Source organism: Amaranthus tricolor, chromosome 3 (genome assembly GCF_026212465.1).
Source record: "Amaranthus tricolor cultivar Red isolate AtriRed21 chromosome 3, ASM2621246v1, whole genome shotgun sequence".
Lineage (NCBI taxonomy): Eukaryota > Viridiplantae > Streptophyta > Magnoliopsida > Caryophyllales > Amaranthaceae > Amaranthus > Amaranthus tricolor.
Window position 1 is genome coordinate 31181319 of NC_080049.1, and position 140657 is coordinate 31321975.

At 33.3% G+C, this 140657-nt stretch overlaps 16 protein-coding genes across 29 annotated transcripts in view; 9 read left to right on the top strand and 7 right to left on the bottom strand.

The window, feature by feature from the left end:
- The first annotated feature begins 3263 nt into the window (after window positions 1–3263).
- LOC130809197 (calcium-dependent mitochondrial ATP-magnesium/phosphate carrier protein 3-like) lies at window positions 3264–13617 on the top strand. Its single transcript, XM_057674861.1, has 4 exons — window positions 3264–4294; window positions 8663–9448; window positions 9561–9651; window positions 13137–13617. The coding sequence occupies exons 1-4, from the start codon at window positions 3874–3876 to the stop codon at window positions 13312–13314; spliced, it is 1476 nt and encodes a 491-aa protein (XP_057530844.1). The 5' UTR covers window positions 3264–3873; the 3' UTR covers window positions 13315–13617.
- A 1349-nt stretch (window positions 13618–14966) lies between these two features.
- LOC130809198 (40S ribosomal protein S27-2) lies at window positions 14967–17149 on the top strand. Its single transcript, XM_057674862.1, has 4 exons — window positions 14967–15122; window positions 15284–15385; window positions 15480–15508; window positions 16693–17149. Exons 1-4 carry the CDS (start codon window positions 15120–15122, stop codon window positions 16817–16819), a joined length of 261 nt encoding a protein of 86 aa, XP_057530845.1. The 5' UTR covers window positions 14967–15119; the 3' UTR covers window positions 16820–17149.
- A 5308-nt stretch (window positions 17150–22457) lies between these two features.
- LOC130809199 (histone-lysine N-methyltransferase, H3 lysine-9 specific SUVH4-like) lies at window positions 22458–36364 on the top strand. The gene is made up of 16 exons (XM_057674863.1): window positions 22458–22780; window positions 22880–23282; window positions 23374–23418; window positions 23543–23602; window positions 26836–26890; window positions 26988–27097; window positions 27705–27881; window positions 30182–30280; window positions 30508–30606; window positions 31722–31771; window positions 31863–31951; window positions 33301–33460; window positions 33549–33654; window positions 33772–33954; window positions 35284–35508; window positions 35975–36364. The coding sequence occupies exons 2-16, from the start codon at window positions 22890–22892 to the stop codon at window positions 36086–36088; spliced, it is 1965 nt and encodes a 654-aa protein (XP_057530846.1). The 5' UTR covers window positions 22458–22780; window positions 22880–22889; the 3' UTR covers window positions 36089–36364.
- Window positions 36365–37816: 1452 nt separating this feature from the next.
- Window positions 37817–41490, bottom strand: LOC130809200 (uncharacterized). Its single transcript, XM_057674864.1, has 2 exons — window positions 41029–41490; window positions 37817–39587 (listed from the first exon to the last, which is right to left on the bottom strand). The coding sequence occupies exons 1-2, from the start codon at window positions 41482–41484 to the stop codon at window positions 38679–38681; spliced, it is 1365 nt and encodes a 454-aa protein (XP_057530847.1). The 5' UTR covers window positions 41485–41490; the 3' UTR covers window positions 37817–38678.
- Window positions 41491–43318: 1828 nt separating this feature from the next.
- LOC130809201 (alpha-mannosidase At3g26720) lies at window positions 43319–58695 on the top strand. Of its 2 annotated transcripts, none has more exons than XM_057674866.1 (29): window positions 43319–44085; window positions 45186–45269; window positions 45386–45474; window positions 45646–45820; window positions 47651–47770; window positions 49244–49327; window positions 49473–49544; window positions 50727–50840; window positions 50990–51090; window positions 51178–51271; window positions 51371–51538; window positions 51628–51702; window positions 52019–52084; window positions 52169–52225; window positions 52423–52639; window positions 52743–52879; window positions 53061–53129; window positions 53278–53337; window positions 53415–53486; window positions 54818–54865; window positions 54940–55059; window positions 55921–55986; window positions 56169–56281; window positions 56429–56513; window positions 56638–56748; window positions 56831–56926; window positions 56998–57045; window positions 58132–58200; window positions 58303–58695. In XM_057674866.1, exons 1-29 carry the CDS (start codon window positions 43879–43881, stop codon window positions 58519–58521), a joined length of 3036 nt encoding a protein of 1011 aa, XP_057530849.1. In that variant the 5' UTR covers window positions 43319–43878; the 3' UTR covers window positions 58522–58695. The 2 variants fall into 2 exon arrangements, with proteins under 2 accessions (XP_057530849.1, XP_057530848.1); XM_057674865.1 differs by having other exon boundaries at window positions 43546–44085; window positions 52740–52879.
- A 169-nt stretch (window positions 58696–58864) lies between these two features.
- On the bottom strand, window positions 58865–60513 carry LOC130809204 (light-regulated protein 1, chloroplastic). Its single transcript, XM_057674868.1, is given in 4 exon segments — window positions 58865–59148; window positions 59304–59404; window positions 59407–59476; window positions 60194–60513. Coding segments are annotated over 4 exon segments (552 nt in total). The 5' UTR covers window positions 60499–60513; the 3' UTR covers window positions 58865–59072.
- A 459-nt stretch (window positions 60514–60972) lies between these two features.
- LOC130809203 (sialyltransferase-like protein 1) lies at window positions 60973–68601 on the bottom strand. Its single transcript, XM_057674867.1, has 11 exons — window positions 68180–68601; window positions 68018–68097; window positions 66410–66496; window positions 66247–66324; window positions 66081–66172; window positions 65755–65956; window positions 64146–64236; window positions 63523–63581; window positions 62827–62975; window positions 62297–62378; window positions 60973–62092 (listed from the first exon to the last, which is right to left on the bottom strand). Exons 1-11 carry the CDS (start codon window positions 68301–68303, stop codon window positions 61700–61702), a joined length of 1437 nt encoding a protein of 478 aa, XP_057530850.1. The 5' UTR covers window positions 68304–68601; the 3' UTR covers window positions 60973–61699.
- A 2905-nt stretch (window positions 68602–71506) lies between these two features.
- On the top strand, window positions 71507–77951 carry LOC130809205 (WRKY transcription factor 44-like). Of its 8 annotated transcripts, none has more exons than XM_057674869.1 (6): window positions 71507–71779; window positions 73860–74204; window positions 74295–74423; window positions 75687–76405; window positions 76510–76668; window positions 77481–77951. In XM_057674869.1, exons 2-6 carry the CDS (start codon window positions 74010–74012, stop codon window positions 77665–77667), a joined length of 1389 nt encoding a protein of 462 aa, XP_057530852.1. In that variant the 5' UTR covers window positions 71507–71779; window positions 73860–74009; the 3' UTR covers window positions 77668–77951. The 8 variants fall into 8 exon arrangements, with proteins under 8 accessions (XP_057530852.1, XP_057530855.1, XP_057530860.1 ...); XM_057674872.1 differs by having other exon boundaries at window positions 73874–74204; XM_057674877.1 differs by having other exon boundaries at window positions 73942–74204.
- A 1477-nt stretch (window positions 77952–79428) lies between these two features.
- LOC130809207 (uncharacterized) lies at window positions 79429–83652 on the top strand. Of its 3 annotated transcripts, none has more exons than XM_057674881.1 (3): window positions 79429–79575; window positions 81393–81529; window positions 81911–83652. In XM_057674881.1, exons 2-3 carry the CDS (start codon window positions 81412–81414, stop codon window positions 83506–83508), a joined length of 1716 nt encoding a protein of 571 aa, XP_057530864.1. In that variant the 5' UTR covers window positions 79429–79575; window positions 81393–81411; the 3' UTR covers window positions 83509–83652. The 3 variants fall into 3 exon arrangements, with proteins under 3 accessions (XP_057530864.1, XP_057530862.1, XP_057530863.1); XM_057674880.1 differs by adding an exon at window positions 79832–79974 and having other exon boundaries at window positions 79453–79575; window positions 81393–83652; XM_057674879.1 differs by having other exon boundaries at window positions 81393–83652.
- Window positions 83653–87619: 3967 nt separating this feature from the next.
- On the bottom strand, window positions 87620–98742 carry LOC130809206 (uncharacterized). The gene is made up of 9 exons (XM_057674878.1): window positions 98424–98742; window positions 98271–98317; window positions 95040–96248; window positions 94756–94844; window positions 93275–93377; window positions 93090–93194; window positions 89829–89946; window positions 88665–88841; window positions 87620–87994 (listed from the first exon to the last, which is right to left on the bottom strand). The coding sequence occupies exons 1-9, from the start codon at window positions 98599–98601 to the stop codon at window positions 87840–87842; spliced, it is 2181 nt and encodes a 726-aa protein (XP_057530861.1). The 5' UTR covers window positions 98602–98742; the 3' UTR covers window positions 87620–87839.
- A 1574-nt stretch (window positions 98743–100316) lies between these two features.
- On the top strand, window positions 100317–101830 carry LOC130808540 (uncharacterized). Its single transcript, XM_057674001.1, has 2 exons — window positions 100317–101421; window positions 101511–101830. The coding sequence occupies exons 1-2, from the start codon at window positions 100317–100319 to the stop codon at window positions 101828–101830; spliced, it is 1425 nt and encodes a 474-aa protein (XP_057529984.1).
- A 1692-nt stretch (window positions 101831–103522) lies between these two features.
- LOC130809208 (argininosuccinate synthase, chloroplastic) lies at window positions 103523–112207 on the top strand. Of its 2 annotated transcripts, none has more exons than XM_057674882.1 (11): window positions 103523–103816; window positions 104324–104467; window positions 105540–105592; window positions 105733–105814; window positions 107460–107589; window positions 108641–108689; window positions 109604–109786; window positions 109925–109999; window positions 110078–110263; window positions 111327–111415; window positions 111500–112207. In XM_057674882.1, the coding sequence occupies exons 2-11, from the start codon at window positions 104392–104394 to the stop codon at window positions 112050–112052; spliced, it is 1476 nt and encodes a 491-aa protein (XP_057530865.1). In that variant the 5' UTR covers window positions 103523–103816; window positions 104324–104391; the 3' UTR covers window positions 112053–112207. The 2 variants fall into 2 exon arrangements, with proteins under 2 accessions (XP_057530865.1, XP_057530866.1); XM_057674883.1 differs by having other exon boundaries at window positions 103580–103816; window positions 104329–104467.
- Window positions 112208–114394: 2187 nt separating this feature from the next.
- Window positions 114395–117309, top strand: LOC130809210 (cysteine-rich and transmembrane domain-containing protein WIH2-like). Of its 2 annotated transcripts, XM_057674885.1 has the most exons (3): window positions 114395–114543; window positions 114710–114977; window positions 116872–117309. In XM_057674885.1, exons 1-3 carry the CDS (start codon window positions 114501–114503, stop codon window positions 116918–116920), a joined length of 360 nt encoding a protein of 119 aa, XP_057530868.1. In that variant the 5' UTR covers window positions 114395–114500; the 3' UTR covers window positions 116921–117309. The 2 variants fall into 2 exon arrangements, with proteins under 2 accessions (XP_057530868.1, XP_057530869.1); XM_057674886.1 differs by lacking the exon at window positions 114395–114543 and having other exon boundaries at window positions 114676–114977.
- Window positions 117310–117618: 309 nt separating this feature from the next.
- On the bottom strand, window positions 117619–122036 carry LOC130809209 (protein AUXIN SIGNALING F-BOX 2). Its single transcript, XM_057674884.1, has 3 exons — window positions 121139–122036; window positions 119042–119537; window positions 117619–118630 (listed from the first exon to the last, which is right to left on the bottom strand). Exons 1-3 carry the CDS (start codon window positions 121588–121590, stop codon window positions 117857–117859), a joined length of 1722 nt encoding a protein of 573 aa, XP_057530867.1. The 5' UTR covers window positions 121591–122036; the 3' UTR covers window positions 117619–117856.
- Window positions 122037–132073: 10037 nt separating this feature from the next.
- LOC130809211 (uncharacterized) lies at window positions 132074–133256 on the bottom strand. 2 transcript variants are annotated; one of them, XM_057674888.1, is made up of 2 exons: window positions 132425–133256; window positions 132074–132337 (listed from the first exon to the last, which is right to left on the bottom strand). In XM_057674888.1, exons 1-2 carry the CDS (start codon window positions 132921–132923, stop codon window positions 132237–132239), a joined length of 600 nt encoding a protein of 199 aa, XP_057530871.1. In that variant the 5' UTR covers window positions 132924–133256; the 3' UTR covers window positions 132074–132236. The 2 variants fall into 2 exon arrangements, with proteins under 2 accessions (XP_057530871.1, XP_057530870.1); XM_057674887.1 differs by having other exon boundaries at window positions 132074–132340.
- A 3645-nt stretch (window positions 133257–136901) lies between these two features.
- LOC130809212 (mitochondrial phosphate carrier protein 3, mitochondrial) overlaps window positions 136902–140657 on the bottom strand; it is a 4689-nt gene continuing 933 nt past the window's right edge. The window contains exons 2-6 of the mRNA XM_057674889.1: window positions 139374–139735; window positions 139220–139263; window positions 137766–137980; window positions 137513–137637; window positions 136902–137315 (exon numbers count right to left, since the gene is read on the bottom strand). Of these exons, the coding sequence (XP_057530872.1) occupies window positions 137252–137315; window positions 137513–137637; window positions 137766–137980; window positions 139220–139263; window positions 139374–139735 (810 nt within the window). The 3' untranslated portion in view covers window positions 136902–137251. The remainder of the gene's footprint in view (window positions 137316–137512; window positions 137638–137765; window positions 137981–139219; window positions 139264–139373; window positions 139736–140657) is intronic.

Below are 140657 nucleotides of genomic sequence, written 5' to 3' on the forward strand. Positions count from 1 at the left end.
TCTTCATCAGTTTCATCCACAAATTCAAAGTTTACCCAAACACCAGATGTAAGTTTACGTTGTCGTTTAAAATTCTTGCCAGATATATGAATTGTTTTGTTACCTACGTTTTTAGGATCCTTCTTACTCATTGTGTCACTACTCTTAACCTCCACCAGATCTTCTTCTGAGTCAACATGAACACGTTCAGATTCAATGGTATTGGTATCCATTACCTAAGAAGAAATACACAAAATTAAGGAGGAAGACCAAAATCAAAATGAATGGTATTAAAAAACACAGAAATAATCAAATAATAACTAAAACTTATCAAACCCATTTTAATCGATTTAAACAGAAATAAACCCATTAATAATTCACAGATGTAAACAGTAAATAACTTAGCAATACTCAGAATACATTGAATATCAGTATACACAGAAATAACAGAACAAACACCAAACACAAAATGAATACACAGAACACCAAGAACAAACACAAAATTGATTGAATATCAGTATACTCAGAATACAAAGAACAAACACAAAAACTAAAACTCGAAATTCATTGAATATCAGTATACTTAGAATACAAAGAACAAACTCGAATATCAGTATCAAAAAAAATTCATTGAACAAACCAAAATGATGATTATCAAAACGAAAGTAAACACCAAAGAGGCGAAGATACTGTAAACCAAAATAACTGTAAAACGAAAATTATCAAAAAAAAAAAGTAAACACCAAAATGAATGAACTAACCCAGTTTACACCGAAAGAATGAAGAAGAAGATGATGATTGGAGAAATGGAGCTAAGATACTTCGGCAGTTCGGCAGAAGGAAGAAGAAGAAGAAAGAGGAAGAAGAAGAAAGAAGAAAGAGGAAGAAGGCGCAGCCGCAGTTTGAGGAAGACGAAGACCGAAGAGGCGAAGAACTGAAGAACAGGAATGACCGAAGAGGCGAAGAGTCAGGAAACCGAATTAGGTTTTAATTTTTTAGGGTTTTTTAGGCGCGGATTTCAGGATTTGGGCTTGGGAGTTGGGCCGCTTTAGTTTGGCAGTTGCCAGTTTCAAACTTTAAAAAAAAAATTTCAATGGGTTATTAAATGGGTTAATATGGGTCGACCTGACCTGATTGACCCATTTAATAAATGGGTTAAACAGGTTTTTTTCGGGTTTAAATATTCAACCTGAACCTAACCCATTTAATAAACAGATCAGGTCGGGTTGACCCATTTAATTAATTGGGTCAAAAATCGAAACCCAAACCCGCTAATTTCGGGTCGGTTTCAGATCAGGTTAGCAGGTCGGGTCAGCTTTTGCCAGCCCTAACTTGCTTAGTGTTCACTGTTCCATGTAATTTAAGTTGTGATCAATAATTTGCGACAGGGAGATGGTGTTTGTCCATATAAACAATGGGTCGATGTTTATTTTGGTAATCCCGCCATGGAAGTGGATACAGAGTTCTGATCAGTGAAGCCGAGATGCTTGGTGCCGTTGAGATGATGTTTTCGCCTGAATTCTCGCATAATGATCTCGTATAGGTGCAAGGCGAACATGCAGGCTGCATTTCAGGATGCTGAAGATACTTAGGGTTGATGTTTACAAATTAAGGTAGTAAGTGGTATTAGTATTACTTCTCAAGTTACAAGTCATGAGTCAATTTAGGGTATTTGTAGTTCTTTGTTGCAACTTCAAAGTTGATGTACTTATGTCACTATGTCAATGTATTTTGACAAATGATTGATGATATGTTTTGTTATGTTTATTTGATCAGCTGAAAGTGTTGGTTATTTGTTGAATTTTAAGTTAGCTGTATAAGTTGGTTGATTATGAAATAATTTGTACTAAATATTGGTTGTTAGTTGTTTATTTGAGAAAAAAGAAAGTTTACGAGTCAAAATTGGATGAAAAGGTTAATCAAACTAGTTTTTCATTTACCAAAATATTTCTTAGCTTTTTGAATAACGATGAGTCGAAAGTCAACAAAACTCATTTTTCTTATGGTGATTTTTGGTAAAAAAATAGATATTGATTGTTGCATATTTATTTGAGAAAAAAGGGAATGACAAGTTAAACGTCAATTGAAATAGCTATTCAAACTAGTTTTATAATTTAATTTAAAAATAAATTTTCAGTTGGCTGAAAAATCATTTATTAGAAACTGTTTTGACTTTTTAATCGATCAACAAGTCAAAAGTAAAAAAAAAAAAACTCATTTTGCTATGTTGTATAATATATATATATATATATATATATATATATATATATATATATATATATATATATATATATATATATATATATATATATATATATATGTATGTATGTAGCAAAGTTTAATAAAGACATTTTAAAACTAACTAATAAACACATTCCACATTTTTAAATGTTACCATCAATTATTTCTGTATTTTTTTTGTTTACTTTCAAATTAGTTAAACTTAATTCACTCTTAGTAAATTTTGTAGTGGGAATTTAATTTTATTTTAAGTGAAGCTTGTTTTCCTATGAACACATTATTTTCAGAGAAAAAGTTAAAAAATATTGTATTATTTATAATTAATCAATATAGTTGGTATAGTATCTCTGCACACATATAATTAATATATTTTTTCCGTTTTGAAATACTCACTCTTAATTGTGACATATTATTGTAAAATGCCATAATTAATGACAAGAATAATAAAATAAAAATATTAATTTTCCTCTATTATTGAGCAAAATAAGAAGACAAATGTAAATCACAAGTCACAGTTCACTTACACGCTATAGATCTCAAATGCTGATAGGGAAGCAGAATATGCCAACTAGGCAACCTCATAGAAGTATATTCCCTTCAACTTTTTTTTTGAAGTATACCCTTAAAATTATTTTTGTTTCATTTCCATTCTGCGAGGAAACGTAAAATTTTAGAAATTGAAATTAAATCCATTTTTTAAGGTAAAATATAAAATCCTTGTATTAAACTTTTTATTTATGTCTTTAATTCTTTAATTATCTTGTTGAAATTTTTTTATGAGCATAAAACTTTTAAGGTCGATACAAGATAAATTATTCCAATAAAGAGAAACTTTATTAAACATGTGTAGTCAACTTTTCTCAAAGTGAGCTTATACACATGAATTTACAATTGAGATATTCAAAATAAATCTGATAATTTAATATTTATCTGACCTTATAATTAAACTTAATTTGATATAACTTTAATATGAATGCAAAAATATTTAAAAACCATTATACAATTTTAATTTGGCCCAAAACACCGAACCTTAAATAAATCATTCATTTGCTTTCATAGTTTTTCCCACTCTTATGCGTCATACACCTTACACTGTCTCCGATCAATATCAACCATCACATCCTCATTTCCCGATCTCTCTTTCTCTCTCCTCACAATGTACCTTTCTATTTCTCTCTCCTCACCGCCGTTTCTTGTCTTCTTCTGCAACCTCCATTAACGATGACATTTAAGTCTCCATTGATTCCGTCGAGCTCTTGGAGATAATGCAGTATTCATTCCTCCACGACCTCTTTTTACCGTTATAAACTTCAATTTCAACTTAGATATGTTGAATTGGAGTATATTTTTACCCAATTTTTCCATTGACTTATTTTTAAATCATTTCACTGTTGAATCGAATTATTGCTGTGTAATTTGTCAAAATTTTGAAGACTTGGTGTTCGTTGTCTTGATTAATTATTATAATAAGTTAACTCCATTTGACCGTTCAAATTGAAAGAGTCAAATAGCCGGTGGAATCAGGTTGTAAATTCCGTATTCTTTGGGAATTGAACTATTTTTTGACGGATTAAAACAGAAGATATAGGTATAAATTGGGAAATTAGGTTATGTTTTTTTGCATAAGTTAATCGGGAAGTCAGAATAATAAATATGGAAGGGAAAATTAAGAATGATAAAGATTTTAAGCGATGTGAAGGTTGTAATTCTGTGAAGAAATCAGTGCCGATTACAATGGATCATGTTTTGTTGGCCCTTCAAGAAACTAAGGACGAGAGGGAGTTAAGGATTCGTAGTTTGTTTAATTTTTTTGATAAATCAAGTACAGGATTCTTGGATTATACTCAGATTGGAACGGGATTGACAGCGCTTCATATACCATCGGATTACAAGTATGCTAGGGATCTTTTGCTCGTTTGTGATGCTAATAAAGATGGGAGAGTGGATTATGAGGAGTTTCGGAGGTATATGGATGATAAGGAGCTTGAATTGTATCGCATTTTTCAAACTATTGATGTGGAGCATAATGGCTGCATATTGCCAGAAGAGCTATATGACGCACTCGTTAAAGCGGGTAAACACAATTGTCTTATATCATTTAATTTGTTTGCTTTTGGTGGTTATTATTGTTAATGATTGTTCATCTTCCTGTGCATTGTTTGTATATTTTGAAATAACAGTTGTGCTCCGACTATATACATTCTAAAAAGTGATTTTGAAACTCACTTGGGGTTTGTTTAGTTGGAAGGAAGCAATATATTTACCGGGGAAAACACTATTGTAAATTAGTTGGATAAAAGGAGAGATACAAAATGGGGATATGGACTATGGTGGAAAATGTAGCAACTATTACTTGCTAAAGGATAATGTTTTCTAGCCGTGAGAAAATTATTTTAAACCCTTATTAGCCATTCGTAGGAAAATTGGAAAATCAATTTCCAAGTCACACTTACTCAGTGACATCAATTATGGGGTTTTAGCAAAATAGTGGACAATTATAGTCTACGCAAGTACAAATAGATGGTTGGGCGGTTTTATCGTATAATGCTAGTATTTGGTAAATTAGTCGTTCGTTATGAATCAACTAATTTACTACAAGTTGATCTCACATGTGTGTCTAAAATTAGCCGGTCAAGTTGATAAAATCAGCTAGTCAAATCACTCACTCCAATGTACTATAGCTATCAGCTATCAAGCATTTGCCATATGTCCCCTATGTATAAAGTTGTTCAATTTGACATTTAACTTGGGAGACTAGATTGTTGTTCCAATTTTCCGGTCTAATTCACTCTAAGTATCAAGGCTTTAGGTCGCCTATGAAACTTTTTGGTTAGATGTTGTTAACACCTAAGGTTTCCTTAACGTTCTAGTGTCATTTTTTTTATAAAGAATTTATACTTCTTGTCATTTGCATAGATTGATAAGCACATTATTTACTCTCCTGATTCAAATATGAATTCTTTATGGATTTTGTTCTTTGTTTAGAATAACAATAATTATAAATCTAAGAATATTAAACTTCAAATCCATTTATTTATTAGTTGTAGATTAGTATTAGACACAAGAAATAATTTATAATATGTCGATTCCAAGTAGGACCAGTCATTGTCAGTCCCAAGTAGTAGTGAAGGAGGAGAATTATTGTTGCGTTTCATGTTATGAGCCAAATTGAAATTAATATGAGGGCATCCCTTACTAAGAAACACGACGTAGTTTTCAAACTAGGACCTATAGTGATAAGTATAAAAGGTTTTTAGGTTGTCACCACGAGCTCCTGAGTGGTGTGTCACATTGCGCCATTGTCTAAATATGGTCTTAAAAATGTGGATAGGCTTTCTATTTACGTTTTGGCGTCGTGTTAAGTATGCAAAGCCTGCCAGCTAGGTAGCCGTCGAGAAGCGACGCTCCACATCTTTTCAAGTTGTGTTGGATGAGGAAAGATTATTAGGTTTTGAAGACAATACCAAAAAAAGAAATCGTATCTAAGCTAAGATTGGCATCTTGTAATGCTAGAAATCTTTTATGAGAATTGATTGATGTTATGGAAAAACATAAGATTAATCATTATTTGCATGCAGAACACAAGGGAGAATTAAATGGTAGAACCTAAAAGAACAAAATTCAAGGATAAACATTATAGCACCTATCTACAAAAATAAAAGGATTCTGCTAGATTTTTTAAACTATAAGGACATTAAGCTTATCAGCCAATCATGAAGCGATGAGAGTGTTAAAACACCACTTGAGTAGGTGTTAGATATGAATTATAAAGTTGGTCTTTCAGAAGAGATCATTGTAGTAAGATGGAGGTAATTGTGATGCGTTTGTTAAAATGGATAAGTTAATTTATGGTAAAGAATAGAATTTGACATGAAGAATAAAAATGGTTTTGGAGTCACAAAATTGAAGACAATATGAGTTAAAGGTGTTAGATTGGGTTGTGCAAAGAGATTGTATGATGCACAAATTTTAAAAATTGAAATTTTGGAATTTTGAGGAGCTTTGAAGAGGAAGATATAGGTCAAAGATAATATGGATGTTACGAGTGAAAATTTATATATAGAAGTGGAATTTTATGGAGCATTAGCAATGACGTCCATTATTAATTTTCTTATTAATTTATCCAATCCCATAATTTTGGATTAAGTTTGTAGCATTATTGTGATTTGGTAGCGACAAGGATTTCGACTTTGATATTTGTTGTTGTTTAACTTGAAAACCTTAAGTGACATGAGTTCTTACTCAATTTTTTGCTGCGTTGGGTAGTCCCATGATGATGATTAGTCAAGCTTTCTTTGTATGCTCGTATAATTAATGTTTTACCTATGTGGTGGATGAATCGACAAATTGACATGTTGTAAAAATGATGAATGAACTCATGTACTACAGTAAAGAATGATGGCTAATGTACCCTCACTTTCCACTTGCTTTTGGATAGCAATTAGGGTTTTTATCTAGAGGGGATAGAGTTTGAAACTTTGGGCTGGATGTCAATATGAAATTTTAAGGGGCTGGGTAAATTCCATCTGAAACTCCAATGCAAATTAGCCTAATGAAGCACTGAATGAATGGTAATCGATTCTAATATATTCTAACAGGTCTAACTCTTAACTAACACTTCACTACAAGGACCTAGTAGTACATTGCGTGAATTGTGATTGAATTGAGAAAGCAATATTTCCATATCAAGGGGGTTGGGGTGGAGTGAAAATCCATTTGAGACTCCAATGCAAAGTCTAAGCATTGGATGGATCTAACATCCTAACTCGATTCCAATACAATCTAAAAGCTCTAAACAACTATTTATTGTAGGGATTGCTTGATTGAAAGGAGTAGGGAGGTTTTTTCTCTCCCCTGACGAGATAGGGATCGTATCGTACAATGTACATTTAGGAATCAGTTGAAAATTTGTAATACTGATAGAACAAAGTCTGCAACTTAAATAGGTGCACTGCCTTCAAATGTATTTCTTCTCAGTGGAGTACTGTTAAAGTATATGTGCCTTTCTGGAACTCATAGCCAGTGGCCTAATAGGTGTTAAGCACTAGCCAGTTGTCGTTTTAGATCTTAAATAAGGAGCTTTCAATGCTTGAGAATTGACATATGAGGATTTTTCTTTTTTTTTATAATGTGAGAAACTTTTTAATTGAGCATGGACCCTGTTCAAAATGAGAAAAGATTTCTTAGACTATGATAAACTTTACTGAGAATTTCTTTCACACTTTGGTGAAAGATATAAATAAAGGAGATGACTAGACGGGACTAGGAAGATGGATTTCACAAATTTTGTTTTTCGGCTTTTATCTTGATACATATTATTCATTTACAGTTGAGTCTTTCTTTTCTTCTTTCTGCCCTTCCCTGAAATCGTGGCTGTAACTAGAAGTGTGTTGCAAATGTTGAACTGTAGTCGTATCTGCACGTAGCAGGGAGTTGATCAATTTCACTAACTTTTTGGAATGTATAGTCCAACAAAACATGCTATGCTCTCCATGGAAATATAAGATTGGATAGCTGGGTAGCTGTTGTGGGTCATACTGTTAATATAAATTGGTTATTACTAATTGTTTCTTATTCTACCTATTTGATTCACAACGGCAAGAAGCGGAAGCTTATTTTAGGATGCTTCAAAATATAAAATAGGACATCTATCATGGGTTTGTAGCAAGCAGTATCAAAAGTTGACAAATATTCTCAAAGGGGTAAATATGCGACTAAGAATTAAATGCATAATTTTTTTTTCTATTAGTAGATATGAGTACTTGTAAAACTGATATCGGTTTTGATATATTATTATTTCCATTTAAAAATCTAATTCTCCAACCTTACATTTCAATAAACTGAATTCCAGCATTTGATATTTGATTATTAATGAGAAAACGTAGAATTTATGTTTAACAAAATAATATCACACTGTTTGGGCTTTCTAAAGAAAATTTAGGGGTCGTAGTAGCCATATTGCAAAATCTTGGATGTGGTTACGAATTACGATTGATTCATCGGTTGCAATACTACTTTTCCCAGTCAATGTGGATTTGCGGTTAATCGTGGCCTATGATGTGGTTGCATCAAAAACCTTTACGATGTGGTCACGATGAGGTGATGCAGCCAATATATTGCACTGTGGTACTAATGTAGCTACTAGTTCTTGTTGCTTTTAAGTATATAACTATTGCAAAAATTATTATAAGAGCCAAGTTCCTACGTTCCTTCGCCATGTTCCTGCCTCTGCTAGCAAGTAATTGTAGACATAAAACATCCTTCAAATCAGATGTTTATTTTTTAAGAATTTAGCATTGATGAGTGTATTAGTATTTGTATATATGGTGTACTTCAATGGTGTTTTGCAAGCATCATTGTTTGTTCATTTGATCACTTGTTTTCTGTTAAATGTGTTTTATCGCTGTTCATCCTATAAGCCACAGCAGTCTTTCTTATGTAGGAATTGAGATTGACGATGAAGAGCTAGCTCTTTTTGTTGAGCATGTGGATAAGGAAAATAATGGTGTCATCACCTTTGAAGAATGGAGAGACTTCCTTCTTCTATATCCTCATGAAGTAACTATTGCAAATATATATCATTACTGGGAGAGGGTCTGCCTTGTTGATATTGGCGAACAAACTGTTGTACCAGAAAGTGTAAGTAAGCATGTCAATGCTAGCAGATATCTTATTGCAGGAGGTATTGCTGGTGCCACATCTCGCACTGCTACTGCACCACTGGATCGTTTGAAAGTGGTTTTACAAATTCAGACGAAAGAAGCTCGCATTATGCCCGAAGTAAGGAAAATCTGGAAAGAAGGAAAAATGTTTGCATTTTTTCGTGGCAATGGATTAAATGTCGTGAAGGTTGCACCTGAAAGTGCTATTAGATTTTATACATATGAATTTCTTAAAGGAGTCATAATGGATGCTAGAGGAGGGGAGAAAGCTGATATTGGTGGGATGGGTCGCCTTGTTGCTGGTGGCGTAGCTGGTGCTGTTGCACAGACGGCAATTTATCCATTTGATCTAGTAAAGACACGGTTGCAGACATATGACTGCCTGTATGGAAAAGTTCCTAGAATAGGAGCTCTGACAAGGGATATTTGGGTCAAAGAAGGGACACGGGCTTTCTACAAGGGCTTTTTCCCATCTGTTGTTGGAATCATTCCTTATGCGGGCATAGATCTTGCTGCTTATGAAACACTAAAGGATTTGGCTAAAAAGTTTATACTCCAGGACAATGGTAAGACTTGTAACCTATTGCATCTATAAGTTTGTCTTTTCTTCCCTTTCATGGATGCGTAAACTTATTTGGGTAGCTTTTTTCAAAAGCTTTTTTTTTATTTCACTTGTAGAACCTGGACCCCTTGTGCAATTGGGTTGTGGAACCATATCTGGTGCTGTTGGTGCAACATGTGTTTACCCTTTACAGGTTGTGAGGACAAGGTAAGTCATCGATATTGGTTGCCAAACCTTGGTACTGCTCTATTTAATTGTGTTTTTGTTTGTTCGTGTACTCTTTTTGGGTACAGAGATGACAAGCTATTTGTGTGCACAATGCACTGGTTTTTTTATTGTATAGTGGATACATAGAAGAATATAATTTTTAAACAATCTATATGGAGCTATATTGCGACCTACTCTTTCTGTTGCTTTTATTGCACTGTGTGTCAGAACCTTTTGCTTGGAAACTTTTGCCCCCCTCATTTCCTGATAATCACAAAATTCATTTGTGTATAACTTCACCTTTTCATTCTTCATTGCTTGGTTCTAGACCTGGGAAAACGGTCGGTCGGTCGGTTTTTGGGTCGGATCAATTTCGGTCGGGTCATTTTCGGGTCGGGTCATTTTCGGATCAGGTCAGTTTCAGGTCGGATCACTCTGGGTTTCGGGTAGGTTCGGATTGACCCAACGGGTTACCATAAAACATTAGAATATCCAATCGACTAATTCAACATAAAAAAAAATCATTAAAATGTCTAAAAAAAATCATTAGAGAAATTACATGTACGATTTTCAAAAAATAGTTGGTATCTCAGGTTCATTTAAGTGCAAGAAAAATAGGGGAATTAATACTTATTTTGAAAGACTTGTAAGATTCGCGCTTTATAAAAGTTATTTTGTTTATTATAATTGTAACGTTAGATAAAAATGACGTTAAAATTATCTTCACAATTTTCATGTTGGAAAGATATACAACTAACTAAGTACTTATTTCGTCTTATAAGATACGCGTTTTATAATTTAGGGTAGCGACATTCGTTTTTTGAAAAGCTCATTCAAACGTGCGAAACGTTCGTATAAATTATATTGATTTGCTTACTGAAATGTAGAAAAATTAAAAACTCATTTGACTGATTTAACAAGATACATGTATTCAATTAAGATGATAGAAAAATAATTACGATGGCTAAAAAGACGTTAAATACGTGTTTTTTGAGATCTATTGATGAGTTTTAGGGTTCAAGTGATATACTCAATATGTTGAGATACTTTGAAAACTAAAATTTTATTTGAAATGAATTCTAACATTAAAATTACTCTAAAAATTGATATTAAATCGGTCAAAACAGGTCGGTTTCCGGTCGGGTCATTTTCGGTCGGGTAATTATCGGGTCGGTCATGTTTCGGATTAAGTCGCTTTCTGGTCGGTCGGGTTCGGGTTTGTCGGGTCGGGTCTCGGGTTTATTTTCGGGTCGGATCAAATTTCCCAGGCCTACTTGGTTCCCTCTCAAGGTCCACGTTTTTTCCTCACAATAAATTTGTAAGTCATTTGATAACTTGAGCTTAATTTACTGACAATATTTTAGTGTCTCCAGAACAAACATAGCTAATAACATGTCTGACAATTAAGCAGCAAAACATAAGCGACTTTTTTCTTCTCATTTTGACTTCTATTTCTAAAATTACTTTATGTTTTTATTTTGACTTTTATCGTCTAGAGTATGTTTATTCATCCACCTTAACATATGCATCTCAACTATCCATCTTAATATAATGATCTCTAATAATAGCGGAACATTATAATTCATATAGCACTGTTCGATATAATTTTTCCTTTAATCTTAGTGCTACACCTCAGTCGATCTTCATCAACATTTTTGTTCTTGTGAAAAACTAATCCAAGGTATTTGAAACATTCACTTGGGATCACCACCATGAACATTCACTTGAGAAATTAATCCAAGGTACTTGAAAAATTAATCCAAACCCAACATTAAGAGGAAGATAAGAGATACAATGCATGATGACATGTAATGGTGACATTCTCTCTAGCCTCTACATACTTTCTTCCCACAGAATACTATGAGGTATAGCAGGGAACATGGTCAGTCCCTGAAAAGAAAAAAAACACATGGAGCAACTGGGATCTAAATGGGATAGTGAGGAATATTGGAGAATGCACTGAGGAAAGCTGTTAATGTTGAGATGTGTGTCCCCCAACTTTTAAAACCCAGCATATGAACATCAAGTGAGAGTTTAGCATACATGGGATTGCTGGATTTACTATCTTTCGCCAACATAACCTGTAGTGGCTCATGCTTGTTTCTCTGTTTTGCGATCCTCCTCTCTGGCTGGCTCAGTGCATTAGTAACAACTTATATGAACTATAGAGAGAGGGGAGGGATGGAGACGGAATTAGAGGAAAGGGATTGAGAGAAATTCAGAAAAATGTAATGGAATGGGTTTGAGGCCATTACAAATTAATGGGACTTTGTCCCATATCGGTTGTATGGGCATTAATGTGGGGTTTATAGAGTAAATAGGGTCTCTCACCTACTAGGCTAGTCTTTCGGTAAATTCTCTCGTTTGTTTGATAATAATGGTATTAAAGCCAACCCGGAGTGGTGGCCTACAGAAAACAATCGTAACCAACATAGCCGTGACCAATGAGGATCCAACTCGGAGTGGTGGCCTGGGTTAAGCCAGTTGGACCAATGACAAACTTTGGAACTTATGTTGATTTGGATGTAATGGAATGGATTTGAGGTAATTACAAAGTTATGAGACTATGTCCCACATCAGTTGTATGGGCCACTAGTGTGGGGTTTAAAGAGTATTACTCTCTCACCTACTAGGCTAGTCTTTTGGATGAGTTATCTCGTTGTTCTATGACAAAAATTTAATGTTGTTTAAGAAGAATTTGGTGGGAAGCGAAGAGGAAAGAATTCATTATAAATTGTTTGGGCAAATATGTGTTGTGTTAAGTGAAGGAAAGGAAATTTTAAAGAGAATGTTTCTTTCTATTTTTAGGAAACATCTCTCTATACATGGGAAGATATAGAAGCAGAAACAATTAAAAATGTATCCCATGGTCAACAAGAGAATGAACATACGTCTCACCTGATAAATCCATGAAGGCTGGAGCTTTGTTTTCTTCTGCTATCATTTCTGTTGTAAAGTGAATTATCTGCATTCTGCAACAATCTATCTTGTGACAAAAGCTCATTCGATACAGCATCATTGGCTGATTGCTTTATAACTCTTAATAAATGCCTTTGATTTCACAAAGAAGACCAACAGCATAAAAGGCTGTAATAAGATTTAGGACAATCACTCTGGCACCATTCAAAACCAATTGATAGAGTAATAATCTAAGTATAATATACCAGAATGATCAAGTAGAAGTCGACTTTTCTTTGCTCTGATAAATATAGGAACTATCAATGTAAAAGCAGTGTTAGTTGTGGATATCTTACTTTCCCTCCCTTTTTTCGGTAACAAATCTGACTTTTCCCTTGCTAATTTTCTAATGTTGATAATCTGTTTATCAATTGTCATTTCGTTTTTATACTCATTTGTTCACATGTTTTACGTTGCTGTTTACCATCTCCATTTCTCCGTATGTGTCCGTTTTATACCTTATTCAGCATGTAACTTTTGATACACCTATAATTGATATTTTATACTTATTTGACGCTTGTTTGCAGAATGCAAGCTACCCAGTCAAAGGCAACGATGTCGGAAGTTTTCTGGGGGACTTTTCAGAATGAACAACTAAGGGGATTTTATAAAGGATTGTTTCCTAACCTTCTAAAAGTAATCCCATCAGCAAGTATTACTTATCTGGTCTACGAGGCTATGAAAAACCGTCTGGAACTGGAATAAGAACCAGCTTCGAAATTTTTGTCCCTTGACATGGCTAACTATTTGGTGCAGAATTGGTAGCTTTGGCGCATACAGAAGCCTACAATACTTGGATGGCCAAAAATAATGGCTTCTATTTAGTAAATATGTGATTGTTTCGAGCAAATATAATCCCAAAATCCCTACTATAATTATTGGTAGAGTTGTGTATAGGTGATTTAAATCTCTGTTGAATCAATGTGTGATCATGATTGTTGTATGATCTGCAGCATTATAAACAGCTGACTACCAAATTTTGTAGTGATTTGAGAATGTTTGCTTGTATTTACCCCTTTTGAAACTTCGGCGCTATACAGGCACCTCCATGTCCATGGCAGCACTTCCCATCGTGAAGGGGTGCTAAAAGGTTGAGTTAAATCGCTTTGCATAATTTGACTTGACTTGTTAACATCTCAAATCAAAGTCGATTGGAGTCGGTTTTGTTCAAGCATTGACCGATTTAACTAGCTTTAGTTGATTTGATCTCAAATCGTTTAAAATTGACTATATACAGAAGATTGGTTTTTGCCTCAAGTTTTGAGTAAGTAAATATGTCTCACAAATGAGAATTAGATTTTTATTAGTCGGATTTAATATTACTTTCTCAGGATAAAGTTTTGAGTTTGATTTTTATTTTACGAACTTCTCTCGACCTATCTTATAATATTTTGAGCTCACTCACATTGAGAATTGCCATATTCGATCTTGAACAGCTACCCCCTAATAGCTTACGAGTAGTAATCCAAAAAAGGCTCTTTGATCACAGAGTCAATCTATCGGTTTTGAATTAGTTTTTTATTTTTATGATGAAAAGCATGATTGACTATGTAATATTATTAATGTTATAGTTTGTTAGTTATTATGAAGTTTTTGAGATAACTACTACATAATGAAGGTTTTGTGAAATCACAATAAAATTACATAATCAATTTCTATTAAACTGCCTAAAAAGACTAATAATTGTGTTAATAGTTCCAAATGATGCAAGGTTATTTTGGGTAATTTTTTTATTTGCTCTAAAATATGTGTAATTTTCACTTAAATTAGTTTGCAATAGTTTCAAGTATTGAAAAGATAAATCTATGAGTCTACAATTTCTTGGAAATAGGGAGAAACGACATTAAGATGGTGATCAATTTATGTGTAAATGAAGAATGGAAAAGAAATATTACATGCTCGTCGTTGCGAATGTTAAATTTAAGTATCATATTATTCGAAACTTGTTTAATTTGATTTCTAACTTTATGATCCGACAGACGTGTGGCCCATTTGAACAAGATCCATAAGATTCAACACGATACAAATTTAATTTTTAAATTATTTTATAAAATTTTTTTGGGTTTAACTTCAATGTGTCAATTAGTTAACATAACTTTATTATCGGTTAATGTGTTTAGTAAATCATGAATGTGTTGACCGATAATTAATTATTTTTCAAAGAAAAAATAGGTAATTTCATTGTGAGACAAGCATTTAAGTATAAATTAAATGATCCAATTAATATTAAATTATGTAATACACGTTTTTCATTTTGAAGTTATCTGATCGAGAATTGTCCAAAGTGCACTAGAACTAAGATATAATTGGGCTAATGACCCGCAGAAGAAAGGGCCCAGATAAAACATTAAGATCTATCTTCTAAACCCTTATTCCACCATATATATATATATGAACATCTGGTTGCCTTTTCACTTCCTCTCCTTATTGCGGCGACTACCATTCGCAGGTCTCGAGCGCTTCGAACTATCTACTCCATTTCTCGAAATCAGCGCTTTCTTCCAGCGACAATGGTGAGTTCTGTGATATTACTTACATTTTTAGATGTTGTTCCTTGATGTTTTAATTTTTTGCTCTTCTATTTCATTTTTACGGTCTTTGCTTTTAGTTTGATAGATTTAGGCTTTTCTAGAATGGATGATTGATTTATCCGATAATTTTTGTGATTTGATAGGTTCTGCAAAATGATATTGACTTGTTGAACCCACCGGCGGAGCTTGAGAAGAGGAAGCACAAGCTTAAGCGTCTTGTACAATCTCCCAACTCTTTCTTTATGGTATAGATTCCCCTTTCTAAGATTGTTTCATTGTTTTTTAATTTAATTCTTGCTTATGTTTTATCTGATTCTTCTTTCCTTTGGATTTCTGTAGGATGTTAAATGCCAGGGATGCTTCAATATGTAAGTTCAATTGTTTTTTAAAATAAAATCTTTCGCTTTTTTTTTTAATTTTTAAAAAATTAAATTAATATTTTCTCTATTCATGTTGTTTCTGCACTAATATTATTTAAAGTTCCATCTTTTCATTCTTGTTTATTTATGATTGTATGGTTTTGCCTCGTCAAAATGTGAAAATGAATGTCGACTTTGAAATAAAAATTAATTATTCACTATCTGTTGCATAATTTTAATATATAACTGTTAGTGGTGATAGCTGAATGTAGCAGTATGGGATGAAGATGAGATAGATGGCAGTGATTCCGACTCCCATTAAATTTTGCATTCTTCGACCTTGCTCCATTAAAGGTTGCACTTTATTCAACTTCAATTCCTCTTTTACTCGGATGCATGTATTTCCACTTTGCTTTCCCACTCGGACGCGAAGACATCCGTCTCAGTCTTATTATGGCATCTATTTTTTAGAATCAAATTATTTCAACAATAAGCAACACGAAGAAGTAATGAACCTATTTAGGTTTTGATTTCAAAAATTCTTATGTAACACAACAAAATTGGTTGACCAATCCCAACTTAATAGCTTAAATAAGTTGCAATTTGTCCAAATTATACTTCATAATAATTCACAAATTCACACAATTTTATCTTTTGAATAGGCGAATGAAAGTTTCAACAATATTGGAGACTTGTTGAAAAACCTTCTATGATGCGGTGCAACGTGCAAATAAACCCACTACCAATTATAAATGCAGAAACAATGTTTGAAATACACATTATATGTTCTTATCAATCTTAAAAATACAAATTTGTCTAAAATAAGCTAGCAAACTAAATATTTGGGCAAGGAGTCTTACATTCTGTTGGTTGAATTTCGAATTTTTTTATGAGATTTGACTTCCATCTGCTGCTAATCTGCCATGAAAAGTGCTTGACAGAAACAAACTTGTTGAGATTTTTCTCTTTTTTTGAGTTGGTTTATTAGTTTCTTTTTTGTAGATATGTAAACTTTTATGTATAATTTTTAGTTATTCTTGATCTTGAGTTAGCGCATTTGCGTATGGATTATGTAAGTGTTGCTGCATCGATCAGAGTTGTGCTACAGCTAATGCTAACCATAGTTTTCGCTTCATTTGGGTTGTAGTTGAATATGTTAAGGTATATATCTGATGTTTATTTGACTCTTGCAGAACCACTGTCTTTAGCCACTCCCAGACTGTTGTTGTGTGTGGTAACTGCCAGACAGTTTTGTGCCAACCTACAGGAGGTCGTGCTAGACTCACTGAGGGCTGCTCTTTCAGGAGAAAGGGTGACTAGATAAAGTCCACAAGTAAGTTTATTGTCAGAAAGAGTTCATGATGTAGCAATGAGGGGAAAATGCAGCGTCCATTTGTCACGCAAATTTCAAGTACGCTATGTTTTAAATAGTGATTCAGAATATAATCGAGTTAGTTGCATTAGTTTCTGGTTTGAGTTGATTTAATTTTGACAAGATTGTGATGTTATTGTATTTTGAATGCCATTTGGTGTAGTAACCATAGAAATTTTGTTGACTTTCTTTCTCTCTTGTTTGCCTCTAATATGACTATATTAATGATGCTTTTTTGCCAACTCTTTCAAGGCAATCTGCATCCTGCATTACCCCAAGCTTACAGCCTTCTGTTCTAAGACATTGTTTATTCGTTCCATTTGATGTTGGATGAACTACTTCCACGTCTTTTGTTGTTTTTCTTCAAAGTATCACTCTTTGTTGCTTTTCTTCCAAGTCTCAATCTTTGTAGGCACACCATAATATTTTATAGTCTTGGACAAACTTGTTTGATTTCATTTCAAGTGTCTTTAAGGTTATTTCTATGGAAGAGAAAGAGCATGTTGTATAAGTTCATGTGTGTTAATGAAATACCAAAAGTTGTTTTGTTGCTTTTCATAAAAGTTCCAATCTTGGTAGGTTTGTTGTTATGTTTTGCAGTCCTAGATGACTACTTTCACATCCTTTGCAAATGAACTTGTTTGGTTTCTTTGGCAAGTGAAGTTGTTTAAGGTTCCTCTATGGTAGAAAAATAGGATGTTGTATAAGTTCTTGTGGGCTAATCAAATACCAAAAAGTTGTACTTTCTTCCAAATCCCAATATTTGTAAGCATAGCCTTTATGTTTTCTAGTTTTGGATGAATTACTTCCACATCCTCTGCAATTGATGTGGTATAAGGTTCCTCTATGAAAAAAAAGAGGATGTTGTATAAGTTCATGTGGGCTAATGAAATACAAAAAATTGATTTGTTGCTTTTCTTCCAAGTCTCGAGCTTTGTAGGTATTCCTTAATGATTTATAGTCTTGGATGAACTACTTTCAATCCTTTGGAAATGAACTTGTTTGGTATCCTTGGCAAATGAAGTGGGTTTGTGTGCCTTTATGGTTGAAAAAGAGGATGTTGTATAAGTTTATGTGGGCTAATGCCATAATTTGTTTTGTTGCTTTTCTTTTAAGTCCCAATCTTTGTACGCAACTACTACATCCTCTGCAATTGAACTTATTTGGTTTCCTTTGCAAGTTAAGTGGTTCAAGGTTCCTCTATGTTAGAAAAATAGGATGTTGTATAATTTTTAAATGGGACGAAATAGGTTGGGCTTTTTCTTTTGGTCGCATAGAAATGACATAAATTCTTGTAAGAACGGTCTTATCGTGAGACGTGCTTCATACTTGGGTTAAATAGCCTAATAATTGAAACTTTTAGCTTATGGACTTTTTGTTTTTAGATCATTTTACCGTGAGACGATTTCATACAAGACGGATGGTAGAAATGATGGTGTCACGGTAAATTTGCTGAATTTTTTATGGGTGTAGACCCTTGTAGTCTGGAAATTTTAGACCAAAACCCAGAAAAAGTCTGATCCAATGGATTTAGGATTTAATGTGTTAATTTAATTATTTATATATTTTATTTTTTACATTTAATGGTTTAATTAGTACTACAATGCATTTATAGGTTATGTGTGAACTTAAATCGAATTAAAATAAATAAATATAAAATATGTTTAGAACATGTATAGTTGTGGTGGCGGCAAGCACGATATTTCACATGCGAGGCCTAGATTTGATTCTCTGTGACCCTCTCCCCCATCCTAAAATATTACTTTTTAATTATTTATAATTAAAGATAGTAATGATATAATTAAGTTAATTGATTAAATTGTTTAAAACACTTGGGGTAGTTAAGTGCACGGTAGTTGTTGCCTATGCTAGTAATTGTAAGTTGTTTATGTAGTTGTCTAGTTATAATGGTTGGTTTTATATTAAGCTGTCTATTTGCTATGTAATTAAAAATGTTCGGTAAAAGTAGCGCTTATGGTAGCAGTTGAAGTATAGTAATTTATTTAAAAATTTGAAACTAAATATCAAAAATCCTACCTTTTTTTTTTAAACGTTACAAGTTGTAATATTTGAACGAACTATTTACATTATTAAATACTAAAAATTTTTATTTTATCAAATGCTAATACTACTTAGAGAACTTTATTATTTAATTAAATGATATTCAATGATCTAAAAAATTTAATTTTTTTTAAATTCATGTGAATATTTCTTATAAAAACATCAATAGACACAAAAAAGTAACTACCAGGTAAAAGACATATCCTTAGCTATTGTACCTAGTAAAAACGCCTATTTATATATTTAATATTTAGGCCACCTAAAAAGTAACTGCAAGTCTTGCCGACGATCGTCTCATATTGAAATTAATAGCTCGTAGTTTTTTCTAATACTAATTGATTTATTTAAAGTCATAATTCATATCTTTAAGGTTTAATTTGATTTCTTTTATAAGTTATAAAAGATCGTTTAATTGATCATTTTATATATATAATTGATCCCTTTAAGGTCTGAATTGATCATTTTAACGTCGAAATTTAAGACTTTAAAATAATTGATTGATACAAGTTATAAACTTGTAAGTATAAATTCAATAATTTCTAATTAATAATCGTGATTTATAAATCACCACAAAAAGACAAAAAAAATGATAATAAAATAAACAAAACAGAAAAAATTAAATTAAAATCACAAGACTTTCATCCAATCAAATTCTGCCACATAAGAGTGATTTGTTAGTTTTACAAATAATCATTATTTACTAAAACCTTCTTGGTATAAATTAATCATTTTAATATCAAATTTGATTACTTTTAGGCAAACTTTAAATTTTTTATTTTATTTGATCTATTTAAGATTTTCTTAAAATTGATCACATAAATGTCAAAATTAATATGTTTAAGATAAACATTAAAATTTTATTTTAAAAATTTTTAATTTTTTAATTTTAGGCTATTTTTCAATTATTAGCTTTTGAGTTTAATTTTCTTTTCCCATACTGCAGAGAAGATGGATTCTCAAAAAAAGTTGTGCAAAATTACACGTGGCTTGAAATCGCCAATTGTCCATCAAGGTAAAACCTTTGTAGAGAAGGTGATGAACAGTGGGACCCACCGTTTTGTTTTTTTTTTTTAATATACAGCTGGTCTCTTGAGAAACCTTTTCTTTAAGAGACGTCTTTCAGATCCAGATGTCCAGCCATTAAAACTTAATGTCCACTTATTATATCTTTAATGTCTACTTACACTATTCTTAGTGTTTAATTGCAATATTCTTAATGTTCATCGATTGGCTTAGACTACTAGCCTACTTACCATGTCCTTAATTTCTACTTACAATATCTTAATGCGTACTTTTAATATACTTAATGCCACCAAGTAAGTAATTAACTATTTACAATATTTTAAATGTCTACTTATAATATTCTTAATGTCTACCGAAAAACTTACTCTATATTTTCCTTTTTAGGCTAGCAACGTTATGTACATCCTCCGTTCCAATTTACTTGCAACGTTTGCTTTCACGCAGTCCAATGCACTAATTGAATCCTTAATATCTCTTATTACGTAGAATAAAAAAATTATAAAAATTTAATATTAATAATCTTTGCAATGAGACGAATTAAACAAGATCTCACTTTACTATGTTTTTTCTAATGTCAAATTAAGAGGGATGAATGAATAGTGTCATTTTTTCTAATATTGCGACTAATATAAAACGGACGAATTACAATATGATCAAGAGTAAAGACATTATTAATTACTTCATAACCCTCCCGTTTTCTCTCCTAAACATTTTACACTTCCTATATAATCCATTAATTCAACTAAAAAATAGCAATTAGTAAAAATAAGTTTTAATCAGTAAAAAAAAACCAATATCAAATTTAAATAGCACTACTTAATTATAGTGTAGTTTAAAATTAAAATTCAGTTTCAATCAGTAAAAATCAATTGAGTTATTTTTTTTTTTTACATGAACTTAATAATTCATTGATCAAAATGTATCAGACATTTACAAAAGAGTAACAATCGATCAAATACATAATAATTTTAATCTAAACAAATTTCTATATAAAAAAGGTCACAATCACTCTAAAAGGGCATTTAACATTGAAGTCTTCCCTCTATTATATCGTTGTTTGATACAGCCTCCTTCAAGTGGGTCTTTAGGTCTTGTGTGTCTTTAAAATAGTGATAAAATTGATACCATTGATTGTATTAATGGAAGTGACATATGTTATGACATCATGTAAATTTTTACCGAATTGATAACAAAACTTCAAACTGCCAATATGAGAGACATGAAAACCCTATATGTGGATAGATTGAGTTCAATAAAAAGATAAACTGAATATATTTATTTATAACAAAAAATGAAAGAAGCAATAATAAATAGATTGAAACTTACTATCAATCATAAGGTTGATAGTAGCTCCAAAATTTACAATGGAGGCTAAGGTCTTTTTAGATAAAAACGAAGGAGATAAAATAGCAACCAGGGTTTGTTCTTAATTAGTAAAGTAACATAAAAGTTTAATACAGTATTATTTTGATTAATTAATTTTTATTAAATTAAAACTGATTTTTACTTATTCTAAATGATTTATACTAAAATTATATTTTATGGTGAACAAAACAATATTAAAAACAATAAACAATTGAGTATTGCTTTGTTCACCGGAAAAAATAAATAATTACTCTATTAAATATGTACCATAAATCATTTATAATAAGTAAAAATCTATTATAATTAGTAAATATCAATTATGATTAGTAATAAGGTACAATCAGTTTTAGTTTTAAGCAGTAAAACTCAATATACTTTATAACTAATACTAAGTTACAAATAATAAAAATCAATTTTAATCAATAAATGATTAAATACAATCAGTAACAATCAATTTTAATTACCTAAAATCAGTTAACTCAATAAAAATCAAGTAAATAAAAAATAATATTATAATCAATAAAAATTTCAATAATATTTCGGTGAACTAATGAACCCGTTGCTTAAAATCATGAGTCAACCCTTCTTGTATAAAGCTATCTCACTACAATTAGCTTTGTTCTATCTCCTCTGCTATTCAATAGTTGCTATATTTCTTGCACGTAATTTAATGTATATTTTATATTAAATATCTTTATTTTCACTTAATATAAAATTATAAAAATCACATATAAAAAACTAGACTTTAAGACAAATAAACAAGATCTCATATAACTATATTATTTGTTATGTATGAGTCGTAATTATCAATACAAGATTGAAGATAAATAGTGTTGCTATTAATATGTGGCGAGCATTATGGAACGGAGTAATTATAATTGATCATTTTAGAATTGTAAGTGATCACCTTAATATATTATACTTTACTTCGTCCTATTGAATTCACATCATATCCCATTTTGATATATCTCATTCAATTTGCATCATTTATATTTTTAGATAATGGCCAACCATTTTATTTTAATTTCATGCATTTTAACATTATTTTTATTTCATCCTATCACTTTTTTAAAACGTATCCATATTCGTTTTAGTACAATTCAACGAGGACGAATAAGTATATTTTTAGTTTGGAGTATTTGTTAACAACATCAGCCAAACGCCAACATTATCGGCATTCCCCCCCCCCAAATCCTTCACGGGCAGATACCGGAGAGAGAGAGGATTAAAAAGGCGCATTTTTTTCAGAATTTACAGACAAATACAGGGAGGGAGTTTCGCCAAATTTTGGCCTTCTTTAAAATTCCGCGCCTTCTTATTTCTCTGCGTTTTCCCGTAAACTCTTACTAACCTCACTCTACTCAACCCTCTTTTTAGCCTCTTCCATTTTCTCTCTCCTCCATCTTTTCACTTTCTCGATCAAACCCTAGATTTTCGGAATTTGTAGTAAATTTTTTCATGTTAGTTTTTTTCGATCTTATCTTTTTCTTTTTAATCGCCGTTTATATTCTGTATTTTGTTTACATTTTGTTTGTATTTTTTGCTTTTGTGATGGTCAGTTTTACTACAATGGCGGAAATGGAGGTGCTTAAGGAGGAAACAGTGGTTGAAGAAAGGAGGACGAGTGAGAGAACGAGAGGAAAAAGGATTTCATACAATGAAAAGGAACTGGCTAAGTTAGATGACGTTAGCCCTAAAAAAAGAGTTAGATGTCAGCGTAAAAATGGTACTTGTAAGAATTCGAATGTCCGAGCAGTTGTGGACACTAAAAAGAGTAATGAAATGGAGGCTGTGATGAATTTGCTGGAGCGGTCTAACGATACAGACGGGTTAGCGGGTTTAGGTCTCAAATTGGAGAAAGTTCAAGAGGATGCTTATGTTGATGGTGTGGAGAAAAGTGATCATTTCAAAGTCAAAGAAACTCTTCGAATCTTTAACAATTATTACCTACATCTTATTCAGGTTTGTGTAATTTTTTTACATATGTAAATGTAAATGTATACTTTAATTGTTTGGGCTAAGTTGTGACTTGATTTACGATGATTTACTGCAGGAGGAAGAAAATAGATGCAAGAGAATTGAAGAAGAAAAGAAAAAGGTAATTGTTTCTTCATTTTCATACTGGAGTGCATTTTTCTCCTGACTAATTTCTTTAATTTTCAAACTGGAGTGTTTTTTTTTCTTCTGACCTGTAAATTTTGTTTATTTGATTTGATTTGCAGAACGGCATATTGGACACAAAATCTCCTCACAAGCGTCCTGATCTGAAGGCAGTTAGTAAGGTATAAGCGATTTAATCGGTACTGGTGCTATTGTTATTGCAATGTCACTTGATTCGATTATTTATACTTCCTCGATTTTTTCGGACCATTCATATTTTCACTTGAGAATCGAGTTTTGCCTAGTATTGACTATTGCTGGCAAGGTTTAGATCCATTCCCACTAGCCGTCTTCCCCTCAGGTTAACTTGTAATCCAAAACACTTTTTTTTTTATTTATTTCAAAAGTATAAATTATATAAAGTTTATATTATTTTACTACGTATCAAAACTTATTTTATAAAATCTCATTTGAATATATATTTTCTTATACACTAATATGGCTGTTTGCTGTCATATTCTGTTAATATTGCAAAAGCTAAACTGAAGCAACTAAATTAAAGGAGGTATTATTTTCAGGAAAAAAAAAACGGAGTAAATTATTTCAATGTTATGTAAATGTCTTTCTCTTTGAGAATCGAGCTGGAGTCTTTTATATGTATTTAGATAATTGTTTTTGTGTAATGATCAAGTAGAAGCAAAAATTACAAGAGTCCTCCTTACAATTCTTTTAATTATATGTTTCAATTGTTTCAAAAAAAAAAATTGAGATTCTTCCTTAATAATTTTTAAATAAAATTTAAATGATGATATATTTATTGCAAAATTTATTGTCAAATTTAATTTTATATTCCCTCTTATTCACTAATATTGTCTTATTTGATTTGTTTCCATGTCAGATCAATTTTTTTATAATTTTTAGTTAAACACAATTTAACATATTCAGAATTAAATATATGCATTGACAAAGTGCAAACACCAAATGGAAAAATAATACAGAATTAAATATATGCATTGACAAAGTGCAAAAACCAAATGGAAAAACAATAGTGAATAGGAAGAAGTATATGTCATAGGATAAGAATTTCCGATCTTTTTTTCTTTTTCAGATTCTGATTGATACTTATGAATCATATTAAATTCAATTATAACTAGCCACTAAAAATAATACTCCGTCCTATCACTACAATTTGTCTCATTTGTAATTTTACATTATTATCAATCACTCTTAGTTTATACGAGTTAAATTATAGTCAAGTGAGATATTATTGTATTCGTTTCAATGTAAGTTATATTAGTATAATATTTATAATTTTTGATTATGTACAATTAAAGATATAAAAGATTAAATTAGTGCATTGTCAAGTAAGCATACCAAATGGGACAAATAGTAGTGATAGGAGGGGGTATGTAAATAATAAAAAGATTTTTCAATAAACATACCTATTTTTTCAATTGTAGTATGCATACCTATTGGACCCAAATTCCACAATACAAATCCAACAGTATACTTGATTTTTCAATTGGGTTTTGATCTAGTTTTAGATTTTTGACATAAAAAAACAATAATAATAATAATTAGTAACTAGAATTGGAAAAAACGAAATATCGCATTAAATGAACTTGTGTATAGCTAAAAGTTTTAACATTTTGATTTCAAGTAGAAAGGCCAAAGAACACAATGTAAAGGAATATAAGAACTTTAAGAGGAGATATGCATTGTTGAAAAAAAGATTTGATTTATGTTCTGAATGTTAGGATTTGCGGTAGAAACAAGGAGAAAAGATTTGGAAGGAAAGAGCAATAAAAACTACGCTTTTGTTCCAAGGAACCAATTCAAAGCTTAAACTCATGGTTGTAGCTCTATGATATGCTATATACTCTCATTATGATATGAGATTAAGCAATAAATAGTTTTGAGTGTATTTTCACACTTTTTAAAAATGGTTTTTCATGGATTTCAAACCATAGGCCTTCACTTTACGTTACAAAATTGTTACCAAATTTATATCATAATTACATTATACTGCTATTATGCATAATTTGATATGGAGCCGACCTATTTTGACCGTGTATGGTCAAACTCCATAAGCATGCTCATAATCGTCTTTATGGTTCCATGATATTTTGAATGGTATTGTTGGTATTTGGGGTGCCTTGAGTCCACAAGGAACCTTGGATTAGCTTGGGATACCACTAGGAATGTACGGTAAAAATAGTGGATTAGTGGTACAATGAGTTTTTTTTGAAGAAATCATGAAAATGACTTGTGCAATTTTCCAAAGTTGGCTTTCTTGACCGGAAAAGACAACTCGACTTTACATACTGATGGCCAAAAATCAGTTTATTATTTTGGTTGCTTCTCCCTTGTTTTTGCTACGCTTTTTTTGTATGTAATTGGGTCTATTCTTTATAAATAAACCCAAATTATGTTAGTTTAGTAAGAGTCCTTAATTCCTAGAATATCTCTAGCAATAATCTTACCCGAATCTCTCTCCTTCCTAATGCTCAAGAAACACCATTGAAGCTTCTTGAAAGCTTGTGATTGATTAATATACATCTAGGCTAGATAGTAGATGTAGCCCACTTTGTATGAACCACACTAATTGCTTTGTGTTGTTAACTGATGTTAATTTTGCTCATTTTAGATTGAATCAATTAGGGTTTCAAATCAACTTTTTCTTAATTCATTTTCAAGGCTCTAATCATTGATCCTATCCAAGTTAGGGTTTAAACCCTTCAATTTTGCTCTCATTGATAAAGGGCTCTAGCTTTTTCGTAAAGATACCCTGATGATAGTAACTTTATATGTTATGTTTATTTGGATAGGAAAAGTTTGTCATCATGACTACAGAACTTTACTCTCTGTTAGTTATTTTACTTGTAACTCTTCTAATGAGTTTTTATATTGGTGTACATTTTTGTTTGAATCTCGAGGTTTTGCTCTAATTAAATTACCCTAGAGCAGCTAGCAAAAGAGAAGATAATGATACTGCTTTCTTTCTTCCTTGATTGACTAATGTCACTAAAATTTGTTGAAGGAGGTGAAGAATGTGTTATGCATCTGTGTGAATCTTGTTTTTCTTGTATATTATGGATTTGCTTAAAAATGCATCGTTGTAATTCATCCGGCTTGTTTGTACACTATTTACAATAATGGGTTTGCCTACATGGAGTTCAGCAATGACTTGTTATCGTTAATGTGCCAGCAAGTTCTGGTGTTGGCGTTTACAGGAATATGGCACTGATATATTTGTTTTAAGCTTTGTATATGCTAGTTGTTGTGGAGTTTATTTTCATGGTTTATCTGTATAATTAAGGTATGGTTTTTATTTTAGTGAAAAAATATCCTATTGCGATCTTTCATTTATTTGGAAGCTATGTCTGATGTGATCGATGCTAAAATAATGTGGCAGATGAAGGATAGTGGGAAAGTGCTATATCTCAGCAAGAGATTCGGGGCAATACCTGGTATATTTTAACTTATGATATAAAATTTTGTACAGAGCTTTTCTGCATTCTTAATCATGAAACCCATAATCATACCCTTACTATATGTATGATTTAGGTGTTGATGTTGGTCATCAATTCTTTTCACGGGCAGAAATGGTTGCTGTAGGTTTCCATAGCCATTGGCTGAATGGAATTGATTATATGGGGCAGGAATACTGCAAAGGGGTAATTCATTTTTCCATCTCAATAACTCAATTTTCTTTTACCAGATAATAGAGATAAGCTTCTATATGAAGAAAACATACTCTGAAGAATACAATAAGGATAGAGATATTAAAAGTACCTTACCTGCATGAATCATGGCGCTTAATGGTGATTCTTATTATGATTGATTATCCCTGATTAATATCCAAAACTTTGATGCTTTATTATTAGGATATCATTTCAGCTAACCTTTACGATGCATTTATATCTTGACAAATTCTTTATCTAAAATAAAATATGAACTAAAAGTTGCGCTTTGGGAGAATACTTTTCCATATATGGTTATATGGGTAGTATTCCTACATTTTATTATAAGTGCCTGAAAATACTGTTTAATAATTAATGAGTTGCACTTTTTTTGATGCTATGTAAAAATCAACATCACAACATATGTTAATTATTAAAGCATAATAGAATGTAAGAGTTTTAGTTGAAAGAAAAGGTACATCGTTGTATGCAGTTTGTGCATGTCAAAACCATTTCTATGTAACTTTTTCTAAGGTCAAAAGTTGCATTTGTCTATGCATTTGTTTTCAAATTCACTGTTTATTATATATTTTGTAAACAGGAATACAGCAAATATACCTTTCCTCTTGCGGTTGCAATTGTTCTTTCAGGCCAATATGAAGATGACTTGGATAACTCAGAGGATGTGATATACACCGGTCAAGGTGGAAATAATCTGTTAGGTGACAAGAAGCAAATAGGAGATCAAAAAATGTTACGTGGAAATTTAGCTCTTAAGGTTTGCTTTAAATGATGCTTTGTGTTGAATCTTTTTATGCATCATTTTGCTATTACCTTTTAGAAACACCGTTCATGGCCTCATATATGTTATGATGGGGGTTAGAGATGCAAACTTATATTTTAGTAATGAAACAATAACAATATTGCCAAAACTCGATCCCAATAATATGGGATCGGCTAACTAATACAAATTAATGTGAGATATTGTTGCTAACAAATATTATGTTTTATTTGACCATATCTTATACTAAGTTGCAACTAAGAAAATCAATTTCAATAAGCATTTACATATATTCTCATCCTCCATTTATTCTTTTTTAAAGTCATTTTATTAAATCATGTGCACTTATTCTTGTGAAGTTCCAGATGATGTTTTGCTGTTAATTATTGAGTTTTGATGGTCACTAAAAATGATAATGTTGTGTAAATCCGACCTCAAACCTCACCTAGATTGAAGCCACAAATTGACATTGTATTAATATGTATTTTCATATGCCTTTGCAAATTATTATTTATGTCATTCTTCATTTCGATTCATCATTGTCATCTTTGACCTACCTCATCATCTTCTAAACTGGTCAAAGTTCCAACCTTTGGATGTTATTTTTTTGGTATTCTTTGCACATGATTTAACATAAACGATTTTCTCCCATGTTATCTACAATGATTTATATCACCATTCTTATCTCTTTATTTTGAATTTTATTCTGTTGGATATACTGTTTATCCATCTTAACATTGTAATATTAGATACATCCATTTTCTTAAATTATCTCTCCTTAAGACTAATATAGTATTGTCAGACTAATAATAATGTAGAGTTTTCTGTTATTTACTCGTATAACTTACAATTGCACCTTTTTGTCTAGTTATATACTTAACATCTTGATCATTAACTTAGTTCTTGTGAAAAATGGAACCAGTGTACTTGAAATACTCTCATTGAAGGAGCTACTTCGTATCTAACTTCACAACACCTTTATTATGATTCCTTGTGCTAATACGACATTTTCCTCATGTATTTTTTTACTTGAACTTGTTTTAAACCCTTTTGATATTTACACTCGCCTTTTACATCTCTAGCTTAGGATTGACCTAAGCTCTAGTTTTTTCATCACTTAACAACATGCACAATAAAATTTTATCCTAGGTCTTAATATCTCATCCAGGATGGCTTTGAACAAGAAAGGATACAAAGAAGGACCTTGATGTAGACCAATTGCAATTGGAAATCTCTAGTCCTCCATTCTTATATTGGCATTGGTTGTACTTTCATATATATTATATTATAACTTGAACAACATTTATTTACTGATGTGCAAATTGTTCCTTTTTTTTTGAGATGTATATGCAAATTGTTCTTTGCTATAACCATAGTGTTTTTTTCTTGGTATTTTTCCATACTCCTTCACTGATCACTAAAATTCAAAAGCTTATTTGCAGCATATTTGCTTTTCATATTTCTTAATTTGACATAGCTTTATATGTTGCCGCATTAGCTTGTGTGTTGGGTCTTTTGACGTGAAATTAAATTAGTTTTGGAAATGTTTGTATTTTTTTCTTAGGTGTTGTATAATTACTCTCTTCAACAACTTAATGGTTAATTTCATTAGCTTAATTTCATTGTTAAATCGCTTTTCTCTTTTTTTTGATTGGTACTATTAGTCTGTTGACATCTTGTTTGTTCCCTATATGTTAAAGTGGTTAGTTTATTGATTTTATCGCACCCACTTTACGCATATCCAAGCCTCATTAGGAATACTATCAGACACATACCATCTAAATTTCTTTCTAAATGCTTCTCTTTTTGGTCATCCTATAAAGATGCTTTTTTTTCTTTCTCTTTAGTTCATCTTGTGTACTTTTAATTTTTTTTCATTTATCTTTTGTTTTGCTTTTGCATTGGCTTTTTTATTAACTTCCTCATACCAACACGTTGTGTCAGCTGATACCACCCTTTTTGATTCACAGGCCATAAAAAAGTCCAGCCACTCTTGTCCACATGATCTACCTTGCTTTTTGTCCTTGTTCTTTCTATTGTTGAATCATGCTGCGTTTCTGATACAAGTAAAATAATCAGTATAAACCTGAAACCTAAAGCATTATCTATTTTTTCGAATTGCTTACTTTAGATTCTCATTAGTTTTTTTTAGCTGTTCTACTTTCTGCATATCTTTTTTGGGTGCATAATGTTTACAAGGTGTTGTTTATAGTTCAAGTCTTCTATATCTTCTTTAAATCATTTCAAAGACTTTAGTTCTATGGCCTGATAATACCGTTAACTTATGCTTATTGCAGAATAGCATGGAGGAGGGTCTGCCAGTGCGTGTCATTCGTGGTCATCTATCTAAAAGTAGTTACGTTGGCAAAGTCTACACTTATGATGGTTTGTATAAGGTGATATTCTGTTTGGTTCTGTGTATCTTTGTGTTGATTTGTTTCAGTAATATCCTGTTTGGGTTGTTTTTATAAGTATGTGGGTGACATGTACATTGCCAGACAATGCTTTATTGTTCCTGTCTCAATTGTTACTTATTTTGATAGAAGATTCATGTGGTTTTCTCCACATTTGTTTTTGTGTGGGCTGCATTCAATTTGAAATATATGATTGGTATACTGTGCAGGTTGTGAATTACTGGGCAGAAAAAGGAGTCTCTGGTTTTACTGTTTATAAGTTTCGTATGAAGCGAATTGAGGGCCAGCCTGAGCTGACTACTAATCAGGTTTCTGTACTGTCTCAGATGTTCATATCTTGATTAAATTATTGATGTGCGGACGCATGATTTTCTACTCTTGGTTTCACAATTCCCCACCCTGCTCCACCTTTCCCTGATCTTTTCTATAGTTTTGCTACTTGATAGGCAGAGTCGTGAAACTCTTCCTTTATTTTTTTCTCTTATGTTCTTACTCTGGGTTAATTGTATTCTTTGGGCTTTTTTTTGGATTGAAGAAAATATTTTATCATATAAAGTACCTCAATACAAACCAAAATGGGAGAAAGATCTAGATGGATCCACTTCCAAGCCCAAATGGGAAAAGAAACAAAACTACAACACCATAAAGGGAGACAGATGAACCATCTAGGATGAACCTCCATCCAAAGTTTATGGGGATGAAAACAACGGCCATCAAAGATGGCATAAAACAACAAAACCAAAGGAAAAAGGGACACAATACCCTAAACCAAAGGACGAGAACAAGATTTTTAGAAATTAAAGCAAAAATCTACACTGAGAGATAAACCAAAAAAAAACAACTATCAAAACTTACTTAACCAAGCTTTATCAACAATACTAGACTTGTGAATAGTGAAATCCATTCTGGTCTTAATCGAATCTTTGATCTGGCACCATACCATGCGTTCTTTAACATTTTTTATTATGAGCCATTCAAATCCAATAGACCATGGTTCTACTTGTTGGTCATATTGCTGCAACTCGATTGTGCTCTCAGGTGTAATTGACATTGCCTTGACTCATCTATTCGCCGTAAATAGTGTTTTAAGTATGGTATGATTATACCAGCTAACCAGGGTCATATAACAGTAACTGCTTTACAAATCTGATTCCTTTCCACAGTATTTGTTTACTGATATACTGGTGAAAGTGTGAAACCAGGTTACCAGCATAGCCATTGCTTTCTTGAAAGATTTTTATCCTTTTCTTTATTGTGGTTATTTATTATTATGCTAAACTTGGCAACCGAGGCTTTGGCTAGTTCATTTTTCCTCTTCCTTGCATGCCATGTGTAAACTTTTGGATGTCTCTTGTTTATAACTTGAGTTAATTTTCGAAAATTGTTTTCCTGTTTCTTATTTCATCTTTAACTCATGTATCAGGTTCAATTTATTCGAGGACGTATTCCTGAGTCTGTTTCTGAAGTTCGAGGGTAACTGTTATTAGTTTAATGTTCCCTTTTTCTTTTACTATTTGGACATTCCATTTTTAAGATGTTTCTATGGCTGTATTTTTGGGTGAAGGTTGGTTTGTGAAGATATCTCTGAGGGCCAGGAGAATATTCCTATCTGTGCAACAAATTTGGTTGATGATCCACCTGTACCACCAACGGGTGAGTTTAATTGTTTGGTTATGTTCCTTTTCCGTAGTTTGGTTTCTTTGTCTTTGATTGGATGTATTTATTTATATTTAATGTATTTCCATGGATTAGTATTTTGGGTGATGTAACTATCATAGTGTAAAAATAAGGCCACATCGCATCGCGTCGGCTGCGTAGTAAAGGTTTTTAAAAACAATGAACCGAACTTTCCCGCGTTGTAAAGGTGTAAAAACCGCATTTTGGGCTGTATCAAGGGATATTTTTTGGTTTTGACCGATATTTAGGCGTTACGATAAACGCATGACTCCCTCTACCGCATCACCGTTTTGTTGCCGCAATCACGACCATTACCGCATTTTTACTCTATGGTGACTATTGTTTTAAACCTAGGTGGGAGTTTAGGTGAAAGATACCTGATGACATTGGTGTAATGATTTCATTATGGAAAATGTAAATCCAATGTTTGATTTTGTGGTACTTTAATTATGGGTTTGGCCTTTTGAAAATCTACCTGTTGAAAAATCTTGTTCTATTACTTTATGACTCGCCCGTTCTTATTTTGACCATGTTTCTATCATCCCTCTATGCCTTTTCCGTTTTCTCTCCATGTCCTCTGTCTATCTACATCCTGCTTGCTGAAAGTTTGTATGTTTGCTCGGCCGACAAAGAGTTTATAGATTTTAATTTTTCCTTGATAAGTGATTTTTATTAGCACTTGAATAGTTAATGGCAAGATTAGCATAATGCTGCAGAGCTGTAAATATTTGTTGTGTCACATGTGAGTTTTTATAATTTAAACCTCAAAGACTACTACTCCTTCCATCATACTCAATTTGCATCATTTTTAATTTTGGTTAGTCCCACTCATTTAACCTCTTTTAATTTTGGCCATTCCCACTCATTTAACCACTTTTAATTTTGGCCATTCCCACTCATTTAGCCCCTTTTCCTTATTTGGAAATGGACCTTGCATTCTTTTTAATTTTATCCACAGTTCAACACTCCTTTAATATCATTTACACATTTCAATCTTTCTTTTCATTTATTACCAAATGCTCACTATCCCTTAAAAATAAACTCATTTACAATTGAGACAAATTCAAGGTGACAAAGTTGTATTAGGTAGGTAGGTAATAGTGTTGCAAAATCATTTGCCTCTAAAAGTAAGTGAGCCCTTGGGAAAATTGTAGTACATCATTAGCCAGGTGGGCTTATGCTAAAACAAGTTTTGGCCTGATGTTTATAGTGTTATAGATTGATTTCGCTTTGTTAAGTATCTCTATGGTGTCAATCTGATCTTCCTCAAGTAGGCTAGGACATTGTAGGCTTTTGCTTTTTAATTGTACTGAAAACATTTTTAGGTTTCAAATATTTGAAATCCATCCAAGTTGCGGACAATGTGAAGATACCTGCTCCAGCTCGCGGATGTGATTGCAGCGGAAGTTGCACAAATCCCAATATATGTGCTTGTGCCAGGTTAAATGGCTCAGACTTTCCTTATGTTCAGAGGGACGGTGGCAGGTAGTTAGGAAATCCGTAAGCTTTTTGGTTGTCTTGATTAAGCATAAGATTAGTTATTTTAGGTGTTGCTGTTTTGTTTTTTTGGCAGGCTTATTGAAGCAAAGGCTGTGGTATTTGAATGTGGGCCGAATTGTGCTTGTGGAGGCATGTGCATCAACCGGACATCCCAAAAAGGCCTAAGATACCGTTTTGAGGTGCTGCTACTTGACAAAGAATAAATGTTACATACAACAATTCCAAAGCTTTGATCCCCAAAATACATTTGTGTTTTATTTTATTATTTTGTTAACATTGCTTTAAATCCTTAATAGGTTTTCAGAACACCAAAAAAAGGGTGGGGTGTCAGGTCATGGGATTACATACCAGCTGGTGCACCAATTTGCGAATACACTGGGGTACTCAAGCGATCGGATGAGGCTGATAGTGTATTGGAAAATAACTTTATTTTTGACATTGATTGCCTTCAAACAATGAAGGGACTTGATGGGAGACAGGTATTTTTTGAAACAGTTATCTACTGTGGATTTTTTGTTAGCTCTATTGTATACTTAATAACTTTGTAGTTTGAATGCCAAAGGATTTTTTCTAATAATTTCTTGTCTCTTTAATTCTTTCAATTAATGGCACTCATGCCCTGTTTGGTAACTAGTCATAATCTTATCCCTAATTCTCTCAATTCATTGCACTCATACCCTGTTTGGTAGCTAGTCGTATATTTTCATGAAAAGTAGCATGTCATTTTCATGGGAATGAAACTTCGTCTTTAAGCATTGGCATTTCTTCTCAAATTTTGATTACCACCTAATACCACTCCCTTACAATTTAATAATTGAGGATAAATTTTATGAAGAAAAGGAGACCTTTAGAGTTGGACTAGCATAAGCATAAATCTTCACATGCGATTTCCTAGCAAATTTACGTTGAAATTTCATTAACCACAAGATCTTCTCACCGAGTTCAAATACATTGTTTAATCTGAAGCATGAACATCGACAGATTGCACGTCTTCTCTGTGTACTGTGAGATCAGTTAGTCAAAAACTCTTTAAAACCGATGAAAAAAAATCCACATTTTGTGTGCAAGTTTTACCTTTTTTCATGTCATTGTAATCCCTAAGATCAACATATCCAACTTTCCTACTGATGGACATAGCATAGTCAATACTTTGATCTCTCAAACAAGTCATCTATCTGGCTCCCATGACTTTGTTACCTAAAGGGTATCTGTAATTGTTGACCAATTAGTCAAATCTCTTTCATGAATTGTAAGGATCAAGTTTGTGTCCTTTAAACTCCAATCTTTAATAAACATCTTAAGTTTATTACAGTAGTAATCTACTTATCTCAATCAATCTATGTACAACTTTAACACAAGGTGTATATGTAACAACTTTAACACAAGGTGTATATCTAACACCTTTAACACAAGGGGCTTGTATTGGTTTTATCATAATCTTTTGTTTAGAGCTTTAGTTAATCTAAAAGGGCAAAGTGGTGTATTATGACTTTAGCACTTAAAATTTTAGGTAAAACTCATTTTGTGTAGTTGTAAGTTCAGTTTAAATCTAAAGCTGATGTGTAGCTTTGCATTTGTCAAGATGTTTATCTAGAAGCATTAATGAAATGTAGCTTATGAATGGTTATGTAGATTCCATAAAATGCACAAGAGAGATCTTGTTTAGTTCTTGAAAAGGCGTGTTAATCTCCTCAAAATTTTTTTGGTATATGATTATGCTATTATCTGCTCGAATTGTTTGAAGAAATGTTCTACTTGTATTTTTTGGTGAAATGCCCTTTTCCAGTAGTTTGTCTATTTGTCGACAGATGAGGTTGCGAGATGTTTCTATTCTTACTGATGACAAACCTGAGAAGGTTGTGGATAGCATGGTGGAATTTTGCATTGATGCTGGTGTCACAGGAAACCTGGCAAGATTCATCAACCATAGCTGTGAACCTAATCTCTTTGTACAGTGTATTCTCAGTTCACACCATGATTTCAAGCTAGCCAGGGTGATGCTTTTTGCTGCCGACAATATACCTCCTTTACAGGTGACTTTCACTTTAGTTTTCTTGGGCATGCTATTTGTCTTTCAATTGAACTAATTAAAACATAAAACATTAAACGGGAGAATAAAAGTCAAACTAGGAAAAAGATAGAAAACTAATGGAATTTGATTTTTGGAGAGGTGGAATTATTGGTTGCAAAGTAATGAGAAAGAAATAGAATAACAATCAATTCCCTGATTTTGGAGTATAAATTTATTCTAGGGGAGGGTGTGGAAATACGTTTCCTCGGGAAATTATCCTTCTTTTTTATTCATCCTTTTTTGGGTTTACTCTCATTTTAGATCATTTATAATTATTTCAATTAGTTCATTTGCATCTCTTTTTACCTTTATTTTTTAAATATTTACCCTCAATCCAAGCATTCAAATTAGTCTTAGTGTGGCTATCTAGACCTTTTTTTACTTTGTTTGGTTTAAAACATTATGACAATAATTTTATTTCTTGGCAGGAACTTACCTATGATTATGGGTATGCACTTGATAGTGTCATTGGGCCTGATGGGAAGGTAAAGCAGATGCCATGTTATTGCGGTGCTGAAGGTTGTAGGAAGCGATTGTTTTAAGCTGTTTCTTGAGTCTGCCTCCTCTTTTTTGGTTAGTGCTTACAAGCTACAACTAAATAATGTATAGATGCTAACGTATAGATGCATCTCTTTTTGCGCTCATGGGAGAACTCATGAGCTTGGACATAGACCGAGTATAGAAACCGATTTTTTGTATGATGCTAGTATTACTAAGCAAATCTTTATATGAACGTATTTATGGCCATATGCTGGTCAGCGTGTTCTACTGTTGTAGTTAATTGTCTATCAATCAATTGTAATGAAAATTTTGTACAACCTATTCATCCAGCATTTTTGGAAATGTGTCGTTGCGTTAACTAAGTGTTTTACTATTGAATTCATCTGGTTCTGTGACGTGAATTTTCAGCTGCATGACCTTTGAAGCCTTGAAGGCTAGATTTTACTTTGCTAATTTTCATGTGCAGATGTGCTAAGCCCTACCATTTACTTGCTAAAATGTTTAGCTTTTTTATAGTTTATTGTTGTTTGGTCATTATATCGCTAAATCACCAAAAATTAAGCAAGAGTTTGCTTTTGACCACATTGGACATGCCTATAATAGAAATGTAATATTGGGGCATTTTGAAGACCAAATGTATTTCTCTTCCTCATTAAACTTGTAGGGTGTGGAACGTTTGGAAGTTTAAATGTTGAAGAAAGTTTGGAAGGTCAGCCTTGTTGTCATGAGGTTTCTTGGGGAGGCTAGAAGAAAATTTGAAACAATTAAGCAATTTTAACAAAAAGAAAATAAAAAAATGAGTTTCGGGTAAACTTAATTTTAAAAATAAGTGTTTTTATGGTCGAGTTTAAAGTTAGATTTGTTTGCTGTTAATAACTGCGAATAAAAAAAATTGATCAAAAAAAATCAAAATTGTTGTTTGCAGTTACTGAACATGACTTTTACTTTTTCCGTCCCTTCTAATGTTATGACATTGTCTTCTTTTTGTTTGCATTTACTAATTGCGAACAGACTTAATCTTAGGCTCAGACATAAAAACGCTTATTTTTAAATTAAATTTATCCGGAACTTTTTTTAAATTTTTTTTTGTTAAAATTGCTTAATTCTTTCAAATTTACAGGATAGAGCCCCTGGAAAGCTTTGGGTCTGTCTATAATGTTCTAGTGGGTATTAGGCCACTTTATAAGAAGCAATTGAGTTAGAATAATACTCCATTCTATTTTAATCAAATGTCACATTTGATATTTTGTATATTTGTAGATGTACAATTTTGAACCTATATTTGTACACGATTAAAAATTATAAAAAGTTAATATTAAATACTCATTCCGTCATATTGAATTTGCAGCATTATTATTATTCGTTTCGTTTAATTTGCATTATATTTAAATTTGATTAATGTCCTACCATTTTCATTTAATCTCATCCATACATTTTGACTTTCTTTTAATTACATAAACACAATTCATTTCTCTTTTCATTTATTAATATTATTTACCTTTTTCCTTAAAAAACTTCAATTTTCTCTTTAATGCAAACTAGATGGGACATAAGAAGTATAATTTACATTAAAATGAATTAAATAAAATTATATTTGACTATGTTTAACTTACATATTGAGAATAAAATACAAATTAAAAATAATATGTGACTAGTATAAAAAAACAAATGGAATATTATATTAGAATAGGAGGAAGTATATTGTAAGTACCTTATAAATAAAGGTTGTTAGTATATTTATTTATAATGACTTGCCATTTGAAAGCATTGGAGATCTTAATAGTTGGAAAGTTTTTAATCTTGGTTAAAACCGTTTTCGGGAATAGCCATTTTTCACCATTTCCCTTGGTTCATACATGTAGGTTTAGCTCTTTTGATGTGCCTTTCTTTCTACGGAAATAAATCAGGACATTAAAGCAAATGTTTGTCCTTTAAGAAAGCAATCTACTTTATTCGTTAAATTAACTTACATATCTTTACACCGGTGCATGTCGTTGTAGCTTTATATGTTTACTTATCTATATTTATGTCACGTACTTTATAAGATGTTTATTTCAGACCACCTTATCCCATATACCCCTGGCACCACTTATTAACATGATTTCATAAACCTCTTTAATGGAGCAAGTATTTTTTTTTCCTTGTTGAGATAGTCCATTTTCCATGTTACCATAAGCAAGCATTTGTATTGTACACCTAATAAACCTCTTTTCATACAATGTTCATGGACTCATTTAACCAATAACTCTTTTGAGGCTGTAAGCTGTGCATATACCCAGCAAGTTTTCCAAGGACGTCATGTTCCAATAAAGAGAGTTCCGAATAACAATAATGTTCTAAACTGTCAAGGATGGAGAGAGTATACGACTGAATCAACTTTAAAAGGCATGGCCACAAATCATGAGCATGTCCCTTATTGGAGAAGGGCATGGCATAACCAAAGGAAAGCACGACGAATGTTTAACATGCTGCAGTGATAAGTTACGTCGATCTTGTGAGTTCTATTATACTGCCAAATCAAGAAGTCCCCATAAACTCACCTAGTTAAATAACCCTTGCCCTTGTACAATAATATTTGCCATACAACAATGCCAAAGCCATGGCTATACATCAAATTTTTCTAGCCGGATATCAATTATCAGGCTCATTTATCTCCTCGGCGACTTTAGAGCGATATTTACGAGCTGTTCTTTTGCCATTCGCAATCTTCACGGCTGTAGTTTCTAGCTCATCTACTTCCATTTCGGAAACTTCATATTCTTCTGGATTCCCTGCAGCAATACTTAGGGGGATACTTTTCTTCTGTACAGGTTCCTCCATAGATTTTTCCTTGATATGACCAGTCTTGTCAGTGATACTATTGAAATCATCACCGGCTTTCTTCTTCCGATTGAATATCACAGGTTTTGTAAGGTCAGCAGGAACTTCATCAGCTTCTGACTTTGACTTCTTCACCATCTTAAGGAAGTCCGTGTACGCCTGATAATTAGATTCTTCATTCATATCACTTGATGAATCAAATGTGTAATGTGTATACCTTAAAGGATGGCGCACATAATCCGGCACTAATGAAGAATTGTGCTGCAGTGAAGAATATTCTTCCAGTGAACAGTTGTCTGCATGAGAAGCCTCTGACACAACAATTTTATCACCTTCAGATGCACTGTGATCATGGGTTTTACAGCTGGCATCAAACCGCACACGTTTTCCGGCCTTTGAATCCATCTGATCATCTTTTCGCTTCAATATTGGCTTGGGGAGGTCTTCATCTTCAGCAACATTATTTTGAACAGAAACACCATCCTCAGTTTGATCAGAAACATGCAAAGAGTTGAAGCTCCTTGCTGCTTCTGCATCTTCTTTAAGCCTGAGCTTTGCGGCCAAGTGATCAGCGCGTGGATCTCTGGAGACATCCCTTAATGTGTTGGGGAGCTCATTATAGTTAAGATGAGGTGTATAATCAGTCACATCAGACATGTGTAGGCGATCACCAGCTTTTTCTTTTCCAACAGCCATTTTATCATATCCATCCTCTTCTTCCTGAAAATAGTTGCAAGTAAGCTTTCAATTTCCAGACCACCATAAGTACTAAAACAAAGTTGGACACAAATGGTACATGCAGAAGAGAAGGGGAAATATGCCTATAGTAGAAACACATAAAGCAGACTACATAATACTATCATCTTAATCATATTGGTAAAATGTATAGTATGTTTTGTAGTTAGGTAATTATTTCATACGAAAATTTGACACTAAAAACACACTTTTCCCATCCTAATTGTTTTCCCAGAGCATCAGCTTGGAGCTATGATAAACGTTTCTTCAACCAAGGTTGAGGGAAGCAACTGAAACCGAACACTCTGGATCAGCTGCAACTTTAGGCCCCAGCTGCAGCTGCACTACCTCGGTACACATGTGGGTATGGTGCAAGTGACCGCCTCTCCATGCACATTGAGACCAAATAATAAAGTGACGTTGTGCAGCATCACGACAGCCTAGCCGGTCATTAAGTGGAAGGTTTGCGTCTCTTGCCACCACCTCTTAACTAAGGGTGTAATGAGTGGCACTCTGTGGAAGTGCCCTGTCGAGATTCGAAACCACAAGCAACGCACTTCCGCGCATCGCCATAGCCATACTCAGATTCAGTGCTGCTAATAGAATCCAGCATAGTAATTACTAATCAGCTCCAACATCAGACACGCCCCAGGGTCTAGTCACCCCTCACAATGAAACTATGAAAGTGGGGAAGCTAGGAATAAATATGAGGCACTTAACCGCCGCTTTATAATAGATATCGAATAGCAAAACTCCGTTATATAACCCGTGATTTAAAATCATGGAGTGGAGTAACTATTTTTATAAGTTGTTATCCTAATATGTTAGCCATTGATATTTTTTAAAAATGTTTTAGATTTTAAAAGTCTATTAAAAACTTTGACGTAAATATATTTTCTGAAAAAACTTGAATTACTAAAATAAATTGAATTTTCCTCAAGTTAATAATTCATATTAACTTATGACTTATCCACAAAACGAGTAGTAAACCGTGGAATGCCACGTTTGCCATATCAATAGTTACCGCAATAGCAATCATGATGATTTTTGCAATTTTTTCATGGTGGGAAGTTGGGGAATTATGAAGATTACTTTGGGCCAAAATTTGTATACTAGTATCTCTAGTATCTGTACCACTAATGAATAACGATTTAAGTTACCTCATGAAAAATTACGTCAAATACTGAGATACGAAAAAGAATTTATCACAAAAATATTCAGAGTCAACGTATTATATAAATCAACTCGAAGAGGGTATACAACAAATAAATCACACTACACAACGACAAGAGTTTAAAAAAAACGCAATCAACACCAAAAACATTCAGATTTTACTTCTATTACAAACTAATTCGAATAGTAAATATACGAAATCACAAATATATAACAGTAAACAAAAACATGAAATAGAGAAAGAAAACATTACCTCAAAGTCAAGAGTACAGTCCATGCCATTGATGCCAATAGAGTTCCTAACATCCAATTCATCTTCATCATCGCCTCCAATCTTCTGAATACGATTTAACGAGCTTTTCCCTTCACCTTCATCATCCTCGCACTCTTTAACATCATCTTCAAATTCCTTACTATCATTCGAACAACTAGGGTTAGGGTTAGAATTAGGATTCTTCTCCGACACCATCAATTTATTCTTTTCCGTAAAGAAAAAGTGATCAACATTAGAAGGTAAAAAACCATTGTTATCATCGTCGTCTTCCTCTTCGGTAGGGAAGGAAGCGTCGGATTCTCGAGTCCATTGACGCTTCTCGATTTCTTCGTCGGTGAGACACCAGAGAGAGGAAGAGGGTAGAGATTGTGAAGAGGAAGAAGAAGAGAGGGAACCGAATATTTTGTCTAAGCGAACTCTGAAACTATCTTCCATTGTAGGAGAGTTGAAGTATTTGAATTTCTGTTGGTGCACAATAAATCGGGGTGGGGCTGTTCATTATCGGACTCTCGGGGGTGTTCCAGCATAATTTATAGCTATGATAATTGTTTATTGGCGGTTGGTAATAGTTGTACTCTCAGCTCGTCTTGAGACTCTCTTAAACATATAATTAATATAAATAATTATTTAAAATTATAATTAATTATTTAAAAGTAGAAAAGTGATCAATTTAAAAATATAATCTGTAATTGATCATTTTAAAATTATAAGTGAGAATTCAAGACTGAAAGTTTATATTGAGTCAGCTCGATAAAGATAGTCTCTGAATTTGCGCATTTGTATCACTTTTTTTAAAAAAGTTTTATGTTTGATTTTTGTTGTTTACTCCAATAGTCCTCTCTATTTTTTGAACTATTCTGTATTATAAAAAAAATTATTGCTCTTATTCTCCAAAATTCCATGTATTATGTCATTTTAGACTTATTTTTTATTTATATATCATCACTTTTTTTATTGTGTTGTCATGTTATTTTTATGAACTTTTAATTTTATGCCTCCCTCTTCAAAAAATTCTCTAAACTGATCTATCTTTCTAAATCTCACAAATTTAACACTCGCTTGACGTAAAGTTGTATACACAATATAAGGAATTTCGTTTTAATTAAATTTGATTAATATAAGTGCAGCGAATATACAAATCTAAAATATCGATTGAATATTTCTTTTAAATTACTTAAATAAATAAATACTATCCACCTAGGATTGAACTCAAATTCTTTTTTATTTGCACTATTTAAATGTTTACCGCCATTGCTAAATACTCTCTTTATTTAGTATAACCGTTAAATTTAGTTTTTTGACACAAGTAATCGATCAATTTTAATTTATGTTTTAATTTTAGTTTATAAGTTGACATAGAGTAAAAAAGATTTTGTTTGTTCCATCTTACCGTAAATTTTTATTAATATTAATTTTTATAATTCCTTTTGGTTATAATTTTTATAATTTTTAGTTATATAATATTAGAGATATTTAGATTGAATATGACAGAAATTAAATGCCAATGGATTTTTTTTTGGATTTTGTCCTATATATTCCATACTTAAGAATTATTATTTCTTTAGGCATTTGTTGAGAAATAATTTCCATTTAGCATTATTTATGAAAAATATTACTATACATCATTTTAGGAGCATTGGTAACGATGTTCATAATTTGCCATTTAGCATTATTTACGAAAAATAATCGAGATTGAAAGACATTATTAAAATACATCCTATTAACAGCATTGTTAACGATGTCCAAAATATTAAAAATTATGGTTAGCCTATTTGTTGAGGATTTTTTATTTCACCAACAACGTCCATAGAATTTAATTTTTTACATAATTTTACTCCTAATAAGTTACTTATACTAGTTTAACAAACATTTTATGCTCTCTAACACGTGTTCTTCACTATGATTCTCTCTCTTATTTATTAACTAGATTTGTCATATATATTTTAGTTTTTTGTTGTCAAACAACTAAACTCATTGCCATTAACAATTATTTAACACAAAACAAGCGCAAAAAACACAAATGTCTATATATCTTCTCCAACCCATTAAATTTGCAACATTTAAGTTTCTATATCAATATTTTTTAAAATATTCATAACAACTTTAACATGAAAAAAAAAATAATTAATGCAATAGATAAACTATAAACCGCTAAATCTCACTATTTAATGATGTCCAATTATCCATTAGAAGAGTGGTTTTAGGTGGTGACTAGAGTCTAGGTGGAGTGGAGCCATATCCGACAAAAAAGTACGCAAAAAATCGTAATTGTTATAACTTGAAAAACAATTCATGAATGCATTGGGTTCTTCAACCCTATCCTCATGAATAGTGTTGTGTAATTTGCCTATAAAAGCATTGCTTCTGTATTGTAAATACAAGATAGATATTAATATACGAAGCAAGTATCAATCTCATATACTACATTTTCTCTTTATATTCTTCCTACCTTTTAACAGTAATTATTTTATTTTTAAACAAAAAGAATAGAACTCGAAATTCTGGAAAAATAAATGATGAAAGTAGACAAAAGTGTCACTCCGTTTTCCACTCACGATCCATTAACGTTTGAGTAATCAGAAAACGATACATAGCTTGCCGTTGAAGCGATCGGTAACCGTGGTCGAAGTAGGGGTTCAAATTTTCAAATTCATGTCAACCCACTAAAATTCCTCCTTTTAATTCTTACTCTTCCCTCTTAAATTCGTCCGAATTACTCCTATTTTTCAGTGTTCAGTATATTCAGTATTTACCACTTCTGGATTTCTCTTTCTTTGCTAACTCCGCCTAAAAATTTATGATTTTAGTTTGAATTTTGAGCATTACCCAATGGAAAATTCCATAAGTTTAATCAACATTTTAATGGGTTTTTTTCTGCTCTTAATTGGTGTGAAATCGGAATATATAGCTTATAATACATCGGCTAAAATAGTTTTTGGGAAAATTAATGTTCATTTGGTACCTCATACGCATGATGATGTTGGGTGGTTGAAGACCGTAGACCAATACTATGTTGGCGCCAATAATTCTATCCGGGTTCTTTTTCTATCTCTTCTAATTGAAGTATCTTACTGTTAATCTTCTGTTACAGAATGGCGTAGTGAATTGAAATCTTATTTGATCATGCGCTGTTATTATTCATACTTTTTGTATAGTGGGTGCTTGATCAAAAGTTTGTTTCTTCTTTATTGTCACTAAATTTCATTTTTAAACTACTGAATTGCATGTAAAGTTTTGGAATTTATTCCCAAAATAATGCCCCAATAAACCCAAATTATTGAAAGTTAAAATGCCGCCGGGAGTAATTGATTCTCACATTACCCGAATTAGGTTTTCATCTCGGTTTTTTATGAAAAAACAAAGTAAATAGAACTGGTAAGGTTTTAGCTATTTTTGTTTTATGGGAATGGTCGGCACTGCAGTTTAGCAGTTTAGTTTATGGCATCAGTTGATTAAGAATGAAGAATTTTTCCCAAAATAAGCCCCCAAGAATTTGGGCTTCAAGAGTAGAATATTATTGAAAGTTTATTATAGTTTTGCGTTTTTGGAGCCCGGATATTTGAAAACGCAACTAGAATAATAATTTCTAGGTATTGTTTAAAAAAATGACTTCCTGTGTCCCCGTGAATTTGCATCACAGACGCAAATATTAAGAAAGTAGAGACCGCATTGAATTCGCGTGGTTGATATCAAAAAGAGAGAAAATGTGCGTATGATTATTAAGTATAAGTGCAAGGATATTTCCATAAAAGAAAATGTGGCAGACGCAAATAGTGTAATGTTGCTAATTGATGGGAAGAGACTGTAGAATTGACCTTTTGGTTGGCTTTTAAGCTAGCCGGTTGTAAAGATATTTGTTGAAATTTAATTGTTGATTGTTAATTAGAGAAAGCGAGCCAAAAAAGCCAAAGCCAATGAAAAACGTACTCTACTTATTTCGATTTCGGCTTGAAAGCTAGCTTTTCGGTTGACATTCATTTTTTTTTTTGGTTTAACCAATGAAAACACCAAAAGACAAAAAACAATAAACAATCATCAAAATTCCATTTGCCAAACACACCCATACTAATTATGATCATTAATTTTGAATATGAAAATTTATTATAGAATGAAATAGTGGTCTGTTTGCATGATAGGGAGCCTGCGTGCAAAACGTGCTGGATTCAGTGATTTCAGCTTTGTCAGAAGATGAAAATCGCAAGTTTATTTATGTCGAAATTGTAAGTATCTGATTATGTTTCTTTGCCCTTGTTTGATCAAATACTAGTTTGTGGGGTCATTATTCACGGGTTTGATTTGGTTGTTGGTGGTGCTGTTGTTGGCGGGGGGTTCTCAGGCCTTTTTCCAGAGGTGGTGGAGACAGCAGAGTCCAAAGCTGAAGGCCAAGGTCAAGGAGCTGGTCAATTCGGGTCAATTAGAGTTTATGTACTACTATTCAACTTAATGCTGTCTTTATGATTGCTGTATGAATTTTTTATGCCAATTCGGAAATTTCAAACAATCTAAGTGTATAAATTTAACATGCCACTTTAGGTAATCTGCTAGATGACTCGTTTTGTTTTGAATTACTCTCTTACAGTTTCTTGGTTGATGTAGAAATGGAGGAATGTGCATGCATGATGAGGCAACAACACATTATATTGATCTCATTGATCAAACAACTTTGGGGCATCAGTTTATTAAGAATGAATTTGATCAGACGCCGCGAGTTGGCTGGCAGATTGATCCCTTTGGACATTCAGCTGTTCAGGCTTACTTGCTTGGTGCAGAGGTATGTGTAGATTTTGCCTTCTTTTTTTGTTTATGAGTTACTTTACCCTCCCTTTGCATGTCAAACCATTTTGCTTTATTCTTGGTTGTTTATATTTCTTATGGGATTATTATTTTTCAATACTAGAATCTTAGAACTTTCAGACCCATTTAATTTAACATGAACATCCCGCAAGACAACAAGACCAGCTTTATTTAAAGAAATATCCACTCAGGAAGTGTTTCTGTTTGTTGGATCTGGCGAGTGGCGTGTTTAAAATGTCAATGTTCTTGCTTATGACAAGCCAAAATTAATAGAGTGAATGCTTAGAAAAGACTATCTGAGTGAACACTTTTACAATGATGGGTTAGAAAAATAATTAATAAGTGAATATTGTAACTAATCAAGTAGTTAGAGACATAATGAGAATTAGAGAAAGTATTTAATATTAATGACTAGGAAAAACTTTTAAAAGGAATTTTTTCCGTCTAATTTTCACCTAAAGCTGGTGATGGAGGCCACCCAACGGCTTAAAAACCTAGAGGCTCAATGCTTAGGGTTTGGCTATGTCATCATGGAGCATCATTGTTTAATCACATGGCATGCTATGTCTTTGATGCAAACTGAATCTCATTTAGCCATATCTGACTATCACCTCCTAAATTGTTTTCAGCTCTGCCTCATTATTATCTTAAATGATCTTTTGTATCCTCCGAGGCCTCCTTATCTTACCTTAACATCTAATTGTTGCTTCTTGTTCTTAACTTTGTTAGGGGTTAGTTTACATATAACGCTTCTAACTTGATTTGAATTTCTTCTAGCGAAGCCTCCACTAGTAAAATCTTTGTTTATGGGGATTTGTTTTGGTTCATGTAGCCACTCCATATTGTTGGATTAGAGCTTTGGTGTTGTTGTAGCAAAGTCTCTTGTCAAGTGTGTCATTGACATCTCTTATCAACATAATGGTTTGTCACTCTGCCTTATTGTGAAGATTTAATTCCTTAACTACTTGATTATGCTTTCTCTTGAGTTTGAGTATCATCTTCTTGATACATGTAATTCTTCAAGTAGTGCTTCATTTCAGCCAAAATAGAAGTATTAGATTAAACAAAAGTTTCAAAGAACATTATTGGCTATTTGACATGTTTTAGCTTTCAGCTTAAGAATGATTTAATTATGTTGCAGTTGCCTTTTATTACGTCCATCCCTGATGGGGCTAGAGATTATATGGCGCATTAAATCATGTGCATTTTTATTTAAGTAAAATTATAGATGATAATTGCAATTAACGGTCAACAACAAATGACCTTTTTGTTAATCAAGGGTAAGGTTGCACACATTTGATCCACCCAAACCCCACCTACGCGAAAGTTAGTTAGTTGCCTTGGGAAATGCACTGTTTTTGTTGAAAATGGTCCTTTATGGAATTGTTGTCTTCCAGTGGGACATTTGTAGTTCAAATAGCTCTGACATTTTTGTATTTTTTTCTGAAAGCAGTGTTAATTTTGTTACAACTCCTGGATCCATTTAGTTCTAGTTCTAGAAGCCTATTTTTTTATAGTTGTAGATATGTATATCTAGTAAAATGCAGAAGAAATGACTGATACCATTTTTTGAAGTATCATCTTTTGCCTCTGTGTATCCCCAAATCAAAAATGTTGAAAATACGTATAGTTAGCACTTAATCTTGGTGAGACTGGGGGAAATTGTAAAAATGGAGGAGAGAGAAGTTTGAGTTAGTGCCTTAGTGGGCGCAAAGTGAACTGTAAAAAAGTATTATGGAATGGAGGGAGCGCTCATTGTCTTAGCTGTTCAAGAACTTATCTTTTCCTATGATCCCTTATTTTGCAGGTTGGATTTGATTCATTGTACTTTGCCCGTATTGATTATCAAGATAGAGAAAAAAGAAAAGACGAGAAAACTCTTGAGGTGATATGGCGTGGTTCGAGGTCACTTGGTTCTACTTCACAGGTAACTAATGAAACAGCTGAAGGCTTGTTATTCTTGTCAATTTTCATTATGAAGTTAAGCAGACTATGTTCAAGTTTCTGGAAATCAATTTTCAGTTTATCCTTTGGTTGTTTAGGGAGTGTAAAACCTTTTTTTCACATAAAAAGGTAAGAAAAGATAAATTCGGATGGGGGCTTACAAGTGCGGAGAAGTTCATATAAGGTTCAGCTGAGGGTTTCCTAGTTCATTTTAAGTGCAAAATAAATTTTGCTTGTTTAGAGTTCAGACAAATTATCATAAATTTAGACGATGAGTTTTCAGTCGAAAAAGAAAAAGGAAATAACCAAAACTTAATTGGTATACAACTATCTTAAAACAAATGCAGGAACTTCGACTCTTGAAAATTAAATCATGGGTACTCGAAACGATATAATATGAGCTCTTATCTTCATCTTTATAATCTGCAGTCGCCGAATTAACAATGAAAGACTTCTCTTTTTCTTCTCTTTCCGCCACTATCTCTCTGCCATTCTTTAGAAAGGGTTTTCCCCATCTTTCTGGAACAATGTGAACTAGGGTTGCACATGGTCCGGTCTGGTCTGGTTTGACAGAAAATTAGACCAGACCAGAAATTCCGGTCTGGAAATTTTTCAAACCAGACCAGACCAGACTAGTCAACACACCAGACCGGTCTGGTTTGGTCTACGGTTTTTTTCTTTTTGATACATTTTTTTTAATTTAGAAGATTCTACACTTGATTCCGTGGTGAAAATTAGCATTTAAGACGTGGAAGGTGGAATCGTATTCGTTGGCGACTTGGCTCACTTTGAAGTGTTGATATTTTTCGTGGATGAAAAAAAGAAAGTAAGAAACTACAAATGAGAAAGAATGAAGCAAATTAGCATTTAGCAATGAGAATTCAGACCACAGACTTTTCTAGAATTATCTAGAAAGATTTTTCTAGAATTTTCTTGAATAAAGTAAATTGTAGTTGACTCACTTTGAAGATTGGAGATGCTTGAGTCTTGCGTTGAGAATAGAGATCAGGAGATTAAAGAAGATTATTAGAGTTTGGAGAGTGGAGATGCTTGAGTCTTGGATGTTGGATGCGCCGTGTCCCGTGTTCAACCTACAACACAAGCAAAGCAACAAAGAAAGCTTAATTAGGGTTTTCATCTTTTATACCTAATTTAAAGATGGGCCGTCAGAATGGAATTCATAGTTGGGCCTTGGTTGCCTAATTAAAATCACTCATATATATTGTGGTTCCGGTCTATGGTTTACGGTTTTCACCAGACCAAAGTTTATTATGGTTTTCCGGTTCGGACTGGTCTAAAAATTCTAAAACCGGGACCGGACCGAAAACCTTAATTTTTTTTTTAAAAAAAGGACCAAACCATTTAGATCGTAGACCAGACCAAATTCTTAAATTACGGTTTGGTTTACAGTTTAGACCAAACTATGTAACCTTGCCTGTTCAATTGGCATATGCAGATCTTCACTGGTATATTTCCCAGGCATTATAATCCCCCTGATGGATTTCAGTTTGAAGTAAATGATGTGTCCCATCCTATTCAGGTATATGGTATATGTCATATTAGTTTATTCATTTATTTTCTTGAAACTACTTCTACATTGTTCTTATTATGTTATATGTGCCAGTAGCAAGGTAGCTTTCCTGCTTTTACATTAAAGTCTTCTTCATGCTATTTTTTGGTTGAAGGATGACCCGCTTCTATTTGACTATAATGTCCAAGAGAGAGTAGATGACTTTGTTGCCGCTGCCATATCACAAGTAAGTGTATTGAAAGGTATATGGATAGTTTATGGATATGTCTGTTTATTGCTATGCTTTCTTCTTTTGAGTTTGTAAAATAAAACTAATCTAAGAAATAGTAAAATAATAATTGTCACGAAATTAAGATTTAAGAATATTAATGATAATAAAATGGGCAAACGGGTATTTTGACTACCAATTCTTTTATCAAATGTGGATCAAGTAGGTAGAATTGATGAATTCAATAATTGCTAGGTTGAATGGGAAATTACTCTTATCTTATAAGTTATTATCCCATTCTTGGCTTAAATAACTCATACAATTTATTAACAATATTAGATTTCCTCTCGGGCTCACCTATTACTATGGATTAATTGCTATTGACCCTAAAAGTTCAAGTATATTGACTCCCCCTAATTAATTATTTACAATGTAAGCTAGAATAGTGATTCATTGAATGAATACGAACAACTCAATTTTGAACCCTAATACCATATCTTTCATGTTCATTAACATTATTAACCTAGCTTTTAGACATTTAATTTGCATTCAACCATTCATTATTTGAAATTACATCAATCTTATCATTAATACCTACATTTTAATGAAGAACTTTTATCTAATACCCTAGCCCAAACACATCTACTCAACTCATTGAATAAAACTAGACATGATATTAAACATAAATGAAATAATTAAAGACATTAAATAACAAGAAATTATAGTCAATCATAAAGAAAGAAGTAAATTCACTTGAAAATAAATGACATTGCATTCATAATTCTTCGCTTTGCTCAATCTGGTTTGATTTTTATGTTTTGTTTTCAAGTAATTTTATTTATGTAAGTGTCGTCATGCTATAGGGATATTTGGTAAAATAATGTGGGTATAAAGTGGGCAGGAATGGAGCGGAAGGGATGGATACGGAACGGGTTATGGTCATATCCACAACCTATCCACCAAAATCATACCCACCCCCTCCCCCCAATTGGGATGAAACCGGTCCAAGACCCACAAAGTTATACCCACTGGCCATCTCTTGTCCCGGTCAAGTATCCGGATAGCTGATAGCTCTATTAACAAACTGTGTTGATATTTTTTTGTGCTTATATGATGTTTCTCAATATAAAAAATGTATGTTTGCATCCAATTTTGTTTACTAGTGCATGAAAAGCATAACTGTTAATATTCTGTCTGTAGGCTAATGTAACCAGAACAAATCATATCATGTGGACCATGGGAGAGGATTTCCGTTATCAGTACGCCAATTCCTGGTTTAGACAAATGGACAAATTTATCCATTATGTTAATTTGGTATGTTTTTACTGAATTCTCCCTGAAAAACAGATTCCAGAATGTTGTGATCTTGTAGCATTTAAATTGAGCATGTATATTCATTGGCTTGCTTATATTTGTTGCAATGTTGTATTTGTTTTGTTTTAATGTTTCCATTTTGGATGTAGGATGGGCGTGTAAATGCTTTTTACTCAACACCATCAATTTACGCAAATGCAAAACATGAAATGAATGAAACCTGGCCTGTCAAAAGTGATGATTTTTTCCCGTGAGTTTTTGAGTTTCTAGATGGAGGTTGGCTGACTCTATTTCTGATCCATGACTTGTACTAACGGGATGTGATGTTTTTCTCTAGCTACGCAGATCGCGCTAATGCATACTGGACCGGTTACTTCACAAGTAGACCAGGATTTAAAGGTTATGTAAGAGTTATGAGCGGGTACTACTTGGTAAGATGCATAGTGCCTTCGTCATCTTTTTGAGGGGACAGGGACATGCATGTATCTGAAATGTCTTCCGCTCTTTCTCTATTTTTTGTTTGCTATCAGGCAGCAAGGCAACTGGAATTCTATAATGGAAGGAGTGGATCGCTCTCTAAAACAGAAACATTAGCTCATGCTTTGGCGATTGCTCAACATCATGATGCAGTTACTGGTACAGAAAGACAGCATGTGGCTGACGATTATACTTTGCGATTGCACTTGGGCTATCTAGAGGTGTGGTTTTTGCGTGTTTCTCATTTTTTGTGTTAGTTTCTACTCTTTTGCAACTGCAAATATGACGCTCTAAGAAAAGTCATCTGCAGGCTGAGAAAGTGGTTTCTTCCTCACTCCATTCTTTGACCAGTAAACATGGAAGAACTGAATCTAGCTTTCAACAGGTAATACACTGTATACGCTTTCACTTGTGTCTCAAACTAGTCTCTATTCTAGTGAATTTTGAATCGAAAAAAGTGAATTATGATTGGTTTTTAGGGTCTTTTTGAGTGAATTGCGAATCCAAATAGTGAATTAGCTGGCAAATTGTGCTACACTGCTATGCCTATGTAGTTATCCTTTCCAGAATTAGATTTTCTAAATAGCGCTTCTATATTTGTGCCGTGATTTTATAATCTGACTTGTATGCATATTTATGCTATTCCTGCTGAAAGAAGCAAATAGAATATGTTTTAATTGTGTTTTATATCATGTCTACAGTGTCCTCTTCTAAACATAAGCTATTGTCCACCGTCAGAAAAACTCTTGCCATCTGGGAAAAGTTTGGTAATGTGATATTTTGCTTCCGAAACCCATTTTTGTAAGTATTATTTTGCTCAAAAGACTTACATATTTCTTTTCTTTGTCAAGATAATTGTTGTCTACAATTCTCTTGGATGGAACAGAGAGGAAGTGATACGAATTCCTGTTAGTACTCTTTCTTCATCATTACGCATACAAATTGTCCTGTTGTTTCTTCTTCCGTTCCCTTGTAACTATATGAATAATTCATTTTTCATATTCTGTCATCTGAATATCCTTCTCCTGATATAAGTAATCTACTGTTTTTGTTCTAGTTCGATCATCAATGCTCTAAAATTGACTGTAAATCAGTTCTATTGTAGATTACTACTGACAAGGTTGTGGTTAAGGATTTTAATGGAAAGGAAGTAGAATCTCAAATACTGCCTTTGACGGATGCCTTACTGAATATAAGAAATGATCATGTGAAAGCATACCAAGGCGTCCCTGCAGATGCTACCATCAAGTATTGGCTTGCTTTTTCGGTGTCTGTTCCACCCCTTGGTTTCAGCACCTATGTTGTATCTGGTGCACAAGCAGGTTAGTCGAATTCGTAATGCCTATGGTACTTGATGTCCTGCTCAGTTTTTTCAATGTATAGCTGAGAGGAAACCTATCCTGTTTCTCTGAACTGTATAAGTAGGTTCAAGGTCAATGATGTCAGCACTCACCGTGCATGGGAACACAAATAGCACTGTAGAAGTTGGACAAGGAAATTTGAAGTTACTTTTTTCTGTTGATGGTGGTAAACTGGCTCAGTATATTAATAATAAAAACTCGGTAAGTGGTGTTTTTCTGTTTTTTTTACGACAAACCAGTAATTTTTATGGACTCTTCATAATCTGAATTCTTGTTACCATATTATATTATCTATGACTGAGCAGGCTTTATTTTCTATCCAAAGATAGATCTGGAGTAAACAAGACACTTATTCTAAATACATTTTCCTTGTTTGGTGAAGGTTAATGCTGCTGTTGAACAGTCCTATAGCTATTACACTGGATTCAGCGGAACTGACGGAGATCCGCAGGTAGCCATATTGTGTTCTGTATAAATTTTTTATTTTTTATTCTCCTTTTACAAGTCTTGCTACCTTGATTGAAGCCTAGCTGTGTTTGGGAAGATCTTTCATATATGTAGTTGCTTATTATGTTTTTTTTGTCTTTCTGCTTTTGAAGGCATCTGGGGCATATATTTTCCGCCCAAATGACACTTTTTCTATCAATACTAAAGGAGAGGTATTTATTCATTCGTTCTAAATTTTGTTTTCTAAATCAATTTATGGAATACGACGAGTATTGTTTGATTTTTCCAGGATTCTTTGACTGTAATGAAAGGCCCACTATTTGATGAGGTTCATCAACAACCTACTCCATGGATACACCAGGTGCTCTTCATATTCCTAGTTCAGTGTTAGAGACTCTTTGATATTGTGCGAGTAGATGATGTCATCCACCGATCCCCTTTGGGATTTAGGTTCTAGATTATTGAACTTGATCAGAACGTATTTTAACTTGAATGAACTCATTAGCCCTGAAACAAGCGACATATTTGAGAGATTCACTTTATTTTGTTTGGCTGGCAAACTGTCCGAGTGGGTTTGCCATACTATCATACTTCCTCGTTCCTTAAAAAAGTTTCCACTTGCCATTTTGGAGTGTTTCAATTATTGTTCGCATAAAGAATCATTCTATTTATATCATACATTTGGACAAAAATAACCTTATTCATCCTCATTTTAATATTTTAATAATGCTTATGATCCCTACATATCTTCCACTAACTTCATTTTAACATTTTTATTTTCTTATGGTTTCCCACTAACTTTTTTAAAACATTTTTTTGTTAGATATGGACCCCATATTTTCCACCGACTTTCTTTTAATGTTTATGATATCTACTTTTCCTCCATCAAATTTATTATTGAATAAAATATTATATCCACTATCTAAAAAATTCTATTTTTCTAAATTCCCGTGAACATTTCTTGTGGGAACTTCATTAGGAAACAAAGGGAGTAATAACTGCTAGGGTAGTTAAGTTAAAAAGGAAGTCTCCAATCAAGGGGCTATTTAGTGTTTGTCTTATGGATGTTTTTACCATAACTTGCTATTTAGTTATTTTGCATGATGTTTTGTCACTAATCCAGTTTAGCATGCTTTACAAATGATATGTCTCTAGAAACTGATGAATGTATCGTCATGTGTGTTCTATTGGTACCTATAACATATGCTCCACTTGGTGCTTTCCACAATTATACTTATCCTCCAACATTTTAAGCATGGAGCCCAATGTATAAAGAGGCACAGTAAAGCAATTGGGGCCTAGAGCATAGGTCCACTGGCATGAAGCATGTGCCTTGTTACATTGATGTGCTAAAAAATTAAGGTTTTTAGAGACAGACAGCTGAATGTAGTTGATTCTTTTGTGAAAATCATATCGCGCAAACTTTAAAAGGTGTTGTGAGATCACTGTGTCATGAACTGTCTTGCCCTTTAAATAAGTTCCTTTTCATTTTGTCATAAAACTGATAATTTGTTCCTTCTCATATTGCTGCGTTCTCGAGCAGATCAGTGTCACATGATTCGCTAATCGCCTAGCAAATCACAAATTGAAAAAAGCAAATTATGGTCGGTTTTATGCTATTTTTGAACCATTTTGAGCGAATTGCAAATTCAAAAGGTGAACTAACTAGCGAATTATGTTTCACTGGAGCAGATTACTAGGGTATACAAGACAAAGGAGCATGCTGAAGTAGAGTTCACGGTTAGTTGATAATATTATTCATTCACCTATATACATTAATCCTCAAGCTGTTGCCTTACATCGTCTTTGATTAGATTGGACCCATACCTGTTGATGATGGAGTTGGGAAAGAAATTGTCACCCAGATCAAAACAACCATGAAAACAAATGGAACTTTCTACACCGATTCTAATGGTCGTGATTTCATAAAAAGGGTAGGTTCATTTTTTAAAACCACAGTATTGATGATGTTTCCTCACTTTGCTATCTTTCCAGTTTGCTATAAATTTTGGCTTCTAAAGCAACTGTCATTGCTAAGCATGATAATTTGTTAGTCCAGTATTTTTTTTTCTCGTCATATTTTGTATTTGGATAGTCTTTCACTTCATTATCTATTTCCTTCTCAAAAATATAATTATAATATATATATATATATATATATATATATATATATATATATATACATATATATATATATATATACGGATATTTCATGATATACCACTGAGTTTCTTCGAAATTCACCATATACCACACAAAATGTTCTAATTCACCACATACCATTGAGTTTTCGTCCGTTAGCACAGAATACCATCAATGACAACTGCCGTTAGTGTGCCGTTTGTGGTAAATTAATAATTCACCATATACCATTTACTTTTTTTATTTGCGTCAAATACCATTTTTTTAAAAAATATACCCGTTGGAATTATGATAAACAAAAGAAGTGTCATACAAACCAAGTAGTTAACATTTTGTTCAAAAACAACTTGACAATAAACAATGTTCACCAAAAAAATGACACTAAACAATGCTAAGTAGCAGCCTTTCTCTTCCCCCTAGTGTTGCCTTGCTGTGAAGAGGAAGCTGCATGTGCTGTATTCTTTGATGATTGCCTTTTTTGCCTTGCATGTCACTGCATTGTGGCCTAGTTCTTTGCATAGGCTGCACTTGTATTTCTTATGCCTCTTATTCAAATTTAAGTGGCTAATAGATTTGTAAAATATCTGCAAGAGTTCGCCTTTTGAACGTGTAAATAATCTGTCTGAATTGAAAGACTGACACAATTATTTCAGATTCGAGATCACAGAGCAGATTGGGACCTCGAAGTCAGCCAACCGGTTGCGGGAAATTATTATCCGGTAATGTATATATGTATGTAGACTGTAGAAAATAGAGAAAGCGAGAATTGTTCTTTAATTTTTTTTTGTTGTAAGAAAATCTTTCAAATCCTGATACTCTTGTGTGTGAAGTGTTTGACAGTTATCTTTTCATCTTTTGCCTACATAGTTATTCTGCTTGTAATAAAATTTTTCTTTCACAGATAAACCTTGGAATATACGTCGAAGATGGAAACAAGGAACTCTCGGTGCTTGTTGACCGCGCTGTTGGAGGGTCAAGTATAACGGAAGGTCAAATAGAATTAATGCTTCATAGGTAATTTCCACCTGTATCCCCCGATCATTAGTGTTCTTTTCTCAAGTGAACTTTATTTTCTTTTCTTTTCCTTTTGAGATGATTTCTCGTGTGTTTTTAACATATAACACAAGATTATATATCTTAAAACAAGCCATTGTGTGATAGGAGACTGCTTCATGATGATTCTCGAGGTGTTGGTGAGGTTCTAAACGAAACCGTTTGTTCTCATGATGACTGTAAAGGCTTAACGGTATGCTTTTCAACAATCATGTGTCGCTTTCATATTCACTCACTTTTTTAATGTTATGTACTTTGCTACGGTGGATATGTTGCTTTATTTTAGCCTCCTTAAATTTTCCATTCCCGTTCTGCAGATAAAAGGAAAATACTTTATCAGAATCGACCCTATTGGAGAGGGGGCAAGGTGGCGTCGAACTGCTGGTCAAGAGATTTACTCTCCACTTATTTTTGCTTTTGCTGAACAGGTGAACAAAGTCGAGAGTAGAAATGTCTGCTACGTACTAAAGTTGGTTGTACACAAAATAGGATTATTTCTTCTTTTTGCAGGATAGGGATGACTGGATGAATTCCCATGTGCCAACTTTTTCGGGCTTTGCATCCTCATATACTCTTCCTGAAAATGTTGCTATAATCACCCTTCAGGTAAGTCGGAGTGTTTTCAAAATAAGTTCATCTATATTGACTGGTCTAATCCTTTCTTTTTAATCATTCAGGAGCTTGACAATGGGAAAATACTTTTGCGTTTGGCTCATCTTTACGAGGTCTCAAATTCATCCCTTGATCGTATTCTATCATTTTATGCAATTGCAGAGACGTGCATGATGTTTGATCTTAATGGTTGAGAGTCTTGACTCTTGACAGAGGATGTACATCTGAAGTCTCGACTTGAGATTTTGGGATGTATACATTTTGTTGCTATTTACATTGCTGAATAGTGAGTTAGTGACTGACTGACTGACTGTAGATGGTTCTCATTTGAATTTATCTCCGCTTTATTTTAATGGAAACATAGCTGATCGCAGATCACACTATCATGGGAAAAGCCACAAGCAGTTCAAAAGACTCCTAACCCTTTCCTCCTTACCCTTGTTTACCACCTTCCATGCCATTGCTGCCCATGAGACTCAAATCCCTGCCACTTCGGGAAGATAGGCATGTACACGTCGTTTTCTACTCACAAAAACCAAGAAAAAGGGAGAAAGTGAGTAATTCAGTATGTAAGTGGGGTCATGCATTTTAAGAAAATGCTGGTTGTGTGGCTCAGATTAAAAGTGAGGGAAAATATAAGATGTGTGGATAGGAATTAAAGAAACTGGTGGGAACATTACCTAAAATAGAAATGTCGGCAAACTCATTGGGATAGAGGGATTAAGTTTTATTCTAGTAGAGAGAAATTAAATTGTAGGTTTTAGTGGTTATTGTAGGTGGAGTCATGTCCAAAAGAGGTAGTGTAGCAAATCATATGGGACATACTAAAATAGTATATGTAGCAAAATCAAGGGGACGAAGAGTAGAATGAAGAAAACGGTAATAAGTCGGCGACTGTTTTTCCTTGTTGTTTTTAGAAACCATTCGTGAACAAGCTTAAACATTATGCCCGCCAAAATAGTTTAAGACAAAGTGTACTGTTACCAAGTTTTTGGGCGCTATGGAATGTTACTGATCGTAAGTCCTTCCTTAAGCATTACTTGCATCATGCAGGAATTTGTTTTTGATGTTTAGTTCTAAGTATACGTCTCAACCAGTCTTTGCTGTCGGAATCCTTCAGTTCCTTGTTTCTTACGTATTCCCTTCATGAAATTAGTTGCGTAAACTGTGTTCATTTTGGGTGTCTATTTTTTGCTTAGATTGGAGAAGATAAAGACTTATCGGTGATGGCACATGTCGAACTCAAGAAACTTTTTCCGAACAAGAAGGTAAGGAATGAGAGTCTAGACGATCAAAAGTCAAAACCCCTTTAGGTTACCTTCTTTTAATTCCGGGGTTAAATTTAGTGATCTGTTGTTTCTCTAATCCAGATAAAGAAGGTGACAGAGATGAGTCTATCGGCTAATCAAGAAAGAACGGAGATGGAGAAGACGAGGTTAGCTTGGAAAACCGAGAACCCTTCTGAAGAAGAGATAAAGGTATCGAGGGGAGGCCCTGTGAATCCCGCACAACTGGTGGTAGAACTTGCACCGATGGAAATTAGGAGCTTCTTTTTAGATTTAGAATACATCAAAATGTATGGTGACTAAGTTTACTGAGGAAATGTTGGAACTAGTTATATATGAGTTAGTTTGAACTTGTCATGTGATGTTATATATGAGATCTAAATTGGTTATGGAGACTTTTCTTGCCCTGTTTGTAGAAAAGATGTTCTAAATTGTTAACATATTCATCTAATATATGCAACTTTTTTTTGATTGTTTTAACTTATAAGCATTGAAATAATTGATTCCGAGCTATAAATTTTGATTGTTAGAAGACATGAAGTTAGAGTTCTACTTCTACCAATAAATCAAGTAAATTGAGTAAGATTGAAAAAGTAATATACATAGTCATTTAATCTTGTCGAAAATTTATGATTTAAAAAAACACTAAAAACGGTCAATATTATTATTATTATTATTATTATTATTATTATTATTATTATTATTATTATTCACACATACGAGATACAACCCTTTTAAGAGTAACTATAGTCTATAGAAGTCAAAATCTATTAGTATAAGAACAATATCTATACAAGTAGATAGATGAAACAAAGTTGTTTGCATCAATTTGGTCATGATTTCCCTCCTAAACCCTAATAGACTCCCTTCATATAAGGAGCCTCACAAAATTCACCTCCAAGGTCATCACATGCCTCTCCCCTTAGCACACTGCACAATACACAACAACATATTTAGAACAAATAATAAATTCACTCTTCCTCCGTCTTAATGATATGTATTTAGCTTTTTTATTCATATGACTATTATTTTAATTAAACAGAAACGTATTTTTAGATGACGAAATTTCTAACAAAAAAACGTACCTTTTGGGATCAGTGTTGTAATCAAAGTATTCCCTTTCAACCTGTTCAGAAACTGTTTTATTGTTGCCACTCATCATTTTTTGAGGCATCAAGTTTAACCTCAGGAGTCAGGATACATAACTGCTGCACAAGCATCTCCTTCAACTATCTCACATGCTTCTGCTGGAAATACTCTGTAAATTAAAGCATCCATCATCCATTACTAATTTATTGTAAGAAAATTTGTCTAGAATAATTTAACATTTTACTGATTTCTCTATAATAATCTCAGTTTTTGAATAAACATGAATAATTCCAACTACTCCCTTTGTTCCTTTTTGTTTGTCCACTTGAAGAGAAAGAAATTTAAATTAAATTTTTAAAATATATATTGAAGATAAAATATATTCATGTGAGTTCTTGTTAAATTTTTCTTGATGTAAAGTTTTTTAATCTATAATTTTGATAATTTTTTATTATGCGTACTTAGAAATATTTAAAGTTTAAAATTTGCTAAAAAAATATAATGGAGGGAGTATAAGAGATGCTTCCTAAGAATGCATAACTTCTTACCTATACAACAAGTTATTTTGCATAAAAAATGAAAAAAATAAATGCAAAATCAATTTATAAAAAATTGAAAAATTTAAAAAAATTAAAAAAGAAATTAAGTAAGTTTATTTTTTAATTTTAATTTTTAATAAATAATATTTTTGTAACTTTTTTTAGCAATTAACACGTAAAAATCGATCTAATTCCTGCATTGTATTTAAACAAGAGCGATTCAAAAGGTGATTAAAAGCGCAAGGTTAATGGAGAAAGAATCTAAATTACGAGTTAAAATCCCTGTTTAATGTACGTAATTAAATTCAAGATTGGTGCAATCAGCGACTTAGTACACGAAAACTTACGAGAAAGGAGAGTTGTAGTTGAAAGCTAACGATTGGAAGGGTACAGAAGAAGTGGCTTTGATCGGAGATGTGCGAGTAGAAGCTATAGATGTGGTAATCTTACAAGGAGAGCCAACAAAAATGGAGGATTTAGATGGGAAAAATGGTTTTGGATTAAGATGGTGAATGTTGATGCGATGTTTGTGGGTTGGTTGATATAGAAAATAGGTGAGATGAGGTTGTAATTTATAGTATTTTGAGAGTTTGGATAAGAGTTTGGTAATAACTAATACTTCAATCACAAAGAAGCCTTGCCAAATAACCATCAAAAATCCTAAATCCTATCACCTTGGAGATATTTTCTTTACTAGGGTCTAGGAGTATAATTGTACACCTTTAAACTTGTCTCAAATCTTATTACATTACTCCTCTCTTCTGCTTATTTAGACCCATTTGCTTTTCACACAGAGATTAGGAAATTAGATATATAATATAATATTGAAAAATAAGAGGAAAAATATACATAATATATAATAGGATTATATCCAAAAATAAAAATTGAGCAAATTTTATTAGAATAGATTAAAAAAATAAGACAAATTTAGTGGGATAGATGAGTAAATATCTTCCATTTTTATCCTCTTAAGCCAATTAAGTTTTTTTTTAAAATAAAAATTATAATCTTGAATTATGCTAATTTTTCACTACAAAACAAATTTAAAAAACTAAATATAATGAAGAATTAAGAAATAACATTTGAATTCAGTTTGGAATAGACAAATAAAGGACATCAATTTAGCCCGACAAAAGAGTATTAGAGAAAAAAATATAAAGGTGTTTGACAAATGGCTAATAACTGGTAGCTGATTATAAAGGCTAATTTGACCAACTGGTTTTAATAATTAGTTTGACCAGCTAATTTTAAACACGCTACTATGAGCAGCTTGTTCAAAAACAACTTATTCATATCAATAAACTGTTTCAACCAGCTAATTCACCTAACAATAGCATTAGCTAGTTTAACTATCCAACCTTCTAGTTATATTAAAATAAGCTAAAATTGCTCAATAAGCTAGTTTGCCAAACCCCCGGTTAAGATTAACATTTAAACCGTAAATCTTTGGTCTATCATCAGATTCAAGTTCTTTTATGTAATTAGTATCTAAAAACATACATACATTCCGAAGAGAAAACTGACAAACACTAATATCTTATAAAAGAATTACAACAGAAAACGGTAGGACATTTTTGAGGTACAAGGGACAATCAGAATCAGCTATAAGAAGAATATAACTGCACCCAAAAAATGTGTAATATCTGCAACATGTTACCGGAATCTGACATCTGCCCTGAAACCTGATTGTCAAGAAGAGAGGTGCCATACGAAACCTGTTAACGTCATTAATGGATTGCATTTCGGTACTAAACATGGCAAAACCTGAAAGATAACCACTCGGAAAATTGCAGATATGAAGGTGCATTGGCAAATGGGTGCGGATGAGAGTTCCTGGGATAAATATATATTGATTATACTGCAACTTTTGAAGTGTGTCTTATACAAACAAGATCGTCCAACTTGTTACCGTCCACCTTATATAAGGAAACACCCTCCATTTGTTGGTAGTATTCTCGTGCTTCCTTTCTCAGGCTCTCGAAAGGCATCAATTCCCATTTACTGTAATTTGAATTCTTTCTGACTTCACTCATGTCTGAAGAACCAGAGATGGGTCCATTGTAAGCAGCACTTTTCTCGCCCCAAAATTTGCAATTCCTGAACTGGCCCTCGTTCCCAACTTGACCCGTCTCACTATGCTTTAAACGGATAGCTGCAGTGTGAGCCCGTTTTATAGCATCTCGACTTGGTATATTTGACCAATCTTCCCTTCTTTGAGCTCTCATTGGTGAATGTATTCTTATCACCTGCATCAAAAAAAAAACTAACCAGTGACCACCCATCAAAGCAAGAGAGCCGCCATTTATATCAAAATACAGTCTGTACCTCCAATCTTGTACATCCGACCCCTCAGGGACCGTTTAGACAAGGCCACTTGGCATTGGGATAAAGACATGTGTAGACTGTACCAGACAAACAAGGAATAGAGAGAAGGAAAAAATCAATCATACCCCCAAGCACTCCAGTAGCTGATAGTATGCTCTTCCTTGAAGAGGGTTGTGTCCCTTCCTCGGTTCAGAAAAGTATCTAGTCCTAAAGATCATGAATCGATCAAAAACTCAGAAGTGAATGCAATTTATAAATCATTAAAAGGCATGGCATGACAAAAATAAAAATCATATTGGGTCACAATGAAACTGATACAGGGCAGTTTGTAACATGCCTCGAGTCCTGACTATAGTTTTCCATCAACCACCCAATCATCTTTATTCACACCATCATGTCTCTAATTACCCACTCGATGCATTACCTCCAATTCAAGTAAGCCTTAGAATTAAAATAGATTTGAAATCAATCCATACCAATACAAGCCGATTCACCCCATCTTAAATCTTTTTCAAACCTCAAGTTCCCCCCCCCCCCCCCCCCCCCCCCCCCCTTAATATTGGGAAAAGGATGAAAGTATTCACATTTACATAAACTGGACACCACAGATAAATAGGTCAACCTACAAAGGAAAGATATAAGTAGAAGAACTCACCATTCTTTGTACCCAGGGTCAACAGTAAAACCATATATGTCGACAATGTCACACATTGAAAGAGCGAGCTCTATAGATTTCATTCCTGTCCCTTTGGCTCCTCTACGAAGCACAATTCCCTGGAATAGGTATACTGGATTTGCAATACTCTGCCACCAAAAGAATTAACATGAAAATGTAAAAAGGACTTTTTGATTTATTAATTAGAGAAAACTTCTCGAGGGAAAATAGGTATTCTCATTTCTAAATTAGTAAATAGAAAAACTTCTCGATGGAAAAAAGGTATTCTCATTTCAGAAGACATGAAACACTGAAAACGGCAGAATTAAAGGCTTCAAAAGATGCAGATCCCTACGCATCGGTAAACAAGTTAAATCAATATGGTTTCTGAATTAAGAAAATCTATAGAATCCTTAGTTCCTCACCATCCAAGGAGAAACATAGGAAAAGGGAGGAAAAAGCAAGACACGAAGGCATACAAAGATTTGCCACAGAAAAAAAGGAAAAAAAAAAAGACAAAGCCAACCAGTTCCTCATTCTTTGTATCTTGCTGATGAGAATGTGAACGTCCAAGATGACCAATAAGCACTCAAAAGCACACTCAACATTCACAGAAAGGTTATGACTACAGCCATCTCCAGTAGCAATATATCAAATTAGGTAAGACAATAATGTAAATACTTTAGAATGTATCACCTTTATCATCTCATTGAAGTCTCTGTGTGTCACACTTTTGATGATAAATACTTCCTCAGCTGCAAGAATATGGATAGAGGTAAGAACCACAATTGAAAATCCATTCAATAGCATCCAGTCAATCCCATTCACCCACCAGGAGAAAGATGGAAGACTTCCATTTTGCATTCTATTACTTCATTTTCAGTTCTTTTCTTAATTCCTTCTTTGCAATCAAGGTTGTGTATGTCTTGATTCCCAAACCATAAAACAATCAAAAGGAAATAAAAACGATAATTTGAGGGTGGATCTGTAATTTTACTGGTTGCTAGCGATTCTTAATTTTATAAGGTAAATCCTTAATTGTCATGTAGCCATAGACTCATAGTGAAAAATCTTAGCCAGATCAACGCATCACACCCAAATTGTAATGGTCGACAATCACAAAACCATTTGCATTGACCAAGAAAGTGATTGTGCAACTGTTACTGCTTTCACTACCACATATGCGATTCCGCACTTTGCTTATTTTACCTCCAAACTCATATCGTACCTCTCCCTTGATTGGGAATGCAACTTCAACAATTGTCAAATAATAACTGTAGCATACAATAAATAAATGAAGAATTAAATTGACCACTTACGGGCCCCTTTAAGGATGTTGATCATGTTACGAGCGGTGCCTCTAACTCCTAGACGAAAAGTCCGCTTCATACCAACATATTTGGCATATTTCTGCATTATACCATGAAAAATATATTGAGATAACTCTAAAACATCCTTAAGAAATAAAAGTTAAAATAAAAAAAGGCTAAAAAACAAGGCACAGATATTTTGAGAGAGGCCACATAATATAATTTAAGGAAAACATTGTAACTCCACCACGAGGTCATGTATGAAAAGCATGAGGAAAGACCATTTTCGAGCCTTCCAACTAATTTTTGATATTTGATTATATAAGACAAATTTATTGAGCCTTGAAACATATAAGATTGTCTGGTACTATAGCTTCTATAGTTCACAGTATGGAGATAGAGCATCCACAATATTGTTAAGAAAAAAGAGCATTTAATGTGACAGCAATGCATTATAATTACAGTACAACAAAAATGGTTAACTAAAACAAAATCCTCACTTTGTATTAAAAAGAAATGTAAAAACTTTGGTTAGGAATGTTTGACGGGGAAAGGGATGAAGTAGAAACTAAAAATGAAGCTTTGCTTTTTGCATGAGGAAAGAAATGAAGGAAACCTAATTGACAAAAATAGTATGTCAAGTTTCATTTGAAACAATGCTGTATAGTAGTACAAGTTAATAAAGTTCTCCAAACAAATTTTACACATTTGCTATATAAAATTCTAAAAGAAATTGACAAATTGAATTTTCTAAAATCAAGCTTTTTGAAAAAAAAAAAATAGCAGATAAGGTAGTAATCACACAATCACAGTAACAGCCAAAGTGTCAAAGAAGTGACAACTCACCATGTGGCTATCGCACCATAAGTTAACAAGTTGATAAAGATCAATCTTATAATCGTCGTTCAAGATTTTTGCAACTCTAAGATTTTAGTACAAATGACAGATTTAATTTAAATGACAGATTATGATGTCATCCATGCTCATGCTACATACTATTATGCAGTAATGTAAATTACCATGTGTAACATAAACAAGTTGTTCGAGGCCTTTGATGATATAACTCTGATGACTGATGGTTTGATTTTAGTCCTTTAACTCAGTTGATCAACATCCTTTTCGTTTATCTTTTACTTCTCGGTAGTCAATTGTTCACATGCCCATGAGGTTTTCGCTTTTTCTGAAGTACTTGATTCTCAGGCCAATTTTAGAGATACTTCTCAAAGCTTTCCCAAGCTAGTAAGCAAAGAGATAGTAGGGCATATTTGACATTCGATTGACCTACTTTGGAGCCCCTACGATTTTTATGATTCAGTACACCAGGATGCCCAAGTGTGTACCTAGTCTGCACTATGAATCAATCACAGACTAGCATATAATCTATGTCAATACCTAAACTGCTGAATGCTGATACTCATCGAAAATATTCTATGAATACTGTTGTATGTCAGATTATTTACTCCTCCTTCCAGCCAGAGCAACAGAGTGTAGAGGAAAAAATTAACAGAGATGTTTAAACAAGAGGCGTGGAGACTACAATGCTTGTCACAGTTTTAGATACAAAATAGCGAAAGCATCTTAAATGAACACAAAGTCATCATGAATTCTAAAGAATCACCTCATTAACCGGGGCCTCATTATCTCTAATCACCGCATCGTGACTGTCAATCTCTTCACCAAATTCTGTTAATAGAAGGTCTCCAGAATTTCCAACAACTGCACATCTTTCAAATTGACGGGGATGAAAGGGAGGTATGGCCGGTAATATAGGACTGAGAAGCTCATCACAAAGAGACTTATTGTAGCATTTCTTATCTCCCCTGACACAATGTAAAGTATGAAATTGAGTACATGTTAGCTACCAAATAATATGTAAGAAATTCTTAAAGAAAGTAATTAACAATAACACAAAATACAAGCATTTCATTGAAGTTCAAATCTTACAATTGGGCTATCCTTTTTGCTGCATAGTCTAACCAACCATCTGGACGAACATCTAGATACTCTCTGGTCAATACTGTTGTTACATTACGATACTGCAATATACACACAGTAAGAGACTATTTTGAAAGCTGTGATTCATAAATTGTTCAGAAACAAGTGACTTTACCTGCTCCCAAAGTAAAATTGCTTCACAGACATCATAATCATACTCTAATGGTTCCTTCTTCTTGAACTGCTCATTATACTGCATGGAGTAATCATTTCAGGATTGCGTCATTCAGAAGTTAACCAATATCAATGAAAAAACAGTACATTTGCAAAAGATGTACCCATGTGCTGTTGGTGCCTTCAGGATATTTGAGTTTCAATTTGCAATGATCAATAATATGTGCTGTAAGTCCAAGACCTCTCTTTGCCTACATGAGTTTCTGAGTTTTGTCAGGCATAACACAAGATGCATGATGGAAAATAAAAATATTGTTAATTTTCACATAGTGAACCAGACAACATATAAAGTTTGGCATAAGTTAAAGCAAAAGGAAAAATTACATTAAATGATAATGCAAAAAAATAGTAGAATTAATCAAAATGAGATGCATTTTGAGGAAAAACCTTCAAACAAGATCAAAATTAATGTGTCACAAAACTATTCAGTTTAGTTCACCTCAGCTAAATACTAGAATTATCAATTAAGTTAAATTCCACACTAACAAGTTAAGTTCATGCTAGTCAATATTTAAAAGTACTAATTCGCTCAAATTTTCAGCACATATAATTTCAACTTTATTCAATTTAGTTCAAGAAACATAAGGGAAGCATGACAAGGTGACTTGAAAGGAAGCTGAATAAGCACTCAAAAGCAAGCGTTTGGAAGATTATTTGAAAAACGCCCACACCAACTTAAGAACACAATTTTACCAATTGAGAAGAGCTTTGATTAAATAATTCACATTTACTTGTTAGACGTGTACATATTACATAATTCTAAAAAGTAAACCAATTACTCGACACATTTAGAATCTCTTCAAATGCACAACAAAATCGTTTCATGTAACTTTTCAAAGATCATATACTCATGAAAAACAAATAGGCTACAAGCCTACAACTTCCATTTTCAAAATTTTGAGGAACAACATAAATCAACATCTATGTTACTCCAATCACTTTTCCAACCTCATCTTCAACACCTTCAAAAACTATTACTTCTACTCTCCATTTATTCCACCTCAAGAAACAGACATGGAAATAGACACTTGAAAGCAAACTTATGGAAATGCTTCATACATGACATCATTGGCATCTAAGATAAGTTGGAAGATGTAACAGACTTCAAATTTCAAAAAATACTTGGGTATGAACAAATATAGAAAACCCACAAATAGAAAGCTTTTCCATATGATGTTTCTAACTAATCAGAACTTGTGAATGGCAAGGAATTTCCAAATACAAAAAATTAAAGTACAATGGAAATACTTGAATCATAAAATTAAGGTAAATTTTTAAAAAATTAACGCGGTAACTATGAGATTTACCAAATTATTTCACCATGACTTTTATGCATATAAAACGTTAGCAAACGTTAATTTTGAAGCTTCAAGCTTGTACGCCTATATATGCGACTCTCCATTTCAAATGCCATCAATCTTTAACTTTTTTTCCCAAAATATAAACACTAACTCTAAGGGGAAAAATATGATTTGGATGAAAGACGTAGACTTAAAGGTTTATATTTTGGGGAAAAAGTTGAAACCAGTGGCTGGTGGCATTTGAAATGGTAAGTCACGCGTGCACCAGCGTTAAAGCTTCGACGTTTGCTCGTTTTGTGTGCAAAAAGGTTTACCGCATGGATTTCTCTAAAATTTTAGAACCACGTGCAAAATCCAAAACCTCAAGATTAACCCGTGAAATTTCTCTAAAATTAAACATAAAAAACTCACCACGCATTGCTGAACATTGCTCTGGAACTGAGACAAAATTTCAACTTCCAATCTATTGGAAAGATCTGGGTTTCGACTGCCTGCAAACAAAAAGCCAGTAAAAAATCAAGAACAAACAATAAAAAAAAGTAAATCAAAAAAGGGGAGAAAAAAAGGGCAAACCGCTAAAGATAGAAGATTGAATGAAGAAAACGAAGAGACAGAAACAGACGATTATGCAAACTAGATGTTTTATAGTTGAATGTCGGTGCTTGCTTTGAGTTTGATTATGAAATTGAGCTCTCATGTTTCAATCTGGAATTCTCGAATACCCAAATCTATGAATTGTTAGATGGAATCAACAACTGATTTGCCACTCTACTGTGATTAACGAGTAAAAATCTGTTGAGTATGATTACAATATTGATCGATTTTGAGAGAATTTGTATGATTTCAAGTCTGAATCAGTGATTTCTGCCAAATTTTAATGAAGCGGGAGGAAATTTCAGTTCTTAGCCTTGCCAAATCTCGATATTTATTTTACACAAAAATGCTCTACTAATTCCCATGTTTAAGCATATTTTTATTATTCCTATGATTTTTTAGCTTATACCGCACAATAATTCAAAAACTGGTCCTTTAATATTCGTTATTGATATTAAATAAAAACTTTTAACTTTTAATTCATCAAAATTTCATCAATTTATAAAATTAAAAATATTAATATTTTCACTATGATTTTGATTGGTAAATAAATAAAATTTAAAAAATAAATCAATCTTTATTGATCCGCATAAAATAAACTCAATTATTGTTTATTTGTAATTTCTAATTCTTGATTTACGAAGAAACTTAGAAGATTGTTATGAACAATAGATCGATTTATTTTTAGCAAATATACCTAATAGGTAGATTTATTAAAAAATAAATAATAGTTGAATCTATTTTCAGTGTATTATGCAAAGGTTGATTTACTAATAACAATTTATCCTAAAAAATATACCTAACAGTAATGTGAATTTTTAAAAAAAAACTATTACTAATACATCATCATACTATCTACTGATTTATAAACATTTGTGGCATTTGTCACTTTATATGAACATTTGCTCCAAGTGTCACTTCATACAAGCATTTGTGTTGCCAAATGCCACTTCATACAACAATTTGTGTCATTTGTTACTTCATATAAGCATTTTTTATGTGTCAAGCAAGTGTCATGCCACTTTTTTCAACAAGACTCTTACATATATTCTTGCATTTTCAAATTAAATAAAAACTACTCAACTACTTAACTCCTCCATTTGAACCAAACAACAATAAACCATCACCTACTTAATAGACAACATTATATATTCTTGTATTTTTTTTATTAAATTTTATTATTATTATTATTATTATTAAATTACTCTTTTCCTTTACCTACTTTATGTATATCATATCAACATTTAGTATTCACATTAATAATATTATAACTACCCTTTTTCCTACTCCTTCTAATTAATTTTGATTTTTTTTTTCATTTTCACAATGCAATATAATTCTTATTCATACCAACATTTAGTATCATTGATACCACCATTTAGTATTATTTTAAGAGGTACAACATTGAATGATTATACCACTATACATATACACTCATTATATGATAATATTAGATACCACTTAACGTATTGCTCAAATCACAACACAAAATTTATTTGCTGATGCAAAATGACTTTACCATTTAAAAAACCTTTGGAGATTAAAGAATCAAAGGATTTGTTTAAAATTAAAGCTAAATTCATATATACATGAAAATCAATGGAAAATATAGGTAAAGGACAGGATATAAAGGAACTGCGTTACACATGATCATAATGGATGATGAGGTAAATTACTTTGTTATTTAACAAAATGAATTATGTAATTTATCAACCAATAAACAAGGATTACTCTCACTAATTAATGCTATAGTATTGTGTTTATTTTATAGTTTTTTCCCAATTTCAGAGAACTACAATCCAAACCTTCATTGCTACTACAACTGAATCAAGGTTTACTAAAATAATTTGTTTCTCACATGGGTTGTAATTTGATTTCACAAGGAATGTACACATGATCATCTTAATATGTAATTCAAAAAATGAAAATGATTGAATTTCAATATATGATAATGTTAAAATTTAATAAATATTAAACTTGCAATTTTACACCTCCCATTTTTTTATAATATAGCTTCAAAAACATTATATATATATATATATATATATATATATATATATATATATATAATTTTAATAATCAATTAATAAATATTACTTAATATTAAGTATTAACATAAAAATTTTGAAAGAAAACCGTGCATAGCACGGGTATAATCCTAGTTTAGATAAACGAGCATATAGGGATTCACCATAGGTAGAACCCTAACGACCCGTTTGATAGGTGGTAATGTGAATGAAAAACTAGTGTAACTTTAGTTGAAAAATCTCTTGACTACCTTAATGGTCATTTTGTCTAACTTCAACCATCACATTTTCTTCATAAAATCCATTCTAATACATTACCATAAAAATAATATGAAACTTTTAATAAAATTTACACTATAAATCATTCTCATTACCACCATTTAGTACACTAACCAAATGGGCCTCAAGAAACGTAACTTAAATTGTAAAAGTGTGTAACATAATAATCAATGTATCTTTGTTTTGCAAGTCGGAATCAATATTTTGAGACTTCAAATACGACTAGACATGAAAATTATAACCGAGAATTTGATTGAATATGTACTATTCCCTTGTTTTGCATAATAATAGAATTGTTTTTTGAAACTTCATAAAACAAAATTACCAATGAAGTGTATTAATATTATTTATTCTCTAATTACGAGTCTCAATATTCAAGTTTCACCATGTTCTTCTCCTCATGATATAAATTGGTGGGACTTGAAGACTCGAGACTTATAAAACTTTTGCTATTATCTCGATAAGTCTCCATTAGCGTAGTAAGCGAGGACAAAAAACACCTATGGATATGTAAAGATTGCATATCTATCCTAGTACTTGTAGCTGAGAATTGTGATTTTTTATGATATGAAAATGAGAGAATTAATTTCATATACATGTTCGGAGTAATTTTGAATTCTTGTTTTATAGTTTTATCTAGATTTCATAGAAGAAACTTTGCAACTTTTCGTATACAATTTATGATTTTATTATCGTTTTAACACAGAAAATCATTTAGCCTAATTATTTGGTCAATTTTGTACTTAGAGTCTAATGTAATTGATTGTATTTTATTGTAAATTTACTTTATAATCAATTATTAAGTTTTTCTAACGACTAAAGTATTCCAATATAATCTTTAAATTTTATACATTTAATAACCAATAAAGCAAGAAATTCATTATCATCCATATACAAAAAATTTTTTTGAATCGAGTCAAAATTTAAGAAAATACAAAAAAAAACCTAAAATTAGGTTAGTTAAGAGTGGAAGCACGTGAAAGCAAGATGACTGTTAGTTGGTCGAGCAACCATTACCAACCCACAAGGAAGATCAACACAACATTCCCTAATCCCTCCCCTTCATACATCATCATGTTCATCTTCTTCTACCTCCATTTTCATCCTCCTCTTTCTCTTCTCTGTTTCTTCCCTTCCAATTTCCTCCCTCTTTTTCTTATTTATGCTCCCAATTTTCAACTATTTACCAGAACTGTTCGTCAAAAGGGATAATTCAATCTCTATTCTACTTCTACAAACTTAGGTACTGTGTTTTGCTGATTTTTTTTATGATGTAAGTATGCTAGGAATGATTATTTTTATTTTCTAGTTCAAATTTGATTGCTGCTTGATGATTTTTGTCTGGATTGATATCAACTGCATGATGATTTTAGTTTCTATCGCCTTATTAGTATTTAAACTTAACCTAGTTTTAACGAGAATTTTCATAAACAAACTTACATTTTGTTTGAAATAATCTTGAACACATTTTTAATAGAGTTAAAATTGAAGCATTAACCATCAAACAACGATTGTACAGACTTTGTTTTGGTGTGCATTGAAAGTTTAGTCACATGATAATGTTTAGTTTTTTGGGCCGACATTAGATAATTTTTTCCACATTCCTTGGGAGGGGATTTTGTGGAGGTTGGTTTTTACTGTTTTGGCAGAGTGCTTGTTGGTGGGTGCGCAGCATTATTGACTGTATAAAACCTAAATTTCTATCTCAAAAAAATCTGTAATTTTTGGTCTATCCTCTTTCTTTTGTTACTAAATTGGATTTTATTGAACAATTTTTATTTTTAGTTGAGATATAGTCAAGGTCAAATCGTTCTTGGTAAATGAGGTTGTGGTAGAATAGTTTTGTAATTTATTGGGTTTGATATGCTCGGAGGCATAAGCCAATGCTAACAATTACAAGTTACAACCCTTTTAGGCAGGATTTCCGGCACTGAGATGCTTGAACGAGTAAGCTAAGTGCGCTTCTGAGCACTTACAACCCTTAGCATTTGCTTTGCTCGTGGTTGTGCGAATAGCCTAAGCTTAACCGAAATCACGGAAACAATAAAGCAATTAATCAATAATAAAGAAATTAAGACACAAAGGTTTTCTTATCATTGTGATCGAGTGATTGAGTCACCAGACCCCAAAATTCTTAATGACTTTTCTCAAAATGATCAACTCTAATTTTCTAAAACAAATTTATATAGTAAACCAAACAAAGAAACAGCTGCCAAAGATTGAGCCCTCGAGGACTTGTTAAGCTCCTTCTCGACGACGACAACGAGTCATTGAGTCCGCATTTTTCCAGCCCTGTGAACTTCGTTTGTTCTGAAATTGAGCCTTCCCTTGCTTCCAAAATATTGGGAATCAAGTCATAACACGCCAATAGTGATGGTTAACAGTTAACTCAGTTAACAATCAATTTTAACTCTTATGTTCAATAGCTGATTCCTGGAGATGAAATTGGGTCTATAAAGTGTTTTAAAAGAAATAATAAGGTTATTATTAAGGAACTGATTCACCTAAAGCTCAAATCGATGATTTTAGCCCCAGTAGCCCCAGGATATATTATATATTCTATCATGCCCCCTCACACAAGAGTCTTTTGGGCTAGAGGTGCGGATGCATCTGTCACACGTGTTCAACCCGCTTACCAAAGAAGAAATAAGAAAAAGGGGACAGCTGTCTTGTAATCATTAGTCATTAGATATTAAGTGCTTAGGTGTCTTAGTGGGTCTTGTGTTTGACTCCTATATAAGACTATCATTGTACATATTATGTTTTTGTCAAGTAAGAAATAAAAGGAAGTTTTGGGCAGGAGCTTAACAGTGTTCGAAACTGTGTTACCTTAGTGTGTGAATTAATATTTTCTTTCTTTCTTTAATCTCTATTTCTTGATAACTCAATTCCATAGCAATCTGGGCAGAGGACAGAACTGATCTGTCACAGCATCATATGCCCTTTTCCTACATAGCACTAAATATTGCACTTGAAATAATGAGGGGTGGATGAGATTCAAACGATTTGAACCTATAATCTTCCATTACGTTGATACGATGCTAGGAAACCAATTCAATCAAAAGCTTAGGTTGATGGTTGTAGCCTCAGTAGATTTTTTGTTCTGCTTGTCGATTGTGAAGATGGTAGTTGTGTGCCCGATCAACAGTCAACTGGAAATAGCCATTCTACTATGACAGTGTAAGGCTGTGTATGAATTCCTTACCCGATCGGAAAGATTTTTTAGGCATTGGAATAATGTTAATGTTTATGAGTCTATCATAAAAAAGCCATTGGAATAATGTTGATAACTGCATTAGTGTTATTTTTCTATAAATCATTCATTCATTCTAGTCTTGCTCATTCATCTGTAGTTGACTTGTTGCAGCAGCATTAACTGAATAAACTTTCTGAAGCAAGTCATTGATTATACAAACAAAAACGTTTCGTGTTCAGGAGGGTCAGGACTTAGTCTGATATTAGAGCCTAATGAGCTGCTGTCACTTTGCTGTCTATTGATTGCAATGGAGGTAAAGGAAATAGATCGAGTGATCATATCAAAGCCAGTTGCTTCAAGGCCTAATTGTACTGGCTTTAGACTAGAGCTTCTTGCTGGTCCTATCAATGCCTCATTGCCACCAGAAACAGCGGCTGCTGCGACCAGGCCCAAAACAGTGAGACCCACAACTAGTCAGGTTAAACCTACCAGTGAAATTCAGGTCAAGTCTTGTACTCCAGCAGGCCCCAATAGAGAAAATTCTTTTAGAGTGGATTTGTTGGTTTGATATCTGGTGTAATTGCTATCACAGGTTGACACTTCTGAAGCAGCTTTTGATTGTTCATCTACTAGTATCTCCAGAGTCCATAATCAATCAAACATCTTCAAACCACTGGCAAAGTCTGTTTCTAAGGCAACTATTTCTCTTTTGGCCAATCTGGTCAGTACAAATTCTGGAAGTCTTTTGAAATTTTATGTATTGTATTTTTGTATAGTTCATTTATTTCGTGCAAAGTGTACTAATCATGAGCCTTCGACATCGTTTCAATGGGATGTATGGAAGGAAGCGGAAAGAAGGGTATACACACGATAAAGCCAGGAAGAGGAGCCCTTTTTTGGAGGGGGAGGGACAAGTCTCTTTAAAGAGATAATTAAAAGACAGTTTAACAATAATTTGGTCCATTATGATCTTCTCATGGTCATGAAAATTGTCTCCTTGGGATATCCATTGGCTATGCCGCCCATAGTTCAAAAGCTCGGTAACGGTTGTGATTGCGGTTACAACACGGCAATACGATCGGTAACGATAGTGATGTGGTTACCATAACGCTAAATATCGGTCGAAAGCATGAAGTTTCCCTCAAAACAGCCCAAGTCGCGGTTTTTTTACACCTTCACAACACGGAAATATTAGTTTGGTTTTTATGAAAATCTTTGCAATGCAGCCGATGTGATGTGATGCAGCCTTTTTTTTGCACAATGATTATTGCTGCCTCCTGAGCTCCTTTTGTAGGCTATAAATTACACTTTCTCTTCTTGTTGAGTTTTGCTTCTGTCACCTTTGTCATTTTGTTATTCTTGCAGTTGACCCCATTTTGTTGGATTAAGTCTGGTATTGTTGTTTGATCCTATCACCTTCACGTTATGAGTATGTGTTGCTTTTCATATCTTAGATTAATTCATTTATTAAAGTCTTTTTGCTACCTTTCTTTGGAATCTGTTGATGGATCTTTTAGTGTAGCCTGCTAGTGCCTACTAGTCTCAATGGGTTACATAGGTAATAATACCATTTGTACTAGGTGACAACTGTTCAGTACTGATTTGATACTTGGTTTTGGTTGTACTATACTACTGTTCTGGTAGAGTAATAGCTAGAGACAGTTAAGTTAATGGAGCTTCTATTTATTGAATGCGTTAGTAATTTAAACATAGTTGCTTTAGAATTGTTCGAATTGCACACGACTGATCAAATCCGAACGTGACCCAATCCTACTTCAAAATAACATTATATAAAATGAAATTGATTGATATGTTCGTTAAGCAGTAAGCACACTCAAAACCCGAAAGCTACCTTACCCATACAAGTATCATACTCAATAGCCGACCGAATACCCAATGAACCTTTGAGTTGCTTTAACTTTTGGACAATGTTTAGACTCCTTTGTAATATATTGCTCTATATATCTTTTTGCTTGTGGAGCAGAGCAGTTCTGGAATTTCCCATCAACAAGCATTATCTCAGTTTGGTGTGTCTGCAAAACTGGACAAACTTCAAATTTTCTCAAATCAGCATTCAAATAATCTGTCATTTGTGGAGCTGTCTAAATCCATTGAGCCCCCTACAATAGCACCACAGATGCTAGATGAAGAGCTTAGAATGATGGCATCTTCTACAGCCGGGATCAATAAACGCTCATGTGACGGGTATAATTGGCGAAAATATGGGCAAAAGCAAGTCAAGGGTAGCGAGTTTCCAAGAAGTTACTTTAAGTGTACTTATCCAAAGTGTCCAATGAAAAAGAAGGTTGAGAGATCATTAGATGGACAGATAACAGAAATTGTCTACAAAGGAGAGCATAACCATCCGAAGCCAGATCATCCCAAACGCAATGTATCACAAGTGCAAGAATCGGCAATCGCTGGGACTGATCAAGATCACAGTATCAGTGACCCCAAGCATGACAATCTTTGTGATGAAATTGAAGGTTTTGAGAGACAGATGGAGAATGAAAATTCATTGATGACTTCCAAGCAGGCTTTGTTCCCTGGAAACTATGTCCCACTATTTTATAATTCTGTTGATACAGAAGAGTGCAGTGCTGGTGACAGGGCTATTGTGGATCCAGCTGGAATTGGCAGGGGTTGTGAAGAAGCGGACCAGCCAACGAAGGTTGATGATAATGGAACCAAAAATAAGCGAAGGTAAGATGTGACGTAAATGGTAATAGCAGATGACTTGCGTATGCTTTCAGGTTTTTATTCCGAATTTTTAGTGCTATGTCTGCCTGTGTCCTTTTTGGTATCAGGAAACAGGACAAGCAAAACAATGATACAGGCAAATCAGGTGAAGGTGTAATAGAGCCTTGTATATTGGTGCATAATAACTCTGAGCCTGAGATAATGGGGGATGGCTTTCGTTGGAGAAAATATGGGCAGAAGGTAGTGAGACGAAATCCTTACCCCAGGTTAGTACTCAATATTTATCTGTGCTTGAAAATATTGTGTTAGGACCAAGTGTTTGAAGTCCATGCCTAGGTATCTAACATCTTCGACCCCAGCTGTGTGTACCATATCAAAGTTTGAAACAGTAACATTTATTTCCAGGAAAAAAACCTAGGAATAGAAAATACTCTTTTTTTTACAGTTCATGTAAATTTACCACTATACCTTATTTCGATGGGCCAAAGATTTGTAGTTATTTGGTTTCAGATCATAATGGACTATATCAAAATGACTCATTAAATCTGTGTACTTTTTATTTATGTGAAGTTTCGGATGGTGTTTGATACCCTGGTCAATCGAAAATAATCTCTCTGTTATCAGTAACAAAGGTAAGATTAGATATGTCTGACCTCTCAAAAGTCAAAACCCACCCTAGGCGGGATTCTCTTGACAGCATTGGGGTAATGAAATATTGTATGAAAATTTGAGCTATTGCTGCTTGCTAAATCTTTTCTAAGGAGAAAAAAGATTGGTGGATCAATTGTTTCAAAGTTATTTTCTTGAGCGCATTAGATTGTCATTTGTCTGTTTTGTCGCAATGAGCAAGCTACTGGTAACTTAGATTGCACCAAGTTTTTCCTTTCTGTGTAATTATCTGTCAATATGATCGTGTATCATGTGTTATTTGAAGATTAATTCAAGAGAGTAGTAATGAATTATACCATGATTAAAAGAAAATAGGCCCTCTTTTTTTTGGAGAACCATATTGTTCAATGCTCACAAATCATAACCATTGTGCAATTCATGATTAAGTTTAAATTTTGTTCCCATACAGAAGCTACTATCGTTGCACCAGCCCCAAATGTAATGTACGGAAACATGTTGAAAGAGCGATGGATGATCCGGGAACCTTCATCACAACCTATGAAGGAAGGCATAACCATGAAATGTCGATGAAGACTACGAACAATTCAACAACAGAGCCAGAGACACAAGTCCTTACTATAAAAGATAAGCAATAAAAGAGAAGTGTTCTGCAATACTTACATACCTAAGTTCTTGGTATAAAACATATAACTTTGTAGTGTGTTTGCTAGACGGTTATAAAAGATAGTAATAGTAATGAGTTCAATGTAAGTTTATACGTTAAGTTCCATGTCAATATCCGTGGTAAACCCGACTACCTTTTGTGATCTCGTGTTCTTCACAAATTTGTATTGGTATCTTATATATAAATGATATTGAGTGTGGAAATTTATGAACAAAATACGTGTTTGGAAATGAAGTTTCAGTGCCCGTGTTTGTAGAATTCCGTCTAAATTCATTCCCATTATCATCCGTTGTCGCGACCAACTTAGCTTTTAAGTTCGCATGTAAACCAACTCAACTAATTAGAGCTATCTTTGAAATTCATGTAAGATTGTAGAAGAACATTTGTAGAAAAATTGAATGAAATGAGCTTTTTAAGAAAAAATTTTCTCAAAATAAGCTTTGTAAAATTCTATGTCAAAACTAAGGTCAATTATTTGTTCACTGTTATTAACAGCGAACAAAAAAGCTGATGAATTTGTCATCAAAGCGATTTAGTAAGTATCGGTTACGACTTTTTACAAGAATTTTCGTTGCAAATTGAATTAAAAAAATAGTGTTGTGAGTCGGATGAAATGGGTGACTGGATCTAATTTTAAATTTATTATAATTAATTCACAATATTTGATTTGAATCTCAAATTGTCGTTTGCGGACTGAATTTCTTGTTCCTAAACTTTAAATCCACAAATTTTTTAAAAGTAAGTTTTTTTAGAAAGATAATAGTGTTGTAGAGTGGTACGAGAGTATTTATAAGGAAAATGTACTCAAAGACATTTCCATAATTTCATTTAAAAGTAGCAACACAATAAAAAAGATAGCGACATTTAAGAGGTGGGATGAAAAATATCCAACGAAAAAACAAATAAAAAGGAATAATCATATAGAAGTACTTTATATTCTAATGATTTGCATGGATTATCTATATTAAATTAAATTTAAAAATTAGATTGAGTCAGAAATCATTTATGCTTTTATAAAGAGTATTATACTTCGTCACTTTTTTTATTATGTAGTCACCTTTTATATATTGAAATTCTAATAGTGCCCTTAATGAAATTTCATAACTTTATCTTCTAATTTCTCTCTAAAAAAACTTTTTAAACAAAAATTCAATATAAAAACACAATGACAAATAAAAATAACCACCAAAATGATTCAGTAAGCATCGATAACGATCGTTAATTTAAAAAAAATGCTTGAGCTGAAATTTGATACATGATAATTCTTCTGGCCAAAACTTTTGATAGGAAAATCATTACTGCAATGTTTGTGGCATTAGAACCAAGACTTCAAAATCTTTCTAATGATTTATTATACGCCCAATTCTGATAACCGAGCGAGAAATGACAATCGTTTAAGTTTGTTTGTGCTGAAATTTGATATAAGTTTAATCTTCTGGGCATAACTTTCTATAGAAAAATCTTATTAACGCAAGGTTTACGGCATTATAAACTAGACTTTAAGAGCTTTCCAACGACATATTATATGTCCAATTCCAACAACCGAGCGAAAAGTGACGACAATTTAAATTCTGCAGTGATTTTTAACATCTAGTCGTGCGCAACCAGATCGTAATATGATCGCATAAAAGGTAGCGATTTTTGTGTTTGGATTAAATGGTTAATCGTTTAATGCTTTTGACTTGGTAGAGAGTAATATATTTGATAAACTACTTTTATTTAATCGAAATCAACACTCTAATACGTATTTTTTTTCATCATTTTTTTTTTCTGTAAATTAGACTTATACAGCAGTTCACTGGTTAACTGTGTTGGAACTTGGAAGATGGGCACTTTGCATTCACCATTGGTTTGATAACAACATTTATTAAACAACACAGTAAGTCTCAACCCTCCTTAGTCTTTTTTCACTTCTGGCCTTAAAATCACAATTATCTCCTTTAACAAAACATAGAGTAATTCTTTCAAGAAATTCGTTCATAAAAGATGGTTTGAAACTAAAATCTGTAAAATCTGGTTTGCTTTCTGGAACTTGCTATAAATTTTTTTTTGCTTGGAATGAAAATCAGTTAGTAGAGTGCCCTTTTAACAAAATCCATGTTTTTTTTTTTAAAAAAAAAAATAAATTTTAACAGCGTTTCAGGGACAGCAAAAAAAGTGTGATTTTTCACTCCAACAACTACAAGCATTCATCTTCTATGTACGACTGAAATTTTCAGTTCAACATTCTTCTTCCTTTCATATCTTATTCAATTTTCCCCGCAGTAGATTTTTTTGGGTAATTAATCATCTTTTTACCCTTTAGTTTTATTTGCAATTTGCTTGTAATTAGTATTTTTTTGGGTAATTAATCATCTTTCTACCCTTTAGTTCTATTTGTAATTTGCTTGTAATTAGTAGTTTTTGGGTAATTAATCATCATTCTACCCTTTAGTTCTATTTGTAATTTGCTTGTAATTAGTATTTTTTGGGTAATTAATCATCTTTCTACCCTCTAGTTCTATTTGTAATTTGTATTTTTTTTGGGTATTTAATCATCTTTCTACCTTCTAGTTCTATTAGTAATTTGCTTGTAATTAGTATTTTTTTGGTTAATTAATCATCTTTCTACCCTCTAGTTCTATTTGTAATTTGCTTGTAAGTAGTATTTTTTGGGCAATTAATCATCTTTCTACCCTTTAGTTCTATTTGTAATTTGCTTGTAATTAGTATTTTTTTAAATTATGGGTCTGAAAAGTTTGTAGTTATTAAAGCTGCTTCACTTGTTAAGTATGAAATACATGTATATGATGCTTCCAGTGGAGTAATGGACTAATGGGTATTGGCTTTTTATACTTAAAAGCAAAAAAGGGAATCTATAGTTTATTATGAAAGAAAACCCTAATAATGATCAACAAATGTATTGCTATTTTGCTTTAAAATAGAGAAATTTTTGAAATTGATGTTGTTAAATATCATTCTTTCATTTTAATTTAATTGCATTTCCTCCTCCCCCTCCTTGGCATGCTCTAAGAATTCATAGACACCTTGTTTTTATCTTTGATCTGTTTCAATTTTTCACCTTTTAATTAATATTCTCTCTGACCCGTTGAATTTGCTACATTTGCTCCAAAAAGCTCTCATATTGCAATGCATATATAGCAAATTCAATGGGATGGAGGAGTAGTGACTAGTGATCCACATTTCTTTTTCTGTTTTCCCATTGTGTTGGAATTTTTTGGTTATAACTTTACAGAATAAAATTTATAATTTGCTCAAATGAGTTTATATGAGCTATTTTATGTTTAAAACCTACATGAATTGATCACATACCTATAGTACTCCCTTTGAAGGGAGTACGGGTATAGATTGTCCGTCACCTTCCCTCACCTAAACCGTGTTTTCGAGAGGGATAATAGGCTGATGATGATGATGATGATGATGATAAAACCTACACGAACCGTTTTCTAGGGAACTACATTGTTATATTTCTGTCCATAGTTTAGATTAAGGCTCCCTATCATGTGTTGTTGCCCTCGGATCATAAAATATCGCGACTAGCAACTGGAAACCCATATTGATTTGCTGATAATTTTTTGAATTGCTACGTACAAATGGTGTTTTTGTATATTTACATCACTCTTATAATGGTGTTTTTGTATATTTTGCATCGCTCTTAAAATGTCTTATGTGCTCGGATCATGCTTAATTTTGCAGACGATAAGATCTCCTGGTAATGGATGAAGAAAAATCACAAGTTCTGTCAAAACTTGAAGCTGCCAAGAGGATGGCTGCTGAAAAGGATTATGCGGGTGCAAGATCTCGGCTTCTTGAACTACACAATCAATTTCCAGGTTCGAAAAATATTTCGCAGATGATAACTGTGTGTGACATCTTATTTGCATCAGAATTAACTACCTTAGATGGCCAAACGGACTGGTACTGGGTTCTTCAACTTAGTCCAGCAGCTACGATTTCTCAACTAAGATTGAGATACAATAAATTTACCGCCCTCTTGGAAGGGGTTAAGGGTGAATTTCCCGGGACTGTTTCTGCATTGAAGCTAGTTCACGATGCATATGACGTCCTTTCGACCCCACCAAAGTCTTTGATATTTAACTCAAAAAGGCTGACAAGCGCAGCTTTTGACTGTAATCTGAATCAAGAACTAAACTGTTCGCTTGTTTGCGAAAATATCGGTTCCAAAGACGTTGAAGAAGGTTTCGTACGTGTAGGTGAAAGAAATCTAACAGCTGAAATTGATGATTTAGAGGGTGCTGAAATAATGAACAAATGGGATAAGGGAATCAGTTCTTTTGAACAGAATTCTGTTTTTTCCTCGATGGAGGCAACTCGGGCAAATGAAAATAATGCAGCAAACCCCATATCTTTTGGTCTTTCGCCTGAGAAATCATCCGTTTTTTCAAGAGTCACAACGGGTCTTAAGAGTGACAAAGATATCTACAACATCGATGGGTCAAAGAAGGGCAAAGTTTTTGAAGCGGGCCAAATTTGGGCTGCTTACGATGGTGAAAACTTGCCTCGAAAGTATGCTCGCATTAATAACGTCTTAGAAGCTCCGTTTAGGCTTGATGTTACTTGGCTACGACCAATTCCAAAAACCGAAAATGAAATAAGTTGGTGTGAGGTTGGGATGCCGGTGGTTTGTGGGTTATTTGACCTACAAGAGGATGAGAACTCTATGGTTGATTCTACTCTTTTCTCCCATTCGGTTTCTTGCACGGCCAATCCAACTTACGACAAATTTGAGATTCTTCCGCAAGAAGATGAAGTATGGTCAATTTATAAAAACTGGAAACCGTTACAATGGTTGAAAAACCCCGAATCTAGAAAAGGATGTAGTTTACAGATAGTACGGGTTCTTGAAGCGTACTCTGATCAGGAGGGCGTGTTGGTTATGCCGTTAGTCAAGGTTGGTGGGTTCGACCACATTTACAAGCGACAGTCTGAAACCGGTCTAGAAGGTTCTTTTGCGGTCCCTGCAAATTGCCTGTATCAATTTTCTCATCAACTTCCCGCACATGAGCTAGAAGGCGGGAAATTGTTTGGAGTTTATGGTGGAATGTCTGAGCAAGACGTTTCAACAATCAATCTATCGACGTCTCAGAGTCCTGTATCGCACGTATCATCGTTGAATACGAGGAGGAGTGGCTCGCTAAAAGCGGAATGGACTTCTGAAGATGTTTTGGCAAGTCAAGTATGGGCACTTTACGATGGTTTTGATAAGATGCCTAGGATATATGCAGTAGTAAATAAGGTGTTTCCGAGTGGAGCAGTGGAGGTGACGTTTTTGGAGCCGATTCCTAATCCTATGGATAACGAAGAAATTTCGTGGATGGAAGAGAAGTTGCCTGTCGGCTGTGGAATATTTAAACTCGGTTCCAGAGTTTCGATTCTTCCGTTGAATACTCTTTCTCATTTGGTAAACTGTGACCGAACTACTAAGAACATGTTGTTCAGAATTTACCCGAAAAAGGGTGAGATATGGGCAATGTATAAAAACTGGAACATAAGATGGAAGCTACAGAATCTTATCAATTGCCATTGTCAAATAGTTGAAGTAATTTCTGATTTTACAGACCCTTTTGGCATGAACACGGCTAGCTTAGAAGAAGCTCCCGGATTTAAAACTTTTTATCGAAAGCAACTTAGTGACGGGTTTGCATTGCACCGAGTAATTCCAAGGTCGGAAATGCTTAGTTTTTCACATCGTATCGAGGCATTTGTAGTCCCGGGAATTGAGGCCCATGGTATACCTGAATGTTCTTGGCACCTAGAGCCTGATGCTCTGCCTACACTTGTTTCAAAATAAACCATTCTTGTTCTACATTCTTGCTCCAAGACTATGGGAGTTCATGACTTGTGTCTTTAGATAGATTTAAGGTTATATTGCTGTACATTCTGATGATTGGCTATATTAATCTTCATCCCGATTAATCATATTTAGAATTTCAGAGAATCCTAAGAGGAGCAGACACAAAATGTCTTGTCTAGTTTTTGTTAATTTGTCAATTCACATACGTACAGGTTGTTTTGTATGAGACTGTCTCGCCATGAGACGAGTTCATATTATTAGCCTATTAATCTAATTTATCACTTTAACACACTAATTGTACATGGGTAAGCCCAATATGAATAATCTCATCATAAGACCGTCTAGATATTGTGTCATACTTAGGATACTACTCCCAATCCACCATAGGAAAATATATTCAAGAACAACATCTAGCCATGAATATTGTTGCCCTTACTTAGGATAGATTTCTTGAAGGCAGGGAAAGGAAGAGAAATCTCTCCATTGTATTGGAGTTTAGGGTAGATTTGTTCATTATAAAATGTGAAAGATATCATCTGTTCAATTCCTTTCTCTCAATTTCCCTTTTGCTCATCTTTTATCCAAAATAGAAAAATACTGTGTCAAGTCAAATTTATGAATTTTTTTTACTATAACTTGCTAATCATATATATAATTAAGTTATTATGTTACTGTCAAATCAAAATATATGATAAACAAAATTAATTTAAAAAGAGCCAAAATATATAGTGAGATTTAAATTAATGTTAGATTATAAAAACATACTACTATTATATATGTTCCCTTTCTTCTTTTATATTTGTCAATTAACTATTATAAATGTTCCTTTTGTTCTTTTTATACTTGTCATTTATAGAATAATCACACATCAGAGTTTATAGATAATTTTTGCTTGGCAAGTATCATTTTATATTTTTCTTGTAGTTTTTCGCAATTAGTCTAGTAATTATAAAAACATTTATTTGATATTCCAATTTCCAACCGTGTATAACGTTGTACTTGAAAAAATAATCAACTAACTACTAACAATTACTAATACAAACATTAGCTAATGGCTACTCCTTCAGCTAAATGTTACTCTTGGATCTACTTTTCCCAAACAGGTGCCATTTTCCACAATAATGCTATTTGGGAAAATAATTCCCAGTATGCGCTAAGAGGGAAAATAATTTCCTACGTACTGTTCACGTTAGTAGTGGACTTTTTTAAAAAAAATGCTTCAATAAAACCGCTACATGGAGAAGCGGTTTTTCCCTTACCATAAAATCGTTACTCCATGTAGCGGTCTTGTGTCTGTATTTTCAATTATTTTTTTTTTAATTTAAAATATTAAACTGTCACTCCATGTAGCGGTTTAAGTTGCTATATTCCACATGTTTTCTTTCCTCCCTTAATTGCACACAACCAACATTATTAAACTTAACTTCCAAGGTCTCAACCAACACAACCTCAACCAATCATTAGTATAATCCATCAACGAGGTCGAAATAATAAAAGATATAAATGAAATTAAGACATTATCAAAGAAAACACACATATATATTACAACGCAATAAGTCCAATACGTACAAGAGACATCATACTCCTAAGTGAAGTAATCTATAGCCCTCGACCTTGTTTGCTGCCGGTAGATGAGGTCGATGTGGACTCATCAACCTCAGGGATGTCGATATTCCTGAACCTGGATGGGTGGCGATGGATGTGATGGAGTGGAAACGAATCCCGGGGCCACAAATGGCGACAACACACCTGACGGTGATGGAGATACTTGGTCATCACGCTGTCGATCGAAGGAATCCCGATAATAAACCAGACTGCGTGGGACGTGGGACCTCGAAAGATGTACTCGAAGCCAACTGCAAACATGAGTTTGATGTTAGAACAATGTATGAAATAGAAGCCAAATTCAAACAATCCCTGCCGCGACGATGCTATGTACCTAGGACCGGCTCAAAATCACCACCATCATCATCATGATCATCATCACCAAGGGGTCGAACATTCCTAATATCAGGCCTCCTTATGAGTATATGCTCCCATGACCAAATCTGTAGGAGCAAAAGACATCCCCCTATCTCCTTAGCACCCTTACGGGATGCCTTGCATAGCTGTCAATATAGGTACGCGAGGCTGGCACTACCCCAGCTGTGCTTTGAAACCTCATCTAAATTAGACAAGAAGGGGAGGTAAATGAGCTGGACACAATCACCGCTCTCGTCCGCATATAAGATGTAACCAAACAAATACAGAATGCAGGCGTGCATGCCTCTAAATGGTCTCCTCATCAACATCATTAGGAGGGCCCTCACTAAAATGATCCCGCAACCATGTCAGCCTCAAGGAAGATCCTGTGAGTATCTGCGTCTCCTCAGGGTTCTGCGGAAGTACCCCCAAATGCTTCAGTACTATGGCGGCCCAAGTTCTGTCCCCACGACCGATAACCGCTGTGCCATCTAACGGCAAGCCTAATAGGACCCCAATGTCCTATAATGTAATAGTCGCATCTCCAACGGTGAGATGAAATGTGTTTGTCTCCTGCCTCCATCTCTCAACCAAGGCAGTAATGAGTGCTCGGTCAGTGTCTAACCCGCCACCCAGCAACCTATGAATGCCCCCAAAACGACATCCCTCAACGTACTCCATAACCCTCTCAAGCACACTCCAATGTACCCAATAGGTGCTGTCGAGTGATCAACAGCCGATCAATACCCTCCCACGCACTTACGCTCCAATGGGTGACCTGGAGCGTAAGTACTGATGGATCAACTGGGCCCGGTGTCATCATGATGCCTGACAATAAACGAATAAGGGTCATATCATGGTTAAGAATTACCCAGATGTTCCTAACGATCAGCTTGTGATATCAAGGCAATGTATATGTATAACCCTCAAAGGTCATATCATGTTTAAAAATCACAGCGGAATTAGAACCCCTGTTATACACCATATCACCACCATTATGAAAAAATTACCCATTCAAATACACAACAACCGGATAATACTCCATTTCTTGCATAAAATATGACAAAAAGTAGTATAATTTCATAGGAGCATTTCATCGAGCACATTATGTGCATCCTATAACTCATATAATCAGTAGCTTAATAATGGCTAAACTAAACTTATGACATGAAAATCATGATATCATGGCAATGTATATGTATAATAAGGCAAGTATAAATGTTTATATGCATACAATTTTGAGTAAATTGAAGTATAATCATAATAGTATCATGAATATATTCTAAATAAATTAAATTAACTCCAAAAAAGGTGAACTTTTCATTGAAGCATTTCACCGAACACTTTATTTATATGCATACAAAAGAAATCATATAATTCAACTAAAATGTTTAAAATGTATACTTAAACAATGAAATTAAGATAAAGTAACAATCAACAAATCTATTACAAGCCAAAATAAGATCAATGATGAACAAAAAAATGAATTTGCAAATTGGAAAAAAATTTAGGGTTTGATTCATACCTTTGATTGATGATGGGAATGAACAAGTAATCAAAGAGAAAATTGCAATGTTGTTGATCAATTTAGTTGATTGAGTGATTTTTTGAGTAAGAAGAGATTGAGAGAAAAAAAATTTTTTTTTTTAGGACCAGCAGACGAAGTCGAGAGTGAAGAGAGGAAGGAAGAATGAACACAGCAGCTTCATGTTGAATAAGTACTGCCAGCATAACCGCTACTCAAAGTGGCGATTTGCTTTTAATATAAATTTTAGCATATTATCGCCATTTCAAGTGGCGGTTCCCTCACAATATTTTTTTAAAATTCCTTAGAAACACAAAACGCTTAATGAAATAGCAGTTTAGTATAATTTTTTTTATGTTAACCGCTTCTTGAAGTGGTGGTTTTATTTTTTTAAAAAAAAAAAAATCCTTTCCCCAGTTGTCCAATGTGGACAGTATTTTGGGAATTGTTCCTGGAAAATATTTTCCTAAATGGCTAAATTAAGGGAAAAGATTCCCCAAACAGGCTCGTAATATCAAAAATACTTTTAAATAAAAAGATAATATTGATTGATTTAACCGCTATAACAAAATAGAGTTAATTAGTGTCAGTTGGATGAAGGATATAGCACTCGAAAGCAGATGATTCCATTGTAGCTTTTAGGCACGCATTGATAATCAGAAATCATTGTAACATTCTCACATCAAACACATTACAAAAGTTTCCGTTGGATTCATATAGATGGGGTGTATTTCTACATGACCTTGCGTTTTCTTTTATTTCCCCGATTTTATACTTAACACTAAACTAGAACCCAATATGGCGATATCCAGTACATACGAAGAAAAGGAGGAAGTACTTTCTAATATCGACGACCACAAGCAGTTGATAAGAGCACTCGACTTGGTTTCTTTCCCTTCTTGGTCATTTCATTTGCCTTGCGAGTATCTACATTCTCTGATGATTTCTCTCGGGATATTACATTTGCAAATGAGCGAACACCTTCATTTGTTGACCCTACGCAAGCACCAAATTCTAACATCAGACGCAAAACTAATTTCATAAGGTAAAGTAGTATTTTTGCAATGGAAGATAGACGGCACAACAGTCTGAAGTACAAAACACTTATACCACTAGAGCCTAAGATTATAGGCATCAGAAGAAAAAAAAAATCCCGAGTATCTGATTAGCTATATGCTCGAAAGTTGGAAAGTTCTCTCTACACCAAAAAGAATAGGATTGAGGAATTGGGATTTGGATTAGTTTTGCAACATCCAGATTTACCCCCCAAAAAAAACCCCACTTTGGAGTAAAATCTACTCCTAAGCTAGAAAACCAAGCAAGGGATCCCACATTAACAACATAGTATTTCACTACCTCGTGCCACTAAGTGGGCCCCACATACCCCATGCTCACCAAGGGTCTTAGTTTGGTCAGAGATTCAACCTGCAAAAAGTGGTTGCTCATAGGGAGGTCCTTAACCTTTTCCCTTTACAAGTGTGGCAATCAATTTCCAGCTAAAGGAAAACATTTGGGTAAAAACTGCTCAGAATTTCATTTTAGCAAACTAGAGAAGGCCAAAGATTAGCAGCGCCAAGTTCATAGCAGATTCATGGTTAGTTTGAACTTTCAACATTAAATATGATTCCTATGCAAATTGAAATGGCTCAAGTTATTAAAAGAGTACCATTTTGACAACCAGAAGAACTCGATCTTCCGGAATTAGCCTCAGGAGCAGCATCTTGAATATTCAAGGAAGGAGAATCGCATCCCGCTGCAAATCCCAGCCGTGCAACACTTGAAAACAATTGTCGTCCTTCAATGGGAGGGCTTGATGCTACTGTTGTGGCAGAACTTCCAAGAGCTGAATAATTACAAAAACAGTGCACTTCGGATTACCAAGAAATAATGGTTTCAACATTTAACACGAAAAGATATGCAAATAGGTGATATACAAATGGAGATACTAATGGCACAACAAACACTGCTAAACAGGTTATTGGGGAACAGAAGAGAAGTAGGTATCACAGTGCAACTAAAGTTTACAACACCAAACAAAGCCAAAACCTCAACCACAGTTTAACTAAGGTGTATAACAACGCCAAAAAATGCCAAAGCCTTAAACACAGTGCAACTAAGGTATACAACAAAAAGTGCCAAAGCCTTAATCACAATGCAACTAAGGTATACAAAGTCATACTATCTTCCATCAAAATGATGGTCACATATACCATTGTAGGATGTCTGAAAATTTCACATTTCCTAAAAAAGAAAGGCTTGTAATTTGTTGGTGAATAAAAATAAAATTTTTCATAAGAGGTTCTATTATCAAGTGATCCCCAAAATCGGATTTACAACCAAGCTCTAGTAACAGAAGGTGAAGACCGCAAAAGAATATTTGACAACCATAGAGTTGAATTGAATTTAACAAGAATCCGTACGACTGATCGACTATAGTTCTCCTAACGGTAAAAGCACAAAACCCAATCAAATGAGAGTGATAGCGCCCAATCGAAAAATGTTACAAATTTTGAAAAATGGAGAAAGTATCATCATATCCTTGCTAAGATTAACTATAAACAAGGGTCTTTATGTAGAACTGCCAGGTTTGAAAAATTGGGAGAACAAGACAGGAAGACCAACAAAACTGACAAAACTACCAATAATCAATTTCTGATGTATGGAGCATCATTAACATTCAACATTATATGAAGATGCAATAACAACTGAAGAAACTATATGCCAAATTTAATGATAAGATTAATCTGTTCCTAAATACATGAGAAAACAACAAATTCTAGATAGATTCACAAACTTGAGCAGCAGTAAAACAACCAAGCTATTCTTTTACCTTCAAATTCATCCATAGAGAAAGTAGGTGGGCTGCCAAAGGAAGCTTGTACGTAGTTATATGCAACTGGCAGAGAATATGCAGGAACAGATTCAGCTTTGAGTTTATCCTCGTGTTCCTGCATTACAAAGATTAACAGAAAAATTAGAATATTCATTCAGTTTATCAACTCTTAGTCTGATAACATAGTAAGATCACAGAACATAAAATAATGTCAAAATCCATGTTCAAGATTAAATCACCCAGAAATTATTGCATAAGGGTTAATTGAACATGCTATCTATACTCCAGAAAATGACATTACAACAGTCAGAAAAACCAATCAAGAACTGCATTAATGAAATCTTAACAAGGTTGTGAATTTTGATCAATGAATATTTGCTTGAAGCAAAAGGAAAAGAGAATTTGTGCACCCTCCATACATAGCTTACAGCAGCAAAAAAGATATGAAATAAAACGATGGCAAACAGTTAGATATTAATGGCTGTTTCATACTTCCATTTCAGCCAAGGAGTATCAGAAAACTCTACCAACATAATGAACTTGTTCTTTACTTTCGTTTTATTTAACTTCTTTACCAGTGAAAGATGAGATTCCAAGAGAAGTAAAGTCAACCATTGAACATTCCTTATCCTTCAGAATGATCTACCCAAAACCGGTTCAGGTTATAAAGGAACAAAATGAATGAGCCAATGCGCCACACTTATAGCTCGGGTGTAACATTTGAGAAATTAGTTTTTAAAATGAGCAAATTTAAGAGAATTATTAGTACAAGAATGACCTTAAATATACATAACATAAATAATCTCAATTTAATCCTTTCTTCCCTTTTTCTTTCAGTTTGGTCCATAAAACTAAACCCTTATTGTTCTTAATCCCTTAAAAGAACCAAAGCAAACACCCTCATTTCCTTCCCCAGTACTCGAACCAGAGACCCAAAAAGAAATAAGAATAAGCATCCCTTTCCTTCCTAATACCAGAAATTAGGGCAAAACTAGACTACCACCATCTTCTACCTTGAGTTCTCACAAGATCCATGGCAAACCTTCCTCTTGCCGCCATTTTCAGATGAACCGAAGCTTTTATGGAGGCCTTGTTCTTGTCTAGTGATGGTGTGAAGAGTAAGGTTCGAATCTTAATCACTATGTGTTATTGCTTGATCCTTTCCTTTCCTTATTTCTTTTGTTTTTCCTCTCAAGAATCAAACCATAGCCATCTTTAATCGGATTTCTCAAGTAATATCAACAATTATGGGTCTTCTTCTTCCATTGAAGTAGTAAACAGTAAGCAGCAGCCCACCCCCTTCATGCCTGAAAAATTTTTCCAAATGGGGGGAAACAAATGAGGTTCGGTTCGGTTTGATTAGGCATCGAGATCCAAGCCAAAAATCAACCTTCGAATCTGAATTTTTTTGTTCGCTTCTTGCTGCTGCAAAACAGAAGGTAAATCCTTCTTGATTTACCTTTTCTTTTCCTTAATATTTATGTTCTTATTCATATAAGGTTAGTTTCATTGGCATACTATCACTTGCATATTCTTTTACCATGTATTATATCCTAAATATTGATGAATCTTGGTTGTTGACATCTATGCTTGGAAGGTAGATTGAAATTATTTTCTACAACTATAATATATATATATATATATATATATATATACTCATGTCATGTTTATTGCTTTTTACTTCCTTTTCTCTTCATTGTTCTACCAATTATTTTATCATTCTCCACACACCCTAAACTAGGTAATTAATTGAAGATTAGTGTGAGTAGGCTTGGTCTCTTGAGATTATCATATATGTTGTTTAATTAAAAGATAAGGATCTTGTAGTAGATGCTAGAATAGTGAAAATGGAGACTGTGGGATATATTGTTGGAAATCATGGAATTGGATTAGAAAATTATGGTAATGGTAAAATGTTGAATGATTGAATGTTCTTGAAAGAATCGAGAGTTCTTGTGGAAATAATTAGTTGATTGGATAAATTAGCTGTGTTTTTCTAATTGGATAGTTTGTTAATTTTGTTTCTTGGATTCTTTTGAATATTCTTGGTTTTGGGTTTAAACGAACATAGAAGTGTTTGAATTAGAAATACAAAGGGAGTTGTGGAGACATATGATCTTTACAAGAATATAAACTAGTCTAGAGCATGATTATAATATTTTGATGATATATTGGGGATTGGAGTTAGAAACTTGCGCAAATCTTTGAAAATTAGAAATATTAACATAGAAGCTTGAATTAAGATACAATCATAGAAGGAGATGCAATAAGTTATATAAACATAGATTGTAGTATCGAACGCTCTGTCGTGATGTTGTGTTTGTTATGCTTCAGAAGGCGACGTCATCGAGGTACCTTTCTAGTGATCTCGGAGAAATGGATTTAGCTCTTTGAAGCGTCTTAGGTGGGTAGTAACAGTCCCTAAAAGAGATCTGGCCAGACTACGTTCTTGAAAATAAACTTTTTACTAAAGCTCTTTTGAAATTGAAAATTTTTGAGACAAATGTTGTTGTGACTGCTTATGTTGATATTATGATATGGTCAATGAATCGGGCTTGCGAGCTGGTCATTGACGGAGTTGAAGAACATTGTTCCCAACTCTCTGATTTTGAGGCGAGTTGTCATTCAGATTTTGACTGGCTTCACCCGAGAGCGACATAGCCTTAGAGCTATGGGGCACCTCTCAAATTAGACTCCCTGTGCGCACATAGATCTAGGAAACTGATGTTGCTTTTAAACCTATGTTTTGAATTACTGTGTTTTGTTATTTTGGATTGTTACTTCTCATTCAGTTTAGCCTAACCCCTTGTTGTTTCCATCTTTTAGATTGTTTACAGATCGGAATCAGTCGGGAACAATGGGTTAGCAGAGTTGATTAGAGTTCCAAGGATGTTATATTGAGCAGAGCACGTGAGAATTTGTAGTTTTGTTTTAGGCTTTGGTAATTGTATATTTGTCTAGACTGTATTGGTTATGTTGGACTTTTATAGTGAATTTTATGATTAGTTTATGTTTTAAATAGATGTTTGGATTGAGAACTAGTTGATTAGCTATGTTTTAGAGCTTATGACCCCTTTGCTCAAGTATTGGAATTGAGATTTGAGTTTTTTGGGAAATAAACCCCGTAATGACCTTGTTTACTCAGTCAACAGTAAGTTGGGTTGTTACATCGAGCACATGTTTCATTCACCAAAAGAATTATCACCATTTCCAAGCAACAATACTCAATGAAAATAGGAGGGGTCAAAGATATCATACCTTTTTAGCCAGCTTCTTTCTCTGCTTTTCACGTTTCTTTATTTCATCAATGAAAGGGGTCAAGGCTTCAGCAGGCACAATATTTCTTAAGTCAATTTCACATAGCTGAAACAACAGAAAATGGAAGTTATGACTAGAGTTGACACACGTCCAAGAATACCCCCAGTAAAACATAGTAGTATTACCTGGAATGTGGTCGTCAAAGAAAAATGGCTCACACAACGGTAACGCCTCCTCATAGCCTCTGACTGGGTAACAGACTCCAGCTGTAAAATTTTTCCACTAACTCTGCAAGTTATGCAGCTTAATAAGAATATGGTGCGATGTAAAGCAGGGATGCAGTACAAATATGGTTGCATATACAAATCAGTATTTTCAAGACCTTATGCGCTTATAATATTTGAAGACCCCCTTATGTTTCATATCAATATCTTCTACCACCTCTATTTCAAGATACTTGAGTATTTTTTATGTATCATTAAATTAATATTTGTGGTCTTCTATTTCTAGGGCCGTGCATGTTGCACATGCTCAAAGTCACTTACTCACATCGATATCAAATCTCGATATTTTGAGCATTGACACATATTCCCTCTAAAGTATGAAGTACCAACATCCAATGGGACACATTAATAAGCTAAAATGAACTCTAAGCCATGGAAAACTTTAAAACAGATAAGAATCGTTTGAAGTGCACAAGCAATCACCTTAATTTTGCTCATTTTAATGGATCCAGACCCAAAGATAAACAATTAGACCAACACCAAAATACTTGCAAGTTACAAAATGAGACACCAGATTAAAAATGGGACATATACTAACATTCACAATCACATAAAGACAACGTAAACCAACTAACAAGAATTTCCTCATAATGGTTGAATGAACATTCCAAAATTTGCATAAAATCATGAGCGTAGTAATATGCCAACCTCTAAGCACACCTATGAAACAAATCTAGACCTATGGAAAATCACACATATTCCAATTTTACTTCCTTGAAGGATAAGGCCAAACCTTCAGCACACAAGTAAATCTAGGTCAAACATGTCTCAAAGGGACGACACTATATCTCTATTCTGCACTTGTACAGATCTAACAAATTTAACTTCTAAAAATAATGACCAATCCTCCCACGTGTGTGATCTCAAGTGAACCCTGCAATCATCATACACATTCATCAAATGGTTTTATTTCTTCTCAATCGTCCGCATTCCTCAAATAGTCAATCTGCCTAAAAGGGATAAAATATTAAAAACCAATTAATATGTGGCATCAACATAATGCCTTCACTTAACTCATCTTAGCCTATCCACAAAATCTGATGGGACATTAACATGCCAAAAACACTAAAACCTTTAAAAATCTTAGGCCCTTAGATTGGAGATGGGAAATCCAAAAGAAAACCATGTTGAACATGTTATCTCATGCCTTTTGGGGAAACATAATGCACAAAACAATTGCACACGAGGTTCCGTCAAAGAAAAGACACTCACTGATAGTAATCCAATCCATATGATCCAATGACATTCCCCAACATCCTATAAGTATCACAAGTACAACAAAACTCCCTGGGCCTCAGAACTTATAGAATAAAAATGGATGTCTTATATTTAATAGCCTTTTCACTAAAACAAAATGCATGCGCTTCGACAAAATGTCAGACCTTTCAGGAAGCAGATCATAGCTGCCATAATGGTGCAAAAGACACTTCAGATTTAGCGGATGAAGAATAATAGGCTGTCCATCAACTGCCTGAAACAATATAATTATCACATTAACTGTTAGACGAGAAGAAGAAAAAAACACTAAGAATCTTTTAAAGCGTCATTAACATTTGATCAGATCCAAACCAGGCTAGATTACTCACAAGTCCAAAATGAGCAATCCATAAACAGTCTACTGCTTCAGAAAATAAACATTCTGACATAATTATCTGAGGGAATATACCTGGTAGAAATTGTATGACTCCCTCTCCTTCGAATCTCCAGAGGCATCAACCGGAAGTTGTGAGGTCTTGTTTTCATCAAAAGAAGACGACAAAGACCCATCATTTCCTCCCAGATATTCATCAATGTCCGAAGACTGAATTAAACATGCACCTCCATGCACAACATCTGCCATTACATTGTCTATTCCCTTCGAATTATGCATAATAGGAGACAAAGTACCAATTCCAGGCTCAGCTGCTTTGCAGCTAGGATATACGTTGGCAGTCTCACTATCATTATTTTCACAAGGTTTTCGGCCTCCAATATTTCGACGAGCATTCCAATATTTTTTTCTTTGTTTCAACTGCTCCATAGCAGCACAAACATATGGAAGCTTCTCAAGGTCATCAACTAGCCCAGCGTCAGCTCGTACAAGCCAACTATCCAGTGCTGAAATTGCTTCTCTAACTGAGAGATCCACGTCCAAAGTAAGTAGGAACTTTGAATAGGAATTGCATGAATTCGTACTCATCCCTCCTTTGAGCTTCTCATGCAGAGAAAATGAGTCCTTCCTCCGAGTTAAAAGCATAAATTCTAACTCATCCCCGATATTGTGCTCCCTAACATTTTCAATATATATAGTATACAAATCCCGAGAAGATATCATCATAAAACAGAGTGGGCACTTTCTCCAGCATTCTGCTTTATGATTCTCTTTACCCATCAGTAAATACTGCAAAATACAAGGAAAACAAAATATATGTCCACAAGAGGTAATCTGTGGGCATAGAGGGGTATCCAAACAAATTGGACATTGAATAGGGTGTGGAGTTGAGTATCTCACACATATTATATCCTCCCATTGCAGCAATTTATCAGGATCCATAGATTCCACAGTATAGCTCCCAGTATCTAATACAACAAATTTGTAGTTGGCCTGAATGAAAAGATCCTTGTTGTATGGCTTAACCTTTTGAGGCCTTTTTGGAGGAGCCCTTGGTTGAGGACGAGAGATTGTATTGTATTGGAAATTTAACAAGTGATTACCACTCACCGTTTGATACTTTCTTCGCGCAGAACCACTTGTCCTACCATTTGGGGGTGAACCAGAAACCTCCCCACTAAACTGGGAAGATCCAATTCCTTGAGGAATAGATTGAGATTGAACTCTACTGTTGACGCTATGAGCACATGACATCTTATCGTTTGAACTCCCACACCCGATCACCTAATAAAAAAAGTGATATCTCATCAAAAAAAATGAAAAAAAAAGCTTCAAGACACATGCATTAAGTAGCTCTTGAACTCCCAATCACCTAATCAATAAAAATGAAGTTCCCTACCTATTTTGAACTATTTTGTATGTCTATTTACAGTATCTCATATCAACATAAAAATTACTAGTGCTCTTGTGCACAGAAACCAGAATATTCAAATGGAAGTCAACATTTGTGAACAAAGATGAGTTCTAGATGGTAGAAAACTAAAACAACATTCCCTTAATATTTCATTACTCAAATGTCATTACATGGCTCCCACCTAAGGTAGAATTTGGAGGTCAAATGTACGCAACTGTACCTAACAAAGATAACACTCACAAAGAGGTTGTTGTCGGTTGACCATTGGTAGTAAACATCATGTGCAGCTTCATATGAATAAAAAGTGTGCAAGATATAATGAGTCATTTACTATAGTCCATTATAATCTGAAACAAAAAAACTACAAATCTTTGGCCCATCAAAATAAGGAGCAAATGGTAAAATTGGAAGTTGGAATTTTTGACAGTGAACAAGCCATCACTTCTAATAAGCTTTAGCATTTCCCACGTAGAAGATTGTACTAGTACTAGGCCATATCTATATTTCACAATTAGCCCAACAACACATAAGCTCTACATCAAACCACTTTAATAGATTTTGATTTATGTTACTGCAGACTCGGAGGTATAGCTCTGTAAAGCTGCAGAGCATTCAATAGACAAGTTTATTTGAGCGCCAAGTCCAAATCAAAATTGTTCCAATTGAAGAACTGTAACTAAACAAAACTCAATCACATCAAACCAATTGTACTCATTTGCTAATTTACTAGCTTAAAGGTCAATTCAAATGTATATGTAGGTTCTACATAAGGTTGATGTTTACAATGAACTCCCCCTCCGCCCAATGAATACAAAGAGTCCAAATTAAAAGCATATCTAACATCCTCGGTCTATATTTCCTTTGACCACTAAAATGCATACATCATTTCTTTAAAGATGTACCATTTGACATCTCTTTTTAATAAAAAACAAATAAATAAATAAATAAATCAACTCACCCAACGACCTTCATCTCTTTCAGAGTCACTATAATAATGAACCAAAATATCAATAGTGGAAAGCGTAGACGTATAATGTCAAATGCAGCAAGCATCAGCATGAGACAAGACTAAAGTATACATATATGAGGTGCTCAATATACTTTCCAAAGTATCATAAAGCTTCAATTGAACTTCTACTGGGGCAACTTAGACAATTTTTATGTACGCTGCTACCAAGTACTAGTGAACTAGAATGACCATGATTTAGTTCAACTAATCTCCACACTAAGAACCACTAAGACCAATCATTGTTTACAAGTACTAGCAAGTTCTTGTGGAGTCTTTGATTATTGATACTAAATGATGGTAATTGTAAATTTTTCATGAAATATACCATGTCATTCTCGTGGAAATGAAACGTTGATCATAAATAAGTTCTTTCTCCAAATGATGATGCACCGGAAAAACTTTATGAGGAAAAAATGAGATGATTATAGTAGAACACGCATAACCATCAAACTTTCAAAAGATTTTCCCACCAAAAGTACACCATTTTAATATCGACAACAAATGGGCATGGCACTGTTCATTTGTGATCTAAAAAGCTTTGCAAACAACAATTAGTCGATGGCATTGGTGACTATATACAAATTTGATGCATTTTCTTTCAGTCACTACCTAAACATATGAAGGTTCGAAAGTACCACCAATAAAGATATGGTACAGTACAAAGCAGCAGCAAAAAAAATCTCAAGTTCAAAACTACATAACCTAGTGAATTGAAAGTATAAATAAAGCCACAATTTAAACATCATTTCCAATTTTCCATTGACTCCCAAAAATCATGTAAAAGATTTTACAGCACACCTATAGTCTATACACATTAAAATTCAGAAAACGAATAAATGGTCATTCAGAAAACCCATAACTACAAACATCAAAAGAAATGTACCTTTCCGGAAGATCCGGTAAAATTCGGTGCTGTTTCAACCACTGAACCTAATAAATGCAACAGCAAAATCAAATTAAAAAAAGATAAACAAGAACAAGAAACGCTACTTCAGTTGGTAATAAAAGCCTAATTTCATGGAAACCTCCCAATTACCAGAAAGAGACTCGGATGCAGGGTCGGAGATCCGGATCGAGTCAAGGGGCGGTGGAGATGAAGCAGATATGTGTGGATGTTCTGAAACGGAGAATCCATGATTGAAATTAGGGTTTTGGGAAGGTATAGATGAAGAAGATGATGCTGAACCTTGATGTTGAGAGGGCAAGATGGACATGAAATTTAGGAGAGAGAAATTGGGGGATTTTGTTGTTGCGAGGGTTCGTGGAGTTTTGGGGAACTTTGTGGTGTTAACAATTAATTAATTTTCGGAAATTTTGGAATCTAAAACAAGTTTTATACCGAGAGTGGAAGTGGCCTTTTGCGGTGATCTTGAATCCAGGAGATTCAAGTAAATAACGAATTATTTGTAAAATTAATAAATCACTTTTATGTAGTAAGATGTGATAAGGTGAGAGTTTTGTTATTTCAAGTTATCCTTTTTGGTTTTGTTTATTTTAAGATTATTATTTTTGTCTTTTTGTGGTGATTTACAAATCACGGTTATTAATTAGAAATTTTTTATGTTCAACTTGTTGGATTTTGAATCCAGATCTAGGTCTTGATGAATTGGATCAGCGAATCTAGATTCTTTTGATTTGGATTTGTGTCCTCTTGGACCCGGTTCAGATCCAATTTGTTGTTATCCTTATCCCTAGTTCCAACTTTGGAATTTTAAAGAATACTCCTATATGAGTAGGATCGCATATGGGTCTTGAATTTAAGGGTCTAGAATTCAATTTTGTCAAATTTAAGTCATCTTTATATTATATTTTATTCTGGACGTACGAGTCAAGTGTGGTAGACAAGTTATTACAAATAATCTTTAGTCAATAGTGTTGATAAACATTGTTTTACGATTTTTAAAAGTCGTTGAGTGAGAGTAAGGTAGCGAAAGGTTTGCACTTTGGAGCATTCATTGTGTCTATGGTCTTAATGTGCTTGATGATGATGAAACAGTACTATGTATCGTTAGCTGTTTTAAAAGCAATATCCTTATTTTATACGCTTGAAATATAAAAAGTTATTTTTTTTGTATATTTTCATTATTCATAATGCCGCTAGTTTACTAAATTTTTTATTATTTTTAAATTAAAATAAAATGAAAAAGTTATATGCAATTTTATTGTTCGATATTTATCTGCATTTGTTTGATTGAATTTGAATTTTTTTTCAAAATTTGTTTGATTAGTGGCTACATATGGTAAAAATCAGAAATATCACTTCATAATTTTTCCAAAAAAAAGTCAAGCCAGCTACATTAAGGATGAAGCTTAAGCTGACTCGACTTGGCAAAAAACAAAAATGTCCTGACATGTACTCCCTCCGTTCCTATTTGATCTTTCTATTTGGGTATTTCACAAAGATTAAGAAAAAGAGAATCTTTGGTGGTAGTGGGTATTATTTTAATTATATAATAGTGGGAAATAATGATTGTATTGGAATAATGAGAGAGCAATTAATTGTAGATATAATTAAATAATAAAAAAAAAATCTGATTTTATTGTAGAGAGAGAAATTACATGGAGGGAAAGTAACCACTTTCCAAATTGGAAAAGTTTACATTTTTGTTTCTAAAAAAAAGGAGGGAACTGTAATCACAAAGTTTACATTTTATTGTAGAGAGAGCAAAATATGTCCTTGCATTGGCCAAATTAGAAATACATGGATTACTAAAATGAATAATTACAAGTACAATCTCCAAAAAAATGACCTTACAAATTCCTAATCATCTTATTTAAGCTGCTGATTTAAGGCTTCAAGCATAAAAATCAAAACAGCAGCCTCACAGTACATGGATTACTTTGTCCAGCCACGATATTAACCCAAACAGCAGCCTCACAGTACCAAAAACAACTCTCCAGCAACCTCATTTGCATCATTAGCCTTGTAATGGCTTCAAATGATGACGATGAGCTACCAAGGGCTTGGTATTTTGGATCAAATGCATACGATTCACAGCAAAGCTCCAATTCTGACGAGGAACGACAAGAAATTGATGCACAACAAATAGAACAGCAAGATCAACGTAAACCAAGGCTTACAAACGAGTTGAGGCATCTCATTTTACATGAAATGTTGTCACTTAAAGTAAGTGACTCACTCCCACATGGTACATTCGTACGAATAGCAAACAAATACGGTTACACACCAAGATCAATTCGAAACTTTTGGAAACGTGCAATTGAAACCAAAGAAGAAAACAAGCCTTATGTTGTCGATTCAAAGTACAAGAATTGTGGAAGAAAAAGAGTTCAAGTGCCACCAAACGTACTTGAATCAAAACCAATGGGTGAACGTACATGCATAAGAGATGTTGCAACATGTTTAGACTTGGCACCAACAACGGTTTGGCGATTGATACGAAGGGGGGAGATTAAGGCACATTCAAATCCATTACACCCTTATTTAACGGATGCAAACAAGGCGAGAAGGGTCGAGTGGATTTTAAGTCTCATTCAAGAAGATACAATTCATCATCATCCAATGTATAAAGGTATGTATGACTTCATACATATTGATGAAAAATGGTTTTACTTAACCAAGAAGACACAAAGAGTTTATCTAGCACACAAAGAAAAAATTCCATATAGGGCGGGAAAGTCATCAAAATTCATTCCAAAAGCCATGTTTTTAGGTGCGGTTGCAAGGCCTAGATGGAATCAATATGGCCAATGCACATTTGATGGGAAAATCGAAATTTTCCCTTTCGTAAGTAGGGTTGCAGCACAAAGAAATTCAATTAACCGTCCAAGGGGGTCTATAGAAATTAAACCAACTGATTCGGTTACTCAGGAAGTTTATAGGAGCATGCTCATAGAACAATTAATTCCAGCAATTCTTAGAAAATGGCCAAGTGATGGTCCATCGATAATTTTCATCCAACAAGATAATGCAAGGGTTCACATAACAAATGATGATCCATTTTGGCAACTAAACAACAGGCAAGGGGGCTTTACATTCATTCTAACTCAACAACCACCAAATAGTCCCGATTGTAATATTCTAGATTTGGGTTTGTTTAGGAGCATACAATCACTTATGCATAAGAAAATGCCAAAGAACATGAATGAGTTAATAAAGCAGTGGAAGATGCATTCGAAGAGTTACATCCAAAGACTTTAACCAATGTTTGGATTTCATTACAACACCACTTAAATGAAATCCTAAAGGTTAAAGGGTCTAATGACTATGTTCAGCCACACCTAGGGAAGAAAGTTCAAGAAGACAATGGAAGGTTACGAATACAAGTGCGAGTACCATCACAATTGGTTAGGGAATGTGTACGTTTCCTTAACCCAAGCACAAATCAGCAAGGCACACAAACAGAAAATGAAGATGCTGCACAACATAATCAACAAATACTTGAAGCATATGATGAAGCAGTGGAAGAATCTCAAAGATGATTATAAATTACAGCCCCTTAGTTTATTTTTTATCATCATCAAAATTGTTTCTATAAAACTTAGGAGCAACTAATTATGAAATCAACATCAAAATGGAAATTTAAGGTCATGCATATGTATTTACGTCATTATATAATGATCATTTCAGTTTTTTTGCCCCCTGATTCATCATTGAGGTCTTTGAACCTCTCAGCTTTTTAAAATTTCAACAAGAAATGACGCAAATTACTGTACATGAACAAAAAAATCATATGATGTGTCGATTGTACACAATTGCTACTCAACCAAGTAATTATAGATAATTTTTCAGATTTTAAGTCAAGTAATTGCATAAACACATCACAGGGGTTTTTCCAAAAATTTCAAGAACAGACTTCCAAAAAAAATAAGACGAAATCAAAAAGGTTCAGAACAAATCCAACATCAAACATCACAAAATCAAATAAATCCAACAGCAAACATCACCAGCACTTATCATGAGTGTACAATTCAAAGGAAATTCAAGAAAAAATTACATAATTCATGTGCGTTTTTTAGGGTTTTTTTACCCCTTGAAGCAATAACTTCCTCAGGAGCGTCAGGGACAACCAAATTAACTTGGTCTTCATGAATCTTAGATGGAGTTGAAGGATTAACATGAGATGGAGACTCCAAACAATACTCAAGAACACTTTGTGGTAATTCTTCTTCAACATTAGGAGAAGGAGTAGAATCACGAAACCTAGATGTAGCATCATCCTCCATCGCCTTTTGATATGCCTCAAGATCTTTTTTAGTCCATTTAAGAATTTCATTTGAATAAGAGTGTGACCTCCCATTAATGGAACAAGAACAAAATTCTCCACGGTCACACAAACCGTCATAAAGGTATGATGGTATGGTCGAATCACTCTTAGATTCGACGGTTGTCATGGACAAACAAAAGTTTCAAACAGTAACAATGGAAGTCGAAGAAGAAAGCAAAACAGAGGGCTTGAAAAAATCAAACTCAACCAAAATTCACAAAACGAACATCAAAATGAAGACCAAATTCCGATCTACATTTTAATGCAGTAAAAATGGAGTAAAAATGAGGAATGAACAGGGGATAAAAGCTAAGAAAGCCATGGAAGAAACTCAAAGAAGAGAGAGAAAGCAATGACTTCTTTTGGGAGAGGAAGCATTCATGACCTTAAATGACACACGCTGCTCCCAAGGGGAGTAAAAGAATCCAAGGGTTAAAATAGAATTATTTAGGGTAAAAGAGGGTATTTGAGGGGTATAAATGGGAAAATAACTTTCCAAAAATGGAAAGTATTCTAAAGTGGAAAAACTTATGGAACTACCCGTTTTAGTAAGGTGGAAAAACAAAAAGGAACGGAGGGAGTATATTATATCGATTCAGTTTTACTTTAGCTCTTACAAAAGTTCGATTTAGAGTCTCACCACTTAGACAAATGGTTAATTCCTTTATCCCTTTGCGTATAGGAATAATTCAATTTACTATTGAATAAAAATTAATTTTTTTAGATATTTGTCCAACTAAAAAATAAAAAATAAAAAAAATATTAATTTAGCCATTTGACAAACACTCACAAATCATTAAAAAAAATTAAATAAAAAATCATAAACTTGTTCAAATAGCAGCAAGTCGGTTATCTAATTAATCTATTTTTCTAATTGATTATTTAAAGTTACTTGTTCAAATCTTGTTCTAATTGATTATTTTTCTAATTATTTAAAGTTAATTGTACACTTCAAACAGTATCCATCCATATAATAACTGAAATGTCCGAAACCTGCGGATAATAACAGGTGATAGCGCTGAGTAGTATATTGAGGGTTTTGCTAATTGCTACCCATTGCCTAAACCCTAATATCTCAGACCATTAATCCACTAGTACCCGCTTTGGCTTCCTCCCGAACGCCGAACGATTGCCGGCTGACGAGCGAATCGGCCGACTTCCACCAGACCACCACCACTGTCCACAGACCTTCACTATTTTGGTATATTATTCAATCTCTATTTGTTTCAATTTGTTTGATTAAATTTGAATTTAGGTTTGATTACAAATTATAATTGTTCGATTCATAATTTTTGTAGTGGGTTTATTTGCATTTGATTGATTGAATTTGTATTTTTTTCAAAATTTGTTTGATTAAATTTATATTGAGTTTATTTGAATCATTTTGATTATATTTGTATTAGGTTTATATTAAACTTTTGATTAACTTGAACTCTTGAAAATTGGAAGAACTTGCTATGTTTGTTTTTTAGCGTCTTTGATTATCATTTTGATTAACTTGAAACCTGGAACTTGCAAGTATTTGGTTTGTTTGATGGTATGCGGGTGCTGTGAATTTTGATTAGGTTTTTTTATTAATAGAGTGGTAAATTAATGACTAATGTTGTTTTGACAATTTAAAATGGAAAATAGGTTTATTAAACGTTGTTGAATATTATTTTTTTTATTAAATTTGTTGACATCATTTTTTTTCTGGATACGTCCACAGTGTAGGAGTCTAAAAGCTCATTTACACCCTAATCAGATTGATATTTTGTTATTCTCCTGCTATACTACATGGCTCAATTGCATGCTTTTTCTGCTTCTGCTGCTGCCACTCCTGGTTCCGTTTTCTATGGCCTAAAAACCTCAGGTAATGATATTGTTTATCTTTATATCCCCTTTTCATTCAACTAGAAGTATAATCTATTTATATCATATTTTCTGTTTTCTTTAATTATGTTTCATGAAAATAGACGATTTTATTCTCCTGCAGATGTTATATCGATTTTGTTGCTAACAATGTTGCTTTGTGATTTTTGATGCGCAGTGAATTCTACTCACTGCCATTGATAGTTTAATATCTTGAAAATACTGTATAAATTTGAGATTATAGTTAACTTTGATGATTTTTCTCTTTTGAAGTGTTCACGGTTAAATCTTGGCCGTTAAGTTTAAATCTAATTGTTCTAAGGTAAAGTAAAACGGGGGATGGATGTTTTGAATTTCGATGGCAAAATGGTAATGGGATAATAAGTTGTTATTGTTACATATTAGAAGCATTATTTATTTTTGTTATTGGACTCGAGAGTTCCTATCCGACATGTTACGTGGACACTCAACAAATTAGGGAAAAATACAATATTTTTGGTTCAAAATAGCGTGTCAAAGTGTTGTTTTAGTGTCCAAGTATGATGATAAGACACAGGTACTTGAGATAAAATGAAGAGTTTGGGTAATAAAGCTATTGAGTGTAATCGGGGAACCCAAGGATTACAATTAATTGAGGAGCCAATTAGAATGATAGATGGAAATGGTGTGTTTTGCATTGTTACTTTTAATTGGTCTAAGACAAAATCTTGTTTTTTAACTAGGGCCTGTTCTCGGGTACATATTCAAAACTGAACTTAACTTGTAGCTTTTTAAGTAGTGAAGATGTGACATAGTAAGTGATGGAATAAATGTAGCAGAGCTGACCTAAATCGAATGCATTAAAGCTGGACTGAATATGTTAAAACTTAACATATGCTGAGTAGAATAGGCCCTTAGTATACTAGACCAGGTAACTAAGGTGAGGCGGTGAGCGGTGACTCCTTGCGATTTTTCATGCTAAGTTGTTCTATGTATGCTTCACGACCTCACCTAGTATGAAAGCAAAACAGGCCCATCATAGTTTTTAAGACATTCTTTCTCATCATCACTTACTAGGAAAATTCATTGTGTAGGTTTTTCTGAGGCTCGTGATAAGCTATGCTGCCAGAGGAGACATACACACAAGGTACTTGAGTATTTTGATAATGCGGTCATGCTGTGTCATTGGATTGATGCACAGTCTACATTGTCTTCTCTTTCATTTGTTGTTATATGCCCACACTAAATTTATTCTTGAATCTGATTTTAGTTTATACCTTTTGACAGTTGTTTGCAAACATGTGTGAGTTTTACGGCAATTTTGTTCGTCAAAATAAGAGTTTCATAAATAAAGTTCAACAGAAACAAGGTGAGCTAATGAACATAAGTGTCCAATTTTGAGCTTCTAGGAGTGCATACTTCTTTCTCTATACAATTTAGCAATAATATGTTGAAGGTTTAATGAAAAGAAGCTTTTTCTATCCTATTTTCTAACTTTTTGTCAGAAATATTATTTCGTGGGGTATTATGTGAAACCCTTGATGCATTGCCAGTAAATTGATTCTTTGGTTAAGTTGAAGTAATACAGTAAGACCGGCTTTTGGTATCCCTATGGCCTGAGTTAATACATGCCATATGGGACAGGAGGAATAAAAAGATACTTGATTTGAATGGTCCTGATGAAGATAGTCTTGTAAGCTAATGTTGCTCAATTCTGCTGCTAGGGCTGATGTTGAGATGAGCAATCAGTTCGCTAATGTGTTCCTATGGCGCTGTTGTGTGTTATTCTGTTTGGGCTGTTCTGGTTTTTGGGTTTCAGTTAAACTGAGCTGCTGCTTTTGATATGTTCTAGTGGTCAGTGTTGTCTTTCTGCTGCTTTTTAAGTGACATGGTCAAGGGCTGCTGCTATAGTGTTGTGCAATCAGTTGAACAATTTATAGGGCTGCTGCTGTGCGTTATTCTGTTTTGCTGATGCCTTTGGTTTCAATGTTTTTCTTTGCTGCTGTTTTTTTCTGTTCAATCCCTCTCTTTGTTGTTGTAGTTAATGGTGTAGTGTTGTGGCTGAGAGGTGTGTTGTGTAGATTTTGTTCTTGAAGGCTGGGGGTGCTATTGTGTTGAGTCTGGTAGGGTTAAGAGGGAGTGTCATCTATGCTGATGGTCTTTGTTCCTGCTGCTGGGTTTATGCAGAGACCAGTGCTTCTTGTGACATTTGCTATGGTCTTTGTTTGGTCCTCTCCAGGTTGGAGTGAACTTATATTGGTTTTTTTTATTGTTGCTTTTGTTTTTAGTTGTAGGGCCTATTGCATGTGTGTTTAAGCAGTAGGTTTGGGTTGGTGTTGTTTGTTTATTTTTCTTGCTTTTGCTTGTTCCTTTGTTTTCTAGTGGTTTGTGTTTGTGGGGGAGGTGTTCCCTTGTTTTTTTATCAGTTTTTTCGGTAATAAATTGAACTTTGCGAAAAAAAGTTTTGCATGTATTACATCACGCCATCACAACTTTGTTGTATAGTCTGTTTCAGTGTAACATAATTCACCAGTTAATTCGCTGTTTGAATTCGTGATTCGCTCAAAATGACCCTAAAATAGCCCAAAATCGACCATAATTCGCTTTTTTGATTCGCAATTCCCAAGGAGATTAGTGAATTATGTGATAGTGGTCTGTTTGCTTGTTCATGTATGTACTCTGAATTTACATCCGTATTACTTATTACTATGTTCTTGGTTGGAAGTACATTTGCAAATTTGTATGCATTCAATTAATGTCATTAAGGGGATGGGGTTAAGTGCCAAATGAGCAAGTATACTGTACTTTGGTTCTTATGGCTTCCTACTTAGAAACTGGTCTGGAAATTTAGGACGTAAGCTCTCTGTTATATTAATTTCCTTTTGATTGGCATTATTTCACTTGTTTATGAACATGTTTTTTCTTACATGGTTCAGTGTGTTTAGATTTTATTCTATTCTGAAAAGTCAGAACTTTTACTTAGCAATCACCTTGATTTGAAATGTCTGATACAGCTATCAAAGCAACTATAGCAAGCGACAAGGAGGTTGAGACCAATGGAAGAGGCCTACGGGGTAAATTGAATAAGGTGGTTCTAGCTTACAGTGGTGGCTTGGACACATCAGTTATTGTCCCATGGCTGAGGTATATACAGACTAATGTGTGTTTTCGATCTTTCGGGGTTCTAGTTTTCTATAACCTGTTTAGAAGGGTCCCGTGAGAAGAAGAAAAATTGAAAGAATATATATAAAATTTTACATTCTTGATGGTTCTCATTGTACGAAGATAATATTTTATCTACATGCTACTTTGGAAATGATCAAAGCTAATGCTAACAAACTCTAATTAACTGTATTATATCTCTGTAAGAGCACCAAGTGTAAATTAATGAAAAATTGAAAATGATTATTACTACTTGGCTGCTCTTGTGTTACTACTCCCTCCGTCTCCACGAATTTGCCACAATTTTATATTGCACAAAAATTAAGAGATGGTGAGAACATTTGAAATGTGGATGATATTAAGAGGAGTTGAAATGTGTGGATGAGAATAAAAGAAATTGGTGAGGGCATTGTCATAAAAGGAAATTGTAGCAAAGTAAAAGGGACGGACTATAAAGCATAATATGACGATCTCTAGGGATAGAAAGGGTATGAACTAGGGAAGAGGATTACTGTGCCAAAAAGTTAGGGGAGGATTACCGTGCCAAAATTTCCATTGCAAAGTTTCCTAAATATGGGGGGCAATGAAGGTTAACTTGCAGTTAATTAGTTGGCTAAAATTTTAATTGCCAGTGAATTGGCCTTCATGTCGCCCATGTAGTTGAAAGGTTCTTGTTTGTGTTGATTACCCCAATGTTTAATATTAATTCAGAATTTTATGAAGGATGAACTTATTTTGTTATTAACAGAATTGCATTAATTGAAGTTTGTGGTGACCTTTGCAGAGGGATAAGTTTTTGTCTTGATGAGGTTGCTTTTAAATATTTATTTTTTTTTTGGGCGGGGTAGGGGTTACTTGGAAGCTAAGTCACTGGGTATTACAAAAACTCTCATGAGTCACAATAACAGTATTGCATTAGAGAACAATTTCCACTCTGTTCCCTTATCTCACGATAACAGTACTGCATTAAACAAAAGGTTATGGTCTAATTTTGTCTGTATTTACTACTAAGAGTGATTGTTCTCTGATTCAGGGAAAATTATGGCTGTGAAGTTGTCTGTTTTACTGCTGATGTCGGCCAGGTATTTCTTTGGTCGTCACTACTTTTGCCTCATTATGTGACTATGACTTCATCCTTTTTACTTTAACTTCTTGTGTCTGAAGTTCATTGAATCTATTGGTTCTTATTAAATCTTTTTGGATTTACCTAAGAATTTTGATTATTATTTTATTCAGCTATAACATGAATTTGGTAACCCTTGCATGTTTTTATTTGGCATTGTGTGAACTTTCTTTTCTGTAAACTGTTTTTAGGTGAATAGGCAAATATCTTGGAATCTGATGCAGAAACAAATTAGAAGGACCTCAAGTGTGACATAATTTTTAATAAAGGGTATCAGAGTAATAACGTTTCTTGTGTGAACTGGGGGATTATGGCTGATTTGTTTTGGACTTTGGTTCATGCAACCGATCCCATATCATTGGGATTGCGGTCTTTCATTGCTGTTATGTGAATTGGGAGAGTTATTTTGATATGAAAACTTAGTTTGTGATTTGCTTGTTTACATTGTCATTGAAAGTGAAGGCGGTCAAAGCCAAAAATGTTAATTGTAACAATGTTTTCTTGAAAACTAGTATTCTTTGTTTACTACGTGATATACACATCTTTGATGGCATGGCTTAGAACTTGGGGATTGATTTTTAATTTCCTTATATAATCTTGTGTTATGATTTTAATAAGCTTTTAAGTTTCACTTTTCCCTGTCTTCTTTCTGTTGTATTGAATCACTATTTTCCTCGTCTTAATGCCACAAACATTTCCTTGATGGAGAAAAGTACAAGGGTATGCTCTCGATATAAGCTTTCAATTCTTTTTAATTATTTCTTTGCAGACGATTTCATGGTGACGGTGTGTGTGAATATGAGTTGACTTGTTGCTACATGAAGGTTAGGCTTGTTATCTTTTTGTTTATTGACTGTACTTTGCCTAATTCAGGGATTACAAGAACTAGAGGGCTTGGAACAAAAGGCCAAAGCTAGTGGTGCGTGTCAATTGGTTGTGAAGGATTTGAAAGAGGAGTTTGTCAGAGATTACATATATCCTTGCTTACGTGCTGGTGCTATCTATGAGAGGAAGTATCTTCTTGGGACTTCAATGGCTCGTCCTGTCATTGCGAAGGTATGCATATCATCTAGTAAGGTCTTTAGTTTCTTTCTCTGGTGCTTCCCCCACTAGGTCAACCCTTTGAAAAGCCAAGACTGATTCATCATTCATTTCATCAAGGATTTTCTGAATGCCGTCCTACTAATTATGCAGGCTATGGTGGATGTTGCAAAAGAGGTTGGAGCAGATGCTGTTTCTCATGGGTGTACTGGAAAAGGAAATGATCAGGCATGACATATTCTCCATACATATGAGATTTGTGTATAGTCTTCTCCCTCGTAAAATAACTTTTACTGTTTGTTTCAGGTCCGATTTGAGCTCACATTTTCTGCTCTGAATCCTGCTCTCAATGTTGTCGCTCCATGGAGGGAGTGGGACATTACTGGGAGAGAAGATGCTATTGAATATGCCAAAAAGCACAATGTACCTGTTCCTGTAACAAAGAAATCTATTTATAGCAGAGACAGGAATTTATGGCACCTTAGTCATGAGGTACATTCTCTTGTTCTTTTCTTCCATGTGCTATAGCTGCATGGATAGATTATGTCCGTAGTGCATTATCTTACAGTCTTTCGAAGGGTGAAGGGCGACGCATACTTGCATTAGGTAGGCTGGAGGATCTTATTCTTTTTTCTTGATCGAGAACCAATGCTGCTAATTCCGATAGTGGACTATGGCATATGGTATCTTTACAACTGGTACTACTGATTTTTGCAGAGGCCCAAGCATTGGTGCAGGCCCACAACTGAAATCTGCTTACTCTAGAAGAGGATGCAAGGGTTGATGGTCTAGATAGTTCTGTTGATTTCATTCTGTTATGACAGTCTGTTAAGAGAATATCCAATATTATGATCTACCAGATTTTGCCGACATTTATGAAGTTGTTATGCTGAGGGAGCCTTTCTGTTATGAGAGTTGTATTTAATGTACAGGGGAGGGTAGTCATCTTCATGGTTGTATTCACTAGTGTTGTAAGCACTATTGGAGTTACCGAGTCGTTTGAAGAGCTCAGGGGAGTATACTGCTCTCAATATCATTTTACTACAAGCATTCTACCTCTCTAATCTCTCTCTTCCATATTTTTCTTTGCATCACTGAACTATTTCTAGTTCTCTTCGTCTGCATTCTCCCCTTCTGCAGCAGTAAGATAACAATATCTTGGTTTGATTTCATAGGAAACCAAATTCTCGTTATACTTTGAGGTAGCTTACTCTGTCAATTCAATAGTCATGAAGTATTAGAGTAGTATTCCCTCCATTGCTTAAGCATCTGTCCAACTAATGACTGTACTTGCAATACTTTTTTGTAAAATATAATTCAATGAGGTTTGAGCTATTCTTTTGTTGTGCTTCCAAGTTTATCGACTGGATAATTTCTAATGAATATTAATCTTGAACTTACAGAAGAGGAAAACTTTTTAATCTAGTATTATATCTAGTATGTATGCGAGACTTGTAGATTACGTAATGGATAGACCAACATCTTTTAGAGTTTGTTCGATGGATGTGTCTCATGGTTTTGCTGTCATTATCTTTTCTTTGCTGTGATATTATAGGGAGACATCCTGGAAGACCCAGCTAATGAGCCAAAAAAGGATATGTATATGATGAGTGTTGACCCTGAAGATGCACCCAACACACCTGAGTATGTGTTTTATTCAAATCGAGAATCCCTTTTCTTGATCTTCGTTTTTATTGTTATTTAATTTGTTAAAAATTAATTGAACAGATACATTGAAATCGGCATTATTTCTGGAGTCCCTGTATCTCTCAATGGAAAGGAACTGTCCCCTGCTACCCTATTAACTGAGCTTAACGAAATAGGGGGAAAACATGGAATTGGCCGAATTGACATGGTTGAAAACCGTTTGGTGGGTATGAAGAGTCGCGGTGTGTATGAAACTCCTGGTGGTACCATCCTTTTTACTGCTTCCCAAGAACTCGAGTCTCTAACTCTTGATCGGGAGACAATTCAAGTAAAGGACTCACTTGCCCTCAAGTATGCGGAGCTTGTTTATGCGGGTCGATGGTTTGATCCACTTCGTGAGTCCATGGATGCATTCATGAAGGAAATTACACGAACAACTACTGGTTCAGTGACACTCAAACTTTATAAGGGGTCTGTCACAGTAACTAGTAGAAAAAGTCCGTACAGCTTGTACAGAGAAGATATTTCATCATTCGAGACTGGGAAGATTTACGATCAAGCTGATGCTGGTGGGTTTATCAGACTCTATGGTTTACCCATGAGGGTGAGGGCCATGCTTGAAAAGGGCATGTAAGATGTTTCTAAGCTGCTTATTTTGTTGGTGTTTTAGTTGCATTAGAGTTGTAAGCAGACCTCCTTAGCGTATCGCAACATCATTTGATTTTCGCTTTGACTCTTCATAAATCGCTGTTTGGAATTTTGAATTTAGTTACAGTTAAGCTTTCTTAACGTATGCATCATCAAACAATTTAGTTGATAGACTTCAGCCAGATTTTGCTGCACCTTTTGGAGATTCACTGAGACAGGTATTAATCTGAATGGTTCAGTTCTGGAATACAACATCATTTGTACTACCCGAAAAAACTGGATCAGATTTTCTTTCTCCACTCCGAAATGATGGTGGGTTTGCACAACAGACAATTTATACAAACTCTGTTAGTGACGGAGATGGACCATCATACCCGCCACCAAATTAGTTTTGCTTTACAGAAATTGGTAAATGAATGCTTGGAAGTCCCGGAGTTGTATTGGAGTTTTTAGTCTCTTTGTTCCTATGAAGTGCCTTTTAACGGGCATCCTTGGATGTTGCAGCATTGGTGAACCGGTTGTCGTATAAAACACTGAATGATACCACATATCTAAGGCTTCTAAAGACCTCTCCGATTTCTGAGTTTTCATTGCTTAGTTTTTTAGAGAGGAAATAGGGAGAAGGAAGCTTCAAAAGAGGAGATTACATACAATGGGGATAGTGAGGATAAAAGATTGAATTTTTAGAGGAAAAAGGGAGAAGGAACCTTCAAAAAAGATGAGGATTTTTTTGAAATGGAAAGAAAACGGTTTCGAATCCTTTTCAATTAGGTTAGTGATTCTAAGCTTTCTAGAGAAAAAACAATCCTAATTCTACATAAACTGTAGTTTGAAAAATAAAAATTAACGGATAATATGAAATTTAAGATTAAATTAAGTATTATTTTAAGCAGAAGTTTATGTTTATTCCCTTTGACTCCTAACAAACTGCGAGTAATTATTGTGTTTTAGATTAGTTAAAAAGCAAAAAGTTAACTCTGATAATAATTGTATTTTCTTACATCATGACCCTTGGCGAAGCCACAAGGGGCAAGACCATTCTTACGACTCTTTTCCTATTTAAGTTTGACCCTTATAGATTTGGTAATTACAAATTGCTAGTACTACTAGTAAAATGGTAGAAAATTGACATATTGACTTTTATTTCTTACTTCGGTCCCGACTATTGAGTAGACTGAGGGAGTCGGCGGTAGAAAGTGTGGTGTTAAAGCAAGTGTCAATAATCTTAATGATAACGTTAACTTTAAACATATAATCGAATATGTTTTGTCTTGTACTTTAAAGAGGGTCGATAAAGATGTGTCGAATATGGGTGGTTTAAGGTTTGGAACGGTTAATAAACGTTGCTTGATCAAAGCAAGAAAGAAAGAAGCAAATTGTGAGTGGCTCGACCAGCCGCTCGATCGAGTAGAGCCTAGCTCGACCGGTCGAGCGGTGTTGGCTCGATCGAGCAAGGTGTCCAGAACAAGTCAGTAGCTTCACTGGAAGCTCGCTCGACCGAGTGGTAGTGGCTCGGTCGAGCGGAAGTCCAACAGACTACATTGGATCTTGTTTTTGGTCAAAACTTAGTGACTATGCAATAATGTGGTGCATTACTCTATTGTTTATTGTAATGTTATTGTCATAGTTAATTAGGGGGTTAATTGGTATATTACATGTGAGTTTATAGTGATTTATGAGGGAATACTAAGAGTGATGAATACCTTGCCTATAAATAAGATTCATCACTCATAGTAACATTCATCACAAAAACACACATATTGTTGAGAGGGCTATTGCATTGTTAGAAACTTAAGAGTGTTCTTACTTTGCTTTAGCATTTGTGATCTTGAGAGATTGTTCTCAAGATAAGGGAACTTTATTATATTTGTAATTGTTAAAATCATTATAATAAACTATATTTGAGGGGGAGGTATTCAAAACACCTCATAAACACTTGTGTGCATCTTTTGCATTATATTTTTCATTTGTTTTTTTATTGTAAAAACCTCTTTAAAGCTTACATTTCATGTGGATTAGTAAAGTAGAGAGTCAATAATATTGACCAAGTACATACTTCATATTTAACCTATTCCTGAGCCTAACCCACCCGTGAACCATAATTGACATTAACATGACCCACAAAACCACAACCCACACAAAATCCTCAACTAAATAACAGCTACTCTTATGATAATTTGTATTAGTAAAAAAATTTCAATTTATACATATAAGATTCACATGACAAAATTATCTCATAATAAAACTGTCTCGAATTATCTGATCCGTCCCCACACATTAATCAAGCCTACACAGCACACGGGATGTCAATGTCGTCGTAGTCCACATTAAAACAGACTGGCTTTATTTTTGGAAGAAGTCCAAACTTCAAAAACCCATGAAAATTTCCCCCAAAAATAACAGAAGAGAAAGAGATTGAGGAAGATATCAAATTATGAGCTATCAACCAGTTCCCCCCAACACCTACCCTCCTCCAGGTAAATTCATCACCAATTCGTCAATATATTCAACTGATTTCTTTCCAATTTATCTTAATTTTCACTTTCAATCTTCAATTATTTTTCCCAATTTTTATGGGGTTTTTGGTTTGAATTCGATCATGTATGATCTTGTTGATATTTATGATGATGATTGATGAATCAGGTTATGGCACACAATATCCAGCACCTTCTGCACCACCACCACCAGGGTACCCTGGGTATGAAGGGTACCCTCCACCACAAGGATATGGAGGTGGAGGATATGGTCAACAACATCATAGACCAGGTGGGTATCAGGGTTACTTCAATGATGGGTACCCTCCACCACCTCCTCCTCCTCCTCCTCCTCAACCTTACCCACATACCCAGGTCTATCATTGTGAACATTACCATCGTCAAGAAGATGGGTGTTTCTCCTTTTTGAAAGGATGGTAAGTTTTCATCTACTAAAATGATAATCAAGACTTAATTGATGTGTGGTGCTGTAAATCTATAGTGCGTTTTTGTTTGATTTATGAATTGGGATTTATTTGTTGCTGTGCATTGAGATTGGATCCATTCATGGAGTGTAAAAGAGAATTACTTGTTAGTGTGATTTTTTGTTCTCTTGTGCACCGGCGGTTTGTAAGTGTATTGAAAAATTAGTCTAATTTCTGATCCTTATGGTTTGTTATACTTATGATCACTAAGTTCGGATTTGTGCCTTGATCATGAGGACTTAGGATTTATTTCTCTGTTGATTTTTCTCAAGGTGCCTTTATGTCTGAGTTATGGGTTGGTTTGGTTAATTGAATGATTGGCAAAATGGTGTTCTTCATTGAGTTCGTTGGTTCTATAATTAGATAATCAAGCCATTACGGAATGGTGTAGGAAGTATAGAATGGTAGAAGAAGACTCAAAATTGTGTGGGCTAGGTGAGGTAAATGAAATCTTGATTGAGCTTGAGTGACCTTTTACTTCAAATTCTAGGGAGCCACAACCCAGAAGTTCCTTTTCTGTGCCATTTTCTTGGTGGCTTTGAAGGTAGCTAAACATAATTGGAGTCCTTCCTGGACATTTTCACTATTCTTAGCCTTTCTTCATCATTCATAATCCTTTTACATTATCCTTCTAAATGGTGCCTTGTGGTGTATTTTTATATTTCTAACCCACAAACCCTTTGTATCACTCTTCACTAGTGTGGCCTTAACCAATGAAGCTTTCTCATAGTTAATACACATTTTAAAAAGTTCATTATGGACAATGCCAAAAGTCTAATCTCAAAAGATTGAGGTTGACTACATGACTAATGATCGATTCCAACGATCATCTACATGAATTTTCCTTCTCTTGTTTCGATTATCTACCATCCCAATAAATGTTTTTTCTCAACCTTTTATGCTCTAAACCTATGTGCCCTAGCTCATTGGATACCACACTTGGGAAATGTGGTGCATCGCTTCAGGTGACGACCTAGTTTACATAACTCACCCAAGTCCATTTTACACCACACCTGGTCATGGGGCATGCCCTTCTAGGTGACGACCTAGCAACTTTTGTATACTTTCCACTACACAAGCGCATTGCTATGTAGGAGATGCCCCTATGAGAATTGAATTTTGGTGCTTATAATCCAGGCTATTTTACTAGAGCATCACGCATAGCACAAACCTTTCTCCAAAACTGATAAAAGGAAAAAAACATGGCTAGTGGGAGAGAATATATAGATGAAGAATATGAGATAGTGCAAACCTTCCTCCAGACTTTTTGTTCCTGATCAGTCCTAAAGTTTATGTTTTGAGTGAGAAAGAACACATCTGGAATGTACAAGTTTGTTGCTTTTGTTACTTCACCAATTAAATTTCAATAACCTTGCTTTGCTTTGATGAAATAATCCATTACAACAGTTTTTGATGTCAATTGAACCCATAATATTTCTGCTGCTGCAACTTGTAGTATATCAAAAGATTTGATAGCAACCCATTATCCAATGCAACTCAAGTGGATGGGAAATTAGATTAAATTGACTTGAGTTGGAATTGAATTGGTGTGAATTAAACTGGATTCATTGATCATTGACCAACTCCATAAAAATGACTGCTTTAGCAGCTAAATTGATCACGGGACATTCCATTATTCCAATGCCATTATGTGGCTCTCACAAGACGGTTGGGGGGTCGGATTCACGCAACTTACAAAGAGGTTGTTTCCGATTGACCATAAATGTAATTCTTACATTTTGTTCTACATGGTGGATTAATTTCTTTTCATCACGAATCACAATAGACATAAGACTTGGATTTTCACAGGTGTAGTGCTCATCATATGCTCTTTACTTGTATGCAGTTTGGCTGCCCTCTGTTGCTGCTGTGTACTGGAAGAATGCTGCTTCTGAGTTGTCTTTGTCTGCTGGGTTCTTGCCGACTTTTGTAGCTTGAACGTCGTATCTGATTACGGGCAACTTCACCTATAAATCTTGATGGTTTGTCTCTGTCACCACATCCGCTGTCTAAAATTTGTGAACAAAGCCATTAAGTACAGGGATCTGTATATGTTGATTGTTGTGTTGTATAGGCTGTGCCTTAAGCTTGTTGGGTTATCTCAAAATCTATGTGTAACTTCTTGAAAAATGCTCCAATGATTTGTGCTTGAATGATATTTATGAATATATGCCAATATATTATTACCTTTCTGGACAAAAAATTTGTTAAATAGTTTCATTCAAAAACATCACCATTGTTAAATTTTGCTTGATACTGCTATTTTCATTCAAAAATCCTTTGTAGATGACTATGACTTAACAAAAAAAAATTTAGTTGACCGTCAAATTTAAGTTTTAACAGAATGTGCATTTTACACCCTCTATTTCTGTTATAGGAACCTCCTCACGTTAAGGTATGGACGTTAAGGAGGAATTGAAATTTAACGGTCAATTAACTTTTTTTCATTGTCATTCACCGAGAATTATATCACATAACATAATTTTTTTTCAAAAAAGTGCACAATATACATTAGTAACTTCTTATAATTTTTCCTAAAAAAACATTAACCATAGTATATGTATGAAATATGCATAGCAAATCCAATGGTTCAAGAACATTCCATTAAGTAGTTGTTAGTAATCCCCTAAAGAAAAAGACCTTAAAACAAAGAAAATACTAGGCCTCATCATGAAGATAATATAGCTTAATTTTACATGTCCATAAACCAGTTTGCCCAAAGAAACTCACAAGAAAAAGAAATAATTTGGCAAACTACAATTTAAAGCGTTCTAACAATACAAACTACCGAGTACAACAATAAAAAATTCATACAAAATACAAACTACAAACTACAATGTCCATACAAACTCCGGTGTATCTTTCCTTGGCCCAACCAGAGTTCGATAAAGATACATCTTCTCTACTTCCTTATTGTCGTCATTGAGATCGAAACCCCCTTGCTCATCCTCATCGATGATCTCGACGTTTAGTTGTGGCATCGTCCTTGCAACCAACTTGCAAGCCCCTAAGGTCACTCTACAAGACGACATCCAAAGGGATCGCATTGTTAAATACTTCCCCATGTCCGCCAGAAGTGCAGCATTTCCAAAGGGACAGTCCCGAATCTCTAACTTTCGAAGCTTATTGCACCCACTTAACACATTTATCATCGCAATATCCCTCTCTCCGGCAAATGCCACAGAAAGCATCTCTAATTGTTTAGCATAGTTACCGATATACAGGAAAACCTTGTCGGTCAAAAGCCCCGAGATAGATAACCGCCTCAAGTGCTTACACGATCGAACAATTGCCCCAAAACCCTCGTCTAAAGGTTCCCCGGTCACCGCATCCGGTTTTATTGGATCTAGGATACACAACCGAAATCGGATGAAATTTGGGCAGTTCTTTGCTACGGTTATTAATCCAGCGTTGGTCATTTGCTGGCAAAAGTACAGAATCGAATTGAGCTTGGGACAACCATTTGATATCGCAATAAGCCCTTCCTCGGTGACGGCAGCATCACCATGAGCGTATATATCAGACGGAAAAACTCTCAGCTCTTCCAATTCTTTGCAGGTATCGGCCACAAGGGCAAGCCCTTTGTCGCCAATGTAATCCAAAATCTACGAGATACAAAAACTAACATTAGAAAAGCTTTAAAGTGAATATCGAAAATACAAGAATGCCCTTTATTTCAATGGGGCCAAAGATTTATATTTCTTTAGTCTTGAATTATTATAGACTACCTTAAAATGACTTATTAAAAAATATACGTTTCGTATTCACATGAATTTTGATGTTTGCTACAGAAGGTCAATCGAAAACCACTTGGTTATCATTGACAAGGATAAGGTTTGCATACATCCGAGTGTTCGACCCCCCTCCCCCTAAACCCACATACGTGGAAGCCATTTTACGACATTGGGGAAATGGAATGTTATTTTTTTTCTGATAATTTATAGCGAACCTGTTTTAACTCGATACACAACTTAACAAAGTCATGTCAATATACAAACTAAGATAAGATAACATACCCACAAACGTTGGAGTTTCTTGCAATGAAGAATTAGTTGTGTTAGCTCAAAACCATAAATTCCCGGTGCATAGCTGAGGTTCAACGTAGTCAGGTTCGAGCAAAGTGGGTAAATTGCAGGAAGGCAGTGAGCAGCAACCTCCAAGAATCCCGATAAACTCTTAATTGATTCGCATTTAGAAATCGCTTCCTTCAGTTTATTGTATGTCTCAGACTTCGGATCATGAACGAAAGATCCCGTTCCCAAGTCTTCTAGTTGAGGTGCCTTAGAGAGGATCCTCTGAAGAGTCTCGAATGGAACGGCATGGTTAAGCCTGAGAGTCCTAAGGTTTGGACTCCTGGCTACTAGTCTCTCGAGAAGATCCAAGTTGACTTCACCCTTAAGGCATGCAAAATTAAGAGATACGAGTGATGTACAACTCTCGGGAAAACAACCAAGCCAACGCCCCTTCCTATCACTAACTTCGTTTTCCTGCAAGTCCAGCTCTTGCAGATACCTATATCACAACGAGCCAACACAACGTCAGCATAATCAATAATTTCTCACTTTGCTCAATGCAAATTTCGGTATTTAAACATCGCAATAACTTTATCTCAATCAAATTCGGCAAACGAAACCATGATTCCGTGAAAGCTTTCTTTCTTGTTGAGCCCTCTTGATGCATGATTTCACAAGTCTTGATTTGCTTGCATTTACAAGCTATGCTGAAAGCTCAACGCTGGCATGATTTTTTACACAAATGTAGAAGTTTTCATTTTAGAAAGTACACTAGATAAAGGTTCAACAAAGGCCGAATGTGTATTTTTAAAAAATATTGTTTCAATTTTTAAAATATAAATCAAACTCAAAAGGCTTCTATATTGATAGTATTTATGAAACATCCCTATACAAGAAACTTAGACTAAATGTGCTAGAGAAATTATTAAGAACGAAACTCAAAATACAACACAACAATCATCAAAAGTGTGACGGAAAATTCATTTCAACAAACTAATTCTTTTACCCCAACGCCATTAAGTGGCTCCCAACCAGGTGGGGTTTGGAATTCAAATGTCCACAACTTTACCCTAGTAAATCAAAAGCTTCTTTACAATTAACCCTTAATAGTAAACATCGTCTTTAGCAACATATAAATAAGCACACATGATTATTAAGCAAAATTCTACAGGTAAATTCATTTCAATAAAGTTTGAGGGTATATTCAACCTAAATAGAGGTCTAGAGAAGAGACAAAATCAGAATCAAAAGCCAATACTTTACAGCCATATAGAATGTCCCACTTCATTGGATTACCACACCACAAAAAGTCCCCAACTTTGGTTCCAAAAGTAGCTTTCAACATCTAACAACCAGAATTAAATAAAGAGCCCATTAAGCATATGCTCTCCTTAATTGCAAGGGAACACCTCAATAGTAGTTTAACAAACCAAATCAAATTACTCTAAGAAATAATCTTACTTAAGATGCTAAAGCATTTTTTCACCTTTTACATTAGTAATTAAACCAAAGTCAAACCCTTGTCATATTACTCCCTTTTTACAATCATACTTAGATCTTCATTTCCTTATTTGCCCCTCAACAAATCAAAAAAACTCATCTTGCCAACAATTTTTCCCATCTTAAATTACCAGAATTATGGGTTTGTCTAATGGTTAAAGTTCGATTCTCAATTGCAACTACAAGATCAATTTAGTGGATTCTCCTCAAAAAATCAAAATTATTAACTTCACACACAATTAGACATTTAAAGGAGCAAATAAACACACCCAAACACACTTTTAAACTTTTTTTTGGTGTAGATCAAAAGAGGTTCTGAGCATTTCAACATGTACGACTGCACAAGGCACCATATCATAATTTTCAAAAATTGCATAGGACCTTTAAAAAAATTTATCAATTTTTGCTCCACCCCTGGTGTAAATGGAGAACCACAAACAATAGACACCCAAACAAGATTGGATACCAGATCTAGAGCAACTAGATAAAGAAGTTGACTTCCAACAAAGTATTTAAGCTTCTAAAAGTCTCATACTTTACCAAACTCAAAAAAGAATACTCAAAAATACGACTAAAAATAAGATGGTTGAGAAAATATACCTACAATTGGAAGCAATAGCAGCAAGCCCATTAGTTGTGAACCCTTCACAACTAACTAAAATCAAAGACTTAAAATGGACAAAAGACTTAGACAAAAGCTCAAGACTTTCATCAGTAACAATCATTCTTTTCAATCTAAGTTCTTCAAATGAAGGGCAGTCCTTAGCAAGGGCCTTAATCCAAGGGTAAACATTACCTCCCCAATCATGAGGTACCAAATTAAAATCAGCAAAATGGGGTTTTCCTTTAAGGGTAAGTGCCCTTAACCTTGGAAACCTCCTTAATAATCTTTCAGGACTAATGGCATAGCAGTTTCCAATAAAAACTCTAGATCTGCTTTCTCTCTCTATTCTATACCATGTTTTGCACACCAATGAAGCTGAGTTTCTATCTTGATTTGTTGTGATAAAGTTGAAAATGTGCTCTAAAACTTCATCTGGGCAATAATTCATCCTCCCACCTCTAAAAAATAAAAATTTAATACCTAAAAATGCATTAAAAGGGATTGAAAGAGTGAAAAATTGGAAGTTTTTTTGTGAGTTTTGGCTAGAAAGTGAAATTTAGGGTCATCATCATCTTTGTAAATCAAAAGGTGATGATTGCATTAATTAGGGGAAAAAACATACTAGATCTTAAAGATCTAATAATTCGGCAAGTGGGAAAATAATGACCCAGATAAATTATATTCCTATCAACAAATTCAAAAGAAAAAAAAAGAAAAAAAAGAGAAAATGAAGTTTCTCTCTCTACTTTCTCTCTCTACTGTGAGAGTTTGAGAGTAAGAAGGGATGAGAGAAAAGTGAGATAGAGAAAGAAGAAAGGTGAGCTTAACCATAACGTAACTAACTATGGTTAAAAATGGTAGGAGAGTTAACTAGAGCTAAGAGTGATCGGACGGTGAAGCGTGGAAAGCGTGGAAAGCGAAAAGAGAATCATGACCGTTGAGATAATAAGGTCCAAATGCATAACATGCATGTGTCCTTATCACTTGTTTCTATGAGAAGGACTTCCTGCAACAATCAAAATTACATTAATAATTTTATTTTTTTATATAACGTGCATACTTTTTCTTTTTGATTAAATATTTTTATTTAATCAATATTTTTTTTACTTTGTACATTCTAATTTGCTTTAACATTTTTTTTCCCGCGTTTTAACGCATAAATTTAATTTTTAATATCTCTAATTATATATAATAAAAAATTATAAAAATTTGATATCTTTGTAATGAGACAAATTAAATAAGATCTTACTTGATTATGTTTCAACTTATAGATTAAAAATCAATCACAAATTAAAAGTGATAAATAAATAGCGTTATTTTCTTATACTGCAACTAATATGAAACGAAGAAAGTTGGATGAGTGAATGAAAGAGTCAGATAAAGAAATGATGAGAATCAAACTTAAGGGTAATTTAAAAAATTATACATATAATATTTGAGACATGGTTCATCCTTCTATTTCATTTTGTGTATCCACATTTTATCTTTCATTGTCGGTAAATAAAAGTGACATTAAAAATTAAAGATAAATTTAGTAGTTAAGAGTTTTTTTCTTTTACTATTTGTTCTTTACACGTGAAAGCACTTTAAGCTACTTCAAAAACTTTAAAAAAAAAAAAAAAAAAAGTGATATTTAAATTTTATTCATTAACAAACAAATTTTAAAATTCAAAATAGGCTCAATAATCTCTACAAATTAGTAAAGAATGAACTATTTTTCTAATAAAAAGTGAAAATCAAATCTTCATCACAAATTAAAACAAAAAAAATTAATGGCTTAAGCGTTACTCTCAATGACATATTCATGTAGTATAGTAGTACTATGACTATGTAAGCAAGAAGAACACCAATTTCTCCATTAGGCATTATTTCTTAGTATACTCCGATTTTGCCTCCATAAATTATTATTTCTTTTATTGTTTTTCACATGAATGATGAAACCTCTTTATAATATCTTAAATTTTATTTTGCTTACCTTAAACCTATAGCTAGTAGTTTACTAAACAATATAATTTTATTTATAAATTTATCATACTCTATTTATTACCCAGTTTCTTATTTTTTTAGTCTTTGCGCTATCCTCCATGAGAAATCTCAAAGGGACAAAAGAGTATATTAATTTGTTATACCCTGTTAAATACGCTACTTCTCTATATTAATGAATTAGCTATACCAATAGGTATAGTTAAATTTACTTTTGGTAAATAATTGATTTTTTTGGGATAATTAGACAAAATATTTGAATTATATTGCTAATATTATAAAAATAAAAATAGAAGTATACATGAAGGAGAACTAAAGAAAATAATAATGATGATTATTTTCAAATATAAAAATATTAAGAGTGTTTGGTGAAATAGTTTATTAGACTTATTTTAACACAAATAAGTGTAGATGAACAAACTATTTAATACTAGTGTTTGTAAATTTAGTTAAATTAAACAAGTACTTACGAATTAGTTATTATTAACAAGCTTATTTTACTATAGTATGTTTGATATTATCAATTTTTAACCAATTAATAACATTGACAAATTATTTTTATGCGAAAAAATTTATTAGGACGAGACTTATAGGATTTGAATTTTTTTTTTTATTTTTTTGATATTTTTGTAATTATTTATAGGCCATGGTGATTGATTAAGAATTTGAAGATTGAAGTAGATGTTTTCAATGTACCCCAAACTTCCGTTGAAATTTACAACTTGACCAAGTTTGTAAAAGAGATTTGGAATAGTGAAAACCTTAAGTCCTCAAAAGTCTAAAGCATTAATAAATTCATTAATTACTCATACTATAAAGATATGTCATTATGATACCCTGTCTTTGTCAGAGGATTTTAATACTTAATTTATTTATACGGAGTAATAGTAAAAAATAGCAAGTTAATTACTATTTATTTACTAGTAATTGAGTGTTTTGAGGTGGTTAATAATGTGATCATGAGCTATGACTAAGGCATCATTGGCTATACCAAACTTTTAGAAGTATTATTTTAAACCATGAACACTAACAACAACCCAGAAGGGAATCATTTGGACATATCTATAATTCTAACACTAACACTATTATGCTAAAATGATAGGTTAGTTTATAAGTCCTAAATTTTTACTTTCTTTTTTGTGTTAGAAATTTGATTTTTACTATTTATAAAAATGATTAATTTTTTTTTTTTACATTTAGGACTATATTTATCTACAGATAAATTTCAAAAAACGACTAATATTTAAATTTTTATGGAAGAAAAACAATATTGAAACTATAAAAAAGAACATAAGAGAAATGAAGATGAGTTGCTTTTTTTTAAGTTTTTTAACATTAAAATAATTTGTTTTGTTAAAATTTAAAAGACTTTTTTTTCCAAATTTTTTGCCCAAATTTGCATGCTTAAATGTTGAAAATAAAAAAACTTTGTATTACACAACATATGATATTTATATTTTCAACTTTATTGCAATTATTGTAATTAATTTATGTTATATTACTCCCTCCCATTCCTTCTAGATGTCTCATTTAATTTTGACATATTTATTAATGTATTATTTTAATTTTAAATATTTTTAATTGTGTTTGAATACAAATTATGAAAAGTAGATATTAATAAAATTTACAATAAGACAAATAAAAAAATCCTACTTGAAACAAGATTTTACTTAATTATACTTTAATTTATAAATTAAAAACAAATCACATAATAAGAGTAATTGATGAATAGTGAAAAAGGAACGTGACATTTAAACAGAATATAAGGGATTATTTCTTTTGCACAATGCAACGATCCAAAAAGCAAAAAATAAACATTTCCCCAAATCAAAACATGGCAATAAATTTTTCAAGCTCACGGCTAATCTCTTCGATCTTCGTTAGCAAGTTTGTGGCTTATTTCTGTAACTAAGATCACCTCATCTGATTCACTAGTAAGTTAGAATCAGGTACTAAACTTTAAAGTTCATTTTTTATATTTTTGAACTGATTGATTTTAATGATGATTGCTTTTGCTTCCATTATTGATTTCTTTGAATTTCTCTTCCTTTGTCATGCTTGTTCGTGTTCATACTCTGTTTTTCTACTTTCTTTTACACCTCTTTTTACCATTGTTGAGTCCAAAACCTCCCCTTTGATCACCATGCATGACCATAGAAAGAAGAACAAGATCACATACTCCGTCCTTTTAACAAATGATGAGATTTTCCCCAATTTCCAAACCCTAACATCTAAATTTCATGGATGAGACTTTGATTGACAATGCAGGTAATCAAAATGTCTGCTCAATGTTGTGTTATCTTTGTCATGATAATATTGCCAATCTTCGATTCCTGCCATTTTAATTTTTCTCGAGTGAATTAAGAATCGAGTATAACAAGCACAACGAAAAAATCAGATGAATGACAAACACAACAAACTACAAATATGAAGTTACCAAAGTAATGTCATTAGAACGAGCGTAGGATTAAGATCCATCTTTTTAGCTAACATGCTCAAATACATTAAATCTTCACCGTCTTAAGTAGAAATCTTAAATTTAAATTGTTAATAAAAAATAAAGCCAGATTAACCAAAAAGGCTACGAATCAAGGAGAGCGAGAAGCAAAACAAAACTATTTTTATGTAATTGTTATTTATAATGCATCAATATTTAAAAATATTGTAACAGAATTCCCTTCAAAAAGACTTAAATCAAATTTTCCCTCCAAAACAGAAATTCAAAAAAAGAATTGTAAAAAACAAAATATCTAACAATTTTTTTCCATGAAAATCATCCAGAAAACTTTGATCTATAACTATGAATCGGTATCCTAAATAGAAATACAACTATCATCATCATCATCATCATCGTCGTCGTCACCAGCATTAAAATCTGGGTTATGAACTGTCTTCTTCTTCTTGGGTTCTTTTGGGGACTCTTCCATGGTTAGACTACCTGAGTTTCTCTTCATAATGGTAGGACTCTTTTTCTTGGGTTCTTTAGAGGATTCTTCCTTGCTTAGATGAAAGACGACTTTTGGTATTCGGACTGTTATTCTTGGGCTTTTTGGAGGAGTCTTCGATGCTTGTCTGACTGGTGTTTCTCTTGATAATGGTTGTACTCTTGTTGTTGGTTCTTCGCAGGACTCTTCCATGGTTGTCTCACTGGGATTTCTCTTGATACTGGTAGGACTCTTCTCGGGTTCGCTGGGATCTTTATTGTCCGCCATTGATGATTGATGGTCAATTTTGAGGTTTGCCTTCTGAAGAGAGACAGAGGTTTTTGTTAGGAGTTAAGATAGGAGGAGCGCTAGGTGGGAAATAAGAATCAATTCATGAGTCACGGCTTCGATTAAAAAATAATACTTATTCTAATTGAAATTAAATTTGATTTTTAATTAATTATTATTTAATTAAAATGAAGCTAAGTATGAAACGCATTTTGTAATATTTTTAAAAAATAACTATTAATCGATATATTGCAAGTATTTTGTAGAGAAAATAAAATTCCTTTATAAAAGCATTTAAAAACTATAATGGTGTGTTTGGATATAGATATTCATTTAGAAATCTGAAAGTAAACAAATATAGTGTTTGGCAAAGCTTAAAATTAATAATTTTGGATTTGATTCAAATCCAAGGCTTATTGTAAAACAGCATACAACTTAAAAATTGAAAATAACATCTAAAAGAGCTGTCATTTAAAATTATTTTAGCTTCATTTTTTTTCTCCCTTGTAAATTTTTTTTGAGTAACTATGTCATTTTCTATATTCCCACCTAATATCATGGCTTGATTATAAGAAACATAGTAATTTATGACTAAATGAATTTTAAAATTTTAATTTTACCGAACAAAAAAATTGAATTATAAATTCAAATTTAGAAATTTAAAATTAAATTTTAGATTTTATATTGAAATCCATAAATCTAAACGCTACCTAAAGTGATTTCTAAAAAGAGACAATAGTCTCCAAAAAGGTAGAATAAAATTATGGCCAAAAACTAACTAAACACGTCCTTCAATTAAACACTAACGTCCCATTTACTTTTTGGACATTATTAATGTCTTATTTTTAATTTGTATTTTATTATTAATCTACAAGTTAAAACATAGTCATGTGGGATTTTGTTTGATTCGTCTCAATGCAAAATTATTCATATCAACTTTGATCTTTTATGAGTCGAGTGACTTTTTAATCGTGTTTTTTTTTATGGTATGAGTTGTCGTCTTTTTTTTTTTATAACCTTAATCATAATTTTCTATGAGTAGAATATACTAAATACGATGATGATGAACTGATACAAAGCTTAATGAGATATCAAATAGCTTGTGGTGGTTATTAATTTTAAGAAGTCTACCTAAATAAAATCCTCTCTTCATTCCCCCAAAGTAGTGCCTAGCCTAGCTAGTTAAATTAGGTGAAAGTGTATTTTTATTTTTATTTTAGGTTATTGATTAGATTGAGGGATGAAAAGAGATTAGCGAATTCAATTATATTTCTCTTGACTTGAGAAAATTCTAACTAAAACAAAATCTAACATAAATGGAGCTTGCACCGTCTACGGTGCTTAAATAATATCTTAATAAGAAGACAATGGTTGACAACACATTGGTCTAAAACACGTTGAGGATTGTTTTATAAACCTTAAATATATATCGCAAAATATTGCTTGTAGCTATTAAGAGCTCCAATTTATAAGGACTCAATTTAATGTTTGTCTCATCATACTTTACAAAACCTTTACAAAATATTCAAAACGAGTTTACTATTAATATTCTGAAAAATTTTCTCACTGAAAACTTAAATATTGCAAAATTAATGAGTATTGTTATATACATACTCCCTATGGTTTTTTTTGTCTACTTTAAGAGAGAGGAATTTAAATTAGATTTTTAAAGTATATATTGTAAATAAAATATATTCATGTGAGATCTTGTTATATTTGTCTTAGTAAAGATTTTAATATATAATTTTTTATGATTCATACTTAATGATATTAAAGTTTAAAATTTGCTAAAAAATACGTACAAACAAAAAGAAACGGAAAAAATATTTTCTACTAAAGAAATCTAATATTAAAACTATAATGATGACAAGCTCAAAAAAAGATTCACTACTAAAACACCATAAATACATGTTATATAACATATTATCAGGTTATGTCGTTATGATAAATACAAGAAGAATGAAGAGGAGAAAAGAACAAGCTGATCATAAAGATCATAAGATCAGAAGGAAGTTTTGCAATAATTTCTAATTGAATGAATTTACAAATCTACAATGCAAGTATGCAACAATATTTGAATCAAAATTATAACAGAATTTCCCTCCAAAACATTACTCATAACATAAATTTTCAAAAGAATTGTAAAAATAGAATATCTATCAACTTTATTACTTGAGAAACTTCCAGAAGATTCTATTTCATAACAAAAGAAAATTAAAATAAGAAAAATATTTTCAAAATCAAGTTTCATTTACTCATTCACCACAAGCATCGAACATCGATTGAATCCTAATAGCCTAACTTTACCAATCAATTTCTGCTTGTTTCTCTTCATCTCTTGATATTGTAATTTCTTTTCCTTTTTATTCTTTTCTATCTATACCTTGTTTTTCTTCAACGGATTTTGGTTGACTTAGAGGTTCTTGAGGTTCTTCAGATCCAGGGGGTACTAATTCACCGGCATTATGGTCTGGGTTTTCAACTGTCTTCTTATTCTTGTGTTCTTTGGAGGATTCTGCCATGTTTAGACCACCGGGGTTTCTCTTGGTAATGGTTGGTGATCTGGGTTCATGGGGGTCATTGATGTCCGCCATTAATGATTGAGGTTGTCTTCTTGAATTGTAACAGAGGTTTTTGTTAGGGAGTAAGGAGTATTATTATTTGATTAATGCTTCAGTTTTTTTGACGCTATATAATATTTATAAGATAACTTTTAGCTAATTAATTTATGTTTTTTTTATTTATAGGGTAGGTTGAGAAAAAAAGGAGGAAAAATAAGAATTAAATTCATAAATTTGATTGAATAAGTTATTAGAACTGAAATTAAACATGATTTTTTTTTAATTTATTATTGTTTTAAAATCAAGGTTAATATGAGAAATATTTTTTTTGTTGTATGAGTGTATTTTTTTTAACTTGTTAATTTTTGTAATGTTTTAAAAATATAACTATTAATTTATATAATGTGAGTATAATTAGTTGAAAAAAAACGAACATAATTATAGGGACTTCATTCATATGTTTGTCTCATCAAACATAAAGTTTTTACAAATATTCAATCCAATTACACTACATTCGTCCTATAATGTTTGCTACATTATTCCAAAAAAATCTTATATAGATAACTTAAATATCTCAAATTCATACGAGTATTGTTTTATACACGATGTTTTTTAATAGAGAAATCCAATACTAAAACTATAATGATGACAAGCTTAAATGGAGATTTATTACTAAAATCAAGTGGTAATAGTTAGTTATTCTTCAAGTTTATAATGTAATAGTATTTTTTTTGTTACAGCTTACATGTGAATAAGACTAGCCATTTCATGGTAAATAATTATATATATACACGTAAATTTCTCCATTGGTGTAAACAATTGATGGGTACTAAGAAAGGCTCTTAATTAAAAGTTAAAGTTCCCAACATAAAATATAATTCTTGATCAAATAAGCTTAGTTTATTTTTACTATATTAGTATGGAACATAGAAGAAAATGGAAGAAATAGGTGTTTCCGTCATTTATACTCCTATAACAAAAGGAGATAAAAGGAAAATAAACATGAGAATTAATGGTGTGTTTGATTAATAGTATTAATTAGTAATAATGAAAATGATTTGTAGTGTAAATATTTATATGTATTATGTCGTTACCATGGTAATAAAAGATTGATCATAAAAAAATTTTTCTGCTCACAATTTTCCATTACCACCTAATACCACATGTTTAAGTGGTATTGTATTAGAATAAATTTTGTGAAAAAAAAATTTATTAAAGGAGAATAAATATGGTAATTAAATTTATCAAGAGATATTCTTACTATATTACACTACCATTACTAACATTTAATACCACCGATTATCAAACGAATCAGAAAAGAAATAATGTCTTAACATTTTGTTTTAAAATACAAATCCTTAACTTCAAAAGTCGAAAAGATCCAAAACAAAAATATATTTATTTTCCCCTCCTTTCCTCCACTCCTGACCCTTCCTTTTCATGCCTGGTCTTTTTTTTTCCAACCTAAAATATTATACAAACAAATACATTTATAAACACACAACTACCACATAATAAACAAGTACAAGCCATGTCTACGTCTAAACTCTAAAAAAATTTTAGTTTTCAACTAATTCTAAAATTCGAACTTATATATATATATATATATATATATATATATATTAGGTGCCATAGATAATCTTGCACCCTGAGCCCCTAAAAACCTAAAGCCGGCTTACGCTCACATGATAAATTTGTTATCATTATAACAGAATTACAAATGTTACAATGCAACACTATTTGAATCAAAATTATAAGAGAATTGCCCTCCAAAACAATACTCAGAGCAGAACTTTATTTGATCAACAGAAATTCAAAAAAGAATTGTAAAAACAGAGTACCCATCATTTTTATTACTTTCTAACAGAATTTACTTGTTAGTCGTCGTAATAAGGCTCAAGAGGCTCTATATCACTGGGTATCGTGATCCTCCAAAACGAATCAGAAACATCAGAACCAGACGATAACCATCCATTATCTTCTTCTTCCTCTTCTTCTTTTTCTTCGTGGGTTTCTGTTACAGATTGTTCTTGAGCACTAGAGGATTCTGGGTTTTCAAGATTCTCCTTCGTCATGGACGGTTCACCATTTTTATCTGGGTTATGAAGTTTCGTCATCGTCTTCAGGGGATTTACACCATTTTGTTCTGGGCTACTATCAAGTTTCTTCTTATTCTTGGGTTCTATGGAGGAGCCTACCATGGATGGACTTCGATAGTTGTCTTGTTCTGTGGACTCTGTTCTTGTATCGGGATCGGAATCTTGCTTGGACGGTGATGTGGGTTCATCGGAATCACCCATATCCGCCATTGATGTTACTCCGAGTTTCTGAGTTTTGAATTTTGCCTTGTTGAAGAAACAGATGCTACTGAGTGAATGTTCGGGGGTTTTTGACGAAATATATATAGTTATTCTTGTAAGACACGATTTCTAAAATGAGCATAAAATAACTTTTATAAATTATTTAATTTATGTATAAATCGCATCATAATAGGACCATTTTATTATAAGAATTTATAATATTATATAGTAATTTTGAGTGAAATGTTTTTTTGTTGTAAATAAATCAAGATAAGTATATGATATATATACGTATTTTTGATTAGTCTCATTGTATTAAGAGAAAAGCACAATTTTTTTAACAAATGAAAATTGAATATTAAGTATAATGTGAAATTATTAAGTGTTGGGTTTTATTTGTCTTGGTCGAGCAATGTCATTATTTATCAGACCGAGTGTAGGATTAAAATTCATCTTTTTAGCTAACACGCTAAAATACTTTAAATCTTCACTTAAGTAGAAATCTTAAATTACCTTTTACATATCATAATTTCTTGAAGCTAACAATTATATTTGAACAAATTTGGCCTTAATTCAACTCATTTCTAACTCCGTTCATTCCGTAAAAATTCTAACACCCACAAAAAAGGAACTATAAAAATACAAAATTAGCTAAGTACTAAAATACAACATTTAAGCTGTTAATAAAAAAAAAGGTCAGATTAACTAAAAAGGCTATGAATCAAGGAGCGAAAGAAGCAAAATAGAAATATTTTTTTTAATTGTTATTAATCCCAAACTTAATATTCAAGTTTAATGAGTTTATACTTCATTTACTTCATTAAATTAATTAATCAAAAACCATTACAAAGTAAATTTATAATAATAATGCATCAATATTTAAAAAAATTGTAACAGAATTTCCCTCCAAAAAAGACTTGATCAAATTTTCCCTCCAAAACAGAAATTCAAAAAAGAATTGTAAAAACAGAGTATCTAACAATTTTGTTCCATGAACATCATCCAGAAAACTTTGATCCATGACAATGAATCGGTATCCTAATCAGAAGTACAACTATCATCATCATCATCATCATCATCGTCGTCGTCGTCGTCATCGTCATCATCATCATCAAGATCTATTGCTTCTTTGTCCTTGTCTTCTTTAAACACACCAGGCTCACGTCCATCAATTATTTTACAATGAGAAACAGAATAATCATTTTCTTCAATTATTATAACCTTACCTTTCCATTTCATATCAAATTGTGCTTGTTCTTTGGAGATTATTATTACTTCATTCTCATCATCATCATCTTGTTTTCCTTCTTCGATTAATATAGCCTTACCTTTCCGTTTCCTATCAAAGTCTGGTTGTTCTTTGGAGATTATCGTTACTTCATTCTCATCATCATCTCCTGATTTTTTTTCTTCTTCGATTAATGTTGCCTTACCTTTCCGTTTTCTATCAAATTCTGCTTGTTCTTTGGAGGGATATTCATTCTGATCATGATCTCCTGATTTTTTTTCCTTTTTTTCCAATTGTTCTTCTTCTTTTACGTTGGTTTCTGTTAGAGGTTGTTCTTGAGTTTCAGGGGAATCTGGGTTACCAATTTTCTGCTTCTTGAGGGGCTCTTCATCTGGGTTATCAAGTTTCTGCTTCATGGGTTCTTTGGAGGAACCTTCCTCGGTTAGATTGAGGGTGGTAGGTGATGTGTGTTCATCGGAATCATTGATATCCGCCATTAATGGTTGATGCTTTTGAGATTTGCTTTCTTGAAGAGAGACAGGGCCGGTAAAGGCTTGTGTATTTGTTAGGGATTTCACTATTTTTACCCGTGTGGCATGTGAACTGTTGGGGGATTTCACTATTGGAATGTTTTTAAGTCAAACAGGAATTGTTCAACTTATTAATTTGTTTTATCTCAAAAAAATATATATTTTTTTATATTTTTAAAAATATACTTCTAACTACTTATAGATCAACAAATAAAAGTTCAACTAGAGAAAAAATAGAGTCAATATTGCACATGATTTTAATATGGAATACAAAAGCATCTACGAAACAAAACAAAACCGCAAAAGAAAAATTATTAAATAATTACGAAAATTGAGTAATCAAGTCAAAAAAAATTGAGCAACTCATGCAACCTTTTTTTTTTTTTTTTTTTTGAAATAAACGTGAAAAAACTATAGATCAAGCAAAGTCAAAGCTAGAAGCTCTTGGAAAAAAGATTTCATACAAACTTTCTCGTTAGCTAAATTCATATCCCACCTAACAATGAAATGAGCTAAAGAATTACCCTTATGAGCAATAAAACTACAACAAAAGTCAACCATGCAACTTAGAGTACAAAATAAGGTGAAAAAATAGAAAATTTTTAGAAACTATAATTATGACTTATAATACTTGGAGTTATCGGAGAAAGACTTTTTAAAATTGTTGGAAAATAAAGGCAAAATTACTAACTAAAATAGTTAGTAAACTTACTTTAACACCCTTAGAATAGGTCGGACTTTTGAAAACACCTTTAATGAAAAACATGAGCAAAAACCTACTCATGGGAGTCTTATTGCCACATCTATTTCTAATAAAATAAATGTAAGGCTTAATGACTAAAAAATAACTTAATAACTTTAAATCCAACAAAGGGTCTTACAACATAAGAGAAGACCGAAACGCAATCTATGTCCATATAAAACTTAAACGACTTAAGGTAAAATTTAAACTGAAATACGACTCTAACAAAAACTATGTTTTTAGGTGATCCTCACTCTACGATTCCCACGCAATCAATAACCTGCAACATAAGAATGCAAGAAAAACAACGGAAAAACTCCCAAAATCAGGAAATTGAGTAATTCCAACTCCATCACGTAAAACGATTAAGTTTGAAAATAGTTTAAAAAATAAAATATAATCAAATTGAAAATAATTAATAGCTGAGCTTAAAAGAAAAACAATTTGAGAAAACAACATATATAATATCAAATAAACCAATTTATTAATTTGATATTTAATAATGACAAACACATAATCAAATTTTTTAATTTGAGGGAACGAGAACGCCAGTAGGCCGAGGCTTTACCCCTATACCTACTTCATCAAGAGGTCGTCACCCCAAATAATTCAAGGCCAACAGAGTAGTCTCAGGGAACCCTAGTGTGCACACTCCTTCTACTTGGATCACAACAAATAGAAGGAAGATCAAATATCGTATCAAGTATCAGAAATAATAATACCTGTCGGAGCTATACTAACCAAACAGAACAACCTGTTCATCACCCTTATACTTGGATCACAACAAATATAAGAGCTTCATTTCCCTCGTGTTACACTTTACGTGATTTAATAGATTTTAATAATTAGTTGCGAGCACACAAACATATAATCAAACATACATTATACATTTTATTTTATGATCATAAATTTTTCCCAATAAATATATATCTCAGGAATATCCAACTGAAATCTCATTTTCCAAATCACCATTCTAACATCAATTGGTGGCAATAGGAATTAATATCACAAATATTTCTCTTCCAATTTAAATCGTTTCTAATTTCGTTATCAAAATAATAGTATAAATTTTATCAAAATAAAAATTATAAATTCAAGTTTGATAAAAATAATAGTAAATTTAATTTGAGATTATATAAAACATAACATCATATAAAATAATGTCGAATAAAATCATGCATCCTATCAAAACACATTAATTATCACTTAGCACATAATACTAACTGGATAGTCCTAATTTGATGGACATTGAGAATTACCTTATCACACGATCTCCGAATAATCTCTGTCTACGAATCCGCTGTCTTTAATATCGAAATCTTGCGTTTTCTTGACTGAATTTTAAGCAATTGGAAGATGGAGGAAGTATTTTGTAGGAGAAAAAAAGGAAATGTGAGTAATAATGTGAATGAATTAAGGGTAATTGGTTTAATTTATAATAGGTAAGTGAGGTTAGTTATAAGATTTAGAGGGAGAAGTGGAAAGTTATTTGTTAATGGGGAGTTTTTTTTTTAAATTATTATTTTTAAAATTTCTGAAATTTATTTATTTATTATTATTATTATTATTATTATTCTTATTTAAAAAAAAAAAAAAAGGGATGTTACACTTTCAAACAAAATCGTATCTCATATTCATTCGACCTAAAATAACTGCTCAAGCAGTACTAGTCATTATCAACTACGACTTCTTTAGGGTTTTTTTTGGCAAGTTGGAGGGGCAACACTATACGCTCAAGCAAATTGGTCAAATGAATATCAAATCCAGGTTTTAATCATCAAGTGGATGTAATATGCTCGATTGGACATAGGAGTGTTCAAAACTAAATACCGAATTAATTTGGATATTCGATTTTTTAGATAGCGAAAATTATAATTCGATTTCGGTTCAAAAAAAAGTATATCTGAAATTCGAATATCCGATTTAATTCGGATTAGATGTCGAATATCCAATTTTAAAATTCTTATAATTTTCTGGCTTTTTTCTTAACAAAGTTCATGTTTATACAAAAATATTTAAGTTCACTACGTTTTCTTTATTTAATCAAATTTATTTTTCAAGCTTTGAATATGAATTATTTTGAAAATATAGTTAGATTTTCAAAAGTCAATTAATTAATAATAAATGAGTTATGCAACTTGTTTATAATTGAGAATTGTATATATTAGTAAATCCAACAGCCTAATAAAATTCTTTATTAAAAAGTATAAATATATATTTATAATAAAAATAAGAAAATCGGATATTCGATTTTGCCAATATTCCAATCCATAACCGGATTCGGTATAACGGATATACCAGATCCCAAATATTTCATTAATTTATTTCTGAGAAATGGTAAAGAGACAAAAGAAACTTTGGGTGAAAAAAAAAGTACTCAAACCTTAATAAAGTCTAATGAATTAATATTTTATTAATTTATTAAGGCCAATATATAATAGTATAGAACATTCCGAATTGGTTCGCCTTGCTATCAGATGCTAGCTTTAATCCTTTTCGGCTTTTTACTTCCATTGCTGCTTTATTTCATCATCATCACCACCACCACCATCATAATCTAATGACTAATTATCATCATCATCTCATTAATCTGATTAATTTAATATATTTGTTTTTTGATCATCATGAAAGCATTATCATACTCAACATCCTATCCCTGTTTGTCTTTCCCAATCTCCTATACAAGCACCTAACCCCACGTATAGTCATGGCGTGAAAGCTCAATTGTCTCTCTCTCTTTAGAATCTTTTAAAACCACAATAAAATCACCACAAACAAACTAAATTTGCAAACTAACCAAGAAATTAACAAAAAGCACCTCAAAAAGACCACATCCTCATTCATATGATCATATCTAATAGCAATTGGTAATAATAATAAGTTTAAATATGTTTTGGTAAATAATTTTTGAATTAAGTTTTTAATTTGTCGTTAAATTTTGACTTTATAAATAGTAAAAAAATCAAAAAGCCAAAAAAAAAAAAATTGATAAAAGGGTTTTTAAGACAACAACTAACTACCAATTGTTTGTCAAACACTCACATTTCCAACTCAAAATAATAGTCAGATTTAACCACCAAAGATTCAGATTATATCCATCTCAATACTTTAATTTTATGATTAATAACAGTGATGGACAACAGTGGTGTGGTAAAATAATAAAAGCATAAAATAATAAAAATGTAAAGTAAAATTTCTCATGCTTTCTTAGAGAAGAATAAAAACAAATATTGTCATAATCTTAACAGCAATAACAGCTGTAGTAAAGAATTGAACAAAAGTATAAACCCCCAAAATTATACTGTCAATTATGCTTGCTATTGGGGCAATGTCATAAAATGAAGGCTAGAATACGCATACTCGAGATGTCTCAAAATCATCCTCATAAATACTACCCAAGCTACTGTAAGATTCAACGATAGTCATGAAATGAAAAGGTTTTTAAGACGACAAAAAATCTCTCACTATCCCGTGAGTTATATTGGCAATCATTTTTATTAAAACTCCTACGCTGCATCAAAAACTGGTTCACGAAATTCTCCTCTCGTCAACATCATACCTTGGAAGGGGCAGTTTCGGTGGTAGCTGCTGGAGGGGTTACACCACCAGTTGTTGGCCTGGATGATCACATGTCATGGAGTCAATTAGCGAAAACAAAATTGTAACACTAGTGGTTAGACTAACCATGGAAAGCCTAAATATGCTCAACACCAATCAATTCCTTTTCCGACTGATATATCTTAGTATCTTACCCCGTAAAAACCAGGTGTGAAAGAAATTGAAGCAAAAGATACTAATAAGATAGAACACTTACAGCCCGACAAAAACTTTGAATGCATCATAGATACCCCATTGTGCTCCGGTGAGGGTACCAATCATGACAATACGAAGAGGAAGTCCACGAGTACAAAGACCCAACAAACCCATCTTCTTCACAGCCTGCACCAAAACATGGAAATATATATGCATTATATACAGCAAACAAAAAAAGAACTAAAACAAAAACACCCAATCAAAAACATTTTGGGGATTAGTCAAACATATAATGTCTTAAGGCAAGCACATACATCACCAACAGTGGCTCCTTTGGCATTATTGAGGAAAGAAACAAGGTTGTCTGCAGGGTGAGAGACAACAGCACAGAAAACACCAGCAATATATCCACCAGCAAAACTCACTCCAAGCTGCAAAGGCTTGCTGCATTCGTTCTTTGGAATGGGGATTGCATGTTTGTAAATCAACTCAACAATAGTCTCGAATGATGCAAACTTCATCATTGTGTCTGCATTGCCCATCAAATGAACACATAAATGTATATCTTATTTTCCTAAGCTACAGGAAATAAAACAACAATTTAGCAAGTAACTGACAACATAAACTACTTAATAAACCCAATTAGCTACATAAAACAATTGCAATCATAAACATACAGCTATGACTTGTCACTTCGTAATACAAACAATCATCCACATCAATAACATAGTTTTTTGAGTTTGCCCGACCAAATATAGGTAGAAACTATTATGAAACCATCCAAATTAACAGTGAAAGTAGTTTCACGACCATTATGGCCATTGAGCCGAAGTATCAATTTTTCATATTTTGGAATGAAGAACACACTTAAGTCAAACCTCAAAATTAAATTCACTCAAAAACTCACTCACTAGCTTCAATAGATAAACAAAACAATCTATTATACGGGATATAGTGTGCAACTCCAAGAATTCCTCACGGAGCTATCGTGTCAGGTAGAAAATAATTTTCAACACAAAAAAGACAACATCATCTCTATATGAATACTTTCTCATGTCATTAACAGTCCAAAGACCTTTTCACGAAGTTAAACAAATATACCAGCATACATAGATAATAACAGGTGAGATAAACGAGAACTGCGAGTTAATTTGTACACAAGATTACTGTTCTCACTAACCACAATTTACCATTCTCATTGCTCAATTATGTGACAAAAATCACAAATAAAAAAAAATTCAATTAGTAACCAATTTTTTTTACTGAAAAGCGAAAAGTTGAAAATACAGAAACAGTAGCGTAGAAACTTGTTCAGACAAATACAAATATACGTACTTGGAAACACCTATAACATAAGACAATAACAAGTTTCCACCAAGAGATAAAGGCTATGGAACGAAAAGACACTGGATCAAAGGTTAATTAGAAAATCTGATCATTGAAACGAAGAGTTGGTACCAAAAATAATACCAATGACAAAGTAAGTAAGAATTCATAACGATTAATTTTCAAAAAAAAAACACTGGAAAATGCCAAATAAAAGAGCTCAAAATATTTGAAACAAGCATATACCTGAAATAACAAGAGTACAGTCCCAAAAGGATGACATGAATAAGAGGAATAGAATATTAAGAAACAGAAACTAAGGGTAAAAATTTGAAATAAAAGAAAAAACAAAAAAATCATAGAAGTAACATAAATAGCAACATGAATGTCGTGAAAATCTGCGATTGATAAGAATCAAGAAGGGCATCAACTCAAAACTTACATGGAATTTGGCGACCCCAAAGTGGACCCAATCCCCTGTATAGCCTGCAAAATCAAGTTTACAATAAGTCACAAAGTTTGTGAGAAGACCTAGCAATTGATGTACGAAGTATATCATGATAAACCATATGGAAGAGCAAAAACTAAACACCCACCCGCCAATTCCGTCAGACTTGATAAACTTGGGAAGCCCATCAGACAATCCTCTAGCAAAACCGGGCTGGGTTTGTACCCTCACTTTTACAGCCTCAAGGGGGCAAAGGGCAACATCAGCAATCACTTCAGCTGATGCTGAACCAGCAAGGTAGATCAAAGTCTTATATTTGGCAGCATACTCGGGGCCAGCAATATCAGAGTAGTACTTTTTGAAGAACTCATAGAATCCGAATTTGCAGGCACCCTGAGCACTGTAACCAAGAAGGGTAGGCACCCAGCCCCTAAAGAAGCCCCTGGCTCCCTGCTCCTTGAGCAAAACACCAAATCCAGAGCTGATACTCTTGTACTTGGCTGGGTCAATCTGAAAACCATATATACAAATTTAAATTTTCAACACAATAAAGGAACACAAATTTTCCAAGCCTCTACAAAGTTAAAAGAAGTTGTCATGTGCAATGACAATTTAATATTGCAGGCATCAAAAATAAACAAATCAATGAAAAAGCAAGATGCTATTTCTATATATCCCCAGAAACCCACCAAACACTTCCAAACAGTCCCAAGTCCCGACTGCATATAACGCCTGCAGGCTGCATGGCTGCACATTGTTGGTATACAAGCATACTAACAAGTTGCTTTAACAATAATTTCAAACAAACATCAAAAAACACAAAGGCCATCAAGTAATAGCAATCAAGAACCATAAGACCCTCCTCAACCTTCCATTAGTCAATCCCCAAAAGCTATTCTACCTTTTACTTAGCTACATCAAACTATTAAAGTACAGAATATATTGATGTGCAAGAAGCTCATACACCACGCTTTAATCTTTAATTAAATCTGTTTGTTTTGCAGAAAAATAAAAGTACCCCTCATCCACTGTTTTGTTGGAAACACTTTTAAGAGATCAATAATATGAGAACAGTCTCCCTCTACCTCTCCCTACAGACAGATTTGCCTCTCCACTCACAGGGTTAGAGTATTGCAAGCCGTTTAGACTTTTTCACCATTTTTTCCTTCAAACCAAACAAACGTAACAAATTTTCAATGAAGTCCACCACTACTAACCAAACAGAGCCGTAATCACTTCCAACTACTAAACAATTTTAAGAAAAATGAACGATTCATCGATGCAATTCACATCAAAATGTGCTCAATGCTAAGGATATTGAATTGCACAAACTTAGCAAAATCTCAAATAATTTTCATCTTCTACTTGATCACTCTGGAAAATTATTACATGAATGATGAATCCAGTATTTCACCAACCTTTTAACACGCTA

What these genes read in the sequence shown, in the direction of transcription:
- LOC130809201 (XM_057674865.1), top strand. Translation starts at nt 43,879, where the DNA reads ATGGAAAATTCCATAAGTTTAATCAACATTTTAATGGGTTTTTTTCTG. An exon ending in AGTTTATTTATGTCGAAATT is followed by an intron (nt 45,270 to 45,385) that starts GTAAGTATCTGA and finishes GGGGGTTCTCAG; the next exon opens with GCCTTTTTCCAGAGGTGGTG. An exon ending in TTGCTATAATCACCCTTCAG is followed by an intron (nt 56,927 to 56,997) that starts GTAAGTCGGAGT and finishes TTAATCATTCAG; the next exon opens with GAGCTTGACAATGGGAAAAT.
- LOC130809197 (XM_057674861.1), top strand. Translation starts at nt 3,874, where the DNA reads ATGGAAGGGAAAATTAAGAATGATAAAGATTTTAAGCGATGTGAAGGT. An exon ending in TGACGCACTCGTTAAAGCGG is followed by an intron (nt 4,295 to 8,662) that starts GTAAACACAATT and finishes TTTCTTATGTAG; the next exon opens with GAATTGAGATTGACGATGAA. An exon ending in GTTTATACTCCAGGACAATG is followed by an intron (nt 9,449 to 9,560) that starts GTAAGACTTGTA and finishes TTTCACTTGTAG; the next exon opens with AACCTGGACCCCTTGTGCAA.
- LOC130808540 (XM_057674001.1), top strand. Translation starts at nt 100,317, where the DNA reads ATGGCTTCAAATGATGACGATGAGCTACCAAGGGCTTGGTATTTTGGA. An exon ending in ACCACCAAATAGTCCCGATT is followed by an intron (nt 101,422 to 101,510) that starts GTAATATTCTAG and finishes TTAATAAAGCAG; the next exon opens with TGGAAGATGCATTCGAAGAG.
- LOC130809207 (XM_057674879.1), top strand. Translation starts at nt 81,412, where the DNA reads ATGGATGAAGAAAAATCACAAGTTCTGTCAAAACTTGAAGCTGCCAAG.
- LOC130809199 (XM_057674863.1), top strand. Translation starts at nt 22,890, where the DNA reads ATGGCGGAAATGGAGGTGCTTAAGGAGGAAACAGTGGTTGAAGAAAGG. An exon ending in ATCTGAAGGCAGTTAGTAAG is followed by an intron (nt 23,603 to 26,835) that starts GTATAAGCGATT and finishes ATAATGTGGCAG; the next exon opens with ATGAAGGATAGTGGGAAAGT. An exon ending in TCTGTTTCTGAAGTTCGAGG is followed by an intron (nt 31,772 to 31,862) that starts GTAACTGTTATT and finishes TTTTGGGTGAAG; the next exon opens with GTTGGTTTGTGAAGATATCT.
- LOC130809198 (XM_057674862.1), top strand. An exon ending in CTCCCAACTCTTTCTTTATG is followed by an intron (nt 15,386 to 15,479) that starts GTATAGATTCCC and finishes GGATTTCTGTAG; the next exon opens with GATGTTAAATGCCAGGGATG. An exon ending in TGCCAGGGATGCTTCAATAT is followed by an intron (nt 15,509 to 16,692) that starts GTAAGTTCAATT and finishes TGACTCTTGCAG; the next exon opens with AACCACTGTCTTTAGCCACT.
- LOC130809210 (XM_057674885.1), top strand. Translation starts at nt 114,501, where the DNA reads ATGAGCTATCAACCAGTTCCCCCCAACACCTACCCTCCTCCAG. An exon ending in CAACACCTACCCTCCTCCAG is followed by an intron (nt 114,544 to 114,709) that starts GTAAATTCATCA and finishes TTGATGAATCAG; the next exon opens with GTTATGGCACACAATATCCA. An exon ending in TTCTCCTTTTTGAAAGGATG is followed by an intron (nt 114,978 to 116,871) that starts GTAAGTTTTCAT and finishes ACTTGTATGCAG; the next exon opens with TTTGGCTGCCCTCTGTTGCT.
- LOC130809206 (XM_057674878.1), bottom strand. Translation starts at nt 98,601, where the DNA reads ATGTCCATCTTGCCCTCTCAACATCAAGGTTCAGCATCATCTTCTTCA. An exon ending in TTACCGGATCTTCCGGAAAG is followed by an intron (nt 96,249 to 98,270) that starts GTACATTTCTTT and finishes TTTTTTTATTAG; the next exon opens with GTGATCGGGTGTGGGAGTTC. An exon ending in CTCTATGGATGAATTTGAAG is followed by an intron (nt 88,842 to 89,828) that starts GTAAAAGAATAG and finishes GTAATTATTCAG; the next exon opens with CTCTTGGAAGTTCTGCCACA.
- LOC130809200 (XM_057674864.1), bottom strand. Translation starts at nt 41,484, where the DNA reads ATGGAAGATAGTTTCAGAGTTCGCTTAGACAAAATATTCGGTTCCCTC. An exon ending in ACTGTACTCTTGACTTTGAG is followed by an intron (nt 39,588 to 41,028) that starts GTAATGTTTTCT and finishes AACTATTTTCAG; the next exon opens with GAAGAAGAGGATGGATATGA.
- LOC130809211 (XM_057674887.1), bottom strand. Translation starts at nt 132,923, where the DNA reads ATGGCGGATATCAATGATTCCGATGAACACACATCACCTACCACCCTC. An exon ending in ATTTGATATGAAATGGAAAG is followed by an intron (nt 132,341 to 132,424) that starts GTAAGGTTATAA and finishes GTGTGTTTAAAG; the next exon opens with AAGACAAGGACAAAGAAGCA.
- LOC130809208 (XM_057674882.1), top strand. Translation starts at nt 104,392, where the DNA reads ATGGCTCAATTGCATGCTTTTTCTGCTTCTGCTGCTGCCACTCCTGGT. An exon ending in TAAAGTTCAACAGAAACAAG is followed by an intron (nt 105,815 to 107,459) that starts GTGAGCTAATGA and finishes TGTCTGATACAG; the next exon opens with CTATCAAAGCAACTATAGCA. An exon ending in TTACTGCTGATGTCGGCCAG is followed by an intron (nt 108,690 to 109,603) that starts GTATTTCTTTGG and finishes TGCCTAATTCAG; the next exon opens with GGATTACAAGAACTAGAGGG.
- LOC130809205 (XM_057674869.1), top strand. Translation starts at nt 74,010, where the DNA reads ATGGAGGTAAAGGAAATAGATCGAGTGATCATATCAAAGCCAGTTGCT. An exon ending in GGAACCAAAAATAAGCGAAG is followed by an intron (nt 76,406 to 76,509) that starts GTAAGATGTGAC and finishes TTTTGGTATCAG; the next exon opens with GAAACAGGACAAGCAAAACA. An exon ending in AGACGAAATCCTTACCCCAG is followed by an intron (nt 76,669 to 77,480) that starts GTTAGTACTCAA and finishes GTTCCCATACAG; the next exon opens with AAGCTACTATCGTTGCACCA.
- LOC130809209 (XM_057674884.1), bottom strand. Translation starts at nt 121,590, where the DNA reads ATGAATTATTGCCCAGATGAAGTTTTAGAGCACATTTTCAACTTTATC. An exon ending in GCTATTGCTTCCAATTGTAG is followed by an intron (nt 119,538 to 121,138) that starts GTATATTTTCTC and finishes GTTGTGATATAG; the next exon opens with GTATCTGCAAGAGCTGGACT. An exon ending in AGAAACTCCAACGTTTGTGG is followed by an intron (nt 118,631 to 119,041) that starts GTATGTTATCTT and finishes TGTATCTCGTAG; the next exon opens with ATTTTGGATTACATTGGCGA.
- LOC130809203 (XM_057674867.1), bottom strand. Translation starts at nt 68,303, where the DNA reads ATGAGAGCTCAATTTCATAATCAAACTCAAAGCAAGCACCGACATTCA. An exon ending in CAATTTTACTTTGGGAGCAG is followed by an intron (nt 66,173 to 66,246) that starts GTAAAGTCACTT and finishes TGTATATTGCAG; the next exon opens with TATCGTAATGTAACAACAGT. An exon ending in CAACATCCTTAAAGGGGCCC is followed by an intron (nt 63,582 to 64,145) that starts GTAAGTGGTCAA and finishes ATATTCTTGCAG; the next exon opens with CTGAGGAAGTATTTATCATC.